This window comes from Pinus tabuliformis, chromosome 6 (genome assembly GCF_031772625.1).
Source record: "Pinus tabuliformis cultivar Carrire ecotype Pingquan chromosome 6, CPIR1, whole genome shotgun sequence".
Taxonomy (NCBI): domain Eukaryota; kingdom Viridiplantae; phylum Streptophyta; class Pinopsida; order Pinales; family Pinaceae; genus Pinus; species Pinus tabuliformis.
In genome coordinates this window covers 1407674930-1407819108 of record NC_142292.1, presented here as the reverse complement: position 1 = coordinate 1407819108, position 144179 = coordinate 1407674930, and the positions used below count along the sequence as shown (strand labels likewise).

Sequence of the window (144179 nt, the reverse complement as noted above, 5' to 3'; positions counted from 1 at the left end):
TTTGATGTGCATTGCCTTGATGTGTATATAGTCCATTTGAAGAGTCTTGTAGTTGCCTACATCTCACAGTAGGGCCCCCTGGAGTTGTAAGGTTTTATTGTTTTCAAACTAACATTTCAATTATGCATTCTATATTGTGTTTAATTCATTTATTTCACTGATAGTTGGATTGCTAATGAATAATTTTAACAGTGATCAAAGAGTCGATAATAGAGCACACTTGTTTAATCATTTTGTTGTAGGATGAATGAGTGAAGCCGAGATCTCTTGTGCACATGATAAGTAGTATAGCAGAGTGTGGATTGAGTTACGATTTATAGTACAGTTTGAGTTTGGTGAAGAGGATTTCAATTTCCAATTAGTGTTAAGTTATCTTTTTCTGTCAAAGTGATTTAGATTTAGTTTCATTATTTAGTTGAATAAGTGTGATATTTATTTTTGCAAAGTGTGATCTTCCTTTCAAACAAGTGTGATAATCCTAGTTTCATATTTATCTCAAGCAACTGTGATTTTTCTTTCAAGTAAAGTATAATATTTCATTTAAGCAAGTACAATAATTTTCATTTCATTTTTGTTAAAGAGTGACATATTTACTTGTAGAAAATCTTGTAGATTCACAAGCTCATTTAATGTACTAAAGCACATGACAAGAATCTACTTCTACTTTCAACCAGCGAAAGCCAATAGATAGATGAAAACAATATGAACAAGAAGAGGAAAAATCAATGGTACATAACACAATATGTATCTAGGAAAAGCCACTGCTCAAAACCCCTCTATATTTATTGCATATATCAGAAATATGAGTGAAGATACAAATCTTGCTCTCACTAGAACAATTCTGCAAAAGTATGTTCAATTCTCTCAGCTCACAAGCAATCTCTTGACCAACACTTAGCCAATTCTGCAGATCTCCAAGCCTCTAATCTCTTGAGTAATTCCTAGGATGAATAGCCTGTATTTAAAGTGACTTCATGCTTCCAAAACTGTGTAATCCAAACATAGGATCAATCTCTGATGCATGCATGATATTTACACTCCGGTAAATAATACAATTGACAGTACATTGTCCCTGCACTCTAGTCTCAACTGGGTCTTTCTCTGAAGTGACATGCATGAGTTTCTGATGAGGGAATCTTCAGTTAACTAGAGTAACACTTGTGGATGCACTAGTGCACCAAATGACTGTTAACTCTCTATTAGTTCCTCAAACAATTTGGAACTAATTTAACTGAACTTAACTCAGTAAATTGAGTGATCTAATTTCCAACTCAATTTAAACTCATACTGGACCCCTAAAACTTAGGGAGAACATATACATGACTTCAGAAAGACTTCCAACTCGAAATTCCTAAGCTAATTAATTTAATTAAACTTAATTAACTATTTACAAGTTGCTATGAGAATAGAATTCAATTTTAATTCTCAGTTTAATTCAAGGACAAATTAAACTGGAATTTCTTGTTTCCATTTCTCAACACTCCCTCTCAACAAGAAAGGGATTATTAGCTACCCCGATCCTGTCTCTGTGAAACTCGAATTTACATCTTGACAATGCCTTTGTCAAAATGTCAGCATCTTTCTCCTCCATGGGAATGTACTCTAACAACATAATCCACCTCAATACACAATCTCTGAGATGATGATATCGAATATCAATATGCTTGGACCGATCATGAAAAACTGGATTTTCAGAGAGTTTGATACAACTCTGATTATCACAGTAAATCACAGTTGGATCCATCTACAGAACAAAAAAACCAACCAGAATCTTCCTCATATAGATGGCCTCACATGTTGTCTGACTCGCAACCATGTACTCTGCCTCTACCAAACTAAGTGCAACTGATCTCTGTTTCATGTTGTACCAAGAAACTTCCATTGACCAAATACTAAAGATCACTCCTGATGTGCTCTTCTTGTCGGATGGACTCCCTTCCCAATCTACATCGGTTAAGCCTTGAATCTTCACTCCGTTTATCCGTCTGTACCATAATCCATATTGAGAAGTGCCCCTGAGGTATCTCAACACATGCTTTTCCACCTTCTAATACAACTTGGTAGGCCTAACCATCGCTTGACTAAGTTGGTTAAGTGCATAGAACATATCCAGTCATGTGTTCACCAAGTACATGAGTGAACCCACAAGCTGCCTATAAATAGTATCTCACACTACTTCCCCTGAAGTAGCATCCATGGGTTTGCTGCTCTCCATGCAAAATCTCCTAAGTATCTAGTTGGCATACTTTCCCTGATACACAAACAACTTCCCATCTCCCTGTCATACCTCTGTGCCAAGAAAGTAATGCATGAGCCTCATTTCCTTCATCTCAAACTCTCTTGCAAGGTCCTCTTTGAAAAAATTGATCAGATAATCATCACCTATCAGTATGAGATCATCAACATAAAGTACAATGATCAACAACTAACCTTCCACCACTATGTGGTACAGGTTCGCATCCTCTTCACTCTTCATGAAGCCCAACCTAGTGAAGTAGTTATCTATCCTGGTGTAGCACGGGGTGCTTGCTTCAACCCATACAACGCTCTCTTGAGCCTGCACACATGTGACTCACAGTCAAAGGTCTCAAAACCTTCAGGATACTCCATGTACACCTCTTCCTCAATCATGCCATTAATGAAGGTTGTCCTCAGATCCATCTAATGTATATTCCAACCCATTTGTGTTGATAGTGCCAATATAGATCTGATTAACGAGTACCTTGCAACAGGAGAAAAGGTCTCATCATATTCAATCCCCTCTACCTATGAAAAGCCACGGGCCACAAATCTAGCCATATGCTTCTCCACACTACCATCTTCAACTTTCTTTACCTTGTAAATCCAACGAGATCTCACCTGTGACTTGTCCTCCGGTCTGAGGACCACATCCCAAACACTGTTACGAACTATGGAGTCATACTCCTTCACCATGGCATCAACCCAAAGCGGTTGTTGCATTGCTTCCTTAAAGGAAGATGGATTTGTCACAACAAATTTTCCCAAAAGAGCCATGTATCCAGTGTACCTCTCAAGTGACCTCCTATGCCTGCACTAAGAAGTGGGTGTTCCCACATTCTCCTGTGCATCATCCAACAATCTGTCAGCCTCTCTGGTGCGCTTTCTTCCCTCTCTGGAAGACTCTGCCTAAGTGGATTTCTCCACTCCCAGATCCTCTACATGTGGCTACTCCACATCAATTTGAGGTTCCTCAACCTTAGGAGCTAAAATCTCCTCATTTGCATGTAGCTCAAGTTCCCTCTCAAGGGAAACTCACATGGCCTTCTCCTCATCAAATTTGACATCCCTGCAAACCACTGTCATCCTACTGGTCGAAAAGTACACTTGATATTTGTGAGGTGTATCAGTGCACCCCAAAAATATCCCCAACTATGTTGTAGCCTCAAGCTTCTTTCATGCATCTTTTGTCACATGGAAATATATCGATGACCCAAAAATCCTGAATTGACCAAAATCTTGCCTCTTACTGGAATAAGCCTCCTATGGTGTCTTCATCTCAAGTATCTGATGCAGGCTACGGCTCTAAACATAAATTGCGGTGTTGCATGCCTCAGCCCACAAGTGTAGTGGTAGGCCCTGATCATGCAATTTCGCACTCGTTTTCCCTACTATGCTTATGTTCTTCTTCTCGGCCAACCCATTCTGATGAGGGTTATGGGAGCCATCAACTCCCATTTAATCCCTTCCACTGCACAGAAGTTCTTAAACTCATTTGAGACATACTCACCATTGTTATCTCTCTGTAGAGATTTAACCTTATTTCCCTAGTCTTTCTCCACCAATTCTTTAAACTCACAAAACTTTGTGAAAGTTTGATTCTTTTTTCTACATGAAAAATATCCAGCATTTACGAGAATAGTCATCAAAAAATATAACATAATACCTGTGTTTGGCCGTGGATGTTGTCAAGAATGGTCCACGCACATTTGAATGGACTCGCTCTAGAATAACCTCTGCTCGACTATCTCTGTTGTGAAAGGAAGACTTGGTGTATTTTCCCAAAGTGCACCCCTTGCATGTATCAACTTTCTCAAGCGTACCTTTGGGAAGACTGGTAGATATTTTCTGCAATATCTTCAAAGCCCCATGATGCAAGTGGCCCAATCGCCTATGCCACAACTCGCCAACGTCTCGGCTCTGCACCCTTTCTACTTTTGTGCTCAAAGTAGCACACTCCTCTACCTCCAACTTATAGAGATTCTTCACCTGAATCCTTATCTTCTTTACTTGACCTGTGGCTATGTGTCGAAGGAATGCCTTTCCTTTCAAGAAGATCACATCATAGCCTCTATCCTTAAGCATGGAAACAGATACCAAGTTCTTCTTCAGCCTAGGCACATACATAACATTCTTCAAGGTGAGTGGAGCCCCATGCTCCCTCTAAAAAGTAATCATGCCCAATCTAGTAACACTATACTTCTCGTCGTCACCCATCTCGATATGCATCTGGAGATCTTTCTCCTCCAGGTCACTGAATAACTCTTTGTCGCCAGTCATGTGGAATGAAGCTCCACTATCTAAGTACCATACACTTCCCATCATTTATGACACCATGCATGCAATGAGGGAAAAGTCCAATTCGAATTCAAAGGCCAAAGCCTCGCCCGTCGGTCCTCCTGAGGATTCTTCTTGGACTTCTTGAGTGGACAATTTGTAGAAAAATGGCCCAGCTCATGACAATGAAAGCACTTAATTTTCGTCATGTCTTTCTTCTTACCTCCATGAAAAGAATCTGATTTGGAATGGGAAGCTTTCCCTTTCCCCTTCTTCGCCTTAATCGCTAAGGCACAGTTCTCTTCATCATCAGTCTTTGATGAAGAGCCATCCCTAGTGTTCCTCCTCTTCTCCTCCTACATCAAATCCGACCACATTCGTTCCCAAGCCAGCAGCTTCTCTCGACCATTGACAAAGTTCTGATAACTGTGCCAACTCTTTGGGAGTCCTAGAAGAGCAAGACGCACCATATCATCCTCGGCAACCGTGATTCCAACACTTCCAAGTTCATCATGGCACTGAGTGAAATTGGTCAAGTATTTTGGAATCGTCTCGCCTTTCTCCATTTTGATTTTTCAACGTTTGTCCTTCAATGCCAATTTCCTTTAGTCATTTTTGTTATAATACAAGTCCATCAATGTTTTCCACATAGCATATGGAGTTTCCTTGCCATGGAAACTCGAGACAATGTGGTCTCGAACTCCCTCAAGGATTATCCGCCTCACCTTCGCCACACACTTCTTCCATTCGACCATGTTTTGTGCATCCGATGTTGTTGGCTTAGGATTTTCTTGATCAACAAATTCCTTCAAGCCATTATCCTATAGCACAACCTCCATTCTGTCCCTCCAGGACATAAAATTTGAGTTTCCTTCCAAGGCATACTCGAGCCACAAACTGTAGAATGCCATCTACCGATCCTGAAGTATGTATTGAAAATTCGAATTTCACTTGTAACTAAAAACTCAAAACTTCGAAATATCCTCTAGTATACTATTCTCAACTTCGATACCATGTAGAAAATCATGTAGATTCACAAGCTCATGCAATGTACTAAATCACAGGACAAGAATCTACTTCTACTTTCAACCAGCAGAAGCCAATAGATCGATGAAAACAATATGAACAAGAAGAAAATAAATCAATGGTACATAACACAAGATGTATCTGGGGAAATCCACTGCTCAAAACCCCGCTATATGTATTGCATTTATCAGAAATATGAGTGAAGCTACAAAAATTTTTCTCACTAGAACAATTCCGCACAAGTATGCTCAACTCTCTCAACTCGAAGCAAGCTCTTGGCCAACACTTAGCTAATTCTGCAGCTCTCCAAGCCCCTAATCTCTTGCGTAATTCCTTGGATGAATAGCCCGTATTTAAAGGGAATTCATGCTTCCAAAACTGCGCAATCCAATCATAGGATCAATCTCTGATGCATGCATGATATTTACACTCCAGTAAATAATACAACTGATGGTACATTGTCCTTGCACTCTAGTCTCAACTCGGTCTTTCTCTGAACTGACATGCATGAGTTTCTGATGAGGGAATATTCAGTTAACTAGAGTGACACTTGTGGATGCACTAGTGCACCAACTGACTATTAACTCTCTATTAATTCCTCAAATAGTTTGGAACTAATTTAACTTAACTTAACTCAGTAAACTAAGTGATCTAATTTCCAACTCAATTTAAACTCATATTGGACCCCTGAAACTTAGGGAGAACATACACATGACTTCAAAAAGACTTCCAACTCGAAATTCCTAAGCTAATTAAGTTAATTAAACTTAATTAACTATTTACAAGTTGTTATGAGAGTAGAATTCGATTTTAATTCTCAGTTTAATTCAAGGACAAATTAAACTGGAATTTCTTGTTGCCATTTCTCAACATTACTTTTGTGCAAGAGTAATGAAAACTTTTGCATCTCGATATCTCAATTTAATCTCGGAATTTCTTGAAAAAACAAGACTTCTAGTACATACAGTACACATACACTTCATCAGTATACTAGCCCTGGTCAATAATTTATTTAGTAATTTAACATCATTTAAATTACCAAACAGATATGACTAAAATTTATGGAACCTACTTGAAAATGAGAATTTCATATCATCCCTAAACCAATGTTCAAACATGAGTGGTTAACAAGTTTGTAGAAACTTGTATATGATGCTTCTCTTCTAAAAATTTGTACCAATTAGCACACTTGAAACCCCTTGTAAAATGGTGGTACAATAGACTTATCATGGAGGTAGCATACATGTTATGAAGTTGTCTGCAGCCAAAAACCCTTTTGTGACTTCCTATTTACCAAGTACCTCCAAGGTTCATGTTGTTGATAACACACTTTAGACCAAAGAAGTCATTCTCCACACATTTATGAACCGTTTGGATTTTTCTCAATATATAATGAAGCACAAGTTTACCAACATCACTTAGAGAAATATTTTGTAGAATGGGATCAAGTGTTTCTTTTCCTTCAACCCTATAAACAAACATTTGTCGAAGATAATATCCACCAAAAACTAGCACCAAAGTTTAGCAAACCCTATAAGATCATTAAACAAATGTACAAGTTGCCTAAAAACTCAATTTTCCAACCAGTCAAAGATCCATCTAGCCTTGCATGTGTCTCGATTGAATAAGGTAGTGGAAACAAACTATAGGGTGCAAATTAGCTTGCTAGAACTTGATAAAAAAAAGTGCATTTGGCTCCAACTTGAAGCAATATTTGCTACAAGAGAGTATTAATTGCAACAGTACATCGCAGAAAGTATTGGTCCATTGAAAGGATATGTAGCTAGAATATGTCACATGGGAAACACTATTGATTCTACATAAAATTCTCACCTCTACCCTTGGGAACAACGTTGTTTTTAAAGGGGGAGGGCATGTTAGGTTTCTACCCCAATCTCCATACCTTAAGATACTTAGGAGTTATTCAATCAATGTATGTAATCATCTTCTTTGAATAAGTCCCATTAGATAGTTAGTGTATAGTTATTTACGGTAAAAGGGTCATCTTTTTCAAACAAGTCCCAATAGGTAATTGGTACCCATTAATGATGGGACCATAACTAGTTATGGTTTTTCTATTAAGTATATATTTAAAGATTTAAGAGTCCATGGAATGTTTTCATCGAATATTGTTGTAATTAGAGCTCTACCCAGTCAGATGTTACCCTACCTTAAGGGGCAAGTGAACATTGCTTTATTTCTCTGATAATCATTAATACAGGTGTATAATTAACATATTTCGTCTTATTCATCTCTTGTATCTACTTTTCTACATTTATATTCTCTAAATACCTTGTCGTGATTTAATTTTAAGGTTAAGGATCATTGCATATGCATTTTCAATATTGAATCATTGTTTTCATGCTTTGTATTATAGTTGACATACTCACCACCGTTATCACTCTATAGAGATTTAACCTTATTGCCCGACTCTTTCTCCACCAATTCTTTAAACTCACAAAACTTTGTGAAAGTTTGATTCTTTTTTCTGCATGAAAAATATCCAGCATTTACGAGAATAGTCATCAACAAATATAACATAATACCTGTGTTTGGTCGTGGATGTTGTCAAGAATGGTCCACGCACATTTGAATGGACTCGCTCTAGAATAGCCTCTTCTCGACTATCTCTATTGTGAAAGGAAAACTTGGTGTATTTTCCCAAAGTACACCCCTTGCATGTATCAACTTGCTCAAGCGTACCTTTGGAAAGACTGGTAGAGATTTGCTACAAAATCTTCAAAGCCCCATGATGCAAGTGGCCCAATCACCTGTGCCACAACTTGCCAACGTCTCGGCTCTGCACCCTTTCTACTTTTGTGCTCAAAATAGCACACTCCTCTACCTCCAACTTATAGAGATTCTTCACCCGAATCCCTATCTTCTTTACTTGACCCATGGCTATGTGTCGAAGGAACACCTTTCCTTTCAAGAAGATCACATCATAGCCTCTATCCTTAAGCATGGAAACAGATACCAAGTTCTTCTTCAGCCCAGGCACATACATAACATTCTTCAAGGTGAGTGAAGCCCCATGCTCCCTCTAAAAAGTAATCGTGCCCAATCTAGTAACACTATACTTCCCATCGTCACCCATCTCGATATGCATCTGGAGATCTTTCTCCTCCAGGTCACTGAATAACTCTTTATTGCTAGTCATGTGGAATGAAGCTCCACTGTCTAAGTACCATACACTTCCCATCATTGATGACACCATGCATGCAATGACGGAAAAGTCCAATTCGAATTCAAAGGCCAAAGCCTCGCCCGTTGGTCCTCCTGAGGCTTCTTCTTGGACTTCTTGAGTGGACAATTTGTAGCAAAATGGCCCAACTCATGACAATGAAAGCACTTAATTTTCGTCATGTCTTTCTTCTTACCTCCATGAAAAGAATCTGATTTGGAATGGGAAGCTTTCCCTTTCCCCTTCTTCGCCTTAATCGCTAAGGCATAGTTCTCTTCATCATCAGTATTTGATGAAGAGCCATCCCTGGTGTTCCTCCTCATCTCCTCCTGCATCAAATCCGACCACATTCGTTCCCAATCCAGCAGCTTCTCTCAACCATTGACAGAGTTCTAATAACTATGCCAACTCTTTGGGAATCCTAGAAGAGCAAGACGCACCATATCATCCTCGGCAACCGTGATTCAAACACTTCCAAGTTCATCATGACACTGAGTGAACTTGGTCAAGTATTTTGGAATCGTCTCGCCTTTCTCCACTTTGATTTTTTGAAGTTTGTCCTTGTTTGGTCAATTTAGTGATGTCTAAATTGCAACTTTTAAATGTCAACCCGGGGCTCGTAAGCTGATGAAGTGAGGTGTACTATATGTACTTAGATAACCTTTTCTAAGTCTTTTGTCTTTTTTATCTTTTTAGTTTGTTTTTTATTATATCTTTCCTAATGTGATGTGATGGAGATGTAATAAAGCGAGTGAATGTGGGTGATTGTGATGACTTCTAAGCGATTTCTTGAAACTTAAAGAGTATTCTAAAAGAAAACTTGAACAATAACTGAAATAAAATCAAAGCTTAAAATCAAATAAAACACTAATGGCATCGGCCCAGTATCTCTGCTGCTGATGAAAATGAAAATGAAATCTATATGAACTCAATTAAAAGCAAGAACAACTACTTTTCACTACTTTACACTATTTTAACTCTTCATTAAAATCTAATCAATGTGAAATCTAAGTGAGACAAATCACACTATTTTAACCTTTTCTTAATCATGTGAGAACAATTATGAACAGGTCAGCAATGTGAGTCTTAAAACAAAATAAACCAAGCTGCACTAAGTGATATTTTGGCTCCAATAAAGTTAGTTGATTATAGAAAAAGAACCATCAATAAATGAACAACTTGATAACTACTGAGCAGAAAGTAAAGTGCAAGTTAAAGAAATGATACTAATGAAAATCAAACTGCAGAAAAATAAAGGTCAACAGCCTAGACAAGATGATCACACATGCCACTAGTTGTACAAAGGAAAGAAAGAAAATTGTCCCGGGCACGCCTAAGAAACCTGCATAACACACTGATCAGTCATGAACATAAAAGTGCAGAAATGTAAATCAGCAGAAATCAAAGTTTATGTACAGCTATTATACATGTTGAAAACGCAGCAATTAAAAGACATTTGTACAGCTATTATACATGAAATCAGAAAAAGAAATGCTGGAAATTAAAAGTAAAACTACTGTACAGTGGTTGTAGAAAACAGGGGCCCTCTGCCCACTTCAGCCAATCCAAAGAGCAGTTACACGCTTAGAAACAGAACAGTCTTCTCATAGATTAAACATCAAAATGTCAAGTACAGTGGGGAGCTCAAAATTACAAATCGATTACAGCCACGACTAACTATCCAGCGTTCAAAGACGCTTTATTTATAACAGAGGAAAGCAAACTAACTTAACGAAAACTAAGCTATTCAAGCAGCTGTGTAAAAACATGTAATCTTGTTGCGTCCTCGGTTTTAGGCAACGGTCGTTGTGGGCATTCAATCTGTTGTTGGATTCGTGTTTCCCACTGTCTTCGTGGCTGAGGAAGATGCCACCTGTTCTTTACGTGCTCCAAAACAAAACACGCAGAGCCGTGCCACCGCCAATGACTTTTGTTGACCGTATTTGCCTCCTCGTTGATCACGGGTTTTTATGACCGGTTTGGGTGAGCTGGAAGGACACACAACATGTCCTTGGTTCCACGAACTTGCCCATGTGGCTCTTCTTCCCGGAGGACACCTGGAACATATCATTTAATAAAACAGCTGCGGAATCCGGGGTTGGCTGCGGAAACCGGGATCAGCTGCGGAAACCCTGTGTGAGCTGCGGAAACGCAGCACTTTGAACCAAAATTCTAAACCAACAACAGTCATTAGCATAATTATCAAACCATGTAAAAAGTCCTAAAATACAATGATTTGAGCAATTTGATGGAGGGAATGAGTGGCAAAAGAAGGAAATGAATAGGAAAAGGAGGCTGAGAGGATGTGTAAAGAAGTGCAGGTTTGAGGTTCAACATACCCCCACTGTGAAGGTGTTGCATGTCCTCATGCAACCAAAACTTTGTCATTGTTTTTCAATCCATGTGCTCAGATGCTTCTGCCAAAACATCTAGCCTTCTTTTCTTTCTCCTTGCTGCCAAAATTGTCCTTGGTTTTCTGACTAAACACCTGAATTTCAAATTGATCAATGCCCTGCTCAGCTTCTTACATTTTCTCTTCAATTTTCTGCTCTTCTTCTGCCAGAGTCCTAAGTGAAGCATGGTATTGTCATGGACAATTTTGTCCACCTTGCTTTGTTCTTTCAATGCTTCGTTTTCTTGTTTAATATGCCGATTCAGGACTTCTAGCTCAAACACCTCCTGTTTTAAAGATTGGACCTGTTCATCAAGAGGCAATATAGTGCTTGGACCTGCAACTGATTGCTCTAAGGTCTCCAAATAATTGTATACCTCCTGCTGGTCAGGGTCAATTTCAGGTGTTCTTCTTGGGCTATGTTCAAAATCAAATTTTGTTTGAGGTTCTGGCTAAAAGGGACTCTCTTCACGTGGAGGACTCGACTCAAGGTCAAGCTGAGTTGGAGCCTTTTCAGGTGTACCTTCTCCCAAATCATTGAAATGTGATTGTTTTTCTTTAGTCACACTCATTTTTTCTTTAAGTCTACTGCTTCTTCTCACTTGTGCACTAGTGCTCTTTTGCTGGGCACTCTGTTTTTCTTTCTGTTTCTTCTTTGAGAGGGCAGCAGCTTGAAGTTGTGCTAGTCTATCAGCCAAGGTTTGAGAGTCTTCTTCTACTGAAGGTTCAGGTGATGGATATGATTCTTGAACAATTGTTTTCCCTTTATCCTTTTTCTGTTTCTTGGTTTTATTTCCCTCTTTCTCTTCTTCTTGAGCAGTTTCCTGAGTTTCTACTGTAGGAGGATCTTGGGCTGCAACATCTCTTTCTCTTCTCCTACTTCTTTTTGGGATTCTAGGGGAACTGCTAGAGGCTTCAGTCACCTCTTGGAAATGGTTTCTGATTAGAAACTTTTCCCATGTATCCTTGTTATTCTTCAATTGCTCTTCTATGAGAATTCTAATGAACCCGTGATGATACAAGTGGGGTTCAATATGGCTTACATTTTTCTAGACAGTGGAGCTCATTTTCTTCAGGCTTGCTAACAGAAAGTAGGGTAAATTGAGGGCATGGCCTTCCATGAAATTCATCATAATCTTTACATGGTACATATACATAATGCCAAAGCGGCCCTCACATGTGATAAACTTTTGAACAAGTAATAACAATGCAGTCCATTCTTCCTTAATTACATGCACAGGAATCCCTTTAGTGAATATTGAAGTGTCCATACCTGGGTTCTTAAGCATGTCTTTCCATCCTTGATCTTCCAGCCCTTTGTTCTTAAACCATCTGTCTCTGTCTTGTGGTAAACTGGTTGCTGCTGCTATGGTGTTCTCTGTTATTGTGAATTTCAGGTCCCCTACTTCCACGGTGTGTCCATTGAAGGATCGAGCAAATGCTTTCGTTACCTCCTTATTATACCCTCTGAATTTTTGAATAAACTTCAATCACTTTGCTTTCTTTAATGCTTCCTTCGTTTGTGGATACCCTTCTAAATACTTCGGACCCTTAGGTTCAGCTCTAAGCAGCTTCCCCATCTTCGGCTGTCAACTTCGGCTGAAGCTTTGACTGTGTGTGGATGCTCAAGGAGGATGCTCACGGGAAAAACAGGTGGATTACGGCTGTAAGTGGAGTAGCCGTAATGTAATGCAAAGCATATTGCAGAACTATAATCGGGGTTTGAAACAGAGCTGTGGAGTTTGCGGCGGAAATGAGAGTGGAAATAGTCCCTGGCAACGGCGCCAAAATGTTTGGTCAATTTAGTGATGTCTAAATTGCAACTTTTAAATGTCAACCCGTGGCTCGTAAGCTGATGAAGTGAGGTGTACTATATGTACTTAGATAACCTTTTCTAAGTCTTTTGTCGTTTTTATCTTTTTAGTTTGTTTTTGATTATATCTTTCCTAATGTGATGTGATGGAGATGTAATAAAGCGAGTGAATGTGGGTGATTGTGATGACTTCTAAGTGATTTCTTGAAACTTAAAGAGTATTCTAAAAGAAAACTTGAACAATAACTGAAATAAAATCAAAGCTTAAAATCAAATAAAAGACTAATGGCATCGGCCCAGTATCTCTACTGCTGATGAAAATGAAAATGAAACCTATATGAACTCAATTAAAAGCAAGAACAACTACTTTACACTATTTTAACTCTTCATTAAAATCTAATCAATGTGAAATCTAAGTGAGACAAATCACACTATTTTAACATTTTCTTAATCATGTGAGAACAATTATGAACAGGTCAGCAATGTGAGTCTCAAAACAAAATAAACCAAGCTGCACTAAGTGATATTTTGGCTCCAATAAAGTTAGTTGATTATAGAAAAAGAACCATCAATAAATGAACAACTTGATAACTACTGAGCAGAAAGTAAAGTGCAAGTTAAAGAAATGATACTAATGAAAATGAAACTGCAGAAAAATAAAGGTCAGCAACCTAGACAAGATGATCACACATGCCACTAGTTGTACAAAGGAAAGAAAGAAAACTGTCCCGGGCACGCCTAAGAAACCTGCATAACACACTGATCAGTCATGAACATAAAAGTGCAGAAATGTAAATCAGCAGAAATCAAAGTTTATGTACAGCTATTATACATGTTGAAAACACAGCAATTAAAAGACATTTGTACAGCTATTATACATGAAATCAGAAAAAGAAATGTTGGAAATTAAAAGTAAAACTACTGTACAGTGGCTGTAGCAAACAGGGGCCCTCTGCCCACTTCAACCAATCCAAAGAGCAGTTACACGCTTAGAAACAGAACAGTCTTCTCATAGATTAAACATCAAAATGTCAAGTACAGTGGGGAGCTCAAAATTACAAAACGATTACAGCCACGACTAACTATCCAGCGTTCAAAGACGCTTTATTTATAACAGAGGAAAGCAAACTAACTTAACGAAAACTAAGCTATTCAAGCAGCTGTGTAAAAACATGTAATCTTGCTGCGTCCTCGGTTTTAGGCAACGGTCGTTGTGGGCATTCAATCTGCTGTTGGATTCGTGTTTCCCACTGTCTTCGTGGCTGAGGAAGATGCCACCTGTTCTTTACGTGCTCCAAAACAGAACACGCAGAGCCGTGCCACTGCCAATGACTTCTGTTGACCGTATTTGCCTCCTCGTTGACCACGGGTTTTTATGACCGGTTTGGGTGAGTTGGAAGGACACACACCATGTCCTTGGTTCCATGAACTTGCCCATGTGGCTCTTCTTCCCGGAGGACACTTGGAACATATCATTTAATAAAACAGTTGCGGAATCCGGGGTTGGCTGCGGAAACCGGGATCAGCTGCGGAAACCCTGTGTGAGCTGCGGAAACGCAGCACTTTGAACCAAAATTCTAAACCAACAACAGTCATTAGCATAATTAGCAAACCATGTAAAATGTCCTAAAATACAATGATTTGAGAAATTTGATGGAGGGAATGAGTGGCAAAAGAAGGAAATGAATAGGAAAAGGAGGCTGTAAAGAAGTGCAGGTTTGAGGCTCAACAGTCCTTCAGTGCCAATTTCCTTTAGTCATTGTTGTTCTGATACAAGTCCATCAATGTTTTCCACATAGCATACGGAGTTTCCTTGCCATGGAGACTCGAGACAATGTGGTCTCGAACTCCCTCAAGGATTATCCGCCTCGCCTTCGCCACACACTTCTTCCATTTGGCCAGATTTTGTGCATCCGATGTTGTTGGCTTAGGAATTTCTTGATCAACGAATTCCTTCAAGCCATTATCCTTTAGCACAGCCTCCATTTTGTCTCTCCAAGACATAAAATTTGAGTTGCCTTCCAAGGCATACTCAAGCCACAAATCATAGAACGCCATCTATCGATTCTGGAGTATGTATTGAAAATTTGAATTTCACTTATAACTCAAAACTTAGAAATCTCCTCTAGTATACTATTCTCAACTTCGATACCATGTTGAAAATCCTGTAGATTCACAAGCTCATGCAATGTACTAAAGCACAGGACAAGAATCTACTTCTACTTTCAACCAGCGAAAGCCAATAGATCGATGAAAACAATATGAACAAGAAGAAGATGAATCAATGGTACATAACACAAGATGTATCTAGGGAAATCCACTACTCAAAACCCCACTATCTGTATTACATATATCAAAAATATGAGTGAAGATACAAAGATTTTTCTCACTAGAACAATTCCGCACAAGTATGTTGAACTCTCTCAGCTCGCAAGCAAGCTCTTGGCCAACACTTATCCAATTCTACATCTCTCCATGCCCCTAATCTCTTGCGTAATTCCTTGGATGATTAGCCTGTATTTAAAGGGAATTCATGCTTCCAAAACTGCGCAATCCAATCATAGGATCAATCTCTGATACATGCATGATATTTACACTCCAGTAAAAAATACAACTGATAGTACATTGTCCCTGCACTCTAGTCTCAACTGGGTCTTTCTCTGAACTGACATGCATGAGTTTCTGATGAGGGAATATTCAATTAACTAGAGTGACACTTGTGGATGCACTAGTGCACCAACTGACTGTTAACTCTCTATTAATTCCTCAAACAGTTTGAAACTAATTTAACTTAACTTAACTCAGTAAACTAAGTGATCTAATTTCCAACTCAATTTAAACTCATACTGGACCCCTAAAACTTAGGGAGAACAAATACATGACTTCAGAAAGACTTCCAACTTGAAATTCCTAAGCTAATTAAGTTAATTAAACTTAATTAACTATTTACAAGTTGCTATGAGAGTAGAATTCGATTTTAATTCTCAGTTTGATTCAAGGACAAATTAAACTGGAATTTCTTGTTTCCATTTCTCAACATTACTTTCATGCAAGAGTAAAGAAAACTTTTGCATCTCAATATCTCAATTTAATCTGGGAATTTCTTGAAAAATCAAGACTTCTAATACATATAGTACACATACACTTCATCAGTATACTAGCCCTGGTCGATAATTTATGTAGTAATTTAACATCAATTAAATTACCAAACAGATATGACTAAAATTTATGGAACATACTTGAAAATGAGAATTTCATATCATCCCTAAACCAATGTTCAAACATGAGTGGTTAACAAGTTTGTAGAAACTTGTATATGATGCTTCTCTTCTAAAAATTTGTACCAATTAGCACATTGGAAACCCCTTGTAAAATGGTGGTACAATAGACTTATCATGGAGGTAGCATACATGTTATGAAGTTGTCTACAGCCAAAAACCCTTTTTGTGATTTCATATTTACCAAGTACCTCCAAGGTTCATGTTGTTGATAACACACTTTAGACCAAAGAAGTCATTCTCCACACATTTATGAATCGTTTGGATTTTTCTCAATATATAATGAAGCTACAAGTTTACCAACATCACTTAGAGAAATATTTTGTAGAATGGGATAAAGTGTTTCTTTTCCTTCAACCCTATAAACAAACATTTGTCGAAGATAATAACCACCAAAAACTAGCACCAAAGTTTAGCAAACCCTATAAGATCATTAAACAAATGTACAAGTTGCCTAAAAACTCAATTTCCAACCATTCAAAGATCCATCTAACCTTTCATGTGTCTCGATTGAATAAGGTAGTGGAAACAAACTATAGGGTGAAAATTAGATTGCTAGAACTTGATGAAAAAAGGTGCATTTGGCTCCAACTTGAAGCAATATTTGCTACAAGAGAGTATTAATTGCACCAGTGCATCCCTAGAAAGTATTGGTCCAGTGAAAGGATATGTAGCTAGAATATGTCACATAGGAAACAATATTGATTCTACATAAAATTCCCACCTCTACCCTTGGGAACAATGTTGTTTTAAAGGGGGAGGGCATGTTAGGGTTCTACCCCAATCTCCCTACCTTAAGATACTTAGGAGTTATTCAATCAATGTATGTAATCATCTTCTTTGAATAAGTCCCATTAGATAGTTAGTGTATAGTTATTTAAGGTAAAAGGGTCATCTTTTTCAAACAAGTCCCAATAGGCAATTGGTACCCATTAATGATGGGACCATAACTAGTTATGGTTTTTCTATTAAGAATATATTTAAAGATTTAAGATTCCATGGAATGTTTTCATCGAATATTGTTGTAATTAGAGCTCTACCCAGTCAGATGTTGCCCTACCTTAAGAGGCAAGTGAACATTGCTTTATTTCTCTGATAATCATTAATACATGTGTATAATTAACATATTTCGTCTCATTCATCTCTTGTATCTACTTTTCTACATTTATATTCTCTAAATACCTTGTCGATGATTCAATTTTAAGGTTAAGTATCATTGCATATGCATTTTCAATATTGAATCATTGTTTTCGTGCTTTGTATTATAGTTGACAACAACCACCCCTCATATTTTTTTTGTTGCAATCAATTTGAATTATTTACTTTTGGCACAACAAAGCTACACAATCAAATCATTTTCTTTATAAACGAAATAATATTTAGCACATTATTACAACATTAATACTATAAGCAATGGTAAAGTCTTTACTCTTACATGAAAAATGTGCTCTCTATCATCTTTTTAAAGTGGTCATTTCTCCCACCACGTTAAAGTGAACATTTGTACTACATTTCCTAATTGTTACAATGATAACTATCTTTTTCTTTTTCTTTTAACTTTTTATGAAGCTCACGGACCCTGAAGATCAATGATCGTTACGCCCACGAAATATTTGTCCCGGGCAGATCCACCCTAAAGGATCACTTTTTGTTGGCAGAGATTGTTACGTGCACGGAATATTTATACCAAGCAGATCCACCCAAAAGGATGACTCCCTGTCGGCTCAACCACAAAGCCTGACCCTAAGTGTTGGGTCCCTATAATACTAGTGATTACCCCATTACTATTGTAGTTATACCCCTTATTTATATTGTTGTACCCCTATTACCCCCTTGTTGTTATTTCTGTGCCCCATAGAATCCCTCTATTGTTATTTTTGTGGCTTTATATTATTATTGTTAGGTCGGCTAGATGATATTGTGACTCCTTAGACTCCTATATATAGAAAGGAGGTTTTGTCATTTGTATCATCCAAGAATTGTTCATTTATGTAATGTAAAGGAGGTTGCCCCCTCGAAGAGGCTGAATTCTAAGGCGTGGATATCTCTTTTCTATCTTTTTGTGAGCTGGTTTCATAACATTTGGTATCAGAGCTTTGGATTCTAGGGTTTCGCTGCTCCAAACAGGTCATCGTGGCATTTTCACTATAACTTTTTTTCTGTGACGTTTCAGAAGTCGCAAAAAAAAACCCATTTGAGAAGAAATCGCGCTGAACCTTGGGTCCGAATTTCAGAGCTTTTCACACGATATTTGTGGAGATATGATCTGAGGAAGTTGGTCTTTTTGCAGACTCCTGAATTACATTCAAAACAGGTGACCTGGGGAAAATCGTCATAACTTTCTCTCTGGGGATCGGATTTAAATTTCGTAAGAAGGTACAGAAAGAGGACGGACTGTAGTTTCTTGTATGTGTGTTTCAGATTCAAAGGTTGAAACAGTGACTCGTGGCACGTCGTACAAGTTCGCTCTACTGAACTAGTCTAAAAGCAAGTCACTGTGGGATATTTCACATAACTCTTCCTTGAAGAATCCAATTTGGGTCAGACTTGTGGCATTGGAAAGAGGACACAGAAGGCTACTACAAGTTGCTATTTCAGAACTGGATGATCCGAAATTACAGATATACATCAGATTCAATATCAGGCTTCTATAAAGTGAAAAAAATGTGTGTAGTTTTTTTTTTTTTTTTGTGTAAGCTTGGTTTAACGGAATTCAAAGAGCATAGTAAAGCATTATTATCGGTAACTGATGCCCCGAGGAAAGAAAATGCAAACACCTAGTAAGGAACCTGAAAGCTCTAGCATGACTCATGAAGAAGAGGAAGAAATGCTACATGATATATCAAAATTACAAGAACAAGTGCAAAACATGTCACGCTCACAAAAGCTAACAGAAGCTAAGATAAGTGGCGTGGAATCTAAGATAAATGGTGTGGAATATAAGATAAATGGCGTGGAAGCTAAGATGGACGATTTGAAGATAGATTTGAAGACAGATTTGAAGAAAGACATGGCAAATTTGAAGACAGATTTGACAAATTTTCTACAAGAGATACTTACTAATGGTGAAAAGGTTGTAAAGGAAACTCATGATGTGAACAAAAGTAATGTTAATCATGATTCCATAGATTCTAATGTTGGATCGAAGACCCACCATATTCCAAAAATCGATATGAGGAAGTTTGATGGCAAGGATCCCGCCACATGGATATTACAGATGGAGCAGTTCTTCGATCTCAATAATGTGCAAAACACACAAAAGGTACATATGGCAACTGTATATTTGGAACCAAATCAGTTTGTATGGTATCAATGGCTTTGCTCTCGTAAAAAATTTATCACTTGGGCAATTTTTACGGAAGAATTGATAGCACATTATGAAGATACAAAAAGCAACACTTTTTTTAGCCAATTGATAAGTCTCAAACAAAAGGGTTCTGTAATGGAGCACATTGAGGAGTTCCAAAAATTGAACATAAGGGTAAAAGATATTCCAGAGGAGCATAGGATTGATGTGTTCATAGGGTCTTTAAAGGATAATATCCAACATGATGTTCGCCTTTGGGAACCTGATTCATTAGAGAAGGCATTCAGGTTAGCAAGAAAAATGGAAAGCAAAATTATGGCAACCAGGAAGCATACCACTCACAACTATAAAGACGGAAGTGTTGTTGCCCCTAGTCTTCCAAAACCTATAAGGTTGACACCACAACAATTGGAAGAAAAAAGAGCAAAAGGGCTTTGTTACAGTTGTGATAGCAAATACACTAAAGGTCATAAGTGTGCTGAGAAGAAATTATTCTACATAGATTGTGAAGAGGAAGAAGAAAAGGAGCAAGAAAGGTCAAAAGAAGAAGATATACTCCAGGAACAAAGCCTAGATGAAGAACAAATAAATCCGACCATATCTTGTAATGCATTGGCGGGAATTACCACTCCTCAAACCATCAAGATAGAAGGACAAATCAAGAAGAAAAAGGTAATAGTGTTGATTGATTCAGGAAGCACCCACAATTTTATTCATTGTAGGGTAGCAAAAGAATTGAATTGCTTCCTATATCCAGCACCAGAGTGTCAAGTGATGATTGCAAATGGAGGAACAATAAATTGCTCTGGAAGGTGCCATAATATCAAGCTATCCATGGGAGAATATGTATTGACTAGCCCAATGCTTTCCATTCCAATGGGAGGTGTTGATGTTGTACTAGGAGTCCAATGGCTACAATCCTTGGGTACAATAGCTTTTAATTTTCAAGAACTTTTCATCAAATTTTCTACGGAAGGAAAGGAAGTTGAATTAAGGGGTATTGCAGGGAAACCAGGAAAGATAATCAGCTCTAATGGTATGACAAAGCTTCTAAAAAAGGAGCAAAGAGGTGTAATTGCACAATTATGTTCGCTAGATGTTTCCACATCGGAATCATCTATTTCTCCAGATCTCCAAAAAGTCCTGGACAATCATTCCAAGGTATTTGAGACTCCCAAAGGTCTCCCACCTATGCGTGATCATGATCATGCTATTCATCTGATTCCAAGAAGTGTTCCTCCAAACATCAGGCCGTACAGATATCCCTATGTCCAAAAAAGTGAAATTGAACGTATGGTTGCAGAAATGCTAGAGGCTGGTATAATTCAACCAAGTCAAAGTTCTTTCTCTGCTCCAGTAGTATTGGTGCACAAGAAGGATGGATCATGGCGCATGTGTCTGGATTATAGGGAGCTCAACAAGCTCACTATTAAAGATAAGTTCCCCATTCCTGTCATTGATGAATTACTGGATGAATTGCATGGATCAATTTACTTCACCAAGTTGGATCTTCGTTCGGGATATCATCAAATCAGAATGAAGATTGAAGACATTCCGAAAACGGCATTTAGAACTCATGAGGGTCATTATGAATTTTTGGTCATGCCTTTTGGCCTTACCAATGCACCTTCAACATTTCAAGGTTTGATGAATTCAATTTTCAAACCATTCCTTAGAAAATTTGTGTTAGTATTTTTTGATGATATACTAATCTACAGCAAGTCTTGGAAGGATCATGTTGAACATGTTGACAGGGTGCTACAACTATTGGAGGAGAAACAATTATATGCAAAAAGATCCAAATGTTTCTTTGGAGTCCAGGAGGTGGAATATTTGGGTCATATTGTATCTCATGAAGGAGTTAAGGTAGACCCTAGCAAAATTAAAGCCATTAAGGAATGGAAAATTCCCACATCCATAAAGCATCTGCGAGGATTTCTTGGGTTGACAGGGTATTATCGCAAGTTTGTTAAGAATTATGGGAGAATAGCAGCACCTCTAACAACATTATTGAAGAAAGATGCATTTTCATGGACTCCGGAAGCAACAAAGGCCTTTGAACATCTTAAAGAGGCAATGTGCCAAGCACCGGTCTTAGCTACACCGGACTTCACAAAAACCTTTATTGTGGAATGTGATGCTTCAGGAAATGGAATTGGTGCTGTTCTAATGCAAGATGAAAGACCCATTGCTTTTGAAAGTCGTCCAATCAAGGGAAAGTTTTTAAGCAAAGCTATTTATGAGAAGGAAATGTTGGCAATACTCCATGCACTTAAGAAATGGCGACCCTACCTAATGGGAAGACACTTCAAGGTAAAAACGGATCATGATAGCCTTAAATACTTTTTAGAACAAAGATTATCCTCTGAAGAGCAACAAAAGTGGGTCACAAAGATGTTGGGTTATGACTTTGAAATCATCTACAAAAAAGGGAAGCAAAATGTGGTGGCAGATGCACTCTCAAGAAAGGATGAGGATGTGGAAGCATTGTTGTGCGCCATTTTATTATCCAACCAGATTGGATAAACGAAGCAAGAGAGGAATGGAAGAATGATGAAGAAGTGTGGGCACTTATTCGAAAGCTACAACAAGATTCCAGTACGTCTGATACATTTAGCTGGCAAAATGATTCATTATGGTACAAAGATTGCTTATACCTCTGTAAGAATTCCCAGCTAAAACAAAAGATTCTTATGGAATTGCACACTTCTCCCTTAGGAGGGCACTCAGGATTTTTAAAAACTTACCACAGGGTTAAGAAGGAATTTTTTTGGGATGGCCTTAAATCAGATATTCAAAAGTTTGTGGCGGAATGTTTGGTTTTCCAACAAAATAAAGTTGAAACAATTAAGACACCGGGTCTATTACAACCTTTATCCATTCCAAGCCAACGTTGGGAGGAGGTTTCAATGGATTTTATCACAGGTTTACCCAAGTCTGAGGGAAAGAGTGTCATCATGGTGGTAGTTGACAGACTTACCAAGTATGCACACTTTTGTGCATTATCACATCCATTTAAAGCCAGTACAGTTTCTACTGCATTTATGGAAACAATTCAAAAGCTACATGGAAACCCAAAGATTATTGTAAGTGACAGAGATCCCATTTTCACTGGAAATTTTTGGACAGAATTATTTTCTTGTCTTGGTACTCAGTTAGCTCATAGCTCATCTTATCATCCTCAATCTGATGGGCAAACTGAGATAGTAAACAAATGTTTGGAAGGATATCTTCGTTGCTTTGTATCTGATAAACAGACACAATGGGTCAAATGGTTGCCTCTGGCTGAATGGTGGTATAACACTTCCTTCCATACAGCAACAAAAATGACCCCATTTATGGCACTTTATGGGTATCAACCACCATCCATCACATCATATTTAAGAGAAAATTCTAAGGTTCAGGCAGTGGAACATCACATCGAACATCAACAACAAGTCCTCCAACTCTTAAAGGATAACCTCGTGTTGGCACAAAATAGAATGAAACAACAGGCAGATCAACATCGCAGTGAAAGAAGTTTTGATGTAGGTGATTGGGTATTCCTACGGCTACAACCATATAAGCAAATGCCCCTAAAGCAAGCTAAGAAGGATAATAAATTATCACCAAAGTATTATGGTCCGTACAAGGTGTTGCAAAATATTAGTACTATGGCATACAAATTGGAGCTTCCTGCAGCTTCTCGATTGCACCCAGTTTTCCATGTTTCATGTTTAAAGAAAGTTATAGGCGACAAGCTCCCAGTTCAAACAATATTGCCAGAACTTGACGAGGAAGGAAAAATTATATTGGAACCGGAAGCAGTCACAGAAACAAGAACTCGACAGCTACGAAATCGATCAATTTCAGAGTATCTTATCAAGTGGAAGAACTTATCCGCTGAAGATTCCACATGGGAGGATGAGAATTTTATGCAGAAGTATCCAGAACTACTCAAGCGTTGAGGACAACACTTTTTTGAAGGAGAGGGGCATGTTGGGTCCCTATAATACTAGTGATTACCCCATTACTATTGTAGTTATACCCCTTATTTATATTGTTGTGCCCCTATTACCCCCTTGTTGTTATTTCCGTGCCCCATAGAATCCCTCTATTGTTATTTTTGTGGCTTTATATTATTATTGTTAGGTCGGCTGGATTATATTATGACTCCTTAGACTCCTATATATAGAAAGGAGGTTTTGTCATTTGTATCATCCAAGAATTGTTCATTTATGTAATGTAAAGGAGGTTGCCCCCTCGAAGAGGCTGAATTCTAAGACGTGGATATCTCTTTTCTATCTTTTTGTGAGCTGGTTTCATAACACTAAGAGTGTCGAGAGAATTGAACCCGTGAACTCTCAATAGCAAAAGTGTAGTAACGATGGACACTGAACCAATTAAACTTACCCTTAAAACTTTTACAATAATAACTATCCTGAAAATATAATATGATAATGTTAAAGTGAAGATTTATGCTACGCTTCCTAATTTTTAGGATAACAACTATCATGAATACAATAACAACTATCATGAAAATGTAGCATGGTTAGCCCATTACCTTGTTTCATTAAATCAACTCGATGTTTCTAAAAAAAACAGCCCCACTAAAAATATACCATGGTAACCAACTACCTTGTTTCATTAGATCAATTAGGTGTATGTAGCATTCTAAGCCAAATATTTTGTTTCATTAAATCAACTAGATGCATGAAGTTCAGTGGAGCACAAAATATGTGACCCTCGTGAGTTGGATATGATATAATATTTCATTATAAAGTTGGATATTTTATCATTACTTTTTTATTTTTAAAATGATAGTCATTATGAAAATGTAGCATGGTAAGCTAACTACATTGTTTCATTAAATCAACCAGCTACATGAAGGCGAGTGGAACACAAAAATATGTGAACATCACGAGTTGGATATGCTATGATATTTCATCATGAAGTTGGATTTCATGTGATATTTATTTCAAATCCAATACTTAAAATGGTAATGAAATAAAGTGATTTGTTGCGTTGTTTTTTTCAAACCCAGTAATTGAAATGTTAATTACATGTGACCTTTAATATAATGATTTCAAAGGGAATTCTTTGCACAAAGTAATATTGAATTTGAGGTGACATCAAGATGAGTTGGATGTTCTACAATATTTTAGTTATGGAGTAGGATTTGTTGTGATATATATTTCAAAAACTTTTTTGAAATGTTGGTGAATGTGATTTTAAATAGTAATGATTTTAAAAGAATGTTCAGTAATTTAATAGTTTTCAAATTTTTTAGTTTTATTGAAAATTGTAATTTTAACTTTTGAAAATTGTAATTTTAACTTTTGAAAATGTACTTACACGGTGATATTTAACTTGAAGTGTTGTAGCATACATATTGTAGTTCTCAGGAAAAATGAACAAAAGAAAAGGTCTAAGATATTCCTAAAAGAAAAACAAGAAAATCTAAAAATGTAAACAAGGAAAAGGTTATATGGAAGAGAAATAGACACAAAGAGGTTATATAGAAGAGAAATAGACACAATACAAATCCAAAGGATGCAAATAGGAAACAATAAAGAAGTGTATGGAAGTGTAAAACCTACGAAGAAGTTGGATTTGTTGTGATATTTCTTTCAAACCTGTTACTTGAAATGGTAATGACAATTGACTTTTAATAGTAATCATTTCACAAGGAATGTGATATTGAACTTGAGGTGTGACCATATGTTCATTGATACTTCAACGTGAAGCTGGATATGTTGTGATATTTTTTCCATATCCATTTGCTTGAAATGTTAGTTATATGTAATTCTTAATGGTAATGATTTGAAAAGAATGCTTCATAACTTAAATATCTTTAGATATTAAGGTCTTGCTAAAGATTTTCACTTTCACTTTTGTAAATGTATTCACAAAGTGATATTGAACTTGAAAGGGTTGTAAGTACATATTAGTGCCCAATAAAAACGGACTAAAGAAAGGAAGGTCCAAGATAATCTTGAAAGATAAACAATGATAACTCAAAGAAGTGTTTGTATAGAGTGAAATAGAAACAAGAAGGATCCAATGACAGAAACAAGAAAAATGTTATATGGAAGTATCCAATGATACACACAAGAAAGAGGTTGTATGGAAAAGTAAATACCTACTAGGCAATACCGACATTTAGTGGCCATTTGAAAATAATACATATAAGGAGGTGGATCTTGCCATGTTAAATACTTGTAAACAATATCTTCAAGTTGAAAACTCGCACTAGATTGCAACTACCAAAGTAGTTAAAAGTAATTCAACGAAATATGATAAAAATGAAAAGAAAATAATAGTAACAAACAGCGAAAAAGCAAAAGTAGCCAGGACACTTACACACCTAAAGGCTCATTCCTCTTGAAAATATAGTTTAATTGAAGGAAACCTCTCCAAAAACTATCTTGATTCTATTTCTAAAATTACAAGTTACTAGTGAATTGGCCCTGATCATAATAAAAGAGAGAAACAATGTTAAGTTGCTACTAAATATGATAAATATCATTAATACATAAAAGTGAATTTAAGAATGGTTGAAACAAGATACTCTTATGACATAAGGTTAAACAATAATAGAGAGATATAACTTTACATATAAAAAAGACGACTACATAAATTTTAATGTATAATAAAGATGTGATGAGATGTACGACATATTCTCTCTATAAAACTTTGTCTCTAAAACTAAAAAATCATGCAATATATATTAATGCTAAAAGAATACTCATATAAACGAAAAAATGAATTTATGCAGTATTAAAAATATAAATGTATGTTATATAATAGTTTAGATGAGCCTTAAGCCCCGAGGGTTAACTCAATTGGTAGAGGTCCCGTTGCTAAAGAATTTTGCCATTGGGAGGTCATGGTTTAATTCTCCTCGACACCCTCGGGGTTAGACTCTGATTAGTTTTTCCAGAGCATGTGATGTCTTCGGGTGGATCTACCTTGATTTTCTGGGGAAAATAAATAGTTTAGACGAGCCTTGAGGGTTAGCTCAATTGGTCGAGTTCACGTCGTTAAGGTACCTCGTTATTGAGAGGTCAAAGGGTTAATTTTCCTCAATGCTCTCGGGATTAGGCTCAATTAATGAGCCAGTGGTAAGTGATCCCTTTAGGTGGATCTATCGGGAACAATGTTTCTGTGGATTGAGCGGTCACCGATCTCTGAAGTCCATGAAGCACATCCAAAAAAAATAACATTTAGATGAATTTATTCATTGTTTAAAATATAAATAGATATACTATATAATAATTTAGAAAATGTAAAAAATTACCTCTCAATAAAAATAACAAGCAATTAATTAAAAAAAACAAGTCACATTGTAATATTTAATAAAAGGACCTAACTTTTGGCTTATCTATCTGATTTTTTAGCCATTGGGCGAAATATATTTGCCTTGTGGCATTGTTGCAAGTGTTGTGGAAATAAGGTTTTCAAGCCATCTCTTCTTTTGGGTTAACAACCCACTTTCAAACTCATTGTTATCTTATTCATTTGACAACAAAAATTCTATTTCTAGAGCTACAATCTTCAACTAAGGATTGTGTTATCCTAGTACATATTCAATACACTACATTTTTTTGAGGAAGAATTTGGTATCATTCTTCCACCTATAGTTCTAATCAAAGGTAGCTTATGCATATTTATTTGCATCATCTTTAAACATAATGGACTCGAAGTGGATGTTTGCCCAATTACATGGGGCTACTTAGGGTATTTGCATCAATCAAATAAAGAGAGCCTATATGTGTTTCTTTATGTGACGAGGAACATACATCCAAGTCTAGCATGGTTTGTCCTCAAATAATTGAAGCACTTGCATGAAGAACATGCATATAAGTCTAACATGGTTTGTCTTGAGTTAATTGAAGTGCTTACAAGAGTAACAATTTTCAATAGGGATCTTTTGGATGATAATTTCTTTCTTCAATGCAAGGATTTGTGAATGCATATGAAGAAACCCCTTCCTCTCAATATTCAATATATGACTTAATCAATATTACATTTCAAGTTGTTTTCATAAAGTACATGGGCCTATATTCCAGTGTTGTCTATATGATACTCCCAATACAAACACTATCTTTGATGGAGTTTTAGGCATAGGTCCACAAGATCTGTCCCGTTGTTTTGGTAGGTGATTTTTCCATACTGGAGTCTCAACCTCTAATGGTGGATCTATGCCTTATGTTTCACAAAGTTGGGTTATTTGGATGTAGACAACATCATCTTCATGAACAACTTGTGCCATTTTTTATACATTTAGCCAACTAGTGTATTTTAGTGGATCCTTCTTGTATACCTATGTTAATGACCATCATTACCAACTTGTGGAATCATGTTGGTGTGTAAGATATGTCATTCAATGGAGATTATATATTTATGATATGTCGTAAGTTCACATTAAGGGACAATGTTGTGATGTAATGTCTTCTCTCCATTGCCCACTATTCTAGATTTAATAGTCGGTGTTGTGAATAGGGCCAACCTTATTTTAAGTTGGCTATCTATAAGCCCACTCACTTATGTGTATTGGTCAAGGAAAAGTCATATTCGAGTTAGGTATCCATACAGCCACTTTCAGTTGTATTTGGATGAGCAATATTCAATATGGTTATCCATAAACCCACTATTATAATCAAGTTGTAAATCCACTCTTAGCATTCAAGGTCTCTCATTGGTATTTAAGTTTGATAGCATATACTCGCTTTTGTATATCAACCACAATGGACTCTATTGAGTTGGGTATCCATAAACCTACTCCCATGTGTATTTCATCGTTCTTCCATATACCCCTTATTCACCTTTGACTAATGTTGTATGAAACACTCCTAGCATCGCTCTCCTCCCACAATTTCCCTAGGAAGGACTCCTTAATCCTAATCCTGCACAACACTAAATTAGACTATATATGTATTGATTTCCAACTTCAAGCTAATAGAGAGTTTTCCACTAATTTGTTATCTTTCCATTTATTATATACTCCATTTATGTTTATCTTTGGCACGATGATGTCGAGAATTGTGTGATCTTTATATGTGGCTATAGTAAAACTATATTATGTCATTAATGTATGTGGCTAAGGCCAACTTGTTCATTTATTGTAATACTAGGTCATGGCTAATGTCAACCTAGTCAATATTATGTGGCCCATAACCCCTCTTAGGAAGGACACCTTACTTGAGATGTGTATAAATAAACACTCACATATCATTTTCAAATCATCATTTTCCATCATTACTCTATGTTCAAGTCATCTCTTACTCTAACACACCTACAAGTTAGTGCTAATACGCTTGCCCACTCTTTATCAAGTCGTTTGCTCCTTTTTATTGCAAGTTTTAGTGTGATGGTGGTTCCATTCAATTCTTGTATTCTCATGTGATCTTATTTCATTGTTGGTTAGGGTTTTCTTGGTTGTTCATGTTGGTATCTTCTAATTTTCAAAGCTTGCAAGTGAAAGAAACTCTATCTTAGTAGTATTAATTGCCAAAGAAAGGCACTTCAATTAGGGTTGCTTATAGCCTTTTTCATGTGTTCTTTTAGATACCTTTTGCACAGAATCAAAGCATCCAGCATTAGGTCTTACCTAATGTTTTATTTCATGGATTTTCCTTGGTTACTACACTAGTTTTTTTAGACCATCCATTATTTCAAAAAAGATCTAGTTTTGATTTAGTGGCTTTATTGTTGGTGTCTTTATTGTTGATTTAGTATAATATTCAATAACTTTCACCTCAAAATAGTGCCCTAACAAAGTATCAATGTACAGCGTCAATGTAGAGCCTTGGACACCCTCCATATTTTTCTTCATTTTACAACAGATCCAAATATTTTCAATTGATGGCATTACCCTAAGGGATGAAAAACTGGGGTTTTGATATCTTATTGTTTTAGCTATTAACCCAAATATTTTTGGCTAGTGGCATTGTTGCAAGCATTGTGGAACTACAAGTTTTCAAGCCATCTCTTCTTTCAGGTTAACAACCCTCTTTCAACGCCATTTCTATCTCGTTCATTTTGCAAGAAAATTTTCTCTTTCTAGCTCTGCACTCTTTAGCTGAGGCTTCTACCATCCTCGTGTAAAATCAACACACCATAACTTTTTGGGATAAAGTTTGTACTATTTCTTCCTTCTCTTTCTAGGTTTGCACTCTTTAGCTAAGGCTTGTACCATCGTGGTGTAAAATCAACACACCATAACCTTTTGGGAAAAAGTTGGTACCATTTATTCCTTCTCGAGTTCTAATCAAGGTGGATTGCATACTTATTTGCACCATCTTTGAACATGATGGACTCAAAGTTGTAGTTTGTCCATTTACATGGTGTTATTTATGATATTTGCATTGATCAAATAAAGAGAGTCTACATGTGCTTTCTATCATGAGGAACATGCATCCAAGTCTTGCATGGTTCGTCCTTATAATTGAAGCACTCACAAGTGTAACATTTTGCACTAGGGACATTTTAAATGATGATGTCTTTCCTCACTATTTGTGAATGCATATGAAGAAACTCCTACCTCTCGATATTCAAGATATGACTTAATCAATATTACATTTCAGGTTGTTTTGATCAAGTACATGCACCCATATGCCAGTGTATTGCCTATATAATCCTCCCAACATAAATTCATCTTTGATGGAGTCTTATACACAAATTTGCAAGATTTGTCGCATTGTTTCTTGTGTATGAGTCCATATTGGAGTCTCAAATTATTAAAGTGAATCCCTTCCTTCCATGTTATGATATTGGATTATTTTGGACGTAGGCAATATCATCTCTGTGAACAACTTGTACCATTCTTTATACATTTTGCTAACTGGCTTGTTTTAATGGACCCCTCTTTTGTACCTCTATCAACAACCACCTTTACCACCTTGTGGAATCATGTTGGTGTGCAAGATATGGCACTCAATGGAGAGTATATATTTACTATATGCCCTACATTCAACATTAGGGGACAACATTGTGATGTAATGACTTCTCTACAAAGTGTTGAAGAATGTAACTAGTGTCGGTCTTCATAATTGTAATTGAGTCATATATTTGTCGAAAGAAATTATTATTATTATTATTATCAATAAATTGACTTATTAAAGCATGGATTTCATGCTTGGGTCAATGGTCATAGGTCAAGCCTCCATTAGAGGCTTTTGGGATTTTTTTGTTGAGTCAAATCAAAGTTTGATGTAAGAAACCCTTCTTAAGAACATGATAGAAAACAAAAAAAATTAAGTGTCAAATTAAAATCCTACCTCTCCTCCATCAAGTCGGCCTAAAAAGTAATCCTCCGCAAGTCGGTTCCTGAAATTATTCATGTCGGCCTCAACTACTTACAGAAACCACTATATATACCCCAGTGAAGTCGTCCAAATGGAGGGGAAGTCAAGAATTTCATATGACTACCAACAGCGAAGTTCGAGGCCAAAATTCTCTACAATTAAGGGTTGAATTTCTCTACATTACAGGGGCCAAAGTTTTCTATTATTCCAGGGCCTAAGTTATAAATAATTACAGGACCGAATTCTTCTTTCTATAGTTGCAGGAGCCAAATTTGGTTTGCAGTTGAAGAAGGGTCATAACTCTTATTTTGAAGATCAATTTGGAAGAAAACTAATTCAATGGAAAGGCTGACTTGATGGATGAAGAGGTTAAGTTCTAGAGTCTTGGTTGTCTCACTGTGATTTGAATCTACTAAAGGAAGAGTTATTGACTGGGTTTCCCCTATCTAGGGGTTTTTCCCTGGTTGTGTGCCTACATCTTGGGACCTTTATTTATTGATTGGCATTAGTCTTGATGATTAAAACAAAATAATTGGAAGAACTAATAATTGCATATCACAAGATAATGTTACAATAAGAGAAATCAACTTGAGTCAATTTGTTGCCCTAAAGGATTTCTCAACATGGTATCAGAGCTATGGTTGTGAACAGAAGGCAGCAAGAAGATCATTTTTGGCATCACTCCATCTCTTGGAAGTCAATTTCCCCTGACCGATGTTGTAGAGACATCAAGAGAAAATTTATGTGCAAAACTATCTAGTCCTAATTGCAGAAATCAGGTCTCAGTAAGGTCTCAATAGCGAGGGTGTTTAAAGAGCATTTTTGCTCTGTTTCAAGAGATCAATTAAGAAAAGAAGCATCCCTCTCCTAGCCACATCCATTGGCAAGCAAAACACAACCCTTTTGGGCACCTCCATTAGCCATAATTCCTGCAATTAGGCCACAAACCTAATCTTCAAAAGCAAGGGCATAATAGGAACTTCGTCTTGTGGAGCAAATGGTTAATCAAGCAGATCAAGTAAGGTTATAGTCATTGGCATATGAACGAAGGTCAAACAGAAACCTAACAAGGTCTGCCATCTCCATCATAGCTTACGGAATTTATTGTGCACCACTTCACATCTCTGGTATGTACATTTCAGTCATTTAAGTTCATTGAAGTTTTGGATTTGCTCTAAAGAAGCCAATGCGCCATAAGATCTACCCATTGCTAACTTATTTAACCCTAGAAAGTATCCAAGTCTTCTATCCAAAGAGCATTGTTCTATAGTATTATTTCTATGCATAAGTACCCCAAGCAAAGCATTGAAACAATCTCTTGTAACGATCATTGGAGGACTACAAGACATTTGTAAACCGAAATTCTGCAAATTGAAATAAATTCAAGGTGCAAGCTATTAAAATAAGAAATCCTAAGCAAGCTTTTGAAATCATATTAAAGTTTGTTGTCACCTTGTGAAAAGACACTGAGGCCTCCTATAGGATCTAGGCATTCGAAGCCTCTATCACCTTGTTCAAACTATGGGAGTTACAATATCAAAGATTGGTATTCATACATAATTTGAACCTGCTCAAGATAGTTAGCCGTTTAGTAAAAGGAAAAAGAAAGCTACCAAGATCAGTGAATCTTCAATATATAGTAATAGGAAAACTTCAAAGTAGTATAGTAAATCCTAGTAAAAGACAGATTCAGTTATCATGATTAATGGTGGATAGGAATGAACCAAAAGGCTCCATGAAAAAAGATAAGCTAACAGATTAGATTATGTAATGAATCTTGTATTTATCAAAAGAAATCGTCTAGACCCCATTCAGTGAAGTATTTCCTTTACTCTTCATGTTTTGGCTATCTAACAATTTGTTTTCAGTGTGCAAAAGGAAACAAGCTCAATTTAAGGCAAAGGTACGTAAGATATGTATGGCATATTCTTCTTGTCTTAGGATTGCTAGTATGCATCATATTGAAAAATATTATTTAATATTGTAAATCCCTAGATAACTATTAATTGGAAGTATAGTTAGACAAATTGACATCACAATTGCTGCCTAGTTGTACTTGTGATTAAGTATTGCATGTATAAAGATTGAGAAAGAGCACCTTACAAGGTTTGTAAAAAGAACAATTTCATATATATTTATGACTATTCGATTTGCAAAAACTTCCTTTTAAAATTATGTTTAATGTCTTGTATTACTAACTATCTCATCTTCAGGGTTTTGAATCATAAAGATTATTGTTAGGGTGATTAATCATTAGATTTAATCTACCCTCATTATATTATGATTTGATCATTCTTGTGGAACCCTAAGTGTTCACGGTAAAACCCTAACCTAAGGGTATGTCGATGCTAACATTAAAACCCTTGTCTACTTAACGGTTGTTGATAAAGTCTAGAATATATAATGAAATCCTATTCTTATAAAAATTTAAGGTTTTGATAATGTCTGGGTAAAAACCTCAGTCCTTTAGGGTTGGTTGTTAATGTCTATGTTATGAAACCCTAGATCTTTAGGGTTTGGTAAAATAGGGTTTATGAACAAAACCCTTAGAAGAGTTATATTAAGTTCCTAGGAATGAAACCCTAGGTGTATGTTCGTTTGTATGATTAAAACCCTAGTCTAGTCAAAAAATGTTGTATATCTAACTTTTGTACAAATGTTCGCGTCTTGGGTTTATCTGGTAAATATCGTTATGATATGCTCATACTTGATTATGAACTCCTAGATAATTATGTGAGTATTGTTGATACTCATGTTTTAGTTTGTGAATTTCTAGGGCCTGTAATATAACCCTAGTAGAGTTTAATATTCTAAGGCATGATGATATTGTTTTTGAGTATTGATATAATTTAGCCTTGATGATAAGTCTAGGGGTTTGCAACAAACCATAATAGAGTTTTTCATGCAATTGTAGAAACCTTAGATGTATAATTCTATGATTGGATTATTGTTTGGTTGAAGTACTGATATCTAAGGCTTTGTGTCTCGAAGATGAAGTCTAGCATTTACAACAAAATCCTAGCAAGAAGTTGAAGTCTATAATATAAAAGATATGTCCTTTGTTGATTATGAACCTAACTAGGTTTAGGTATTTAATGTCTAAAAGCATTAATGAGTTGATGTTTTCATCGTAATAACATTGTTAACTTGATGCTCATGTATATTTGTTTTTTGTTGTACTTGTTATTAAAGTTTTGCAGGTACATAATCTACAAGATAATAAAGACTTTCATATAATAATAATTAACATGATGAAGGAAAGCTATTCTCTCATAATTCTTATCAAACTTGCGATAATACCCTGTCAACCCGAGAAATCTTCGCAGATGCTTTATGGATGTGGGGATTTTCCATTCCTTAATGGCTTTAATTTTTCTAGGGTCTACGTTAACACCTTCATGAGATACAATATGACCCAAATATTCTACCTCTTGTAGTCCAAAGAAACATTTGGAGCTTTTTGGATATAATTATTTCTCCTTCAATAGTTTGAGCACCCTATCAACATGTTCACCATGTTCCTTCCAAGACTTGTTGTAGATTAGTATATCATCAAAAAATACTATCACAAATTTTCTAAGGGTTTGAAAATGGCATTCATCAAACCTTGAAATGTAGAAAGTGCATTAGTAAGGCCAAAAAGCATGACCAAAAATTCATAATGATCCTCATGAGTTCTAAATGTTGTTTTCAGAATGTCTTCAGTCTTCATTCTGATTTGATGATATCGTGAACGAAGATCCAACTTGGTGAAGTAAATTGATCCATGCAATTCATCCAATAATTCATCAATGATAGGAATAGGAAATTTATCTTTAATAGTGAGCTTGTTGAGCTCCCTATAATCTGGACACATGCGCCAAGATCCATCCTTCTTGTGCACCAATACTACTAGAGCAGAGAAAGAACTTTGACTAGGTTGAATTATACCAGCCTCTAGTATTTCGGCAACCATACGTTCAATTTCACTCTTTTGGGCATAGGGATATCTGTACAGCCTGATGTTTGGAGGAACACTTCCTGGAATCCAATGAATAGCATGATCATGATCACGAATAGGTGGGAGACCTTTGGGAGTCTCAAATGCCTTGGAATGATTGTCTAAGACTTTTTGGAGATCTGGAGAAATACATAATTTCGTTGTGGAAACATCTAGTGAACATAATTGTGCAATTACACCTCGTTCCTTCCTTAAAAGCTTTGTCACACCGTTAGAGTTGATTATCTTTCCCGGTTTCGCTGCAATACCCCTTAATTCAACTTCCTTTCCTTCCGCAGAAAATTTCATGAAAAGTTCTTGAAAATTAAAAGCTATTGTACCCAAAAATTGTAGCCCTTGGACTCATAGTACAACATCAGCACCACCCATTGGAATGGAAAGCATTGGGCTATTCAATACATATTCTCCCATGGATAGTTTGATATTATGGCACTTTCCAAAGCAATTTATGGCTCTTCCACTTGCATCCATCACTTGACACGCTGGTGCTAGATATAAGAAGCAATTCAATTCTTTGGCTATCTTAAAATGAATAAAATTGTGGGTACTTCCTGAATCAATCAACATTATTACCTTTTTCTTCTTGATATGTCCTTCTATCTTGATAGTTTGAGGAGTGGTAATTCCAGCCAATGCATTACAAGATATGGTCAGATTCATTTCTTCTTTATCTAGGGTTTGTTCCTTGAGTATATCCTCTTTTTTTGAAATTTCTTGTTCATTTTCTTCCTCCTCTTCACAATCTATGTAGAATAATTTCTTCTCAGCTCACTTATGACCTTTAGTGTATTTGTTATCACAACTGTAACAAAACCCTTTTGCTATTTTTTCTTCCAATTGTTGCGGTGTCAACCTTGTAGATTGTGGAAGGCTAGGGGCAACAACACTTCCATCTTTATAGTTGTGAGTGGTAGGCTTCCTGGTTGCCATAATTTTGCTTTCCATTTTTCTTGCTAACCTAAATGTCTTCTCCAATGAATCAGGTTCCCAAAGACGAACCTCATATTGGATATTATCCTTTAAAGTCCCTATGAACACATCAATCCTATGCTCCTCTGGAATATATTTTACCCTTATGTTCAATTTTTGGAAGTCCTCAATGTGCTCCATCATTGAACCCTTTTGTTTGAGATTTATCAATTGGCTAAAAAAAGTGTTGTTTTTTGTATCCTCATAATGTGTTGTCATTTCTTCCATAAAAATTGTCCAAGTGACAATTTGTTTATAAGAGCAAAGCCATCGATACCATATAAACTGATTTGGTTCCAAATATAAAGTTGGAATACGTACCTTTTGTGTGTTTTGCACATTATAGAGATCGAAAAATTGCTCCATCTGTAATATCCATGTTCTAGGATCCTTGCCATCAAACTTCCTCATATCGATTTTTGGAACATGGTGGGTCTTCAATCCAACATTAGAGTCTATGAAATCATGAATAACATTTATTTTGTTTTCATCATGAGTTTCCTTTACTACCCTTTCACCATTAGTGACCATTTATTGTAGCAAATTACTCAAATTTATCTTCAATTCTTCCATTTTATCATCCATGCCATTCATCTTAGCTTCCATGCCATCCATCTTAACTTGCATTCCATTCATATTAGCTTCCACGCCATTCATCTTGGCTTCATTTACCTTTAGTAAGAATGAAATTTGTTGTACTTGGTCTTGTAATTTTGATATATCATGTTGCATTTCTTCCTCTTCTTCACGAGTCATGCTAGAGCTTTCATGTTGCTTACTAGGTGTTTCCATTTTCTTTCTTCGGGGCATTAATTACCGATAATAATGCTTCGCTACGCCCTTCGAATTCCTTAAAACTAATTTTTCAAACCAAATTTATGCAAAAAAAATAAAAATAAAAATATACACTTTTTTTCACTTTGTAGGAACTCGATATTGCATCTGATGTATCTCTGCAATTTCAAATGTTCTAGTTCTGAAATTGCGACCTGCAGTAGCCCTCTGCGTCCTCTTTCCAATGCCACCAGTGGGATCGAATTTAGATTCTCCAAGAAAGAGTTATGCACAATCTCCCAAGATGACCTGATTATATACCTTTTCAGAAGAGCGAACTTGTATGAAGTGCCACGTGTCACTGTTTTGACCTTAGGATCTGAAAAAATATACACAGGAAACTACAGTTCATCCTCTTTTTGTAACTTCTTACGAAATTTCAATATGATATTCAAAACAAAAGTTATGACTATTTTCCTCAGATCCCCTGTTTGTAATGTAATTCGGGAGTCTACAAAGAGGCCAACTTCCTCAGATCATATCTCCGCAAATATACCGCGAAAAACTCTGAAATTCAGACCCGAGGTTCAGAACGATTTCAACCCAAATGGGTTTTTTTTAGCGTCTGAAATGTCACAGAAAAAAAAAATAAATAAATAAATAAATTATAGCGAAAATGCCACAATGACCTGTTTGGAACAGCGAAACCCTAGAATTCAAAGCTCTAATACTAAATGTTATGAAACCAACTCACAGAAAGATAGAAAATATAGATCAACGCTTTATAATTCAGCCTCTTCGAGGGGACAACCTCCTTTACATTACACAAATGAACAATTCTTAGATGATTCAAATAACAAAACCTCTTTTCTATATACAGGAGTCTAAGGGGTCACAATATAACCAAGCCGACCTAACAATAATAATATAAAGGCACAAAAATAACAATAGAGAGATTCTATGGGGCACAATAATACAAATATGGAGACAATAGGGGCACAACAATATTAATAAGAGATACAACGACAATAGTAATGGGGGAATCACTAGTATTATAGGGACCTAACAGAGAGTTAAGGTCTAGAATCTTGATTGTCTCATTGTGATTTGAATCTACTAAAGGAAGAGCTCTTGATTTGATTTTCCCCTATCTAGGGGTTTTTCCCTAGTTGTGTGCCTTAATCTTGTGTCCTTCTTTATTTATTTATTGGCATTAATAACTCGTATTTTGAAGATCAATTTGGAAGAAAACTACTTCAATGGAAAGGTTGACTTGATTGATGGAGAGAGTTAAGTTCTAGAATCTTGGTTGTCTCATCGTGATTTGAATCTACTGAAGGAAGAGCTCTTGATTTGATTTTCCCCTATCTAGGGGTTTTGTCCTAGTTGTGTGCCTTCATCTTGTGTCATTTATTTATTGATTGGCATTAGTCTTGATGATTAAAACAAAATAATTGGAAGAACTAATAACTACATATCACAAGATAATGTCATAATAAGAGAAATCAGCTTAAGTCAATTTGCTGTTGTAATGGATTTCTCTACACAAAGCCCCCTATTTTAGATTTAGTAGGGTGTGTTGTGAATAGGTCCAACCTTAATTATAGTTGGGTATCTATAAGCCCACTCACTTATTTGTCTTGGTTAAGGCAAATTCATATTCAAGCTAGGTATTCATACACCTACTTTCAGATGTATTTGGGCAAGCTATATTCAAGATGGGTATCCATACACCCACTCTAAGTTATATTCAAGTTGGATATCTATAAATCCACTCTTGGCATTCAAGCTCTCTAAGTGGCATTCAAATTAGGTATTCATAAACTCACTTTTGCCTATTGACCACAAGGCCTCTATTGAGTTGGGTTATCCATAAACCCACTCCCATATGTATTGCAATATTTTTCTCTATGCCTCAATTCACCTTAAAGGAGGTATTGAACATGGTGTAATCTTCACATGTTGCTACGACACATCCATATTATATCATTAATGTATGTGGTTAAGGCCAACTTATGTTCATTTATTGTAATACTAGGTTATGATTAACGTCAACTTAGTCAACCTTATGTGGACCAATAACCCCTCTTCGGTGGGATGTCCTACTGCTTGAGATGTATATAAATGCACACTCAAATATCATTATGAATAATCATTGTGAGCTATTGCTCTCTTTAGAAGTGGACTCATTACTTCAGCACACCTATGGTTCAGCTCCTGCAGACTTTCTCGCTCTTTATCAACTAATGTTTTCTCTTTTTAATTGCAGTTTTTTGGGTTTGTTGGTAGTTCCATTTGATCCTTGCTTTCTCTTGTGATCTCAACAAATGATATATAAATATTAGACTTGGTGTAGTCTATGATAAATTTCTGTTACTTCTGAAAATAGCAAGTACTCTGTTACTTCTGAAGCTCATGTTCACGGTAACATAGTATTCTTCTGTAGCATTTTTCATCTTTGTGCCCCATGAACACACACAACTCCATGACAACAACACATCCTCTCCATGTCCCAGCTAGAATATTCTAAAACTCAACACTTCTTTCTCTGCATTAGAATTTCCATAAAATGATCTTTATGACTCATTCCTCGTAACTTACTCCTCCATGAAAAAATTCAGCAACATCATCAGAAATTAATTGATATCTGTAACAGCCTTTCACAGATGAGACTATCAAAACCTTCTTTCAACATGGTCACGAAGCTGCATCAGCAAACACATTACAATATTTCCTTTAAAACAAATTGTATACCTTAAAATTTGCAACATAACTGCTAATTGATGAATCTGGAAATGATTGCCTAAACAACTCCACAAAAATTGTCTAATGCTCTAGATATTCCCAGCCCCAGGTAAGGACAATTAAGAATACATGTGTAAAAGAAGTAAAGAATCGCCACATTGAGTATGAATTGCAAACCAGGAAAAATGGCAAGCAGCAATTATAACATAATTATAATGGAAGACGAAATCTTTGAGAGGTGAGATGGGGAAGCCTTGCAAGGGTTCTGTGTTTTCATTATGCAAACTCATTGATGGAAGAAGTTCTTCCAAAAGCTCCTGCTGTTTCCTGCAGGGATTCGCATCTGTTTTCTCCATGCCTTCTTTTTGTTTTGTTGGCTCAAATATTTTTCACTTCCGAGCTCTGCTGAAAGAGGAGGTTCAAATGACTGGGAATTCTGTCTTTTTAGGCTGAAAATTCCAAGTATTCCCCTCCACATTGATTCCCCTAAGGAAATTTTGAGATGACTGCAATGATCTATCAGACTAGAGGTTTATTGCAGGACAAAGGGTATTTGGCCAAGTCATTCTACTTCCCAAGGCATGTTAAAAATGTGTGGAAACATGTTTCATTTCCTTGGTTCCTTATCTCCATGAGTTTTTTTCTTAAGTTTGACTTGCTAATGGGGATGGAAGCCATGAATTGAGGAAGTACAAGCTGGTTGCTGCAACTATGGTGCCAGATTTTAATCCAGCTATTTGAGTCTTTTTCCTCTGACCCTCTCTTGCTTCAGCTTGACAATGCATCGCTGCATTCTTAGGCAGAAATTGTAAGCTCTGAAATAGGAAACTTTACAAGAAAGTACCTCTTTGCAGATCATCCTCCAGATGTGAATACTGTGCCAGAAGTTTCGTAAAACTGGACCTTGCTAAATAGTCTTGCAGAACAGAAATAGTTTGAATCCTAACATTCCACTTTGAAAAAAATACTAGAATAGGAAATCTAATCTTTTCATTGTAAAAAAGGCAGAGAAGCGCGTCATCCATACTTGACCTCCGTATGGAAGGTGAAAATAAGCTCTTTTGGAAGAAAAAAAAATTGTTGTTTAGGAATCTGATTAAGAAAGTTTCAAAAAGATAAAAAAAGGAGAAAGAAGACCAAATTGGCTAAAGAATAAAAAGCAAAAACTAGACTAGGGAAACGTAGTTTTTGTTGTAGAGAATGCAGAGAATAAGCCCATTCATACTCAATCTGCCTGAGGAAGGAGAAAGTAAGTCTCAATGGAAAAAGCATGTTGTTAAGGATTCCGATCAAGAAGGTTTCCAATAAGTTGAAATGGGGAAAGAATACCAGCATTGCTAAAGGACAATCCCTTCAATGTCTCAGAAAGAATACCAGCATTGCTAAAGTGTAATATTCCTAATGGAAAAATTTACAGTGATAACAAAAACATGTAATAAATTCCAAAACAAAATTGGTTCAGCAATTTACACATATAACAGAAATTTCTCCTCAAACACCAAACTGGCCAATTTTCATTAATATAATGGCTGGAGTACAATAGAAAATGGAAGAGGTGCACCTGCGCTTGCACAAGGCAAGCTACAAGCCTCAAGTGATCAATAGAAAAATGCCCAACTGCTGTAGAAATGCTGCTCTCCAGAAAGCTTGCACAAGGCAAGCTACAAGCCTCAAGTGATCAATAGAAAAATGCCCAACTGCTGTAGAAATGTTGCTCTCCAGAAAATTGTGCTAGCCCTCTAATTCTGAACTCCTGGCTGACTTCAGGCTCTGATTTAGCCCCTCAAAACAGCCCAGCAAATTTTATAAAATTAGGAGTGTGCTCCTTGCCAAAAACCCAGAAAGGGTTTTCCTAGTTTTGACCCTCCAGATTCGGCCTCCTAGAGCTTGGCCCTCCTCCCAAACCAGAAATTTGCACCTGTAGCTGGAATTATTGTTTCTTGCTCCCAAAATGCTAAGAAACCCCTCCAAGTATGCCTCCCATAAAAATACCAGCAACCCCACTACTCAATCCTCCGGTCAAGGCTCCCTCTAAACAGCCCACACCATAGACTGCGCAGTCCCTTGGGCCAGAAATTTGACCCGAGTGTTAGGCTCCTCCTCCGGCTCAAATATCGCTCCTCTAAGCTAGAAATAGGACAAGGATCACTCCGGAAACACTTCTCACCCAATTCCCGACACCTCTACTCCACCAAACCGTGTGGCTTCCTCCATTGCGTCCCTGCTGAGCCAAGGCAGCGTAAATCTCTGTAGGAAGTAACTCTCTCTGTCTCCAAATGAAAAGGGAAAACCTTCCTAGGGTGGCACTTGATGTTCATGAATATATTATTTTTATTAACTTTTGCATACTTGTGTATTTTTTAGTAAATCAGTTAACAAATCGCTTCACAGACTGGTTCTGTAATGTCTGACCCTCGGTTGGTTCTGGCTCTGGTTCCAATAACTTTGGCCACACCTAGTTAACAAAGAAGTATAGCTAGCCAACATTGTCACCCTTTTCTGACAAGGCATTACCAGAATCCAGCAAGCCAAGTGCAGCGTAATATATGCTGAAATCAATGGAATTGAACACTGAAAATAGCATAGATTCATTTAAAAGCTGCAAAAACCCCAAGACCACCTGCCATGTGCAATCTCAGCAAACAGTTTCACCGTTGTAGCAATTAAAAATCATATTTACCAGATGTGAGGATGAAAATCACAGGAATTGCTCCTACTCTGTTAACAAATAGGATTTGTTTGTGACAATGCTTCCTTTAACTATTAATAAAACTAGCTAAGAATATTTAAGGATTGAGATCATGACTTATCCCCAAGTGGTATCACTAAACCATTTAATTACTTAAACTAGTTTACATTATTTATCGATGACAGTACTTAATTCTCAATTTAGGGATCATAATACCCGTGGCTGTTGTCCACCCTTACCTTGCTGATACTAGGCATGGTATGGTCTCTTGTACTTTTGGAGCTAGGTCCTCACTGGCATCATTCTTTGTGATTCCCAAGCAATCACACCTTAATATGAATGATATTTCTGCCCTGTGCTGCTCATCAAGAAATCTCTAATTGTAACCATTTTATGTATGCATAATGTTAGTTGCATGTTGTTGAACACCCTTACTTGAGACAATAAATTTTCACCTTACTGGCTTGTACTAAGTACCAAAATACATCCATAAGACAAGTAACAAAAATATAGCCCAGGTGATTGAAGCCCCCCTTGCCAAGTCTTGGGCCCTTTGTCATGAGATTGTGGTTTCAATTCTCCTTGGGTCCATCAGGGTCAGGCTCCAATAGTTGAGTCCACTGGGCACACCCCTTTGGGCTGAGTATGCCCTGGCCAATGTACGAGGAAAAAAAAATTATTCTATGCAAGGACACATCAACAGCGTTCTTTCTTCATTGAGAAACTCATCAGCCGTGGATTTTAAGAGAGCCGCAGCAAAGACATCCCAATGCTGCCTAGTGTCTCGCCATTCATGGCCCTTTCAACTTCTTTTGCTACAAGGATGTTTCTCCTTGTAAAGTTTTTGTCTCTACCACATGGCCTAGGGTTTGGATTCACCCCCTATCAGGTTTTTTATTTTGATCTTTCTTTGTTTCTCATCTTGGGAGATGCTCTCAGCACTACTTTATGGCTATTATTACTTCTGTTAATTTTAGGCAACAATGGTATATTCTATGCTTTAGAGCAATTTTACTTCAATTTCTTTATTAGCCCAGTATCAATATACAAATTAGCAATCCCATCAACATGATAGTAAAACGTAGATAGAACATAAAATCGTAGAAGACAAGCCAAGACAAGAGGACACAAGATGTGGCACCAGCCAGGGACATACCCCAATGTTGGGAAACCCTTAATCAAATCTTCCTTTAGTCTTCAATAGTTCAGCAGAGAGAGATAGTACAATTTACAAATCTGATCATTTATAACAGTAGCAAAAGAGCTCTAACCAGAAAAGTCAACGCTGGTCATCAGCGCAGATTTGACCCTCAGCAAATCGGTCAACTTCAATCAACTTCGGCCTCCAAACAGCAAGATAAAACAGTCAAATTCAGCCCAGTCAAAGTCTGGTCAAACAGCCCACCTGCAATCAGCCCTAGCTACAGTCAACACTGGTCAACAATCAATTTTTAGCCTCGATTTCTGTGCCCAAAAATGTGGCCTGCCCAAACAGAGATATCCCTCGCAAAAATGCAGTCAAAGGAGGTCAACGCATGCTAGTCAACACTTGGTCAAACTGTCCAGAAATTCGGTCTCCTGAAATTTCGGCCTCCTGAAATTTCGCTCTTCTGAAATTTAGGCCTCTTGAAAGGCCTCCTGAAATTTCAGATGTGTGGAGAGAGATAAGATAAGATAAGATAATTTTATTTATGTCCAACTAATGACCACGAAGTAGGTCAAAGGGACTGTTGAGTACAATGATGTCCATAAAATGCGGGAGAACCAAACGGTCTCCTATAAAAAATACAATGCATGAATATAAAAGATACAATGCAGGAACATAAAAGAAACAATGTATGGAATGCCCTGATGAAGAGAATCAGACCCATCTCTCTTAACATCCAAGACTGACTGAAGAGCATTGAAAAAAATCCACAAAGTTTGTTGGCCTGATGACGGGTCAGTGGGAGGTACGAACTGTCCACTAACTCGTTGTCTAGGGGAGTTTGTGCATTGCTGAGGTCTGGAGGACCTAGTCCGTCTCCCAAGGACGGATTTGAGATGATTTAGCTGTTGGGGTCTCGTGTGGCGGGGTGAGGTCCCACGGATCCTCACTGGTCTAGAGTCTGGATATGAAACGGTATCAATCGTTCTCTTTGTGCCCCTGTTTGAAGGTAGTACCCTGAAAAATGTCGTGATCCTCTGTGTGGGGTCTGGTCTGATGGGAGGCTGAAGAATATGCGCTCGTAACCTAAGAGATTCCTGCATATATAGGGCCAAACATCTCTGATCGAGATCCCTGAAAAAGTTTGTGAGGGTCTAAGAGTCTCTGAACAAGCAATGGAACCTTCCTCTGATCTCGTAGTAGATAGGGCATCCAAAAATAAAGTGCACCTCGGTCTCTACTTCCTGTAAATGACATTCCTGACAAATTCTATCTGGCCTATCAATCTGGTGATCCGTCTCTACCTGAAGTATATGAGAACCTACTCTAAATTGGCCTAGGGATGCGAAGAGCATGCATCCAGTGGTGAAACGTATACTGGGGTTGAATGATGAGCCCATCCCTCAACTCGAAGAAGTGCTTAGCGTAGAAGGCCATCTTTGGGCGCAACCCTCCCGGAGGATTGACCCAGGTGACCTGGACGAACAGCGTGTAGATGTCCTCCCTGATGATCTTGTTCAACTCTTGTCTAGTAGGTAGAAGGTGACCAAGAGCATCCAAGGGATATCAGAAAGGAGGGAGACGATCCAACTGAATGCCCATTGACTCTAAGAGATCTGAAATTCCTATAAACCAACATCTAGCCCGGCCCGATGGAGTGGAACAAGCAATATTCTCAGAAGAGAAATATGCGAAGTAAGGGTAACGGTCCCTACTCTTTATCGAGTCTGCAAATCCCCGAACACGATGCAAGAATGAGACCAAACTGAAGACTGTCTCAAGCCAAAGAGAGAGGCCTAGAAATTCGTACCCAATCAATGAGGAGAGAGAGAGAAGTGTGAAGATGATTGTGTACAAATGAGGCTAAGTAACCTTGTATTTATATGCAACGTTGAGGATGAATAGACGTGACTTTTGGGCTTTTGAGCCTACATAAGTTTGGTGGCCGGCCTTGACAATTTGACCATAATCAAAATAAATTCATGACTTCATTTGCACATGTCAGAATCAGATGATCTTTAGATCAATCCTACACCTCTCGGAGAGAGGAATCCAAGAAAAATATCCGTTGCCATAAATAAGATGACCCATGTGGAGTTTGGCCCCTAGTTGCCAATTTTAACAACTTTAGATTCCCCTTGACCTACTTTGGTCACTCATGGATCATTTCATTTCTTAAATGACAGCCAATCTTTTACTGAAGCATAAAAATGCTTACAAATCAACAAGTGATGATAGATATTACTAGCCAAAATTTGGCTGACCCTTGTACATGACAGGATCTAGAAGCTTAGAGCCACCAAACGCAGAGCCTTCAAACTGTCAAAAAGTGTTCTGAAGTATCAGACCTTTATATTAATTTGAATCTGGAAGCATTTATAAATTCCCAACTCCAATACATACAAATTGTTAGAAATTGGTAAATTGCATTTTGTTGTCGCTAGCACTACAGAAGATATTAATCATTAGTGGATCATTTCAAATGGGCAAATGACATTTAACCTGGTACTCTATGGCTCAAATCAATAAGAAAATTTTGATTCCTGCTTCCTCAGAATCAAACACCTTGATCAAGATGACCTTCACTTGAGATGCCCAAGTGGCTGATTCTATCAACCTAGATTGATAGATGGACTGGGAAAAAAATTCAGAGGCATGGCCAATGCTCTGATATTAAATATTAATGTGAAGGCATATGCAACTATTATGCAAGAAATGCTTAGTTAATTGACTTCGGCAATGAAATTTATGATGGCGGAGTTTCATCAAATGTATAAACAGGAATTTGCCAGCCCCTTAGATTCTTTTTGGCATCATCAGTAAGTGCTAGGTCTGATGGTTCCTCTTGAAATGTCTTCACAAATGTTTTTGCACCAGCCAAAATTAAACGCTCCAACATGAAAAGTTGATAGTTGTTTTGCACAACAGTGTCCAGAATATTAGTGAAATTGGAAGAGTATGCAAGCTTGTACCTGAAATAGAGAAATAACAAGACCTCAATCAAGTTTTGAACAGCTAGATAGAAATCTGTAAATTCAACAAATAAACTTGTCTGTCTAGTGCCAACAAACAAAAGCTTGCCAGAATAAAGGTTCATTCATCAACATGGCAGAGATGTATAGGAAGTTGACTCTGAAAACCTACTTGACAGAAAGAGGTGAAAAAAACCCTGGAGTTCTTTCATTTGATGCGATAAAAATAGTACGCCCTTTTGGAATCCAGTCTGCAATTCTCTGAATAATTGCTTCTGGACGAGTATCCCTGTCAAGATGAGGATGAAGTGTTCGATACACACCAAACCTGTCCTTTCTAACTTTGATCTTATCACCTCGCCGCACATGTATAGCATCATAGTCACCAAGGACATTTTTAATCTGCAGTACTCAACACAGCCTGAATAAGCTTGATGATAAAATGCTATAGAATCAACAACTATGTCTCAACTACAACTGATAATAATGCACCCATTTATTCTTCTCATTGATACTTTCATTAATAATGCTATAAACATTGTAATACAGGAAAGAAATAACGCCTTTTCTTGAAATCTATTAGCTTCTGTCCTCATGCACATAGAGTACAGCACATTGTTGATTTTCTAGCGCACAACTAGAAATAATTTTTCTTCTACATGATAACTACTTCCGATGATCAGTTAGCATTAATTTCATATAGCATTTGTTCAAAATCATAAAGCAGTTATACAGAAGAAAATATCAACCAATAAACCTTGAAAGAGCAGTAAAGTAGCCATGAGACAATGAGACAAAGGACACAGAGATTTAGGCCTGAGGCCAGGGCAAAACCCACAAGGGGAAAACCCAAAAATCTTTCCTTATGTGAGAGAGAGAATTTAATGTTCATCAATACATCGGAAGTATTAGCGAGTTCATCTGGGCAAATAATTCTGAGACAGCGAAGAATTCTGGGCTTATTTTGTGTGACAGCAAGTCCTTCTGGACTTCATTCTGGGACAGCAGGTACCCAGTAATTATGGATTTAATACAGGCCAGTGAGTTAGGCTACTGTGGCAATTGGACTAGAGCAGGAAGTGCCAAGCAATTACTCCTGTGTTGACATGCTGGACTGATAAGTGATTACAAACTCTTCCTGTAGCATGCTGCCCACCAACCTGGAAAGAAATAGCTAAGGTTCTATTGCATTAATTTTGTAGGATCTGTCAAGCGTGTTCTATTGTTTGTTTCCTAAAGAATTGGTTAGAGGAATTTGTAATAATTGGATACTGGGGTTCGAATCAGAAGTTGTAAGACTCGTGAATTTAAATTTGGTATTGTATTGTTGAGTTTGGAAACATATTGTCTTTGGCAAATAAGTTATCACTGTCTGCTATAATTGGAAAATCAAAATTTGTGTTTTAAGTAGAATTGTGAAGGGCATCCAATTATGTTGCTCAGGAATCTATACATGAGTATCTGGATCATTTCTGTCTTGCGGAGCTGAAATTTTATATTATTGATTACACGGTGTTCCTTATATCATTGGAAGGCAATTTGACAGTTCAAAGAATATATCAAATTTGATCACGCTACTGAAAAATAAAAATAATTGTTTTTTCTATAAAACCTAGACCAAATTGCCCTAGTCTACTACAGTGGTATCAGAGCACAAGCATCCTGCCAGCTTGTGGTGTATGCTAGTTTATGCCTCCTGAGGATACCAGCAACGTCACTGTAAGAAAGAAGAGGAATACCCACCATTCCGCTATGGGAGACAGAGTAGAACATGACCCTGGTATATTATTCCAGGAATTGATACAAGGGAAACAACAGATGAATCAACTATTGCACCAGCAAGGACAACAAATGCTTCAAGGACAGCAGCAGATAGCTCAAGCTTTGACCCAAGGACAGCAACAAATTGCTATGTTGATCACTCACCTCACCAGCCAACCAAATGTCATTGCTACCAATAGGACAACAACTGAAGGAAGTGGGAATTACAATCTTGTCCCACCTAACAACCCAACCAGCGGCAAAAGAAGTAGCCAACCACTTCTACCTCAATTTACAAACAACCAAGTGCCAGCAGGCCAAGAGGCAGTTGAGCAAAATCAACTCCTAAACAATTATGTTCAAGACTACGCACGATTAGAGGAGGCCACTCGAGCAGCTATGTCCTTCAATGAATACAGTAACTTCCGATATAGGAATAGACCTCGAGGACAGCCCAATGGAGAGCTAGCTCACAAGGTAAGTAAACTCCCTTTACCTTCCTTTGATGGATCGTCAAAAAGTTCGGCAAGGGCTTGGGTACAGAAATTGGACACCTACTTCAGGCTCAACCCCATGGCAGAAACCAATGCCATCCAATTTGCCACTCTACACCTTGAAGGAGAAGCCCATGAATGGTGGTACCATGGTTTGGTCACATTGGGGCATACAAATATTGTTTCTTATGAGGAGTTTACGCAACACTTGATAGACAGATTTGACTGAAAGCACCCCGACATCCATTTCAGGGAATTAGCAATGCTAAAACAAACAGGGTCACCAGATGACTTCATTACAGAATTTGAGCGAATTGCTGTAATGGTGACAGACATATCATAAGAAAGATTAGTCATGCTTTTCATAGAAGCCTTGGTTGAACCATTGCAGGGATGGGTTCGGGCATTTAACCCATCCACCTTCCAGGAAGCAGCTAAGAAGGCTCGAGATATGAGCAAAGCCTCTTCATCCCAAGCCCCGGCTAAACCTTATATTCCCCCAAGAGATAAGGAGAAGAAGCCTCCCCAACGAGAAGGAAATCAAAGGAACAGGTTAGACGATGCAACTCGAAACGAGCTCAGACGTAAGAAGCTATGCTTCACATGTAAAGATCTGTGGGAACCAGGGCATCGTTGTATGGGAAAAGGGAAAATTCACTATATAGAAGTCGTATTCGATGATGAAGATGAGGAAGAAGAAGCACCAACATTAGTTAATGAAGGCCCACCACAAGTAGAAACCAAAGCAGTGGGAACCGAAACTCCTAAGGAAGAGCCCCCTGAGGAGGAAACGCAAGCAGAAGTACAGTGTTGTGAAGGAAAGAAGCCTCGACCCCAAGTCAGGATCGCAACCCTATTCGGCACCCCCAAGTATTACACATTCAAGGTGAGAGGAGTCGTCAAGGGACAATGTATCACTGCCCTAATAGACAGAGGAGCCACGCACAATTTTATCGATGCAGCGCTCGTAACAAGGAGGGGACTCCCTACCGAAGAATTTGAAGGTCTTGATGTGATAGTTGCAGACGGATATAACTTGGACTGCACTCGACTAGTTCCAGGTTTGAGTGTGACTATTGGTAATTATACTTTTGTTAGTGATTTTTATGTGATTGACTTGGCCGATCTCAATATGGTTTTGGGGGTTCAATGGCTATATTCTTTGGGAAGACACACTGTGGATTACCAAGCTCTGGAAAGGAATTTAAAGCTCCTAATGGCAGCAAGGTAGTTTTGAGGGGCATGGCAAATGGCAGGCCACAGGTTGTGTCAGCAAGAAGATTGGAAGCCATACTTCGGTAGGGTGATATATCCTATGCAGCAAACTGCAGGATCATAAATCAAAAGCCCTCTAGTGAGGTCAAGCCATAGTATGCAGCTGACATTCAACAAGTGTTGGACAGACAGTGAAGTGTTCAATGACATTCCCCCAGGATTGCCACCTAAAAGAGGGTTTGAGCATACTATTGAATTGGAGGAAGGAGCGAAACCTGTGATAACTACACCATATCAACATCTAAAAAAAGTTCAAGGACGAAATAGGAAAAACAATCCAGGAGTTGTTGTTCATGGGAAGATCTCGGGCCCTCCTTATTTACAGTAAGACATGGGAAGATCATTTGAGACATTTGGATCATATCTTGAGCATCATGCAGGAGCAGTCTCTTTTCGCTAAGGCATCAAAATGCAAATTTGGATTGACAGAGATTCTTTATTTAGGGCATATGATGAGTGCACATGGAGTACAAGTCCACCAGGAGAAGATTCAGGCCATAGTAGATTGGCCTACACCAAAGACACTAACAAAATTGTGAGGGTTTCTTGGGCTCTACAGCTATTATAGGCGCTTTGTTAAAGGGTTCTCTCAATTAAGTGCACCTCTAACAGATTTGACAAAAAGGGGGGCATTCAGGTGGATAGAAGCAGCTAACCAGGCATTCAACAAACTCAAGGAAATAATGAGCTCGTGCCTAGTACTAGCCCTTCCTGATTTCGGCCAACCATTTGTATTAGAGTGTGATGCATCCGAAGAAGGAATAGGAGCCATCCTAATGCAAAAAGGTCATCCGATCGCATTCGAAAGTCGGAAGCTAGAAGATACAGAAAGACTTTACTCCATATATGACAAAGAAATGTTGGCCATCATGCATGCATTGGCAAAGTTCAGACAATATCTGGTAGGTAACAAATTCGTAGTCAGGACTGACCACAATAGCCTGTGACATTTTTTGGGGCAAAAGGACCTGAATGATCGTCAACAAAAATGGGTAAGTAAAATTCAAGCCTATGATTTCGACATTGAATATGTGAAAGGGAAAAAGAACGTGGTAGTTGATGCTCTTTCTAGGAAACCAACAGCTTGTACCCTCATGAAGCTCACAGAAGATTGGAAGGCACATTTATCCACCGAATATGCTAAGAACCAGTTTGCTTGCACACTTTTCGACAGAATTATCCAGGATGACAGGTACAAAATAGTGGATGACATCATCTACTATAAAGACAAAATATATTTGGTTCCTGAATCTACACTTAAGGAAAAAATTATGAAGGTTATGCATGATATTCCTTCAGTCGGACACCAGGGTTCTTTAAGACATACCGACAGATCCAAGAGTGATTCTCGTGGAAGGGACTTAAGGAAGATGTGATGAAGTATGTTAGAGAATGCCTGACATGTCAGCAAAATAAGGTTGAGTACCTCCCGCAGGGCTTCTCCAACCTCTACCCATTCCACAGCAAAAATGGGAAAGCATATCGATGGATTTTATTACAGGATTACCCAAGGCCTAGGGGAAGGATTGTATATACACTATGGTGGACCATTTGACTAAATTCACACATTTCTTTGCGATATCAGCAAACTACTCAACCAAGCAAGTGGCAGAACTCTTCTTCCGAGAAGTTTTCAGACTACATGGGTTGCCAAAGAACATAGTCAGCGATCGAGATAATACATTCATGGGTGCATTTTGGCAGGAAATCTTCAAACTCGCTGGGACTGAATTGACCCCTAGCACCAGCTATCACCCACAAACAGATGACCAAACAAAAATTGTGAACAAATGGATTGAAGGATATCTGCGCAAATATGTGACAGGTCAGCAAAAGGCATGGGTCAAGTGGTTGTACCTCAGGGAGCATCGCTACAACACCACCTACCACCTATAATTGGAATGACACCTTTCAAGGCTCTATATGGGTATGATGCACCTTCCTTCATCAACAGGATCTTCGGAGACAGCAGGGCACCTCTTGCCAAAGATTGGATTCATGACTGTTAATTTTATATAACAATGGTATGTTTTATGCTTAGGAGCAATTTACTTCAATTTTTCTTATTAACCCAATATCAATTTCCAAATCAGCAATCACATTAACATTGATAGTAAATGCAAATAGAACATAAACAATAAGCACAAGACAAGAGGACACAATATTTGGCAGATGCCAGGGGAAAACCCCAATGTGGGGAAACTCTTTGATCAAATCTTCTTATTATTCTTCAATAGTTCAGCAAAGAGAGAGAATACATCATACAAAATTTAAAAACAGTCCAGTCAAACAGCAGTCAACAGGATGCTCTAACCAAAAAGTCAACGCTAGTCAAACCAACATAGAATCTCCTCCAAATAAGCTCGGTCAAACCTAGTCAACTCGACCTCCAAATACAATCAAAATCAACCCAAAACAGTCCTAAAATTCTCGGTCAAACTTGGTCAACGTAGAGTCAACACTATAGTCAAAAAGTCCTGTGCTCAACGCAGGTCAACCTGCTCCAAATTCCTCGGTTTTCATGCCAAGAGATGTAGCCTCAAAAGATTGGATTATCTGCCTGAAAATCGCAGTCAAAGGAGGTGATTTGACCCTTGGTCAATGCTGGACAATGTCCATGCAAATAGTCCAAAATAGTCCTACGATTTCTGCTTGAAACTTTCGGTCAACCCAAGTCAATGTGAGAAGAAGAAGAGCTGCTCATTTGTTGTACGAACCAATGAGGAGAGGAGAGAGAAACATGTGTTGAGTGATAGTGTCCAAATGAGGAAAATGTCTCTCCTATTTATACACAACGTTGAGGGTGAAGAGACACAACTGTTGAGCTTCATGAGCCTACATTAGACTTCTTGCAGACCATGACAATTTGCACGTGTGAGAGTTAAATTCAAAATCTCACTTCCGCTCATCCAAGCAAGATGATCTTTAGATCAATCTTGCACCTCTCAGAAAGAGGAATCTTATAAAAATATCATCTCCATCATATGATTTGTCCAAGGTGGATATTGGCCCTAGTTGCCAATTTTAACACTCCCTCTCAACTAGGGAGAAATCCACCTACCAAACCATCTATCAATCTGTACCATCTCTGACATCCCAGCTCTGTTGAACCATGAAGAAATAATGAAGAAGTCTGAAGAAGCGATCGAGAGTGTACCATACCACTCTCCACTGACTAAAGTCAGTCCTTGATCCCAGATCAAGCTGTTGAACACCATGCATCCTAGTCATAGGGAGTACGACAGTACGCAATGCATCCATCGGTAGTGCTATGGTCCCTAACCAGCTTTTCCCAACTCATTGGCCAAATGAGAGGTACTTCCCATGAGTCTCAGACTCTATGGGTAGGATATGTATCGGGGCATCAACAGGAGAAGGTGAACCACTCATCCTATGCATATGTCAACTATAGGGGAAGGACTCACCCTACATGCATGTGTCCGGGTAGGGGAAGGTGAACCACTCACCCTACACACATGTCAACCATAATGGGGTATCACTAGGGAAGGTGAACCACTCACCTTGTATCTAATGCACCACTAGGGGAAGGTGAACCACTCACCCTATGGTCGCTAATAGCTAGCTCCAAGAAGTACCCCAAGCCCCCAAGAGCTCCCAGAGCTCTGTGTCCAATTCATACGGGGCCCTCATAAGAGGGTCGTTCCACAACTCCAAGTCTCTCTCAGAAGAATAAGAATTTGACCTTCCCGAGAGGCTTCATGAGAATGTCAGCAACTTGCTCATCTATCCTGATGTGTTGGAGCCTAATTGTTCCCCGTTGTACCATATCCCAGATGAAGTGGTACCTAATATCAATGTGATTGGAGCGATCGTGGAACACGAGATTCTCTGATAAACGAATCCCACTCTGGTTGTCGCTAAAGATCACAATCGTATCTAGCACGTGTTCAAATAGCTCACTGAAGAGCTTCCTCAACCAGACTGCTTCACAACAGGCCATACTCGCAGCAATGTATTCAGTCTCAGCAATGCTTAGTGCAACCGATTTCTGCTTCTTGCTCATCCAATATATAGAAGCAGACCCCAAAGAGAAGCAGCACCCAGACGTGCTCTTACGATCCACCACACTACCAACCCAGTCAGCATCTAAATATCCATGTAGCCCCAAATTCTTAGCAATGTATCTCAGAACATAGTGGACAGTGCCCCAGAGATATCTCAATAGCTAAGTTGCAGGAAACACTGGAGAAGGGTCTGTTTCCAGTCGGAAACGAAACAGAAACGAGGAAACTTGTACCCTACAGCCTGGAAATGCGTTTCCGGCCGTACTGGCCCATTTCTCGAGGAGGAAACGTGGCCAGTACCGCCGGAAACGCGTTTCCAAGTCATACGACGGAGTTTCCTCTTCTAAATTGACTTCTTCTTGTATTTTTTAATTTATTTTTTCGCTTCTAATTTTTTATTGGGCGACTAAAATATCTTCTGGATGCCTCTCAAGTTATTAAAAAGAGGATTTTTTTGAGTGGGGAAACCTAATGTTCAAGCTTATGGCCCTAGTGTTGATATGCAGTTCATGGTAATGTTAAATTCTTAAAGTAAAAGTGACATTCTCCTTTATTTTTCATTTTCATCCTTTTACTTAAATTTTTAACATTACCATGAAATGACTCAGGATGTTTGAGAGTGGTTTCGCCCTCATTGGATTTCATATGGAGAAAGTAGAATTTTAGATCTCACTCAAAATCCAACAGACTTATCTGTTTTTCAGGATTTCAAGATTGGGGGGATTGCAATGTTTCCATTGGATTTTGTCATGTACTAGGGTATGGAACTTGTATTTAATCAAGAGAACCAAGCCCTCTATGCAAGGGAGACTCCCAATAATCAAGAGCACGTAGGATACTAGGGTATGGAACTTGTATTTAATCAAGAGCACTAAGGTCGTTCGACTATGTAGGAGGAGATTCCCAATCAAGCATGAGACAAAAAATTAGAAATTTCTCGTGGCTAGTTTTGGATATTGCTATTTTCATTATGTGATCATTCATGAGTAAATGTGATGTAAATTTAAAGACTTATAGTTTATGCATTGACAATTTAATCGTAATGTAATAAATTAGAATGTATCATATATGCTTTATGATTGTGCATATTTCTTAAATGTCATAATATATATATATATATATATTGCGTTTCCCCGTTTCCAAAATTTGAGGGGGTCAGGTTTCGTACCCGTGCCCGTTTCGGAAACTCGTACTCGTTTCCCCGTTTCATGCAACTTAGCTCAAGAGATTCTTGGCAGCAATCCAATGAATGTGATGAGGCTCGACTATGTATTGACTCAACATGTTCACAGCGAAGCATATGTCAGGACGGGAGTTGACCAAGAACATCAGTACCCCCACAAGTTGACGACACTCGGTAGGGTTCACCAATTCGGGCCCAGCAACACTTCCACATAGCTTCTTGAAGTTGAGTTCCATCGGAGTAGTCACGGATTTGCAGTCCACCATCCCACATCTCTTAAGTAGCTTCACAATATATTTTCCTTGAGAAAGGAAAATCTCACCTGGCTTTGCCAGACCTCCAACCCTAGGAAGTAATGCATCAGTCCTAGGTCCTTCATCTCGAACTCAGAAGCCAACTCCCTCTTGCATTGATAAATGAGAGGGTCATCAATGATCACCTGTCAAAAAGAGATCATCCACATAAAGGACCAGAATGAGAGGTCTATCCTTTTCAACCTTGAAGTATAGGTTCAGGTCAGAATCGCTTCTTGTAAACCCTAGCTTCATAAGATAGTTATCAATCCTCTCATACCAAGCCCTAGGAGCTTGCTTCAAGCCATAGAGGGCTTTCTTCAACCTGCATACATGTGTCTCACAGTTTTGAACTTCGAACCCCTCAAGTTGTTCCACATATACTTCCTCCTTAAGCAAACCATGCAAGAAGGCAGTTTTGACATCCATCTGATGAAGGTTCCATCCTTGTGAGGCAACAAGGGCTATGATCGAACGGATGGTGGTATATCGGGCAACCGGTGCAAATATCTCATCATAGTCTACTCCTTCCTTTTGAGAGAAGCCTCGAGCTACAAATCTGGCCTTGAATTTCTCAGCACTCCCATCAGCTCCATGTTTGATCTTGTAGAGCCATTTCGAAGTGACCACCGACTTATCCTTGGGTCTAGGAACCACATCCTAGACATCATTCTTCATGATCGATTCATACTCTTCGTTCATCGCATCCTTCCAAACCTGTTGCTTCACGGCTTCTTCGAATGTACAAGGCTCAGATTGTACAATAGTACTCATGGCAACTAAGTACCCTTGGTACCTATTCGGCTTCTTGCTTTCACGAAATGTCCCCCTTGGTGCAATGTGCTTCTCGGCATCTTCAAGAGTATCCTTAAGCCACAAATGCCTCTTTCTTGTAGAAGAGGGCTCACAAGGAGGCGGATCTATGGGATCCATTGGTCCTTCAACATCGGGCATCGGTACATCGAACGGAGATTCATCCTACTTTTCTGCATCAACATCATCATTTGTCTTCCTAGGAATAGGAAGATCTCGAATCTTTCTAAGTGCAGAATCTTTATCGAAAGTAACATCATGACTTAACTCCACTTCCCTTTGACCAGGCACATAGATTCTATATGCCCTTGAAGTTTCATTGTAGCCCACGAATGTTCCTTTCTTCCCAGATGCATCTAGTTTGTTTTTTTTCTCTTTCGGTACATGAAAATATACGGGACACCCAAAAATTCTAAAATGAGAAACATCATGTTTCTTACTGGCAATACTTCTTCGGGTGTCTTGAAGTCCAAGGCTTGATGTGGGCATCGATTTTGGACATACACAGCGGTGTTGGCAGCTTCTCCCCATAAAAACTTCGGAAGACCTTGATCATGAAGCATAGCCCAGGTAGCTTCGACGATAGTACGATTCTTCCTTTCAACAACACCATTTTGTTCAAGAGTATAAGCGGTTGTAGTCTCCCTCTTGATGTTAGCTTCTCTACAATAGTCTTTGAATTCATTAGACTCATATTCGGTACCATTATCAGTCCTCAAAACTTTGATCTTCTTCCCTATTTGATTCGACCAAGGCTTTGAAGGAGAAGAACCATTTGAATGCTTCGTTCTTCTTCTTTAAGAAATAGATCCATGTCTTGTGAGAGAAGTCATCCACAAAAATAGCATAATACAAATATCCACCCAAAGATGTAACGGGCATCATACCTGATAAATCAGAATGGACCAATTGAAGAATATCAGTGGTTTGAGTCTCACTTGAGGGGAATGGTCCCCTTGTATGTTTTCCAGCTTCACATCCCTGACAAACACCTTCATGATTCAAGTTGAATTCGAGCATCCCTGAGACCATCTTCCTTACATCGGGTAAGGCTTTAAAATGAAGGTGAGCAAATCTTTGGTGCCATAATTTGGATTGAAGAGAGGTGTCACAAATCATAGCTCCCAATGGACTTCCTCCAACCTGATAGAGACCTTCAACCCTAAATCCTAGAGTGAATGCATCTCTTGGATTCCTTTGCCAAAGATGAACCTTCCCATCAACAAATGACACCTTAAAACCTTTATCTTCCATCACAAAAATAGAAACCAAGTTCTTTTTCAAGTCAAGTACATATAGCACTTCTTGTAGATGAAGGGTTTGACCTTGATTTAAGTGAAGAGTAACAGTCCCAATTCCTTTCACGGGATAGGTGGCATTGTCCCCTAATATGATCTCCATATTTGTCTCCTTCTCAACCAAGTTTGAGAGAGCTTCTTTGTACCCAGTGAAGTGCCTTAAGGCACCACTATCAATCAACCAATGGCCCAATGTATCTGGAGGAGAGGCGGTGGAGAGGGAAGAAATAAGATAAAATTCATTTTGCTTTGCAACATTAACTTCATAATACCTGGAGTTTCTCAATTTCTTGGGAGGACGACCACCTCCATTTCGAGCAGTAGGCGCATTCCTCTTCCCTTTGTTATTGAACTTGTTGTTCCTTTGATTGCCATTGCCCTTGAAATTGTTGTTGTTATTGTTGTCATCATCTCTTGGAGCATCCTTCTTGTGAGGACGCTCTCTAGCGAAGTGGCCAAACCTGTTGAAGCATAAAAACCATGGCTGAAGCAAAAAAACTGATAGCTTGTAGACTTAAATGTTAAAAATACATGAGAGGTATTTGTAATAATAATTTATTATATATAAAATTTGTACAAGTGATGAATGTTTACAATGAGGACCCGCATATATATACCTAAGCAGGTGTCCTTTCGTGAATGGGCATGTCTTTTAGACATGCCTTTTCACTTAACTAATGACTTCTTAACATAATCACTACTTGATTACTTAGTGTTTATATTATTTATATTTACTTATTTTGTTATGAATTCATAACATAGCCCCTTCCTTCAGAAGCTTTGTCCTCAAAGCTTTAATATTGTTGATTTTCTTCGCTTAGTGTCTGTCGTCTGTCTCGATGTATATAATTTTGGCCATCCTCTCGTCTTATAGCTCATCAATGATATTCCCTTATTTATTTTTTTATTTTTTTAATAATAATACTATTTTTTTAATAAGTTCAAAAAAAAAATCATTATTTTTTTTAATAGCTCAATTTTTATTTTTATTTTATTTTTTTTGTCAAACTTTATAAAAAACATGGAGATTCAAAAGAGGACAAGTTATTCAACGAGCACGAGTTTCGAGTGTCTGGCCATTAAACGGAAAAGGGTGTCTGGCCATTACACGGAAAAGCTTATCGAGGGTCTGAGGGTCCATTTGTAGACGTTGTCGTCTGAGAAAAAAAATCGATAGGTTCTCCGGCCCCAAGCTTCTGACCCTTGCAAGTCGAAAACCCCATGACTTCAGCGCTGCATTCTTTAATGTCATCCGCCTCACCCGGGTTCGAACGCAAGACATGAACATTTTCTAGGGCCAACGCTATGACCACCTGCTTCCCGCACCACGCTATTGATCCACGAAGTATCCATCACATATATATATATATATATATATCGAGCCAATTGAACCAACGCACGGCATGCAAATGACCCTTGATCAAAGAGACACTGCTTGACGGTGGGGGCAACATAAAACCAGTGGGATACCGTCGTTGAAAAAGAAATCATAGCTGACCTTGGAGATAATCGCGGAGTGAAGGTCACTCGCCAAGAACTGAACCCCGTCCACATAAAATCTGGCCTTTGGTCATAGTCTACATGTTTAGGTTGACTACTGCTGCTACCCCGCCATTTAGTTGCTAATCCAAGGTCAATGAGGTACAATCTCTTTTCATCTGGTGTCCCAGGCTGACCAAGCAAGAAATTTTCAGGTTTTACATCGCCATGAACATAACCTCTAGAATGCATCTTCTCTAGAATGTAGATAGATTCTACAGCTATGCATGCCACCATCTTTGTAGACATCGATTGCCCAGCAGAATTCCAAGCATCCCATAAACTAGGGCCCAGCATATCCATAACCATAACATAGTATTCGCCCTGACGACCCTTGTAGTGCACACGGGGAACACCATGACTACCTCCAAGAGTGGCATAAATGCCCCACTCAGCGGGAGGGCCATAGTTACAACCTTTGCTGCTCCTGTGTTCAAATTTTAGAGCAACCTCTATGGCACCAGGACCAGTAGTCTGATCAGTGGGACCAGAAACACGACGACCCACGTAAACTTGTCCAAATCCACCATTACCCAGCTTCCTTTCAATCTTATACATAAGATAGCCCCCTATGCTCGCCCTCTCAGGCAGAGGTGCAGTGCTAGCCTCATCCTCGGCACCGGCAACCTTATTAGCACTTTTTCCAACACTTTCATCATCCATCTTGTCTTCATCATCTTCATAGTCCTCTCCGTTTTTAAGATCATCTTCATTCTTATCATAATCTATTTTTGACATAACCTCTTCTTCAAAATTTTCCATATTCATATCATCACCTTCATTTGGATCATCATTCTGATCAAAATCTTCTTCTTATGCTTCTCCTTGTTCCTTCTCTCCATGGTCGCTATCATCTTCCCTATTATTGACTTCCTTTCGACATGCTTTAACTTCTGTGTATGATTTCTCTAAATGCTGAAATGCTTCTTGAATTTAATTAAACTATTCAATGTAATCAGGATGTGAACGTAATGGCACATTGTGCGGTGAACAACGTTCAAAGACTCGCATCATTATATTGTTCGCCATGGCTCTGATACCACTAAAGCATAAAAACTATGGCTGAAGCAAAAAAACTGATAGCTTGTAGACTTAAATGTTAAAAATACACGAGAAGTATTTGTAATAATAATTTATTATATATAAAATTTGTACAAGTGATGAATGTTTACAATGAGGACCCGCATATATATACCTAAGCAGGTGTCCTTTCGTGAATGATCATGTCTTTTAGACATGCCTTTTCACTTAACTAATGACTTCTTAACATAATCACTACTTGATTACTTAGTATTTATATTATTTATATTTATTTATTTTGTTATAAATTATATTCAAACACCTGTTACAATTGAAGCACCTTCCTTTTCTTCCTTCTTTGAATCCCTGCTTGAACCCTTGTCCTTGATTCCTTGGACCAACATTGTTCCTTCTTCTAGAATGAGCGGAGAAGGCAGTAGGATTGTTTCCATTTGAGGGCTTGTCTTGTTCCATCATCCTTATTTCTTCTTGAGTGCATCTGGCCAATAGTTCCTCATATCCCGGAATCCTATCATTGTTAAGAATGGTAGTGTTGAACACATCCCAATCTCTTGTAAGGCCCCCAAGTGCAATAAGAGAGTTCCATGTCACCAATGACTTCTCCAATAGATAAGAGATCATTCTTGATCTCGGTGATCCTCATGAAGTAGGATTGGATGGATTCTCCTCTATCCATCTTGATGTCTTTCAACTTGTTCTTGAGAAAGAGAATTTGTTTTTCATTGTTTACTTTGAACATCCTAGCCAGTCTTTCATACATCTCCTTAGATGTTTCTAAATCAGAAATATATGCAACCAAAGGCTTATGAATGGAATCAACAATAATCTTCTTAACTTTTGTCTCACCTTTCTTGTACTTTGTTTGAATAGCAGTAGTTTCATTTGAGGGAGGCTCAGTTATTCTTCCCTTGACATAGTCCATGGCATCATTCTCTTCCAAAGTCAAATCCAAGATCATCTTCCATGCATGATAGTCAGATTTGTCCTTGAGCTTGTCCTCAGATTTGAAGAAAGATGTAGTCGTCATTGGGACTAGTTCCAAGTCCTTGTTCAACAGCTTCCTTTAGTGATTGCTTGACTTTACTCTTGCTTGGGCTTTGTCTTCAACTTGGGCTTTAATGATACCATGTTAATTTTAGATAACAATGGTATGTTCTATGCTTAGGAGTAATTTACTTCAATTTTTCTTATTATCCCAATATCAATTTCCAGATCAGCAATCACATTAACATTGATATAAATGCAGATAGAACATAAACAATAAGCAGAAGACAAGCCAAGACAAGAGGACACAATATTTGGCAGATGCCCCAGAAAAACCCCAATGTGGGGAAACCCTTTGATCAAATCTTCTTATTATTCTTCAATAGTTCAGCAGAGAGAGTACATCATAAAAAATTTAGTTGCCCAATCACTGTCAAAACAATCTAGTCAAACAGCGGTCAACAGGATGCCCTAACCAAAAAGTCAATGTTGGTCAAGCCAGCAGAAAGTGTCCTCCAAATGAGCTCAGTCAAACCCAATCAACTCGGCCACCAAAGACAGTCAAAATCAATGCAAAACGGTCCTGAAATTCTTGGTCAACGCAGAGTCAACGTTGCAGTCAAAAGTTCTTGTAGTCAATGCAAGTCAACCTGCTCCAAATTCCTCAATTTTCGTGCCAAGAGATGCGGCCTCAAAAGATCGGATTATCTGCTTGAAAATTGCAGTCAAAGGAGGTGATTTGACCCTCGATCAACACTGGTCAACATCCCTGCAAATAGCCCAAAACAGTCATGTGATTTATGCCTGACATTTTCGGTCAACCCAAGTCAATGTGAGAAGAAGAGCTACTCCTTTGTTGTACGAACCAATGAGGAGAGGAGAGAGAAAGATGTGCTAAATGATAGTGTCCAAATGAGGAAAAGGTCTCACCTATTTATACACAACATTGAGGGTGAAGAGACACAATTGTTGGGCTTCATGAGCCTACATTAGATTTTTGGCCGACCTTGACGATTTGCACATGCATGAGAGTTAAATTCAAAATCTCACTTCTACTCATCCAAACAAGATGATCTTTAGATCAATCTTGCACCTCTCGGAAAGAGGAATCCAATAAAAATATTATCTCCATCATATGAGTTGTTCAAGGTGTAGTTTGTCCCTAGTTGCCAACTTTAAAAATGAGAGTCAAGGCATTCTAAAGATACTCAACGAGAATATTCAGGTAGCTCAGAATCGGCAAAGATGTATGCGGATCAACATCAGACGGAGCGCAGTTTTGAGGTAGGGGATCTTGTTTTCTTGCAATTGCAGCCTTACCGTCAATCTACACTCAAGAAGAGCAGGGCAGAAAAGCTGAAACCCAGATTTTATGGACCTTACAAAATTCTCAGGAGAGTGGGTGAAGTAGCATATGAATTAGAGCTACCAAGTGATAGCAGAATCCACAATGTATTTCATGTATCATGCCTCAAGAAGGTAGTAGGCCAGCAAGTCACCACTTCGGTTAGATGAAGGACAGTTGGAATTGGTTCCAAAAACAATCATGGCTGTTTGGGAAAAGAAATTACAGGGAAGAGTAATTCCAAAATACCTCATCAAATGAAAGAATTTACCAGAAGAGGACGCAACATGGGAAGGAGAACGAATTTTGCAGCACCCGAATTTGCAATTGCTTGAGGGCAAGCAATTTCGGGGCAGGGGGGACTATAATGTCCGCAACGAATTAATGACCAAGGGGACTTAGTATCCTATTTTTCCCCATAGGCTATAGTCCTGTAAATAGGGGATAAAAACCCAAAACTTACATTGTTGGGCGAGTTTTGGGTAAGTTGGGCAAAAAAAACCCAAAGTTGGGGCTTTGAATGTGACATACTCAACCACTTAAGGAAGTGAGTCCCCTCATAGAAGTCTATAAATTAAGGAGGCTTGGATTCAATTAGAGGCATCAAGTGTGGATCATTTCATCTGTTTTTGAGCTTTGGCTCAGAGGGTTTTAAGACTCCCTTTCCCTTGTCAATTTCGGTGGTGAAAGATTCCACCCTATTTGACCTTTCTTCTCTCTGTTATCTCTGTTCTGGCACAGGAATTCTTCAAGGGAAAACGGATTTGTCTGGGCTTGGTTTCTCTGTTAAAAAGGGCTTTTGGGAACCCTCTCTTTACTTCTGCGCAGTGCAGAGGTACCTCTATTTTGGGCAGCGAGTCATTTTGGGCGTAGATTTTGTGAGAGAAAGTCCTCCTAAGCATCTTCATGTGGCAGCAATGGCTTTCCTGTGGCAGTTTCTCATCCCAATCACCCATTTGAGGCAGCGAGTTCATATGATCATTATCTTCTGAGGCAGCGAGTTCAATTAGAACTCCCTCTGTGACAGTGAGTCATTTCCTGGGGTAGCAAGCCCATCTTGGCTTCATTCTGTGGCAGCGTACCCATCTTCTGAGATAGCTAGGGCATTCGGGTATTAGCAAGTTCATATGATCACTATCTCCTGAGGCAGCAAGTTCAATTGGAACTCCTTCTGTGACAGCGAGTCATTTCCTGGAATAGCAAGCCCATCTTGGCTTCATTCTGTGGCAGCGGATCCATTTTCTGAGATAGCAAATGCACTGAGGTATTAGCGAGTTCCTCTGGGCAAATAATTCTGAGACAGCGAAGAATTCTGGGCTTATTTTGTGTGACAGCAAGTCCTTCTGGACTTCAATTCTGCGACAGCAGGTACCCAGTAATTGTGGAATTAATACAGGCCAATGAGTTAGGTTGTGGTGGCAATCGGACTAGAGTGGGAAGTGCCAAGCAATGCACTCCTGTGTTGACATGCTGGACTGATGAGTGATTACAAACTCTTCCTGTAGCACGCTGCCCACTAACCTGGAAAGAAACAGCTATGGTTCTATTGCATTAATTTTGTAGGATCTGTCAAGTGTGTTCTATTGTTTGTTTCCTAAAGAATTAGTTAAAGGAATTTGTAATAATTGGATAATGGGGTTGGTATCAGAAGCTGTAAGACTCATGAATTTATGTTTGGTATTGTATTGTTGAGTTTGGAAACATATTGTCTTTGGCAAATAAGTTATCACTGTCTACTATGATTGGAAAATCAAAAATTGTGTTTTAAGCAGGATTGTGAAGTGTATCCAATTTTGTTGCTCAAGAATCTATACATGAGTATCTGGATCAATGTGGAAAAAGTCGAAGTTGGGATTAATTCGGCAAGGGTCCAAAAGTTGAAAAACTCGTTAAAGTCAAGAGTTTTTTGAAAAAGTCGGCAAAATTAAAAAACACAAAAATATTCATTTTTTTAATTTTTTTAATATCTAGAGTATCCACAACATCAAATAAACGCATTTGCACATAAACATGTAAATAAAGCTAATATATAATATGTATATGAAGTCTAGTGCTACATCACATATCAAAATAGTGAATCAACTCCTGAATCTTGAGTCTTTTCTGAGTCTCAACTCTCAAGAGTCAAAATATCAACAAAAAATATAATAAATGTATATCATGAGTCATCTAAAAGTCATAAAATAATTAGTCACTGAGATCCTCTTCCCCTTTTACGAGAATAGGGAATGGCTTTGCCTTTTCCTCTAGAGGAAGAAGGCCCAGCCCCTGGAAATACAAAAGGAGTCGGTCGTCCTCTAGAAGCCGATGGATGTGGTGGCCTCTGTCCTATGCTGTTGTTGCCCGTCCTAGACGGTGTCACCTCCTCCTCATCATCCTCAACCAGCTCTGCCTCCTAACCCTGATGTTGCTCCTCCTCCTCTACCTCTAGCTCTCCCTCCCCTGCAACTGCTACCTCCTCTAGATCCACACCTAACCAATCCGGGATCGAGTCCATGATCGGCCTCTTAGTCTCGACCCTCCATGCAGCGGTGGTATCAATATTGTCCAATGAGATGGCTTCCACATCAGTAGGTGTCTGAAGTTGTCTCACCGAATGGGAGAAAAAACAGAAGAAAATTATATCATTTTCAGCCTTTTCAGCCTCTTTATCCACAGCCTGAGAGAACGGCTGACTTTCTAGGTCGACTCCCGATAAAATCGGGCATATAACGAATAAATCATGATTTTTTCGTTTCTGAAAAAGCCTGCAAAAAATCGGAGGATTAAATCGTTTTGTTGAAAAACTCGCAATTTTAGGATTTAATCCCGATATTTTGCAGACTTTTTCCACACTTATGAAAATGACAACAAATCGGATTCGGATCCAGTCCGTTTTTTATCTTCTTTTATGAGGAGAACGACGGGAATTGAACCCGTGCGTGGTGGATTCACAATCCATTGCCTTGGTCCACTTGGTTACATCCGCCCCGGAAAAAACCAATTTATCTATCCACAGTCATTTCTTCCAAGAATAAAAAACGAGCTAATGTTTGTTCTTATGTGGGTCGGTGACCTCTGATAGGGGATCAAAGCAAGATCGATGACTAACTCTCAACTCTCACACAAGTTGTATGGCTTATTATCAAATATGTGATAAATATGAAGTATTTTGTATTTCTCCCGGAGAAATATCCCGATCCCATCTTCCCTCCGTTCTTTTGAACGTGAAAGAAGAATCTTTCTTCTTTCGTATCAATCCTTTGTTCTGGATCATTTCTGCCTTGTGGAGCTGAAATTTTATATTATTGATTACACAGTGTTCCTTATATCATTGGAAGGCAATTTGATTGTTCAAAGAATATATCGAATTTGATCACTATACTGAAAAATAAAAATAATTTTTTTCTGTAAAACCTTAACCAAATTGCCCTAGTCTACTACAATATATATAAGGGTTTTCCTGATGTTTCCATTTTGGGGGGTCACGTTTCCAGTTGTATCCATTTCGGAAACTTGAAAAGGTTTCCATGTTTCATGCAACTTAGGCTACAAGTATGGCAAGATACTCCACGTTGGGTTATCGAGGCAATGGTAACTACTCAATGCAAGAAGCTTATCTTCTAATCTCTGCCACCCTCGATGACCCTACGCAAACCAATGCCTGGCACCATGGTTGGCAAGGCTACCTATGGCCCAAAGTAGCCTACTTCTGATGGTTGGTGTAATGATCTAGAGTAATTTTTCCCTAGGGTTTCTTTGGGGCACTAGGGCTTTTAACAGAACTTTTCATGTATTCAATAATGAAATAAACAATAACAGTTCAACTGAACAAACATTACAGTGCTCTCAATAATCACAACTGGTTATTCAACAATAAGGAATACCAATTAATGTACTATTCTGTATCCAGTGATATAATAGTCCTCAACCAAAACTCAACTAAGTAGTACTAATTACAAATTATGAGTCTTCCTATACTAATCCACAAACATAGAAGAGTAAATGTAATAAATCCAGCCACTAGCCTACGGAGGACCACATCTAGTTTTTGCTTCAGAGATATTCCAAATACTCCAGAGAGTGACTCCTCTGAATTGCTTCCAAAGTCATCGTTCTATTGCCTCTGTTACAAGTGAATCGAGTTGTTTCAGGGTTGATCTTGTTGCCTCAAGAGTAAGGTCGATTGCCTTAAACAAACTCGACTCCCTTAGAATTTATCTCGGTACCACTGGATTTTTGTCGCTACCTTAGAGATGATCTCACAGCCTTAGGAACCTTTCCGACTTATTACTTCAATATCATCGCACTGTCTCGGAGGATTATGAAATTGTTACAAAGTATAGATAACCTTCCTGTGTGGTCAGAGAAAGAAGGATCGAGCTCTGTTACAGGTGTTGAGAAATCTAGGGCAGCTAGATTAGAGGTGATTTCTCTTTATTTTGATAACTTCTTGTGATCTTCTTTACTTCAATTTGTAGTATTTATAATTAATTTCTTCTTTTAATTATTAATAATTATAGTGTTCTTATCATCAAACAACTACCAAACATAAAGATCAATAGAACAAATGGACACAAGATGTAGGCTACTAGCCAGGGCCAAAACCTCTCCTAAAGAGGAAAACCCACAAGAAATTCTTCTCTTCTTATAGAATCTTCAAATGACAAATTCTGAGACCTTTATACCTAAGACTGAGACCTCTCCAAGACCAAGTCAAACTCCTTTTAAATAAACTTCTCTTTAACAAAGTCAACCCAAGTCAAATCTTCTTTGTTTGCACAGCTTCGATCCCTGCAGCAAATTTTGGCTTCTACTACAGGTCTGCAACTTTTTCGGCCCTCCTACAACAGCTGCAACTTCAGACGTGTGGGTGATATAGGTCAAAATAAGGTTTCTTCCTTGCTCGCTTTAGCTTGCTTCTGTTCTTCTTGTTTTGGACTTTAATTCTTAATCACTTAGCCTTCAAACTTCGGTCCTTCTAGTGGACTGCAATTTGTGATCTTGCTGCAACAATAGATGCCCTAATTCTTCACACGTGTGAGAAGATAGACACAAAACTTCAGATTTCGATTTTACTTGTCTTCTTTTTCTTTTCCTTCGCTCTTCTTTCTTTCTTTTAGACTTCTTCTTGCTTGTGAACGAACTTTCTTGGATGATCCTTCAAATGAGGTAGAATGTTCTTTATATACTCTTTCTTGGATTACGAATTTCCCTCATGAGGTCGACTTCATCTTTGTAAGGTTGACTTGTTCTTGGAGGAGTATTTTGACATATATAACTCAAACATAATTTCTTTGACTTGTTACAAGATGCCCAATGGGGTCTTTCACATATGACAATGACTCTTTTGACTTCTTGACTCTATGACAAAACCTAGAAGCACACAATGGGTGCTTTGGCCTAGAACAATTTAACCTTGAGCATGAGACCCATGCTATAAAATAACAATAATAATTATTTTTCTTTTTACATCAAATACATAAAATTAAGAGTGCATAAAATATTATGAAGAACGAACCTCGTTACAATTTTCAACACTCCCTCTTAACTAGGGAGGTATTTATAATATCAATGGTACAAGGACATTCTCATACTGAAAAATTCTCATAAGAAAAGTCGGACTGGTAAGCCATCTCATAAGCTAGCTTGTATCAGTGCATCATATCATATCAACCAGCATGGTCATATAGCAAGGCCTTGACTAATAGCTCCATCTCTCCACAATGTTGGGGAGACAACGATTTATAGACACCATCATTGTCTCTCAAGGCACATACCCCATCCGGATGTTCACAAGGTATGTTCTTTTCGGACCATTCCCCTCTTGGAATTATACATCCTCAACGAATCTCCTCTTCGACTACTCTTGCCTATTGGATTCCCTACCTCATCCTCAAAAAATATCGGTTCCCAAGACTACTTCTATCCTCAAGAAGTATCGGTCTCAGATGCTTACCCAATCCTCTATTCTTTCTTCATGATGTGAAGACAAGAATGATGTGTATATCTCTCCCTCTCAAATGGGGAGGATCTACTCATTCCTTTACATGAAAGGAATATATCCAAGCTCCCTCTTAACTAGGACTAGTTTCCAACAACAGCTATCCATTCTTTTGTGGAGAACATGGTACTATCAACTGCTTGTAGAGCTCCTCTTTCTGCATCATCATGTCATGAATAAACTTCAACTTCTACATCATGGAGCCATCTTCTTCCATAACTTCTTCGTAGGGCTTCATCCATCTTTGTCATAACTTTCCTTTAACGAAACAGTGTTGAACTAATTAATGCTAGTCGTGTCATTCTTCTTTTCATCGAAAAGTGACCTTCTTTATCATCATCTGGCTATCCTTCATATTGCTACCTCTTTCAAGTCTTGTTCCTCGGAATCATTCATCAAAAAAATAAGGATACTAGTTGTAGGTGAATTCCTACAACCTTCTATTGGTAGCCCTGTTCCAACCCAATTAGATGCTTACTTTCAAAAATCAAAAGTGAATTTCAAAAATAAAATTACCTCTTTATGATGGCCCTTTTTGTTATCTGCTTCTGCAGTATCAACATCATTTTTGTATACTATACGAATCCATCTCCAAGATATCCACTATCAATGTTTTCCTTCTTCACTATACTTGTCAGAGTCTTCATAGCTTCTTCATGGAGATGTCATAGTTAATCCTTCTAATTGTTATCAGATGTTGATTAATCATCTTATCTTAGAAGTTGTAGACACATCTTCACGGACTCTCCTCTCAACTTCTTCACATAATGCTTCCTCGGGATCTCTATACATCGCTCCTCTTGCATAGGAACAATTGTTGCCCACCACCTCATATTCTTGATGAGGTCATATGATGTTGATTATATCATGTCATAATGTAGAAGAGTTCAAGGCATATTCTATTTATGCATTTATGTACCATTCATAGGGAAGATACTTTCTTCTTCAATCATGCTCATGAGATAGAGCATTTCAATCATTCTCTTCCACAACAAAGTGAAGACTCAACATTGTCTATCTATCAAAAAGTTATCAAATGCATACATACCTCTTCCTTCACGTGGTCATGTAGGCTTTCCTTAGCAGCTTCTCTTCCTCTTGCTAGAAGATAAAAAATGCTTCTATCAAATCGTCATGCTGCATTTCCTGTCATCATATCTTTATTTTTCTAAACTATGGATCCCACACTAGGTGGAATGTAGATTATCTATGTAACACTTGCTTCTTCCAAGTAGGGGTGAACCTTTTCAACAAACATTCCGATGGAGGATCTTGATGATCCTTATTTTGCAAATGCTTCTTTCTAATGATGATGTGATGAGCTTCTTCCAAGTAGGGTTGAACCTTTTCAACAAATATTTCGATGGAGGATATTGATGATCCTTATTCTGCAAATGCTTCTTTCTAATGATGATGTGATGAGCTTCTTCCTTTCTATCTAGTAAGATGACTGCTTCAACCATGCAAACTGCTACTTCTACTATTTTTCTATGCTTCTAATAATGATGCCATCTCAATCATTGTTATAATGCATCCTACCATAATTATAATGCTTCCTATCATGATTGTTGTCTTGAAAATGAACTTGATGTATGAGAGACCTTTAATAGTAGAGGTCTTTCACTTCTTCCTTCTTTGTTTTCTTCTCTTTTGGTTCTTCTACTTCTTTGGTCACATGGGCTTCATTTCTTTCTTTCTTTTTCTTGTTTCCCTTCTTACGTTTAGGACAATTCCTCTTGTAGTGCCCATATTCATTACATTCATAGCATTTAATTTTAGACATGTCAATTTTCTTTTGTAATCTCTTTCGAGGCTCAAACTTCCCAAACTTTCCTTTCTTCCTTGACATAGCTGCAAAAGCTTGAGACTGCTCATTAGATTCAACACCATCCTTTACTTTTAACCTTGATTGTTCAATTTTGCATAATGTCCATAAATCACTGAATGGTGTAGCCTCCTTCTTTGCATAGATGCTTGATACAAAGTTGCCCCATTCGTTCGGTAGTGCATTGAGTACACCAATGGTCATTTCTGGATCTGACATTGTTTCTCCTAGCTCATGTAGTTGATCTTTAATTTGAGATATCTTCATAAGATATGAAGTTACTCCTTCCTTTACCACTTTCATTTGTATAATTCGATTCTTAAATATATAATTTCTCCAACTGTACTTACAGAGTATAGATCTACTAACTTGTCATAGCTCTCTTTGATGACTTCAATTTTGCTAGAAAGGGAATGAGAGAATCCTTGATAGATTCAATGAGGATTCTTTGAGCCCTTACTTCTCCTTTCATATATTTTGATAATGCTTGAGATTGCTCTTGAGGAGGTTTTGTGATGGAGCCCTTGACATAATCAAAAACTTCATTTTATGTGAGAATCAAATCTATTATTTTCTTCCTTGCAAGGTAGTCTGATGTCCCAACAAGTTTATTGTTTTCCTTGCAGAAAGTAGTCATTTGATTTGTAGATTGAGACATGAATATAACGTACTTCCTTGACAAATGAAGATGCCTCCTTGAAGATGATATCTTCCACTAGAGTGTGAGATTTAAAATGAGGATGATCTTCCTTCTTCAAAATGACAATGCTTTTTTTCAAGATGAGAAGAGATGTTCTTTTTCCTTCAAAAAATGCTTGAGGTTTGCTCTTTTGTTCAATATGAGGGAGATCACTTTGATTTCTTTGATGATGAAGTGCTCTTCTTGCTTCCTTTGGATGATGATGTGGAATGTGGGAGGCTTCCCAAGATGCTTCAAATGTGTATAGTTCTTCTTTCTTTGAGATGGAGGTAGGGTCCTTGAGGTCGTCTTTATTCTTTCAAGAGTTCTTCCTTCAAGATTTTGTGATGTGATAACTAGATCTTTTTGATGCTCTTCATCTTATATTCACCCCGTATGTATCCTTTTTCAATTGAGTGATCTTCAAGCTGCCTTTCCTTGTCACCTCCCCTCTAATACCATGTTGAGAAATCTAAGGCAGCCAGATTAGGGGTGATTTCTCTTTATTTTGATAACTGCTTGTGATGTTCTTTACTTCAACTTGTAGTATTTATAATCAACTTATTCTTCTTTTGATTATTATAGTGTTCTTATCATCAAACAACTACCAAACATGAAGATCAATAGAACAAATGGACACAAGATGTAGGCTGCTAACCAGGGCCAAAACCTCTCCTAGAGAGGAAAACCCACAAGAAATTCTTCTCTTCTTATAGAATCTTCAAATGGCGAATTCCAAGACCTTTAGACCTAAGACTGAGACCCCTCCAAGACCAAGTCAAAGTCCTTTTAGATAACTTCTCTTTCACAAAGTCAACCCAAGTCAAATCTTCTTTGTTTGCACAACTTCAATCCCTGCAACAAATTTATGCTTCTACTGCAGGTCTGCAACTTTTTCAGTCCTCCTGCAACAGCTGCAACTTCTCACGTGTGGGTGATATAGATCAAAATAAGGCTTCTTCCTTGCTTGCTTTAGCTTGCTTCTCTTCTTCTTGTTTTGGACTTTGATTCTTGATCTTTTAACCTTCAAACTTCGGTCCTTCTAGTGGACTGCAATTTGTGATCTTGCTGCAACAATATATGCCCTAATTCTTCACACGTGTGAGAAGAAAGACACAAAACTTCAGATTTCGATTTTACTTGTTGTCTTCTTTTTGTTTTCCTTCGCTCTCCTTCCTTTCATTTAGACTTCTTCTTGCTTGTGATTGAACTTTCTTGGATGATCCTTCAAATGAGATCAAATGCTCTTTATATATACTCTTTCTTGGAGTACGAATTGCCCTCATGAGGCCAACTTCATCTTTGCTAGGCCGACTTGCCCTTGGAGGAGTATTTTGACATATATAACTCAAAAATAATTTTTTTGACTTGTTACAATATGCCCAATGGGTTATTTCACATATGACAATGAACTGTGACTTCTTGACTCTATGACACAACCTAGAAGCACACAATGGGTGCTTTGACCTAGAATAATTTAACCTTGAGCATGAAACCCATGCTATAAAATAACAATAATAATTTTTTTTTTTTCTTTTTACATCAAATACATAAAATTAAGAGTGCATAAAATATTATGAAGACCAAACCTAGTTACAAATTTCAACAACAAGATCTATTTTTCGTCCTTTAATTACTTCAGAGGTTCCTTTGTAATCTGTCCAGGGCCCTGTATTGCCTCAGGAGATTCAGGATATGCTCCAAGCTCTAATCAATACTCTGATTCCCTATCAAGAAGAGCTCGACTTCTTGCTTGAGTGATCCGCATTTATGCTCAAAAGATTCTAACTTGTTTTTAGGGGATGTTATCAGAATTCTATCTCAAGAGAACCTCACATAGGCTAGCCTCAGGGGCCCATTTTTTCTTCTGAGATCATGTCTATATTATGCCTTAGAAATTTCAGGTCTGCTTCAGATGCTAACCAAACCACCGTCTAGCCTCAAGGAAGACTCGAACTTGCTTAAAAAACCTTTTGTTTAAGTTCAGAAAACTATGGACTATTACAGGAGGGTTTCCCTTAGTCTAACCCAGGATAATCTTGCACAATTTCAGCCACAAGATTTCGTCTACCTCAGAAAATTCGGTGTCTTGACCTCAGAACAGATTCGTAGGTGCTTCAAGAGATTTTTGGATTGACTTGCTTCAAATATAATTGCCTTCGTTCCTCCTTTAGCTAGATGATTCCATGTTTTCCAAAACAACAAAGAAGAAAAGATAAAAGCAGTTTTACTAACTAGGGTGGAAAATTTCAACACCGAAGTTAGTAGGGAAAAAAGGGTCTTAAAACCCTCAGAGCCTCAAGTTCAAGAAAACAAAGACAACTCCATTCCAATTCAATAATCAAATGAATTCTAACTCTTGAATTTAGAGTTTTCTCCATGGGCTTCCATATTTGAAGAGTTGTGTAAGCAACCCAGCCGACCCAATATTTGCACAATGTTGCTTCAACATTGGACAAAATTGGGTTTTTACCCCTTTATGAAGATTATAGCCCATGGGGTCGGATAGGTTATTTTGTCCTCCATTAGCCCATCAATTTATAGGGAACATTACAGTTAGTCACAAAAAGGAAAACTTTGATTTGAGACAAACTGCACAAGTAAGGCTACATTGGTCCATCTAGATATCCCTTGTGTGATGAAGCAAAAGAAACAATGGAGCACATACTTGTTAAAATTGGCAACTAGGGCCAAACTCCACATGGGTCATCTTATTTATGACAATTGATATTTTTCTTGGATTCCTCTCTCCGAGAGGTGTAGGATTTATCTAAAGATCATCTGATTCCGACATGTACAAATGAAGTTATAAATTTATTTTGATTATGGTCAAATTTTTAAGGTCGGCCTCTTCTATATGTTGGCTCACCTAAACCAATAGTCATGTCTCTTGACCCCCAACGATTAGTATATATAGAGGTGCCTTTCTCCCTCACTAGAGACATCCACCGAGCAATACAAGGCAACGTAGGAGAAGGAAGCTCGTTCAAGGAAGAGAAGGGTCGCTGTTTTAGGGCCGCAGGATAGGGCAACTTCAGTGAGGAAGGAAAGGATGTTAGGGTCATTCTCATGACTGTTTTGAAGTGCAAATAAACCAGCATTAAGGCCACATTACAGGAGACTATTTCTGGGCTGTTTGTGAGGGTGTTCGTGGCAAGGTTCAACTCTGTTTTGGGCAGCAGATTGCACAGGAGACATTGCAGGTAGGCTGAGCCCCAAATAGTGGGTTGTTAGGTGAGTAACTGAGTATAGGGGCTGGTTTAAGCCCTATATTCCAGCGTTTGACAGCAGCAAGGAAGGGAGACTATGCCGCAGCTATAGGAGGCTTGTTGAGGGCATTTGTGTGAGTCTGTTGTGGAGACAAAAGCTACACCAAGTTGCTGAGCTAGGCCGCAGGCCATAGCCAGCAACTTGAGGCTGTTCTAGGTGCTGCATTGAAGGTTATTTAGCCAGCAAGGAGCAGCGTGATGGTGGAAGGGTCTCACCTTGGAGAGCCACAGCCCTAGAAGCTTGAAGTGCTGAAGTTTGTGAAGGTTTTAGGGCTGACATATTTCTGTGTTTGTGCCCTAACCAGTATACAGAATTGCAGTATAGAAATCTTCAGCCCTTGGTGCCAGAATTGCAATTTCATTGAGTCAACTTCATGGTTAAGAACTTTGATGTCAGATCTCCTATTTGGCAAGTCAGTATTGACTTTAAATCATTGTACTCTATCTCTCTCTCTCTGCTGAACTATTGAAGAATATATAAGAAGAATTGATCAAGGGTTTCCCCACATTGGGGTTTGTCCCTGGCTGGTGCCACATCTTGTGTCCTCTTGTCTTGGCTTGTCTTCTACTGTTTATGTTTATGTTCTATCTGCATTTTACTAATCTAGATATGGATATTCGGCTAATAGAGAACCTGAAGTAAAATTGCTCTAAAGCATAGAAAATGTCATTGTTTCACAAATTAACATGGAATCAGAGCACAGGTGAGGACAAGCCCAAGTAAGAATGCAATCACTAAGAAGTTTGTAGGGCGAAGTATTGTTATCTAGACTACGGAGGATGTAGATCAGAGGAGCAAGATATTCTTCAGAGCTTTCTGTTGCTACAGTCTTAGGATGCAAATTCGTGGTTCAGATCTCAACCACTGTCAGACATTTGAGGTTGCCAGACGACCATTTAATGTTATTATTCAATGTTACATGGAGAGATATGATATTGGAAGTTACTTACTCATTCCTGTGATGCCAATACAATCTTATATGAATATGTGATGCTGATACAATCTTAATGACAGTTATATCCTTGTTTCATATGAGAGAGATTTGTTTTACATACTCTGCAGTGTGGACAGACCGTGTATTCAAATATTGTTCAGACCTTGTGTGAAGTTGAATGTTGAATACCATTAGATCAAGTTGGTTTGGAAACTGCCTTTAAACCCATTTTGCATAAGTTATGAGATTTTCGAATTAGCCTAAGGCTTCTCTGCAAGCAAGAAAGGAATCTCTCTCAAGTGCATACTTAAGGCACTACAACAATCTTACTGGTCACAAGTCTCGCATTAGAGCACAGGAATCTCGCTTGGGCTGAATCTATTATTATGACATGTCTCCGCATTAGAGAAATCTCTCATCTGTCTATCATTCTGTTTCATGTCTATGCTTGCTACAGGACATCATTGATGACCATACTGTGCTTCAGGATTATGCTCTCAGAACTGTTCTCCTCTTGCTTTAAGACTTTCACTCTTGATAAAATTGGTATCTTTGCCTCAGGTATATTATGTCATTTTGGCATCTGCTCTTGATGGTCCCTCAGTATGGGCATCAATTCTTTCACCTGGATCATGCATGGTTCTTCTACAACACAACATATAAAGTATTCCTAAGATTTGATCGGGCTGAATCAAGTTTTGATAAAATTGGTATCTTTGCCTCAGGTATAATATGTCATTTTGGCATCTGCTCTTGATGGTCCCTCAGTATGGGCATCAATTCTTTCACCTGGATCATGCACGGTTCTTCTACAACACAACACATAAAGTATTCCTATGATTTGATCGGGGTGAATCAAGTTTCAAGTAAGTATGATTATCATCTATACTCAGCTATAAAAGGAATCGATTCACATAGTTCTCTGCAATTGTACGTATGGCAATGTCACAGAGATATATGGCATCGATACTTATTCATCTAATTGTTTCTCCGAGACCATCTTACTATTGCCATACAGTTCATCTATGAATAATAGTGGTATGGTAAATCAATATCGGAGTGGGCATCTTGATATAACACTGTAGAAGAGTATATGTCTCTGTGTGAGATCCAAGACTTGCACATTCTTCAATTTGAATGTCAGTTGAGCCATGCTGTGGTAGAAGCACGGAATCAATCCTCATTCAGCTTAAAGAATCTTCTACTAGGAAGCTTTAAGTAGCGGAGCTGAGATTCTGCTAAAGTCATGATCCTCCTGGAAATTTGAATTTATCATAAACCTCACAGGTTATTTGTGACATCAGGTCTGCTATGTGAGCTCAATATTTTTTTTTTCTTTTCAGCATTGTGTAAACCCTGTAACAGTCTTGTTCACAATCGAATTTGTGAACAAGACTGATGTAAACAAGGATATCTGATCTTTTGAAGCAGCTATATTGGATGTTGGCATCAGTAAGCCAGAGTTCATAATGATTTGTTGTGAAGAGCTTAACTCTTGTAGACACATCAAGTTGTCACCTTAGACAGGAATCTCAATATACAGCCCTGATTTGCAAGAGGAATTTTCAGTAGTAACAGTTACATCATGATTTGACAACAGTACAAAGTTTGGATGGCAGTAAGCATGTTTATTTTGTGAATAAGTATCAGTTTCATAGGCATCTTCTTTATAATCATTGCCCAAAGTACAGTGACACCCCTTTCAGCAAAGAAGATTGCAGTCGTTGTATTAAATGGCATCCAATGTATTGGCTCAAAACTAACTCCAGCATCCCATTGTCAATATTCTGATAGTCTACAGTAGGTATCTATGCAGCAGTTGTCAGTAAGGGAGGTTTTACAGTTTCACCTTCAGAAAAACTTCTTGTCACATCGCCTTCTTGCAACATGATAAAGTCTCATCTCAAATATGAAGTGCATATTGTCAAAAAATTGATGATTACCTAAAGTAAGAATTCAGAAGGAGCTATATGAATGACTTTGGCACTTGGATCAAAGGGACAATGTTAGGGAAAATAGCAGGTTGCAGATAGCTCGATGATTATGATTTTGACAAGTCACTTTCCCTATATTTAGAGGGAGTTATGTCTAGCCTTGTTTATTGGATTGTAAGGATGCAACTATTGTTGATATTTGATTAATGGCCCTCTCATTTATCAACGTAAGAGGGAGTTGACTTTTGAAGTCAAGATGAAGGACCTAGGACCGATGCACTATTTCCTAGGGTTGGAGGTCTAACAAAAGCCAGGTGAAATTTTCCTCTCTCAAAGAAAATATGTTGTGAAGATATTGGAAAGATTTGGGATGGTGGACTGCAAACCTGTGACTACTCCGATGGAACTTAACTTTAAGAAGTTATGTGGTAGTGTTGTTGGACCTGAATTGGGAAATGCTTCCGAGTATCATCAACTCATAGGAGCACTGATGTTCTTGGTAAACTCCCGTCCAGACCTATGTTTTGCAGTTAACACATTGAGCCAATATATGGTTGAGCCTCATCATAAACATTGGATTGGTGCCAAGAATCTTCTGAGATATCTTCAAGGCACAATCACTCATGGACTGAGATACACTGCCGAAGATGTGAGGCTACATGGTTATTCTGATGCTGATTGGGCTGGCAATGTGGTGGATTGCAAGAGCACTTATGGATGTTGTTTTTCTTTGGATTCTGCTTCGATATCCTGGATGAGTAGGAAGCAAAAATTGGTTGCCTTGAGCACCGCTGAGGCCAAATACATAGCTGCTAGTGTGGCCTCCTATGAAGCTATCTAGTTGAGGAAGCTCTTCGGTGAGTTGTTTGGACATGTGCTGAATACCACCATGATCCTCTGTGACAACCAGAGTGGTATCTGATTATCAAAGAATCTCGTGCTTCATGATCGCTCCAAACATATGGATATCAGCTACCACTCTATCCGGGATATCATACAACAAGGAGCAATAAGGATCGATCACATTGGGACTGATGAGTAGGTCACCGATATTCTGACAAAGCCTCTGGGGAAGGTTAAGTTCTTGGCCTTCGGAGAACGACTTGGAGTAGTGGAGAGACCCTCTTATAAGGGTCCTGTACGATATGGACATTGAGCTCTCGGAGCTCTGGGGGGCTTGGGGTACTTCTTGGAGCGATGAGAAACCACAAGGTGAGTGGTTTAGCCTTCCCCTAGTGGTTTGTTGTATACAAGGTGAGTGGTTTAGCCTTCCCCTGTGATACCACTTAGCGACATGTAGGCAAGATGAGTGGTTCATCCTTCTCCTGCTAAGACATCCTACCCATGTAGTCTGGGACTCATGGGAAGTACCCCTCATTTGGCCAATGAGTAGGGAAATGAGGATAGGGACCATAGTACTACCGATTGGCGCATCGTGTACTACCGTACTCCCTATGCTAGGATGACCGATATTGATCTGGAATCAATTGGAACTAACTTCGGGTCAGTAAGAATGGTATAAGACACTCTCTTTTGATTGAAACTAACTTTGAGTCAATAAGAGTGGTATGGGACACTCTCTTTTATCTGGGACTGACTTCGGGTCAGCAGATAATGGTATGATACATTCTCGATCACTTCTTCCTCTTCATAATTAAACAGTGCAGAGCAGTGCATTGATGGCAAAGATAGTACAGATTAGCAGATGGAGTTCTCCCTAGTTGAGAAGCACTGTTAAAATTGGCAACTAGGGCCAAATTCCACATGGGTCATCTCATTTATGACAACTGATATTTTTCTTGGATTCCTCTCTCCGAGAGGTGTAGGATTTATCTAAAGATCATCTGATTCCGACATGTACAAATGAAGTTATGAATTTATTTTGATTATGGTCAAATTTTTAAGGTTGGCCTCTTCTATATGTCGGCTCACCTAATCCAATAGTCACGTCTCTTGACCCCCAACGATTAGTATATATAGAGGTGCCTTTCTCCCTCACTAGCGACATCCACCAAGCAATACAAGGCAACATAGGAGAAGGAATCTCGTTCAAGGAAGAGAAGGGTCTCTGTTTTAGGGCCGCAGGATAGGGCAACTTCAGTGAGGAAGGAAAGGACGTTAGGGTCATTCTCATGACTCTTTTGAAGTGCAAATAAACCAGCATTAAGGCCACATTACATGAGACTATTTCTGGGCTGTTTGTGAGGGTGTTTGTGGCAAGGTTCAACACTGTTTTGGGCAGCGGATTGCACAGGAGACATTGCAGGTAGGCTGAGCCCCAAATAGTGGGTTGTTGGGTGAGTATAGGGGCTAGTTTAAGCCCTATATTCCAGCATTTGACAGCAGCAAGGAAGGGAGACTATGCCGCAGCTATAGGAGGCTTGTTGAGGGCATTTGTGTGGGTCTGTTGTGGAGACAAAAGCTACAGAAAGTTGCTGAGCTAGGTCGCAGGCCATAGCCAGCAACTTGAGGTTGTTCTAGGTACTGCGTTGAGGGTTATTTAGCCAGCAAGGAGCAGCGTGATGGTGAAAGGGTCTCACCTTGAAGAGCCACATCCCTAGAAGCTTGAAGTGCTGAAGTTTGTGAAGGTTTTAGGGTTGACATATTTCTGTGTTTGTGCCCTAACCAGTATACAGAATTGCAGTATAGAAATCTTCAGCCCTTGGTGCCAGAATTGCAATTTCATTGAGTCAACTTCATGGTTAAGAACTTCGATGTCAAATCTCCTATTTGGCAAGTCAGTATTGACTTTAAATCATTGTACTTTGTCTCTCTCTCTCTGCTGAACTATTGAAGAATATATAAGAAGAATTGATCAAAGGTTTTCCCACATTGGGATTTGTCCCTGGCTGGTGCCACATCTTGTGTCCTCTTGTCTTGGCTTGGCTTCTACTATTCATGTTTATGTTCTATCTGCATTTTACTATCACATTGATATGATTACTAATCTGGATATGGATATTGGGCTAATAGAGAAACTGAAGTAAAATTGCTCTAAAGCATAGAACATGTCATTGTTTCACAAATTAACTGAAGATTATAGCCCATGGGGTCGGATAGGCTATTTTGTCCTCCATTAGACCATCAATTTATAGGGAACATTACAATTGGTCACAAAAATGAAAACATTGATTTGAGACAAACTGCACAAGTAAGGCTACGTCGGTCCATCTAGATGTCCCTTCTGTGATGAAGCAAAAGAAAGAATGGAGCACATACTTAACCAATGCAACTTCTCAAGCCCACTATGGGATCTAGGAGCCTCCTTATTTCAAAGAATAAACAAAAGTAGGCACTCCACCGTTCAGACCTTCGCAAACCAGCACAAGAAGCCCTTCACAAGCAGGATCTTTAACTATGCCTAGGGTATCTTCCTTGGCTTCTTGATATGGAAGGTCTGGCAAGAAAGCAACGATAGGATATTCAAGGAAAATCTCTAACTTTGCTTGAGCAATGGAATTTGCTAGGGAGAAACATTAAAGAAACTATATATGCCCATGCCTAGACTTTGGAAGATCTCACTTGGGATATTCAGAGCAGTCAGATCATGAAGGCTTGGGGGCTGTACAAATCCAATATTCACCTCAAGTCTAACCCTTGAGTTACTTCCATCTCCTCTCCAAAATATTGCTCCCCCCTCCCCTCCGACCTGACTGGCATAGCAATCCTAGACCTGCAGGCATTGAAAGGCCTTTGGAGGTTCAGAGGGAAAAATCATCCTCCTTTTCTCATTTTCTCTGACTTCAGAGGAACAGATACCAACAACTCTGCAATGCTTCAAGCACTGGAGGCAGGTTTGATCCTTTCCAAGCAACATAACTTTTTCTAGCCTCCTCGTTGAAGGAGGCTCACAAATAACCATGGTGGTCCTTCATAAATAGATACCAACAACTCTGCAATGCTTCAAGTGATGGAGGCACGTTTGATCATTTCCAAGCAACATAACCTTTTTGTTAATTTTAAGTATGTTATATGCTGAGAGCAAATTTACTTCAATTTTTCATATAAGCTCAATATCAATTCCAGATTAGCAATCACATTTAGCATGATAGTAAAAGCAGTTAGAACATAAACATAAATCGCAGAAAACAAGCCAAGACAAGAGGACACAAGATGTGGCGCCAGCCAAGGACAAACCCTAATGTGGGGAAACCCTTGATCAATTCTTCTTACGTTCTTCAATAGTTAAGCAGAGAGAGAGATAGTACATATACATCAAAAGTCAACACTTTGACTTGTCAAAATAAGTGCAGAGATCTTCTCTAAGAAGATGACACATGAGGTAGCAGATCTCAACTCAGGTGATTCCATCACCACGCTGTACCTATCACTGCGCTGCACCATGTTGCACCATCATACCATGTCCATCATCACTGTGCTGCACCATCACTGTGTTGCACCATCACCATGTCCATCATTACTGTGCTGCACCATCACCACTATGCTGCACCACTGTCATGCTGCACTCTGCTGCACCATTCATCACTATTAATGTCACCTACACCATACTGTATCAAACTTCAGTCCATCCTTGATACAGTCAACATGCTGCACCACTGTCATGTTGCACTCTGCTGCACCATTCATCATTATTAATGTCACCTACACCATGCCATATCAAACTTCAGTCCATCCTTGATACAGTCAACAATAGGCCTTAAAAGGTTGCGGTGATCCAAGAGAGGTTCCAGTACTGCCACCTTAATGCTCTATGCTGCTGGCTATGGCCTGCAGCCTAGCCCAGCAGCAAGATAGGTCTACACACATCACCCAACTTGATCCTTGAACAGCTCATCCTAGACTTAGATCTTCACTTTGAGGCTGCACCTAGTCACCGAGATCCTATGCCAAAGTCTGTAGCATATGCGGAGGCTGTAACAGCGAGTAGGACTTTCCTTAGGTGCCAGAATCCAGATGCTATGCCAAAGTCTGTAGCATATGCAGAGGCTGTAACAGCAAGTAGGACTTTCCTTAGGTGCCAGATCCTATGCCAAAGTATGTAGCATATGCGGAGGCTGTAACAGCGAGTAGGACTTTCCTTAGGTGCCAGATCCTATGCCAAAGTCTGTAGCATATGCGGAGGCTGTAACAGCGAGTAGGACTTTCCTTAGGACTGCCTATAGGTGCCTTTATTCATGCCAGCGTTAAGCCTTTTTCTATGACTGTGTTAGGGCCTTCTATGACAGCGTTAGGGTCTTTGATTAGCCTCTCCTAGCTGTGATTCCAAGACTATAACAGTGTTAAGGATTCTCCATCATGACTGTGATTAGGGCAGCATTAGGGAATATAGGGACAGCATTAGAAGCTTATCTTCATAACTGTTTTAGGCCTTCATCTCCATGCCAGCGTTAGGAGCTAGGGCATCTTCTTAGGGAAGCGTATCATCTTAAGATCTCTCCTCCCACTAAAACCCAAAGACAAGTGGAGAGGAAGAGATCACAAGAGGTGTGTTTCAAATGACTTGCAAGCCACCTCTTTTTATACTAAATTGTTGAGCACAAGTGGGGGCAATTTGTTTGCTGGCCGACCTTGATGAATTGTCCCATAACACAAATAAATTCATATCTCCATGAATACATGTCGGAATCGGATGATCTTTAGATCAATCCTACACCTCTCGACGAAAGGAATCCATGAAAAATATCAGCTGCCATGAATAAGTAGACCCGCATGGAGTTTGGCCCTAGTTGCCAATTGTAACACTTTTCTACCCTTCTCGTTGAAGGAGACTCACAAATAACTATGGGGCTCCTTCATAAACTTTGCAAAGGAGCTTTTCTAGTGCCCTGGCAAATATCGTTCTACTTGTCAAGCACCTCCAGATCACCACTCCCAGGTCATGTGCATAGAGAAGCCAACAAAATAGTGGATCAAATGGCTAGCAAAGGCACAGGACTCACCAATTGTGATTTAGAGATAACCTGTAATATCATCAAAAATAATGAGCTGATACAGAAATGCGAGACAATTACTGCATCAGATATCACTGCCTTCCTGGCTGAGAGCACTGTCCTTGAAGCCTCAAATCAAGTGATAACCTATATGTATGATACATGTGATCAATAATGCCATTGAAAGTGACACACATGGGTTGACAGCCATTGGATGTATTATGACTCAGGGGGGAAGTACCGTCACAGTACCACCGTACTATAATCAGGTATTGAGCACTCAAAAATTTGGACCTCTCTGCACTCATGAAGCTAACATAACCCAGCTATAGGCCTGTTAGATATTGCCTGCCCATCATGATTGATACACAAGAAATTATAGTTCAAAACAAGCCTCAGTACAACCGCCCTTCCTGGCGGCTCAGGCCATGGATGGTTAAGGCAACCTCTTGGTGAGCATGGGAGCTCAGAGCAAATAGGCAAAGGAACCCTCTCTGTTCAGCCTCTTTGTTGTTCTGTCACGTCTGGATCTGCCTTCTCAGTTTGGAAACTCTCTGCTGTTGGTTGGCTTCCATTTTACTCTCTGCTTATTTGCCATTGATTTGCTCTCTACTTATTCCTCTGGGAATTTGTTGTGTTTTGTTATTGGTTTGTTCTCTGCTTATTTGTCATTGTTTTGAGGGCTCCTCTCACATTTATGGATGGATGCATCCCCATCCTCATCAAGGAAAGCCCGGAGTTGCATGAAAATAGAGGGAAGGAAGGCCAAGTGCCCACTCCCCAAGGCAAGGACAAAAAGATTCACAGGTCTGTCAGATGCCCTCAGAAATGAAGTGCCCCCCTGACCCTTGATAGGGATGATGACGATGACAAGGATAATGAAGAGGTGTCTTTGAAAAGGCATTTTACCTTTCTTTGAAGCCCACAACAAGCATATGCACTTAACCTTTAAGTATGCTTATTCTCAAGAGGTCTACAGAGAGGTATCTAGGATGGATGATGAGGCATGGCTGGAAGCCAAAGATAACAGGAAAACCTTTCTGATTCTCCTCTGGAAGATCCTATGCACACACGTGGCAGCCATGCCCTCTACAGAAACACTCTTGAATGATGTGACATATCCAATCTTTTGTTGCCTCTAGCCTGGATGCACAGAAAAAATTTCCACCTTTCAGGAGCCTGTCACTGATCTATGGTTTTATCTGGAAAGGACCCTTACTTCTCTTTCCAAGGACCTACTCAAACAGAACAGGGAGCTCATGCAAGTAAAAGCTCTCTTGGTTCAGCTGTTGCATGACAAGAATGGAAGAAGAAATGAAGACAAAGGCAAAGCTGGAGGACAGTAAGGCAGTTCATTTTCACCCATCATTACAGGTTAGCTAGTAATATGACTCACTATAAAAGGCTGGGATTCCATGATAGTCATGATAAGGTTTCTGGTTTCAACACTTACTCTTTTTCAGGCTGCTATTATTCACATGCATCCCAAACAGAACAGAGAGCTCATGCAAGTAAAAGCTCTCTTGGTTCAACCGTTGCATGACAAGGATGGAAAAAGCAATGAAGACAAAGGCAAAGCTGGAGAACAGTAAGGCAGTTCATTTTCACCCCTCATTACAGGTTAGCTAGTAATATGAATCACTATAAAAGGCTGGGTACTGGGATTCCAGATAGTCATGATAAGGTTTCTGGTTTCAACACTTATCCTGTTTCAGGCTGCTATAATTCACATGCATCCCTTGTATAGCTTTATATTTCACTCTTCAGCTCTGTGAGGTTTATAGCTAGGCCCCATATTTGCAACCCTGTAGTCATACAGGTTGAGATGATTCTGTGAACATCCTCAAGCTCCGTCCTCTCAAAGCATTTTGTATACTGCTGTACTCTAATCCTTTAAATATATAAAAAAATTGGCAATACTTCTTACTCGTCAAAAAAAATATTATGGAAAAGTAATTGAGACAATTATCAATGGTAGCTTGCACCAGATGGGGGGAACTAAAAGTCCAAGCCATGTCTGAGCACCTTGTGAGGACGTCAGCAACTGTTGATGAGGATACCCATGCCATGGAATTTCTTTCTGGGTTGACCAAGCACGCAATAATAAAGTAAGATTTCTTTCCACAAACGATCATAAGGGGAGACTTCATTCCAACTAGCATTGTCTAAGTATTGAAAGCAATCAAATACAGTCATCATATTTGGAAGTAGTGGGAGATGGGCATTTGATGATTTTACCACAAGTACTCCTGAAAACTATTCAAGTTAAACTTTTAAAACTTTGTCAGGGTTCATTAGGGTTTATTAATACAACAATCTACAACCTCTGTGGGTGCAAAACTTCAAAAGCTTCTTAAATCAGCTATAGTAAACATATCATAATGCAATCCAAAGTTTATCAAGTCGTGTAATTGAATTCCTTGCAAATAAATGCAAAAGAAATTATTTTCATGAGGCCAGCTAGACTTTGAAGGGAATATTACCTGGTCAGCTGCATCGCGAAGTCGCCTTGAAGCCATTGATGGCAAAAATGTGTAGGGTAGCATTACTGCACTATGGTTGTTGCGATGCTTGCATTCGACAAACCTAACCAAAAATACCAAATATAGTAAATACTCAATTCAACAGAGACATGGATTAACAGAAAACGAATCATGCCACAGAACATCTTCATGAAAAAAAGATCATATCAATATAAAATATATACCACGTAAAAAGAAAACATACAACTATAACGCAAATCTTGATCAGTTGTGCTTGTAAGTTGTAGCAACCATTTGAATGGCCGTTTTCTTGGTATAGAAAGCAAGTGCCATCATTGTACATAGCATTTTATTCAACAATAAAAATTATAATATAAAAATACTCAACAAGTTTATCTAATAAGGTAGTCTGTACCATGAAAGGGGGCTTGCCGTGCGATTGATAATTAACACATTTCTGTACAAAGGACTTTGTCTGAGTTTGTTACGGTCAATGCCTTGCACATGGACCATTCCTCCATCTCCTAATTTCCTAGCCTGTGAAATTGCTTGATGCCATTCTTTTGAATTGTCAAGAATGACACGCACTGTCTTCGATATCAAATCCATGTCATACAATGTATCCATTGCACAGAAGTTGGATGCCCATCTGCTAACGAACATACACAATTTCAGTGGCAGAATGTGGGTGAAACAACTTTAATATCAATTCTATCTCAAACTTAAGTCCAAAATCAATCAATTTGTTCAAAATTAAGGTGCATATGAAATATCCATAGATACAAGCTTTAACACCAAAACACAGTCCCAAAACAAGTAGACTACTTAAACCCCAAGACATTTAAGTTTACCCCAAGATGAGCATGTTTTTCCTTCATATGGATTGAATACATCATAATATATATATTTTTGTGTTTGAGCTTCGACTGTTGACTAATAAATATATACGCTCTAGCAGGACAGCCCCATAGGGTGGGACTAACAGATGGAAACTGCAACCATTGCTGGAACCCATAAGATGTTGGCTGTGTTATTTGGAGGTGCCCTTCAACAATGAGGTCAGGACTTGGATACAAGTCTTGTTTACGTCACTACTCTATTGGTGAGATCCTTTTTCCTAGGGCGAAAAAGATCTGCACACTTTGCTCTCTTCTTCAAGTAGAGACCAGGGAGAATTTATCATTAGATGTCCTATCTATTACGAGATTAGACGAAGGTTTCATCAGCTCTACAGGGACTCAGGCTGATCTTTATCAATATTCTTTAGATACCCAATCAGTGGTTGCTTACCTTATACAATAGAGATGCATTTTCTCTTTGACGAAGTCTGCTTCACAGCTCTTCTATGACAGCTACCCTGCTGACCTCCTTATTTCATCCAGTCTGGGACACTCGGAAGATCAAACACCCCACAGCCACTCAGATGGACAACACTAGGACTGTCCCGCATTGGTCCTAAGCCCGCACCACCCAACTCCATGTTGAAAAGTAACTAGGTTCAGTCTTCATAATGACGTGTAATTGTGATTTTATGTAATTGATGAAAAGAAGAAAAATAAAATTATTTTTATGCTTGTCTCAAGGGTTTCTTGAGCATGGAATTTTATTTTAGTAATGGCTCCCATTGAGCCTTTAGGATTAAGTCATCTAGTCATAAAAGTCAAATTGAGTCTATGTCATGTATGAAGGACCCTTCTTGGGCATATTACACTTGTGTATGAGTCATTAGAAATGTCTAGTAGCCCTCCAAGACCAAACACAACTATTAACCTCAAGTCGGCTTCAAAATAAAATTAATTGTCTCCCCAACAGTCATGTCAGCTCACTTGCACTCGTGTTGGCTCATAAACAGTGGCAATCAACTATAAATAGCTAGCTCGGATTCCATTTTCAATGCAGAATTTCAGAGAAGCGTTTTCGGAAGGGGTCTGCAATTCGGACAAGATTACAGTGGGAAGATAAGATTGCAATAAGGGTGCAGTGCGAGGTAGGTACTGAAGTAGAAGTGTGGGGTACAGCAGAAGAAAATGCGTACAGCGATATAAGGCAGCAGTACAGTGCGAGGGAAGGTAGCAGTACAGTAAGTAGTGCAGGGGCGGCAGAGCAGTGCAAAGGCAAGAAGGTAAGGGCAGCAGTAAGGACAGCAGTACAGTCCTCTGAGGTCCTCAAGGAAGCCGAAGTAAGGAACAGTTCTGAAGCAGTGAAGAGGAAACTGAATTCCAAGAAAAAGGAAGAAAAGGAAGAAGAATCTTATCAAGGAGGTTTTGTGTCTTGGTCTTGGGAGGGCAAATAGGTCAAGGGTCTTGGTCTTGGTATTCGTCAGTTGGGAATCTCTATAAGAAGAATTTGTGTGGGTTTTCCGCTCAAAGAGTGAGAGGTTTTAGCCCTGGCTGACAGCCTATATTTTTTGTCTCTTATCTCTTTATGTTTTATGCATTGGCAGTTGTTTGACGAAGCAAAACACTAATAACCTAAGTAAAAGAAGATCCTAATCTAAAGAAGTAAAAGCACTCACAAGCAGCTACTAATAGAAGAGAAATCACCTAATATCATTGCCCTAGATTTTTCAACATTGTATCAGAGCGAAGGTAACTAAGTCAAGGAAGGGCATCTTATCAAGAGACAGACAAGGATCAAATTTCAAGTAAGGCATCAAAGCGAAGATCATCTTGAAGTCAAAGGAAGCTAGATCAAAAGGCGGTGTCATCAAGACTCTCTCTCGTTGAAACAAGTTCCTTACCATTAAATACATCACCAAGAAGTCATCACTGATTTTTATCAACAAGACTTCACCATCAAAAGGGATCTTCCTCTCTGTGAGATCAATGATCATTATTGAAAAAATTTGTCTTCAACAAAGAAAAGTTTTCTATTCTCTATATCATCATCAACATCAAGGAAGCAGCAAGGAGAAAGGAGAATCTTATCAAGTAAGTATATGACCTTATCTGAATCTGTCAAAATGTCTTTTTGCAAGGAGTGCAACAAATTGGTTGGGGCTTCAAACTATCTTGCATGGAAGAAAAGGACAGGTCTAAATCTCATTGAAAATGAGGTCATGGATCATGTCCAAGGATCTATCATAAAATCAAGAGAGGAAGATGCTCAAGCTCTTGCCAAATATATGAAAGGGGAAGTTAGGGCTCAAAGGATTCTCATAGAATCCATCAAGGATCCCCTCATCCCCTATGTCTCTATACTTGCAACTTCAAAAGAAATCTATGACAAACGGGTAGAGTTGTCTTCCGTAAGCACTACTGGAGAAGTCATATCATTAAGGCAAGTACTCTACAAGCTGAAGATGTCTAAGAAAAAAGGAATAGCCTCATACTTTATGAGAATATCTGAGATCCGAGATCAACTACAAGAACTGGAAGAAATCATCTCTAATAGTGAAATCACTACAATGGTATTAAATGCACTACCGGAGGAGTGGGGTAACTTTACTTCAAGTATTTATGGGAAGAAGAAGCTACTCCATTCCAGGATCTATAATCACTATGCAAGATTGAAGAATCTAGACTAAAGGCCAAATCTGATGTGGGAACGGGTGAGCAAAATCAAGCTTATGCTGCAATGACAAGAAGAAAGGGACAATTTGGAAAGTTTGGTCCTCAGAAAAAAGAAAAAAAACATGGCCAAAATCCAATGCTATGGGTGTCAAGAATATGGACACTACAAAAGAGATTGTCCTAAGCTCAAGAAGGACAATAACAAAAGAAGAAGAGAAAAAGCCCACATCACCGAAGAAGTGGAAGAAGCTGAAAAGAAGAGATCCAAGAAGGAGGAAGTAATAAATCTCCACTATTGAGATAGTCTTCCTCACCTAAGTTCTTTTCAAGTTCCTAAGTCTTCTGTTGTAAGATATGGCTATCATGATTAACTAAATGGGATGCATCAATGCATCATAGAAGCATTCAAAGAAAGAACTCGAGACATCATCATAGAGAAGCATGAAAGATGGTTAGAATCTATGGAAGTCAAGAATATAGCTCTTGGGAAGATAAGTGGCAAGGTCATCTAGTACAAGGTTCATCATACATTTGTGTTAAAATTGGCAACTAGGGCCAAACTCCACATGGGTCATCTTATTTCTGGTAGTTGATATTTTTCTTAGATTCCTTTCTCTGAGAGGTGTAGGATTGATCTAGAGATCATCTGATTCCGACATGTACAAATGAAGTTATGAAATTATTTTTGATTATGGACAAATTGTCAAGGTCGGCCAGCAAACTTATGTAGGCTCAAAAGCCCAACAATCACGTCTATTCATCCTTAACGTTTGCTATAAATACATGATGCCTTAGCCTCATTTGGACACGCTCATCTTCACACTTCTCTCTCTCTCTCCTCATTGATTAGGTGTGGATTTATGGGCCTCTCTCTCTCCACACGTCCGAAATTTCAGGAGCGAAATTTCCAAAGGTTGAAATTTCACAAGACTGAAATTTCAGGAGACCGAATTTTTGGACAGTTTGACCATGTGTTGACCAGCAGCGTTGACATTTTTGACTGCGTTTTTGGGTGAGATATTTCTGTTTGGTTAGGCCGCATTTTGGGGCATAGAAATCAAGGTCAAATGTTGACTTTGACCAACGTTGACTAAAGCTAGGGTTGACCGCAGGGTTGGTGTTAAAATTGGAAACTGGGGCCAAACTCCATGTGGGTCATCTTATTAATGATCGCTGATATTTTTCTTGGACTCCTCTCATCGAGAGGTATAGGATTGATCTAAAGATCATCCGATTGTGATAAGTATTCATGGAAATATGGTTTTATTTGTGTTATAGGACAATTCATCAAGGTCGGCCAGCAACTAATCTGCCCCCTCTTGTGCTCCACGTTTTACTATAAAAGGAGGAGGTCTTCAAGTCATTTAAACACTCACTTCTCCTAAGATCTCTCTCCACTTGTTTGGGTTTAGTGGCTAGAGAGGTCAAGAGGGAGAAGCCCTAGACACAGTGAAGAAAGGGTTCTATGTGCCCTAGACGCAGTTGAAGAACACAGCCCTAGCCGCAGTCAAAGGGAGCTCAAATACGCAGCCAAAAGGAGCCCTAACAGCTGTCTAAAGGAGGCCCTAATACGCAGCAAAGAAAGAGCCCTATACGCAGCCAAGTGGAGGCCCTAATACGCAGCAAAGAAGGAGCCCTATACGCAGCCAAGTGGAGGCCCTAATCCACAGCAAAGAAGGGAGATCTACCCACTGTTTAGGGGAACTTCTACATGCAGCAAGGCAGCCCTAATCCGCAGACATGAGGAAGCCTTAAAGGAGCCTTAGTTGCATATCTAAGGAAGGGTTAAACGTGCCCTAGACGCAGTCTATACATGGTTGAACGCAGGCCTAAACACAGTCACCTTAACACTATTCTAGGCCGCATTTGTGGAGGGTTTCATGTGCCCTTAGACTGTTGTGAGAAGGGATCTGAATGGTTCCTTATATGCAGTCTCATGACTGCCCTAGCCACAGGAAAAGAGAAGGTTACAGCAGTTCATTAGTGGGACGATTTGGGAGGTCTACTATATCAAGGAGGACTGTTATGATGCAGCGTGGAGGGCAGCAACTCATTGGAGGACAACCACAGTCATTAAGAGCAATTCTGGGCCAGCTTAGATGGGTTGTTAGGGACTGTGGTCAGTACCCTAATCAGTCCCTGAATTGCAGCATTACAGCATGTTCAAGAGTTGACATTTCTATAGACTAAATGTTGTTGCGTTAATAATGATTGGACACTATCTGTGATACATTTGTTGCTATGTGCTAGGCCACAGGCCATAGCACCATAGCAAGAGTTGTTATGGGCAGTGTATCAGGGTGTGTAGCACAAGTGTATCAAGGTGCAGCACAAGTGTATCAAGGTGCAGCATGATAGGCACAGTAAGGTACAGTTTGAAGATGCAGCACAAGGAGGTGCAGCATGATGATATGGTACAGCAGCATGATGTGTGCAGCATGAAGATGGGTATAACATGATGAGGTACAGCTCAGCAGTGATGCAGCATGGTGCAGCTCTGTGATGGACATGGTATGATGGTGTAGCACTGTGATAGGGTGATGGAATCACATGAGTCCATATCAGTTACCTCATGAGACATCTTCTTAGAGAAGATCTATGTTCTTATCTTGTCAAGTCAAAATGTTGACTTCTGATGTATATGTACTATCTCTCTCTCTGCTGAACTATTGAAGAACATATAAGAAGAATTGATCAAGGGTTTCCCCACATTGGGGTTTGTCCCTGGCTAGCGCCACATCTTGTGTCCTCTTGTCTTGGCTTGTCTCCTGCGATTTATGTTTATGTTCTATCTACAGTTTACTTTAATGCTGATGTGATTGCTAATCTGGAAGAGATATTGAGCTAACTGTGAAAATTGAAATAAATTGCTCTAAGCATAGAACGTACCTAAAATTAACAGTTGGTTGTTTGACCAGGTTTGACTGTACTGTTTTGGGTTGTTTTGAGGGTTGATTCATCTTGCTGTTTGGAAGCCGAAGTTGACTGAAGCTGACCAAATTGTTGAGGGTCAAATCTGCCCTGTTGACCAGCTTTGACTTTTCTGGTTAGGGCTCTTTTACTACTGTTACAAAATATCATACTTGTAAATTGTATTATCTCTCTCTACTGAACTATTGAAGACTATAAGAAGATTTGATCAAGGGTTTCGCCACATTGGGGTTTGTCCCTGGCTGGTGCCACATCTTACGTCCTCTTGCCTTGGCTTGTCTTCTATTGTTTATATTTATGTTCTATCTGCATTTTACTATCATGTTGATGTGATTGTTAATCTGAATATTGATACTGGGCTATTAAATAAATTGAAGTAAAATTGCTCTAAAGCATAGAACATACCATTTTGCCTAAAATTAAAATGGTATCAAAGCTGAGGTGTTAATTTTAGGTGTGTTCTATGCTTAGAGCAATTTATTTCAATTTTCACAATTAGCTCCATATCTTTTCCAGATTAGCAATCACATCAGCATTAAAGTAAACTGCAGATAGAACATAAACATAAATCGCAGAAGACAAGCCAAGACAAGAGCACACAAGATGTGGCGCTAGCCAGGGACAAACCCCGATGTGGGGAAACCTTTGATCAATTCTTCCTATGTGTTCTTCAATAGTTCAGCAGAGAGAGAGAGAGATAGTACGTTTACAACAGAAGTCAACACTTTGACTTATCTAGATAAGAGCATAGATCATCTCTAAGAAGATGACACATGAGATCAGTTGAAGACATGTTGCTTCAACTAATTCTCCAAGGTGACTCCTTCACCTATCGTTGTGCAGCATTTCGTCATCATGCTACACCTCACCGCGCTGCACCCATCATCACTATGCTGCATCTCATGATGCTTCATTAATCATGACTATACCCATCACTGTACTGCATTATGTGCCATTGTTGCACCATGTTGCCATCCTGACCTATGTGTTGGCTGCACCTTGCTTGCTTGTTGTCCCTTGCTTGCTTGTTGTCCTTAGCATGCTTGTTGTTGCATGCTAGTTGTCCCTTGCGTGCTAGCTGTAACATTGCATGCTTGGTGTATTTGCTGCTAAGTACCATACCACTGTCCCAATGTTAGTTAGTTGTCCCTCGCGTGCTAGCTATAACATTGCATGCTTGGTGTATTTGCTGCTAAGTACCATACCACTATCCCAATGTTAGTTAGTTGTCCCTTGCATGCTACTCTCCTTCGGAGACAGATGCTCCGGCTGTTTCGACAATTCCCAGCAGTTCTGGCAGTTCCGGCAGTTTCGGTTGTTCCCGGCAATCCCAGCAGTTACGACTTTTCTGGTAGTTCTGGCTTTTTCAACAGTTCCGACATTTCCGGCTTTTTCGGCCGTTTCGGCCGGAACTTCCAGCAATTCCGGCTTTCCCAGCAATTCCGGCTTTCTGCCCTCTGGATCAGGGCAACCTTATTCCTTAGGATCTCTCCTCCTACTAAAACCCAAAGACAAGTAGAGAGAGGAAGAGATACCAAGTGTGTTGAAATGACTTGAAGGCCACCTCTATTTATGCTAAAACGTTGAGCACATGTGGGGTGTATTTGGTTGTTGGCCGACCTTGACGAATTGTCTTATAACGTAAATAAATTCATAACTCCATGAATACTTATCGAAATCGGATGATGTTTAGATCAATCCTACACCTCTCGATGAGAGGGATCCAAGAAAAATATCAGCTGCCATAAATAAGATGACCCACATGGAGTTTGGCCCTAGTTGCCAATTTTAACATGAGGTGAAGACAAAGCCCCAACAAGAGTGAAAGAGAAATCACCAAAGACAGTTGGACAAGGACAAAAGGCTCAATGGGTACCTCATCCCACTTCCCCGGTGAAGACAAGCTCCATGATAAATCTAACTATCATGGATGGAAGATGTTTCTTGATTTGACCTTGGATGAACAAGAAGTGATGGATTATGTGCAGGTTAAAATCCCTGAGCCACCTTCAAATGCATCGGCTGCTACGAAGACCAAGTACAATAGGGTTGAAGTCAAAGCAAAGAAGATTATCAGGAATTCCACTGACAAGCATCTGGTGGCCTACATCTCCGAATTGAAGACCTCCAAGGAGATCTACGACAGGTTGATCAACATGTTCAAGGTTAGTAATGCTAATCAAATTCTATTTCTCAAGAATAAGTTGAAAGATATTAAGAAGGGCAAGGACGAGGATATTCAATCCTACTTCTTAAGGATCACTGAGATCAAGAATGATCTACTTTCGATTGGAGAAATCATTCCTAACAGAAAACTTACTATCACTACCCTTGGAGGACTCCCACCTGAGTGGTATATATTCAGAACCACTATGATCGAATTCCAGGGTTTGAAGAATTGATGTCGAGATGCATTCAAGAAGAAACAAGAATGGTGGAGCAAGAAATGCCTTCTAATAGAAGCAACCCCACTACTTTCTCCACTCATTCCAAAAGGAGAAATAATGCAAGATCTAAAGGTCATTTCAATGGAAAGGTTGGATCTAAGGGAGGAAGGAAGGGCAGGTGCTTTGTTTGCAATAAGTTTGGCCACTATGCAAGGGAGTGTCCAAATAGAAGGGACACATCACATGATGATGATCACAATCATTCCAAGGGCAACTTCAACAACAACGATCAAAGGAATGACAGGTACAATGGCAAAGGAAAAAGGAATGTGGGACATCAATGAAATGGTCAACTCTCCAAGAAAGCAAGGAACTCCAAAGAATCAAATGTTGTTAACAATAGGCAAAAGGAGTACTATCTTATATCGGCCCTCTCCACTACCTCTCCACTAGAATTTTTGGGGAATTGGCTAATTGATAGTGGTGCCTCAAGGCACTTCACCGGATACAAGGAAGCTCTCTCTAATCTGATAGAGAAGGAGACAAACTTGGAGATTATCCTTGGAGACGATGCCACCTATCCCGTAAAGAGAGTAGGGAATGTTACCCTTCAATTGAATCAAGGTAACACTAATCATTTACAAGAAGTTCTATATGTACTTGATCTCAAGAAGAACCTGGTGTCCATTTCGGCAATGGAAGGCAAAGGATACAAGGTGGCATTCATAGATGGAAAGGTACGTGTTTGGAAAAGGAATTTTAAAGATGCTTTTACTCTTGGGTTCAAGGTTGACACTTTATATAAAGTTGGAGGAAGTCCATTGGGAGCCATGTCTTGTGACAAATCTCTACAATCTGAACTATGGCACCGGAGGTTTGCCCATCTTCATTATAAGGCTCTTCCCGATGTGAGACAGATAGTGACAAGTATGCCCGAGTTCAAAGTAGAGCATGAAGATGTATGTTTGGATGTGTCGAAGGAAAACTTACAAGGGGACCATTCCCCTCAAGTAATAGCAAGACCACAGATATATTGCAATTGATCCACCCGACATATCCGATATGATGCCCGTAAACTCTTTGGGAGGATACTTATATTATCTCCCCTTTACGGATGATTATTCTCGCAAGACCTGGATCTACTTCTTGAAGAAGAAGGATGAAGTGTTCACCTGATTCCGACACTTCAAAGCCTTCATCCAAAAACCAATCCGAAAAGAAAATCAAGATATTGAGGACTGATAATGGGATCGAGTACGAATCTAATGAATTCCAAGATTATTGCAGAGAAGTTGGCATTAAGAAGGAGACTACAACGCCATACACTCCTGAGCAGAATGTTGTGGCTGAAAGGAAGAATCGCTCATTTTAGAATTTTTGGAAGTCCCGTATATTTTCATGTGCTAAAAGAGAAAAGAAGCAAATTGGGTGCATCTGGGAAGAAAGGAATATTTGTGGGCTATAATGAAAATTCTAAGGGATAAAGAATTTATGTGGTTGTTCAAAAGGAAGTTGAGATAAGTCATAATGTCACCTTCGACGAAGATATGGCCCTCAGGAAGATCAACAACCTTCCAATCCTAAGGAAAAACAAAGAAGCTGACATCGGAAGTCAAGGTGCAAAAGAAGATGAAACAATGCCAAATGTTGATGAACCTATGGATCCTATTGATCCTCCTCCTCAAGAGCCCTCCTCCTCCAAGAGGAGACCCTCATGGCTTAGGGAGACTCTCGAAGATGCCGAGAGACATACTGCACCAAAGGGGACTTTCCGTGAGAGCAAGAAGTCAAACAAGTATCAAGGATACTTGACCGTCATGAGCACTATCATTCAAAATGAGCCTTCATCATTTGAAGAAGTGATGAAGCAACAAGTATGGAAGGATGCTATGAATGAAGAATATGAGTCTATTATGAAGAATGATGTTTGGGATGTGGTCCCTAGACTCCAGGACAAATCAGTTGACACCTCTAAGTGGCCCTACAAAATCAAGCATGGAGTTGATGGAAGCACAGAAAAGTTCAAAGCTCGCTTTTTTGCTCGAGGCTTCTCTCAAAAAGAAGGTGTAGATTATGATGAGATATTTGCACCTGTTGCCCGATACACCACCATCCGCTCGATCATAGCCCTTGCTGCCTCGCAAGGATGGAACCTACATTAGATGGATGTCAAGACCACTTTCTTGCATGGTTCGATTAAAGAGGAAGTCTATGTGGAACAACCCGAGGAGTTTGAGGTTCATGACCGGGAATCTCATGTATACAGGTTGAAGAAAGCTCTCTATGGATTGAAGCAAGCACCCCGAGCTTGGTATGAGAGGATCGATAGCTATCTAATGAAGCTAAGATTCACTAGAAGTGAAGCCAATCCGAAACTTTACTTTAAGGTTGAAAATGATAAACCTCTCATTCTGGTACTTTATGTGGACAACCTCTTTCTGATAGGTGCAGACCCTCTCATTCACAAATGTAAGAGGAAGTTGGCTTCTGAATTTGAGATGAAGGACCTAGGATCGATGCACTACTTCCTAGGGTTGGAGGTCTGGCAAAAGCCAGGTAAAATTTTCCTATCTCAAGGAAAATATGTTGTGAAGATATTGGAAAGATTTGGGATGGTGGACTGCAAGCCTGTGACTACCCCGATGGAGCTTAACTTTAAGTTATGTGATAGTGTTGCCAGACCTAAATTGGGAAATGCTTTTGAGTATCATCAACTCATAGGAGCGTTGATGTTCTTGGTGAACTCTCATCCAGACATATGTTTTGCAGTTAACACATTGAGCCAATATATGGTTGAGCCTCATCATATACATTGAATTGGTGCCAAGAATTTTCTGAGATATCTTCGGGGCGCAATCACTCATGGACTGAGATACATTGTCGGAGATGTGAGGCTACATGGTTATTCTGATGTTGATTGGGCTGGCAGTGTGGTGGATCGCAAAAGCACTTCTAGATGTTGTTTTTCTTTGGGTTCTACTTCGATATCCTGGATGAGTAGGAAGCATAAATCAGTTGCCTTGAGCATCGTTGAGGCCGAATACATAGCTACTAGTATGGCCTCCAATGAAGTTGTCTAGTTGAGGAAGCTCTTCAGTGAGCTGTTTGGACATGTGTTGGATACCACTGTGATCCTCTGCGACAACCAGAGTGAAATCCAATTATCAGAGAATCCCATATTTCATGATCGTTCCAAGCACATAGATATCAAGTACCATTTTATCCAGTATATGGTACAACGAGGAGCAATAAGGCTCCATCACATTGGGACAGATGAACAGGTCACCGATATTCTGACAAAGCCCCTGGGGAAGGTCAAGTTCTTAGCCTTCTGAGAACAACTTGAAGTCATGGAGAGACCCTCTTCTTAGGGTTATGTATGATATGGACATTGAGCTTTGGGAGCTCCGGGGGGCTTGGGGTACTTCTTGGAGCGATGAGCAACCACAGGGTGAGTGGTTCAGCCTTCCCCTAGTGGTTTACTTTGTACAGGGTGAGTGGTTCAGCCTTCCCCTATGATACCCCTTGGCGACATGTAGGCAGGATGAGTGGTTCATCCTTCTCCTGCTGAGACATCCTACCCATGCAGTCTGGAACTCATGGGAACTACCTCTCATCTGTCCAATCAGTAGGGAAATGAGGATAGGGACCATAGTACTACCGATGGACGCATCGTGTACTACCACACTCCCTATGCTAGAATAACCGATATTGATCTGGGATCAATGGAACTGACTTCAGGTCAGTAAGAGTGATATGAGACACTCTCTTTTGACTGGAACTGACTTCGCATCAGTAAGAGTGGTATGAGAAACTCACTTTTATCTGGGACTGACTTCAAGTCAGTAGAGAATGGTATGATACATTCTCGCTCACTTCTTCTTCTTCATAGTTCAGCAGAGCAGAGCAGTGTTGAGCAGTGCATTGATGGCAAAGATAGCCCCGACTGGCAGATGTATTAGCAAATGGAGTTCTCCCTAGTTGAGAGGGAGTGTTAAAATTAGCAACTAGAGCCAAACTCCACGAGTCATCTTATTTATGATAGCTGATATTTTTCTTGGATTCCTCTCTCTGAGAGGTGTAGGATTGATCTAGAGATCATCTGATTCCAACATGTACAAATGAAGTTATGAATTTATTTTGATTATGGACAAATTGTCAAGGTCGACCAGCAAACTTATGTAGGCTCAAAAGCCCAACAACCACGTCTATTCATCCTCAACGTTTGTTATAAATACATGATGCCTTAGCCTCATTTGGACACGCTCATCTTCACACTTCTCTCTCTCTCTCCTCATTGATTGGGTGCGGATTTATGGGCCTCTCTCTCTCCACACGTCCGAAATTTCAAGAGCGAAAATTCAAGAGGCCAAAATTTCAGGAGAGCAAAATTTCAAGAGGCCGAAATTTCAGGAGACCGAATTTTTCGATAGTTTGACCATGCGTTGACCAACAACGTTGACATTTTTTACTGTGTTTTTGGGTGATGTTTGGTTAGGCCGCATTTCTGGGCACAGAAATCAAGGTCAAACGTTGACTTTGACTAGAATTGACTGCAGCTAGGGCTGACTGCAGGGTTGGTTGTTTGACCAGGTTTGACTAGACTGTTTTGGGTTGTTTGAGGGTTGATTCATCTTGCTGTTTGGAGGCCGAAGTTGACCAAATTGTTGAGGATCAAATCTGCCCTGTTGACCAGCATTGACTTTTCTGGTTAGGCTTTTTTATTGTTGTTACAAAATATCAGATTTGTAAATTGTACTATCTCTCTCTATTGAGCTATTGAAGACTATAAGAAGATTTGATCAACAATTTCCCCACATTGGGGTTTGTCCCTGGCTGGTGCCACATCTTGTGTCCTCTTGTCTTGGCTTGTCTTCTACTATTTATATTTATGTTCCATCTGCATCTTACTATCATGTTGATGTGATTGCTAATTTGAATATTGAGACTGGGCTATTAAAGAAATTGAAGTAAAATTGCTCTAAAGCATATAGAACATACCATTTTGCCTAAAATTAACAATTTGTCAAAAACATCTGTTGATAGGGATACTTTAGATCCTCTAGATTCGATGATGGAATCTTCATTGAAAGGTTCATCGATCATGAGGAAAAGCAAGTGTTTCATTAAGAATTCCAATCTTGTGGAATTTATGGGATGATGGTATGATGACGTAAATGTGAAGCAGTTCAAGGGATTGAAGCTCTTTCAATCAAGGAAGTTGTTGCAGGAAGTTTGGATGACACAAAGGAAAAATGAGGTATGCTTACATTTGATATTGTGGAAGTCATGTCATATGGTTGCAGGTAGCATGGATCAATGCTCTAGAGCATGATCAAAAGAAAGGATCTCCTCCCTCAAAGGAATGTAAGAACGCATGGGTCACACATTCACTAGATGAAATCAACCTAATATGTCCTCATATGAAGTATGAGGTGGTTGTCTACAATTGAGGAACTTTGATTGGAAGCTCCTAGGAATGTAACGTGCGAAGAAAGGAAGAGATCATGGAATATGCAACCATGGTAAAGGCAATCAACATTCAAAAGACCAAGAAGATTTGACTAGGATATCTCCATGGAAGATATGAAGACTTTGATGGAATCTGAAAAAGAAAGAGACCCTTAACAATATATATATCTTTGGGAGATGTGTCGATATGTATGCAGAACGTTGATGCAAACTAGAAGATGTCATGATGAAAGACCATCACAATGGTAATGTTGATTTTAATGTTCATTCCTTTATTTTTGAACAAATATCTGGATAGGTTTATGCAGGGCTGCTGAGGGAAGAACTATGGATATCTTCCACCACCGATGCACACGTAGTAGGATGAAAGATCCTTAAGTAAACATGGCATGAAGGAAGGCCAAATATAGATTGATGGATCACTTTCTGATGATGACATGTCTGACTCATGGATGAAAGTGATGGATGGTCGGTGCCCTATGTAGAAGTCCCAAACATGAAGACTCCTAGATAACGAAAAGAAATTCATGACATAGTAAGGAGGAGTTCTTCAAGCAGCTAGTTGTCCCATTATCCCCACCTGAGGAGCTGATATAAGTCCCTAATTAACAGGGAGCTTGGAAACAAGTTTCTTACTTAAAGAAACTTGGAAATTCCTAAGCCAAGAGGGAGCTTAGGTACATTCCTTCTGTAGGAATGAGTACATTCATTTATTGCAATAGCTATGTCCTCCCTAATTAAGAGGGAGAGATAGACACATCATTCTTGTCTTCACTTGCAAAGACGAAATGGAGGATTGAGTAAGCATCTGGCATCCGATACTCTTTGAGGATGAGTTAGGGCATCCAAGATAAGAATAGTCGTAGAGGGACGGTATTCTTTGAGGACTGGGAATCCAAGATGAGAATAGTCCTAGTGGAACACACCCTAAGAACCCCGGTGGGGTATGTTCTAAGAGAGACAGTGATGAGGGCGTCTATACGTCATTCGTCTTGCCAGCATTGTGCTCGAATCTCATGGATAGATAGGGCTATTAGTCAAGGTCTTGCTATGCGACAATGTTGGTTGATATGATGCTATATAGATGGGTTACCAATCTGATTCTTCTTATGAGCTATGTTGCAGGAAACGTGGTATAGAGGCCCGTTTCCGTACGGAAACGGGTACGAAACGCGGAAACGCGTTTGGTACGGCCGTGAAACGCGTTTCCGGCCGTACTGCCACGTTTCCCGAAATGGAAACGTGGCCAGTACGGCCGGAAACGCGTTTCAGGGCCATACGACCCACGTTTCCTCATTAACTTGTGTTTTTTTTAATTTTTTTTTTTTTATTTACTTTTAAGGTATGTTAGTGACTTCTTGTTGCTTCTAGATGCGTGTCTAAAGTTATAAAAGTGAATTTTTGCCCTAGTGTTGATATGCAATTCATCAGGAAGTTTGAGGGATATGCAGTTCATGGTAATGTTAAATTCTTAAAGTAAAAGTGATATTCTCTTTTATTTTTCATTTTCATCCTTTTACTTAAATTTTTAACATTACCATGAAATGACTCAGGATGTTTGAGAGTGGTTTCGCCCTCATTGGATTTCATATGGAGAAAGTAGAATTTTAGATCTCACTCAAAATCCAGCAGACTTATTTGTTTTTTAGGATTTCAGGATTGGAGGGATTGCAATGTTTCCATTGGATTTTATCATGTACTAGGGTACGGAACTTGTATTTAATCAAGAGAACCAAGCCCTTTATGCAGGGGAAACTCCCCTAATCAAGATCATGTAGGGTACTAGGGTATGAAACGTGTATTTAATCAAGAGCACTAAGGTCGTTCGACTATGTAGGAGGAGACTCCCAATACAACAATGGTCCTTCTAAAGAATGGGATGTGGATGCAGAAAATCCTGATTTGGATCTCTCTCTTGCAGCCTTATAGTCTTTATTATACTTGCAACCTCATATATTAATATAAATAAAGGCTAATTTTGTGATTTGGATATATAATAAAGGTTGCTTTTGGATATTCCGATATTTTTATTTTCATTATGTGATCATTCATGAGTAAATGTGATGTAAATTAAATCTTAATGTTTAAGTGTAATAAATTATAATGTATCATTTATGCTTTATGATTGCACATATAGATATATATATATATATATATATATATATATAATATTTAAAATATATATATATATATATATATATATTGAAAATATTTAAATATATATATATATAAATATTTTCAATATATATATATATCGTGTTTCCCCGTTTCCAAAATTTGGGGAGGTCGCGTTTCGTATCGCTTCCCGTTTCGGAAACTCGTACCCGTTTCCCCGTTTCGTGCAACTTAGCTTATGAGAAATTCTTCAGATTGAGAATGACCAAGTACCACTATGAATACCTCCCTAGTTAAGAGGGAGTGTTGAAAAGGAACTAGGTTCGGTCTTCATAATGACGTGTAATTGTGATTTTATATAAATGTCAAATTGAGTCTATGTCATGTATGAAGGACCCTTCTTGGGCAGATTACACTTGTGTATGAGTCATTAGAAATGTCTAATAGCCCTCCAAGAGTCCCAAAGAAAATTTTAAGGATGGAAGTTTATATTAAAGTTTTGAAACCTTGGCAAATCTTACTAGTCCCTAATATGAAAATTGTAAATTTTTTGATGATTTTTTTGTAGAAATATTTAGATTTCCAATGATTTTATATTAGTCAATATAATATTTTGGCGATTTTTAAGGTAAAATAATGGTGTACTATAAAATTTGGGTGAATCGTTTTAAGAAAAATGAAAATTGGTGAATCTTTTTTTGGAAAAATCATGGAAAATGCTAGCCCACTTGCGAATATTAGCCCCTAAAATTTTCCATGTGGACCAAGACCGAGCACAACCATTAACCTCAAGTCGACTTCAAAATAAAATTAATTGTCTCCCCAACAATCACATCGGCTCACTTGCACCCGTGTCGACTCATAAACAGTGGCAATCAACTATAAATCGCAAGCTCAGATTCCATTTTCAAAACAGAATTTCAAAGAAGCATTTTCGAAAGGGGTCTGTGATTCGAACAAGATTACAGTGCGAAGATAAGACTGTAGTAAGGGTGCAGTGCGAGGTAAGTACTGAAGTAGAAGTGCAAAGTACAGCAAAAGAAAGTGCATAATATGAAGCATACGGCAGCAGTATAGTGCGAGATAAGGTCGCAGTGCAGTGTGAGGTGAAGTAGCAGTACAATGCGAGGGAAGGTAGCAATACAGTAAGTAGTGCAAGGGTAGGCTGTAGCAGAGCAGTGCAAAGGTAAGAAGGTAAGGGAAGCAGTAAGGACAACAGTACAGTCCTCTAAGGTCCTCAAGGAAGTCGAAGTAAGGAATAGTTCCAAAGCAATAAAGAGGAAACCAAATTCTAAAGGGTAGCCAAGAAAGAGGAAGAAAAGCAAAAAGAATCTTATCAAAGAGGTTTTGTTTCTTGGTCTTGGAAGGGAAAATAGGTCAAGGGTCTTGGTCTTGGTATTCGTCAGTTGGAATCTCTATAAGAAGAATTTGTGCGGGTTTTCCTCTCAAAGAGTGAGAGGTTTTAGCCCTGGCTGACAGCCTATATTTTGTGTCTCTTATCTCTTTATGGTTTATGCACTGGTAGTTGTTTGATGAAGCAGAACACTAATAACCTAAGTAAAAGAAGATCCTAATCTAAAGAAGTAAAAGCACTCACAAGCAGTTACTAATAGAAGAAAAATCACCTAATATCATTGCCCTAGATTTCGCAACACTCTAGAAAATGCCACATCAATGACCAAGAGGTCCTAGTAGGACCAAAGCAACTCAGGAGAACAACCTCTACAGGACACTACTCAAGATGCATTACTAGTTTCCTAGGTCTCCGGCCCTAGATGTTAGGAGTGCATCTACGTATTCTTTATCCTTTGCCCAAGCCAACATCAAGAGTATGTCAGTGCCCCAAGGTTACTCCCCAAGGCACTATCAATCCAAGCCACTCTCTAAAAAACATCGTTTGACAAGGACTTGGTGTGGACATCTGCACTATCAATTTGGACTATAAGCAGGTCTAATTCCCTCCTTCCTTACAGCATCAACATGTTAATTCAAGTTCTGTTTCGTCACTGGCTTTCCTTCACTTCTAGGGTTTTCATTATTGGGATCGACATGCTTGAGTCATTTCATTTATGTAGCATACCCAACAACCTTTATGCATGCTATGGGGTAACTCAAAAACCACCAAATCTCGTTCTGATACCAATCCAATTAAAAAATAAATGCATGCTCATGCAGAGTTTATGTGAGCACAAGACAACAATTATTTAAGGAGGAGTCCATAGATATGAATGCAACCGAAACGCAATCATACAAACCTGAAAAACTACAAAATAAATAAATCCATAACGGGAACATCAACAATTTCTGCATAATTATAACACAACAAAAAAAACATTTATCTTACTGGGAAAATAATCCTCCAACTATCTGCAAATGAAGGGTGTTGCACCCTGCCTTAGGCTCTCTGTCACACTCAATCTTTCTATGGTAGAGGCCAGAGTCAAGCTGATGCTATGAATCCACAAGGATGAATTCCTAAGGTCTGGTTTGTAGTACCTGAAATCTTTTAAGCCAGTTTTAAAGTTTTCTTTGAGTCTGAAAAGGAGCCATTTCAAAAAAATGTTCTAACTCATCTGGTTGTCACAAGAAAAGATTGTGAAAAGCATAATGCGTTAGCTATATCTCATGCATTTGCCTTGTTTGCATAGGTAGGTAAGGATAACGCTATTTTGATGTTATTATCTTCGCAAAGGATGGTGATTGCATTCCTTTCAATGTTGCAAGTATAGGACTTTAAAATAAATAAATACACTGCTAATGAGCTTCTTTCCACACACCTTTCTTGGGTGCTTGCATTTGAGTGGTGAAGAATCCCTTTGTCATTGTGGATGCGGTTGATACACATGTGAGAAGGCATGACGAAGGTCCTGAAAAGTAAATGGAGACAATTACTTGACTTGGACAACCAGAAAAGAAGCCACGAGTAGTGAGTACAGCAAATCAACTAAAGCAGGGTATGCTCAAAACACGGATCCTCCTTTCTAGATAAAATACAGTTATTCTACATGTAGGCCACGGCCTCAAGGAACTATGCAAAACAAGAAGCCCCGGGGACATTAGAAGAGTACCTGTGGAGGAACATTGCTTCTTCGAGGGCACATCTCAGGCTGGATTCCTGGTGACCCAATCCCTCACAGGCTTCACAGTGCTTCCCTGGGCAGTCTATTCTGTTGCCCCAATACAAGTAACGAACGAACCTAGCTGTTGAAGAAGACCCATTAGGCCCTGCATGGACAATTCTAGATCCAGTGTCTGCAACCGAGCTCTCGGTTCCAGAAATGGAAGAAGAGATGACTAACAGCATGATGCCGATGCAAAGGATTACTGTGAGTAAGAACAGACGTGAGTACATGTGTCCAGGAGATGATGATGCTGTCGGGCGGCTCTGTGCTGATGAAGGATCAGGGGGATCATGGTCTTTTGCTGGAGAAAATTCATTGTCCAATGCTTTGTATGTCCTGTGTAAAGCCATTGGGCTACAAGATCTGTCAGGGACTACAACAGGCGGAAGAGATTATGTCGATTTTGTTCATCCTCATGGTGCTGTGAGAGAGTGGTCGTTATAATTTGAAAAGAGGTCTACAAAGCTTCGAAGGCAAACCTTAAGTCAGGTGGAACTGCTCTCCCAGGTTTTATAGCAAGTGTTTATGACATATAGTAATTTGAAGTTTGTTGTGTCTTTGATTAAATATGTTATTATTTATTTATTATTATTTTAAATATTGTTATTTATTCATTATTTTAAATACTGCTAAAGAGGGAAATTTAATTTATTAAAATATTAAAAAGATCTAAATTTAAATGTGTAATTTTTAAAATATTTCAAATTATAAAAAGCAGGGTTATGGCATTGTCTTGTGGTTGGCAATTAGGAATGCTATTTAATAACTAAGTAAAAACTTATTTGTTATTTAGGAATGCTATTTAATAACTAAGTAAAAACTTATTTGTTAGGGTAAGAATTATGGTTAATATTGGAAAAGCACATTTGGGGTTTAATTGTTTTGAGAGGTTTCAACATAATAATGAAGTCTTCTCTCAAAAGAGGTCTAATTGATTACGAAGTTTACTATCAAAAGATGTTTAATTGATTATAAATTTACTTTAATCTTATATAAAGCATATTATGAAGCTTTGAAATTTCAAGAAAATATCTACTTTCATATTCTCCAAAACTACAATAAATAAGTTGATTTAATGACTAATATGGCAATAAAACTAAAAACAAGGTGTATTGGGTAAATGGTGTCTTGACTACCTAGGTCATTCCATAATCCTCCCATGTTAATTTAATGACAAGTATATTGAGTACAATATACCATGTGTCCCTCACATGCAAACTCATCCACCAGAACAAAGTAATAGACATAAATGAAAGTGAGCATCCCCTCACACGTCTAAGGATATAGGAATGAGAAGTTTTGAAGCCATGGATAATCCTCTCTAAGGTAAGTGAGATAATGATCAATTGATTTCCATCCAAGTGGGAGGACGATAAGCTCCTCTATATGTCTCTCCTCAAGTTGTTCTTTAGTTTGACTTTTTCTCTGTTGTTCATTAATCATTTGAGTCTTTTTAGAGCTAACATTTTGGTCATTTGTATCCTTATTTTTTGAGTCATTTCTATCCTTGTTTTTTGTAATGATGTGTGGGAATGGTAAATGGGCCCGGGGTTTCACCATTGGTCAGGGGTACTAACATGGTTCCAAGTGACAACTTGGATAGTTGGTGACCTGGGACAAGTCATGTGTCAGGGGGTACCTAACCATCTAAAGGGTATTTGGCTTGTGGGTGACTGGATCCTTTGCAAATGGTATGTGGCTAGAGGGTAATTAGATCCCTTTGCATGATGTTGATGCAGGATGCTTTCCACATAAAGTGGATGGACACATTAACATAGCTAGCTCATTCAATCTTTTCTTGGGATGCAATAATTTTTCAAAAAAGTGTACATTTGAGGAAATCAAGGTGAATACCTCCCTAGTTGAGAGGGAGTGTTGAATTTTATGTAACTGCGTGTTGAAAAATGCAACAAGAAAATCCTAATTTAATTTTGTCCTTGAATTAAATTGGGAATAAAATTGTAATTCCACATCACATGACAACTTGTATTAGTTAACTAAATTAAATTGACTTAGTTGGCTTAGTTAATTCGAGTTGAGGGTCTAACTTGAGTAATGTATAGTGTCTCCTACAATATAGGAGCCCTGGTTGAGTTTATTTTGAGTTGTGATTAATTAATTCAATTTAACAGAGTTAAAGTCAGTCAAACTAGTTCCAACTGTTGGAGGAACTAGTGAGAGATCTAGTAGTGTGGTGTTGCCTGCAGTGATCAACCAGTTAACTGATGATTCACTCATAAATAACTCATGCATGTCAGATCTAAGGGTTACCTAGTTGAGATTGGAGTTCAAGGACAGTCTAATATCAATTGTATAATCATTTGAATTGTACAAGTGGTACATGCAGTCAGAGGAAGGCCTATGATGGATTGCGCAATTTCTTTGAGGAGTTTCCCTAATTAATAGGGGGCTAATTCCCAAAGAAACAACACAAGGAAATAGGGATTTGGGCGAGCGAGAAATCAGTTAAGTATTGGCAAAGGCTTGTCTAGGAAGTTGTGAGACAAATAGAGATAGTGTAGAGGTTGCTCAAGCTTGAGCAAAGCATTGTAATCTTCTCATATTTTCTGACTAGTGCAATATATAGATAGTAGGGTTTTTAGTTGTGGCTTTCACTAGGAAATCATTGTGTAATGTGTTGATTGAATTCTTTCTCTTGTATGCTTCGTGATTTCGTGATCGTTTAATTGTTTCCGCTGATAAATAGTGTAGATTCAAGTCTATTGTTTTAGTAAACTACAATTAGCAATTTGAATCTACATGGTATCAGAGCATAAATCACTCTAGAAGAGGAGAATATGAGTTTGTCTTTTGCAGGTGAAATCGAATTTCCAGTATCAGACTTCAAAGTCAGAAGGATGTCGTTCTACGGATTGAGACTCGAAAGTGCCCTTGAGGGTAGTTCAAACTATATTACTTAGAAGGACAGGATGGAGGTAGTGTTGGAAGACAACGGGCTTAAGGAATTCATAGACAAAGATATTCCTAATCTTCAAGCAACTGATGCTCAAGATCTGGAAGAGTGGAGAAAATGTGTTGCAAAGGCGAGAAGGATTTTCCTAGAAGGAGTTCGAGATCATATTGTCTCGAACCTCCACGATAAGGAGACTCCATATGCATTGTGGAAGGCTTTGACAGACCTGTTTCAAAATAGCAGTGACCGCGGGAAGCTAGCATTGAAGGACAAGCTCAAAAAAATCAAGATAGAGAAGGGCGACACAATACCAAAGTACTTGACCAAGTTCACCCAATGTCGGGATGAGCTTGGAAGTGTTGGTGTTACAATTATTGAAGATGATTTGGTCAGCATAACACTTCTAGGCCTTCCCAAGAGTTGGCACAGCTACCAGGATTCGGTAAATGGGAGGGAGAAGCTACCAAAGTGGGAGCCATTTGTGGTTTGACTTGGTGCAAGAAAAGATTCGGTGGAACACTATAGATGGAACCTCATCCAAGCATGATGATGAGGAAAATTGTGCCTTAGCTAGAAAGGTGAAGAAAGGGAAAGGGAATCCATCCCATTCCAAATCAGATTCCAATCAAAAGGCAAGAAGGACTTGTCAAAGATTAAATGCTTTCGTTGTCATGAGTTCGGACACTATGCCACAAAGTGTCTGCACAAGAAGGTCGGCAAGAAGCCCTCTGGAGGAATGGAAGGTGAAGCTCTTGCTTCAAAATTCAAGTTGGATTTCACCCTCATTGATTGCATGGTGACATCGGTGATGGGTGGTGTGTGGTATCTAGATAGTGGAGCCTCGTTCTATATGACCGGCAACAAAGAATCCTTCAGTGACTTGGAGGAGAAGGACCTCTAGATGCACATCGAAATGGGAGATGATGGAAGGTATAGCACGACCGGCATTAGTACTTTTACTTTTCAGAGGGAGTATGGTTCTCCTCTCACATTAAAAGATATGTATGTAACGGGTCTAAAGAATAATTTGGGTTCAGTTGTTATGTTGGAGGATCGTGGCTACGATGCGAGCAAAGGAAATGTAGAAATTTGAATAATATAACACTTATTCACAGAGATTATCCTGATTATACACTATTTGTGGAATGCATGCATAATACATAACCTCCTCTACGTTGATCATCAATTTGCGGAATTAAAAACAATCGCATGCGCACATTGAAACATCAATTGCACATATCAACACAGTATGTAATGGGGAAAGCATACAGCTGAAAACCCCCAACTATCTGTATATTATAATGATAGAGAACATGAAACAATACATAGTACAATACTCCTCACAAGTACTCAGTACTATCTCCACGTGCTACACACAAACTAGCTCAGATCTGAACGAGTCACGAGTTCAAATCTCCTCCACTGTTTGCCTGCCTCTACTGCGCAATCCAAGTTGAGAATAGATCAGATCCAAGTTTGAATTCCCTTGGCTTGTACTGCACAATCCTCATTGGAAATCTCAATCAATGATTGTGCAAATCTCATGCACAACTATAGTCACAACTGATAGTAGTCTCACCCTTTCACCCACCTCTAACACTTGTCTCCACTGAACTGTTCATGCACTGAGTTAACTGATGTATTCTTTAGTTGATTTATGAGTTAATAATTAGTGAATTAATTAATAACTAATTCACATCACTCATCACTAGTGTATTTGGCAGTTAAACTAAATACAACTAGTTCAACTAAGTCAAACTGAACACAACTCCATCAACTCCTCAATCAACTCCACCAAACTCAATCACTTGAGTTCTAACTGAAGTCCATCATGCAATAGCTCAACTAACCCATAGGAAAAGCGTATTTCCTTCTGGCAGTTGCATGTGCCACATCCGTAGCTCAAACTGAAGTGCTGCAAGAGGATAAGATAATGTTTATAGTCCAAATATTATTAAGAGCTAATAATATTCGACTGTTCTATTTTTTGACTGGCAATCTAAAAATAGACTCCGCCCATATGTCTAAAAATAGAATTCCATCTATTTTTACCAACATGACCAATCATCCATAAATAGCATCCTGCAACTCATAGACCATGATCCATATGTCTAAAAATAGACTTTGCGCCAAAAACAGCCTGCAGGCCCACTTAGTGAAGGCGACTTCTTTTCACTAAGCTCCATCATCTTGTTGCATTTTCAACAGGAAAGGTTTTCCTTCATCACATAGCCTCATAACAAGTGAAACAGATCGGGATTCGGGTGAAGAACCTCTACAAATTGGATGTAGAAGATTGTTATGCTTTGAGCACAAAAGCAGAGAAGGTGCAGGGCCAAGACATCAGTGAATTGTGACATAGAAGATTGGGTCACTTGCACCACGGATGTAACAGCGCTGGTCAAAATTCCATGTAAAAGTTAATAAAGGCAAAATAAGACCAAGATCACGGGATACATATTCCAAGTTGAATGTTGGGCAAGACATCATAGTGGATATTCATTTCGGTTATTATGGCTAAGAAACTTGGCAAAGGCAATGGCAAAGACATTAGAAAGACAAAATGACGTTTTTGGCACATTTTTTATGAAAATAAAAGAAATTAGGAGAAAATGAAAGTGAGAGGTCACAGGTTGCATGTGAGGAGGAAAATGAAGGAAAATAATGGAAAATGAAGAAAATAGAGGCCTCATTGATAAAAAGGCTTCTGAGGATTAGTTGGCAAACCTTTGCTCAAGCTTGGTCAGTGTAAGGCTTGGTCAGTATAACCTTTTTGTCAATTCAGTTTTGGAGCTCTCTCATTATTCTCTCTCTCTCACTCTTAAACACTTATAATTTTCTTGGAGCACTTGGCAGTGGATCAAGAAAGGCAAAGAAGGAAAGAGGAAGGAAGGAGCAAGCAAGGGAGAGTAGGATCAAGCAACTACAACAGGATTCTTTGCAGGCATCGATTACATGTGTGATTTCCTTGCTATATTTGGCATGCATGGCGTTGCATGTGTTTCTTTGTTGTCATGGCATGTGTTTTTCCAAGTGTGGCAGTGTTTTCAGCCTAGCCTTGCCATTTTCGAATAGCCATGGCGTGATTGGGTTCTCATGTTTTGGTTGATTTGGATTTCTGGATTGATTCGAACTTAAGTGAGGTGGATCTCCAAAAGAAAGAACACATGGCCTAGTGATCCCTGAATCAGATTGTGGATTGCAATAAAACCATTGGCCTAGTGACCCCTGAACGAGACTGTGGGTTGCGTTAAAGCCAGGTATTGTGTGCCTCAGTGAGCCTAGGAATCCTTGTCGGTGAATGGCGAGATATACGATAAAGCATAGAGGGTGGAGTCTCAATTAGGGCCTAATGTTTCGGTGTGGATTGCAGTAAAGCCTAAAAAATAGGAGACAAGGAAACTCCTCATAGTATAAATGGGGAAATCCAGTGGCATCCATGCTTATTTTATGGCCTAGTGATCCAGGATGGATATGCGGTAAAGTTTGGTTCTATTGATGAGGGTGAGGTGGTGTAACCTCAGGAAGCCTCGATTCAATTTGGTTTAAGTCCCACATTCATGCTTAGAATATGGCACGGGGGTGATTGGCTGAAAGAAAGATTTGGTTCAGCCAATCTATGGTCAGGTGGTTCGTGGAAGTTCCAAACTTGGTTGGTCTTTGCATCATTAATATGAGGTCATTTCTCCTTGTTATTTCATGAGTATTATATTGGTTTATATGTGGATTATATGGTTATTGTTTACTTGGTATCTATGTTGTTATTATGTTGGTTATGAACATGTATTATGACAATGGCTATGTATGGCTCTCATCATGTTTTTACTTGTAAATGAATGAATAATGTATCTATGGCCTAATAGATGAAATTGCAGCTAATGTGTTGAGGTATCAATGCTTCTTAGCAATTCTCAGATAAGTATGAGACCCCTATGCTCAATGTGTTAAGACCTGTAGCTTTCATGTTTGTGACATGTTTGATGAAATGCTTATCATGGCTAGTAGGGGTCCAGTCTAGTCCTTGTTGATGTTTTTGCAGATGTATCTTTGTTCCGTTGTGAAATTTCATTTTTGAACCTATCATTGAGTTCTCGGCAGTGACATGGGCTCTGGCCTTGAAAAAGTGGCACAAATATCAGAGTCGTAGGCACAAGACTAAGGAGGAAAGTCCCCAGATGCACCCATGCCTTGTTGTGGTAGCGACTGGAGCCTCCTAGATGCACCCTTGTCCATATTAAGGGAGCATCTAGGGGTTTAATGGTCTAAAAACTCAGTGGGACCCATGGACTGGTCATGAGGATGACTAGGAAGGATTTTGGGAGTCATGTAGCAAGTATAGAAGGTCTGTGTTATGTGTTTCCCTCGATACCACTTCCTTAAGGTCACCTAGGAGGTTGAATCCCATTATAATGGCCTCTCATCACATATTTACCCCTGTTGGCCAGTTACTTGGGTAGATGTGGGATGAGGGTGTTATAGTGTGGTATCACAGAGAGTTGTGCTCTCTTTGGGTCATATCTAATACCACAAAGTGGTATCAGAGCAAGTTGCATCCCCTTTGGGTCATATCCGATACCACAGAGTGGTAACAAAGCGGGCACTCTCTTTGGGTCATATCTGATACCACAGAGTGGTATTAGAGCATGGTTCAACCCTTGGACTGGATGGGCGGTGTGCCTTGGTCATGCATTCATGCTGGTTGCACATGTGTTAATCATCCTTGTGGTCTATATGCTTGTTGCATATGCATGGTGTCAGTCATTGTTGTCATTGTGTCGCCATGTGGAAGTTGACGATGTTGTTGTTGGGATGTGTTAATCATGAATGCATGTTGATTGTATATACATTTATTATGCATGTCAACGTCTATATGTTGTTATGCATGCATTGTCATGGTTATGGTTATGCATGTATGGTAGGTCAAACATGCATTGTAACATCATTGTATGCAATTAGGTCATCAAGATGTAGTTGTTATGTTATGATTCTAATGTATTGATTGAGATAGAGCAAGAGATGCAGACCATCAGAGTGAGGTTGCAACATTGGACCTCGAGGCAAGAGCATGTCGTCATACAGGTTTGTATGTTGGGCTTGCAGGTATGTAGGTTAAGGATTGTTATATGCATTATGGTTTTGTGTATGCCTTTCATTCTATTGATGTTATGGTTACATACATGATAGATGCTAGTTGATTAGTGTAATAATATGCACATGTTAGTTTTTTTCGATCAACGTGTTTCGAACCCCTATCGAGGTTCATCATCAGGAAAAGAATAGAAAGAGAGATCAACAAACCACGTAGTTATAGTAGAGACGCAACAGTAAATTCCAAATGGCTATGAAATCAAATAATAATATAATAAAAGGAACGTTATATAATATATTAAAAAATAAAAAAGGAAACAATTGTGAAAAGTTTCATTATTATTAATATTCTTAAATCAAATAATAAATTAATTAATTAGTTAGAGCAAGCTTCAAAATTATTAAAATTATAAAATCTAAGAAATAACTACTTATGCAAAACCCTTGACCCTTGAAAACCATTCGTGGCTCCTTAAAATCAGTCAAAGACCTTGTGGAGCCTAGAAACATGAAGGGTGTTTATTTTATTCCATGTTCCTATGGGACCCCCTACATTGGCAAAACAAGTCGGTCCATAAATCAAAGGATTCAAGAACACACGGCTAACCTAAGACATTGTAGGACTCGCTCCTCTGCTTTAGTTGAACATGCAAAAAATATTAAACACCACATTTGTTTAGAGGATTCCTAGATCCTTGCTAGGACTGATCATTTCTATCACTATAAATTAAGGAAAGCCATCGAAATTGAAAAAGGTCTAATATGCTAAATAGGGATGATGGATGGAAAATCAATAGCCTGTGGATCCCATCCCTATATTCCTAAGTTTTTTTTTTTGTTTTTTTATCCCATCCCTATTTTCCTATGCCTTTTCCTTCATATTACTTATTTATTTATTTTTTAATTTCATTATTTATTGATCACATCCCTTTTTCACACGTTTCTTATTTGTCATTTTTTTTAATAAAAAAATTATTATTAAAATAAATAATATGATAACTTATTATGATATTGACTTGCATAAGTAGTTATTTGTAACACCCTCCTCCCATATCTACCCAAGCAACTGGTTAGCCGAGGTAAACATGCGACGAGAGGACACTATGGATAAGATTCAACCTCCTTGATGACTTTAAAGAAATGGAATCGAAAAAGCAATACACTGAACAAGATCATAACCAAAACCCCATTAGCCATGACAGGCGTTTCGTCAAACATATCATCGATATGTAATCTACACGTGTAAATAACATAATTAAGTGTAGCTATCTCATACTTATCTGAGAATCACTATGAACCATTTTTCCCTCATGCCATTTGCTGCATTATCCTCCATTAAGTCATGGACACATTATCCATTCACATACAAGTAAAAACATGCTGAGAGCCATAGATGGTTGCTATCATAAAATGTGCATATAACCAACATAATAGGAACATGAATACAATAAACATATCAGCCATCAAATCCATAAATACATCAATACCTTTACACATGAAAATCAAGGGAATGGATTTCTCATTAATGAATTCAATGAACCAATCAGAGATGGGACTACCATGTTCCACCCGACCGTAGAATGGTTGAGCCAAATCTCTATTCAGCCATTCACCCACATGCCATATTCCAAGCATGAATGTGGGATCTCATATAGCACATCAATCAAAACTCATCCAGGGCTTCCAGAGGCCATCCACCTCAACCCATCAAACATTGATTCCACCCCATGATTGGACATCACCAAAAAAACCATCATCAGATTGGTCTCCATCCAAGCCTTCTAGGGTTTCCAGAGCATTTGTCCAACATAGGTTATTAGAACTAGTAACTCAACCCACAGCTTATACAGGGCTTCCAGAGTGTTTGTCCAATGAAGGCTTCCAGGACTAGTAACTCAACCCACCAAGGGCTTCCAGAGCGTTTTTCCAACTAGGGCTTCCAGGACTAGTAACTCAACCCAAGCTGTTACAGGGCTTCCAGAGTGTTTGTTCAACCAGGGCTTCCAGGACTAATAACTAAACCCAAGCTAAAGAAACATGAGAACCAACCAAAACAAAACAATGAAAGTAGATCCACAATCACCATGGCTATCCCAAAAATGGCAAGGCTAGGCAATCCACTGTCAATCCAGGCAATCCTCCATGCCAATGACAGATCACAACCAAGAAACCACATTCATATGCCATGCATGCCCAAAACTGGTGAAGAAATCATACATGCAACTCGGTACCTGCAAGCAAATCTAATGTAGTTGTTGATGTTGATGCCTTCTTTTTCTTTCCTGCTCTTCCTTTGCCTTCTTGCAGCAAGAATCCAAGTATGCCACACCCTCCAAGAGTGCTCCAAGAAAACTCTAAGTATCCAAGAGTATGAGAGAGAGAGAGAATAATGAGAGAGCTCCAAAACTGAATTGACAAAAGGTTCACTCTAAAAGGAAGAAGCTTGCCAACTGATCCTTATAAGCCTTTTTATGTATGAGGCCTCTATTTTCTTCATTTTCCATTATTTTCCTTCATTTTCCTCCTCACATGCAACCTGTGACCTTTCACCTCCTTTTTCTCCTAATTTCCATTATTTTCATAAATAAATGTGCCAAAATACCTTTTTGCCTCTTTAATGCCTTAGCCATTGCCTTTTCCAATTTCCTTAACCATAAACAACCAAATGAACACCCACTAGGATGTCCTGCCCACCATTCAGCTTGGAATATGTGTCCCATCATCCATGGTATTTATATATTTTTACATGGAATTTTCACTAGGGTTGTTACAGAACCCTCCCCCTTGGGGGAACACTGTCCTCAGTGTTCAATGACACCTATAACCAACATGACTGCTAAAAACAAAACATATTTCCCATGGAGCTTTATAACACAACTCATTGCAGTATTTACAATGAATGGCCCGCTCAAAAGCAAAACATCATGACAACATGACCAGATAAAAACCATACTGCATATTGGATCTTTATAACTAAGCTCATTACGGCATTTACAATGATATACACATATACACATTTGCTTAACCAAAAAATAAAGGATATGATTCTTGTATCAATCAACAATCCAGAGGCTCACACCTCAACCCTCAAAGTAATACTAGGATTCACCTCCTTCCTAGGAAATCCAGAATCCACTGCAAAGTTAAATTTGCATCTAATGTCTAACGCTATAATCCTGCGCCACTTGTCCTCTCAGCGAACAGTTACCAGCTCATTGTTTCATGGCGCACTCCCAATGTGCATCTGATTCCATCTGGTAATGCTAATGACCAAAAGAAATACATCCTTGACCTTCCCTTCCCTACTACACAGTACCTCAGGCAATCTGGTTAATCCCTTTCGTGCAATCGCTCACCTTCCAAGTTCTGATGGCACCCCCATCCCGAGCATTCCATCCCTTGGCAAGGCTTCCTCACATCGGAAGATACAAAAACCAAGGCATATCCCTGCCTTAACACATCATACCAGTCATAGCATGCTCATGGAAATCAATGGACACTATTGGGTACCAGTGTCCCACAATGGCCCTGCTCCTGAATACTTTACGAACATGTTGTTGCATGTTACAATTTCTTTTGTTGTTGTTGCCAATTCTTGCAGTTGATTTTAACCACCCAACCAGGCATTTTCGTGCTTCCTGTACCAAGCACATAACTTCCATTAGATTCAAAATAAATTGAAATAACTTCAAATCATACCTCATTGGTAGCTCGTCAATAAGGTACATTTGCAATCATGTTTACTTCCTATCACAACAAGTCAAACTAACTGTTTGATCAAAACATCATGTATAAACATATCACATATGGTTAGCTCAAAACACAACCATCATAGATCAACATCATAAATCACATGTAACCATCATAAACCAGAATCATAGATCACATATAGTCATCATATATCAGAATCATAAATCACATGCATAGTAAAACTGAAATAATATACCGATACTTATCCTTCATCGATCCTTACTTCTGCCTTTGTTCTTTTGTACACACACCGGATCAGTTGCCACACCCAATGCCTTCTCCTCCACCAGGTGCACATACACATAGTGTGCATCACACACATACAACCACACACGCCATACAACACCATGCAACGCATGTACCTATACTTGACATACAACACATACACCTACACCTAGTGTACGTCACAACACATTACATACTCCTGCGTTCGGTGTACAACACAATACAATACATGCTCCTACGTCCGACGTACGACACCCGTAATTAATTAGACCTTTTTGATAAGTGTAGGCCAAATATCGTAAGTGAATAAGCCCTGGCTGTCTAATTATTTGATCTCCAAATTCATTCTTGAATAAATTATGACTGTAAGTAAAAATTGATTCAAATTTAAAGCGCATCATTAGTTGGGGGAACGAGCTTACAGATATGATTTAGGAATGAAGACAACCAGCCAGCATTGCTAGGCTAGGAAACCTTTAAATGCTTATGGAAGTAGCACAGGAACCACCCTTGGATCGTACGCGTGGAAACTACTTGTTTCATTGCCTATTATTTATTATCACGCTTTTATGTATGGGAGGGATGGGTCGGCACCTTTAGGCCTGGATAAATGGAATGGTTGTGCTACAACCTACCGCTACCAACCTTTATATTGACTTTAACGACTTTAACGAAACCTTAGTAATTGAACTGGCTGCTTGCTTAGGCACCTTAGAGAAGGTGGGATCATCGGAAGACCTGCCCCGGATAGATTAGAATAAACAGCCATAATAACTTAAGAGACATGGATGGATGAGATGGGTCAGCCGAGGACTTATTGTCTATGCTCCTGCGAGGATGGAGGGGTCCCGAGGAGGCCGGTTTTCCCTTTTAGCAGAGATCGTTGAATTGCCGGATTGAATTGGATTCATTATAGCCAGAAAGAACCGCAGATATAACTTCTTCAGCTGATATCTCGTTTAACTGCCAAATGGCTATGCTCTATCAGAGAGCCTCGTTGGAGGATGGACGGGCTTCAGACCTAGAATTAGAATATGATGCTCAGACAGCCAGGAGAATATGCTTTGTTTATCACACTTGCAGGAAGAAATCTTCAGAGGTACAGGATTTCTTATATCCACTCTTTACTTACTATTTGTTCCTCCACCCTAGTCCTTGGAGTGTTGCCCAACATGAAGCCAGGTAGCAGTAGGGGATCAGGGGACCCATATACCTTACTACTACCCACCCGCCAGAAATACTTACTTTACCAGCCCTATACCATGAGGGCTTTGGAGGGACAGTTATCAGACCTTAGAACCCACGGATGGATCGTTGGATCGTGGGATGGAAATCGGAATCAACATGGGAATGGCCAGTGGGATTGGGATTGGGATCATTTATTAGCCCTTCCCTTAGACCTAGTAGAACCGTCACTAGAACTTTCATATACCTGAGAGTTTAGCTTTTACCTTACCCTCTTTATACCTGAATCCTAGGAGCATGGAGGCAGCCCAACCTCTAAGCCAGGAACACTCAAGTAGCCAGCCAGGGGCATGCTATGACACACTCCCGGAACTTACACTGTCACTCGCTCGAACCTATCTACGCACACCATCGCTAGCACCATCATACTGCCCCGTCCAATAGCTATGGGAAAGAAAGCTAGTGCAAGCTAACGAACTCTACTAACTGATTCACTGAGACTGACCTACCCCCATGCATTGGAACAAAGCTGTGGGAACCATTACTCGGAACAACATGTATACATCCACAATGTACATCAGAAGACATGCATCCACATGCAACATGCAAAACCACAAAATGCATACACATACATCTGATATACAACACGACTCATACATCTATACCTAATGTACAATGCCACGCAATACATGTTCCCACATAGAGTGCAACCCAATGAATACACATGTCAAAAGACCATGACTACACAATGTACATACATAGTACCTCATGTACACAACACAACACGTATGACATGCACACAATACCACACGTACACTAGTACCATACGTACCAGATGTACACAGTACCATCTATATGCTGCAACCACCTGCACAACGTGTGCACAACATCACATGTACACAACACCACCTGCACAATGTGTATACAACACCATATGTACACTGCACCACCTATACAATGTGTATAGAATACCACGTGTACACAGTACCACACGCACGACATGTATGCAACACCACATGTACAAAACACTATATGCACGACATGTACACAACACCACTTGCACATAACGCCACTTGTACAACATGTACACAACATCACATGTACACAACACCACATGTAAAATCATGCACGCCACACCATATGTACATAGCACCACATGTACAACATGCACACAACACTATATGTACCATCATGTACATAACACAACATAAACAACATGTACACACACTATGTATACACGACATTGCATGTGCGCATGTCATAGATGCAACATGTAAAACATATACAGTATATGTACAACAATAATGCCACACATCCGAAACCACACTACCTCTACCAAGAAACCTTGTTTCCAGTGTCTTATCCATGCTTATCCAAGCATGTCGCAAACCACACTACTTTCACTTTGCTGATGTATCCTTCCACATTACCTGTCATAACATAAACATAGGCATAATACAAGTATAAAATACCAAATCATATCCACATGGTATTGACCTCGTATATTTGTCGTGACTACTCTTCCCAATTGATTCCTCATAAGACCAGGAACCTCTTCATGTCATTCTCTTGCATAAGAAATCATTCCTCCACAAGAATGATCCTTGACAACCCTATCAGATAGTAACATAGATACATATATAAACGTTAGCATAGAATAATCATGATCCTGTCAGACAATGACATACATACATACATGTATACATATATAAACTTCAGCATAATCGTGATCATAAAATAATTAGAAGAGATAAAGGTCAAGGTTAAGAGAAATTGTTTTATTCATGAAACACATGCACAACATTGATAACAAAATTTCCCAACATAGCCAAGGCATATGACGCCTCAAATCCATTTACTTTACCTTTTTGGTTACCTTTCTCATGTTTGTACCGCCACCATCCATTTACCACAATGGAACCAACCAATCCAACCGACAATCATAGTCTTACATTCCGTTGCGCTTACTCATGCACAAAGCTTCATCCAAGCCTTACATAACTTATCGAGTACCACACAGCTCTCTTCGAGCTCCATTAACTTTTCTCTTTCCCTAAACAATTCCCAAGGCTACAAAAAACTAAAAGAGAAGACAAGCAAAAACCAAGAAGAAGACCACGAAAGCCCATAATGATATGACACTACAACAAAGTGGCAAGGCCTTGCACAAAAAAAAAAAACAAAACAAAAAAAAACAAAAAGCCAAAAACACAAAAAGCCAAAAAAAAAACAAAACAAAACAAAACAAAACAAAAACAAAAACAAAAACAAAAAAAAAAAAAAAAAAAAACAAAACAAAACAAACAAACAAACAAAAAAACGCAAATCAAGCTCAAAAGACCAAAAGCACAAGACTGGAACCATAACTCAATCCCCATGGTTCCCAAGGAAAGCTCAACCTGAGTCATCTTCAAGATATCATGGCAACCTGTCTTGCCATGAAACTCCTTGCATCATGCTGCCATAAACACATAATTGTCAATATATAATTAAGCATAATAATACACCAGTTACCTCATCTTATTTTGCCAAGCACGCTGCTTGCAACTGAACACATCCATGCCATCTCTCAATGGACTCCAATCCTTTAACAAATCCACCTATAGCTAAAGACTAGTTAATATACCTGTCAAGTGCATGTTCATGAATATAGCACATATCCACATAATTTCAGACAAAATCAAGGTTAAGAAGACTTCCTGTGTGCAAAGCACTCATTCGTTCGAAATTAGGGTTTCCAAACATAGCCAAAGGAATTCTTGACCAATTCCTTTCTTTTACCTTTTTACCTTGTTCGAATCGAGGCTTACTATGTGCTGTCACACCACCCAATTGTTAGTTATATAGACACATCAACTATTACCTTATCATGTTAATACCAAGCATGTTACCCTGCAATTGTTCACACATGTCAACCACATGTTCCAATATCAAGACAATCATATCTATTAATTTGAAATCAATCGTTACTAAGATTAACAATCATGTCATAATCCATAGTTAACTCATAGTCATCAGTTATAATACTACAACTATCACCTACTATACTCAAGTACATATCAATTGTCTCAACACATATATTTTAGTACAATTATCTTAAAGCAAGATCATTTGAACACGTACTCATATTATGAAATTCATTAAACATTCATACCATGTTAAATAAATCAACTAGATGACATAATCAACAGTCAAGCACCAAATATGTGACATAAGCAACTGATACCATAATGTATCTCAGGGGAGGCGATCTTGTCTGCATAATCAATCTAGTTAGCACAATATAACTTTACAACACATCAGCTCAAGCACTCATAAGATCATGATATCCATAACAATATATAACTAACATGTTCACATCATAAACTCATACACATATGCAAAGTCAATCTAGATTAGTATGACACCATCTCATAAATATGTCTGTTCATACTTGAATATTGCAACCATAACCATCTGCATAGGTCAAACCAAGTTAACACAATACATATAACATCAAGATCTTCAAGGTAGTGAACATAACCATCACGCATATGACCAATCCAAATTATAACATCAATATCTCAATGAAATTACCCTAATCATCAAGTTAATAGCATATCACAATAATAAGCTATATATCATACTCATCTATAACATACAACATAATCATCAGGTTATCTAAGATAAAACAACAATAGAAATGCATACAACTACAGGTTACTATCATTCTTGACTATCCGACACATGTGCATATAACCACACTAATCATCTAATATCTATCATGAATGTAACCATAACATCAAATACATGTTCATAAACCTAATGCATATAACCCTAATGCATATAATAATCCTTAACTCACATACCTGCATGCCAAACATACACTACAAGTATGACGATTTGCTCTTATCCCAAAGTCTAATGTTGCAACCTCATTAAGATGATCTACATCCCTTGCTCTATCTCAACTAGCTCATTAGCATCATAACAACCAATATCATCATGATGACCTAAATTGCATACAATGACTCCGCAAGGCATGTTTGACCTACTATACATGCATAATCATAGCCACGACCATACATGCATAACAACTGCATATACACACATAAAAAATGAGTACCAAACCATATACACATCATTACAGCTAGAGTCCATTCATTAATGCATGACCATATCAACTACACAAACCATGACCTCGTGCATGACAACAACCATTACTCCATTGTACACATTACCACATGCAACCAACAATATGCATAAGCAATGCCAAATCAACTACACCTACGCATAAACGCATGTAGTCGAACATAAGCGATCAATTCTTGTAATCAACCTACAAGACGGATACATGTAATCAAAATATTCAAAAATGTAACCTAACGTACAAGGATGTAAGTAGGTATCATGAAATCAACATATAAGCGACATATATTTTATACACACTCAATCACATGTTCCAAAAATCAAGACATCATGTCTATTAATTTGAAATCAACATTCACCAATTCTAACAACCTATAAGCATACCCCCTTACTATCCATGGTCCACACTAAGGTAGAAGGAGGAAGCTACTATAATGGCCCGATCTCCAATGTCCAATTATGGAAATGGGATCTCCAAAGCTCCACTAAATTTAACCACACTTGAAATTAAGTCAAAACATTGTAGGTTTTAACCTCGTAAAGAAATTACTTGCATACGAATTCTAAAACAGAGAAAATAAACAATGCGAGAGCATAACACAATAAACACATATACACAGAGATTCTCCCCTGGATCCCAAAACCGGGACTACCAGCTTGATTTTTCATTATGTTCCTTTCAATGTTACAATACATATTTATACATGTTGAAGCATCCAATACCATGGACCGAAAAACCATCACATCCAAAACCATAGGTAGGTTTGCCCAACCTAATATAGGGTCCAAAAAAAAAATTCCCAGGGCGCTACCCTGGACCCCGTAGAGGGGGGCTACCTGCCCCCATCAAACCCCCTCGCTGCGCAATCGGTGCAATGAAGAGGGGGCTCCCCCCCGCCCCCTCTAACCCCCCGGTACACTACGTACGTTAGTCGTGGAAAGAATATAACACAACCCAACATTCTCCCACTTGTTGTTTTCTTTCCACAGGGGGCCACAAGAGAGCTTAGTCATTTTTACGGCCCTGAAATGCTCATTGTTTCTCTTCACCAAGAGAACTTCTCAGAGCTCATAGATTTTGTCAATGCATCTACAATATTCTTCAAAATGTCCACCTTTACCAGCAACACCTTTTTGTCTTCTATCATATCCCTCACAAAGTGATACTGAACATCAATGTGATTTGTCTTTGAATGGTAAGTAGGGTTCTTTGCCAAGAAAATTGCACTTTGGCTGTCACAGTCTATCCTTATAGCTCCCTGTATTAACCCCATACTTGAACACAATCTCTGCAACCAAACTGCTTCCTTGCTTGCATGAGTGGCTGCCATGTATTCTGCCTCTGTAGTTGATAGTGCTGCTACAGATTGTTTCTTACTCATCCAACTGACTGCACCTCCAAATAGGTTAAACACATACCCACTTGTATATCTTCTCTAATCCAGAACTCCAGCCCAGTTTGCATCAACAAAGCCATGAATATCCAACACTCTGTCCAATCCTGGTCTTCCTTGATAGCACAAACCATAATTACTAGTGCCATGCAAATACCTGAAAACTCGCTTCACTACTGTCCAGTGCTCCTTCCCTGGTTTTGACATAAACCTGCTCAATACTCCCACTGCATGTGCAATGTCTGGTCTAGTACAAACCATTGCATACATCAAGCTACCAACTACACTTGCATATGGAACACGGGACATATCCTCTTCCTCTTCTTGTGTCTTGGGACACTATTCAGCAGATAACTTTACACCTACAGGAATAGGAACCTTCACCGGTTTACTATCCTGCATATTAAACCTCTGCAGTATTGTCTCGACATACTTCCTTTGGTTTAACCAGAGCTTCCTCTTTGCCTGATCTCTTTTAATTTCCATGCCAAAATATAGTTTGCAGCACCAAGATCTTTCATGTCGAATTTGGAGGACAATTGGGTCTTCAAATCCTAGGTAATTTCTTTGTCATTTCCAACCAGCAACATATCATACACATACAAGACCAGATAAATAACATGGTCACCAATTAATTTAAAATACACATAGTGATCTGCTTTGTTTCTGGTGAAGCCAAGTCCTCGTATAAATGTATCAAATTTCTGATACCACATCCTTGGTGACTGTTTTAACCCATACAAAGACTTCTTTAACTTGCATACTAGTTCTTTCTTACCCTTCACCGCAAAACCTTCAGGTTGCTTCATGTAGATCTCCTCTTCCAGATCCCCGTGAAGAAATGGTGTCTTCACATCCATCTGTTCTACCTCAAAATCAAAAGCAGCAACAACAAATAAAAGTAACCTAATAGAAGTTACCTTGGCAACAGGAGAAAAAATATCACCAAAATCAATTCCAGGCACCTGGGAATAACCTTTTGCTACCAACCGAGCTTTGTATTTCTCCACCTTTCCTTCTGCATTTGTCTTCTTCTTGAACATCCATTTGTTGCCAATGGGTTTCCCTCTAGCCGACAACTCCACTAGATCCCAAGCCTCATTTTTGTGCAAAGATGCCATTTCATTAACCATGGCCTCTTTCAGGTGTTTTCCATCATCTGAATCTACTGCTTCCTTCACAGTTCTGGGATCATCATCAATAATAGATAAAGAAAAATTTGAACAGAAAGCAGATGGACTATACCTTTCTGGCTGCCTTCTTTCTTGAACTGATCTTCTTACACACAGAGTTTGTGGCTCTTCATCTTCTGATTCCTCCTCTGCTGTAGAGTCTCATTCTTCCTCCTTTAGCTCAAACTCTATCATCTCAGGTTCCTTTGGTTGGACTTCATGTTTAATAACATCTTTCACCTCTTTGAACACCACATCTTGGTTGTACACAACCTTCCTTGTTGCTGGGTTCCAAAGCTTATAATCCTTAAACCATCCTTATACCCAATAAAGATGCACTTTTCACATTTACTATCCAACTCGGTTCGTTTCTCCTTTGGAACATGTACATATGCATCACATCCAAATACCCTCAGATGTGAAAGAGAGGGTTTCTTACCAGTCCATACCTCTTGTGGAGTCTTATCCTCCAACGTTGATGAAGGTGATCTGTTGACCAGGTAACATGATGTCTCCACCGCCTCTGCCCAAAATTCTTGTCCTAACCCGGCACCACTGAGCATGCTTCTTGCCCTTTCCATCAACATCTTGTTCATTCTTTCTGCAACTCCATTTTGCTAAGGTGTATATGGAGTAGTCTTTTGCCGTGCTATACCACACTTCTTACAAAATTCTTCAAAATCCTTACTGCAAAACTCTCCACCGTTATCTGTCCTCAGCACCTTTATCTTCTTCTCTGTCTAGTTTTCCACCAGAGCCTTAAATTCTTTAAACCTATCAAAGACTTCAGATTTCTTCTTAAGGAAATATATCCATGTATTCCTTGAGAAGTCATCTATAAATGATACATAGTACACAGACTTACCCAGTGATGGAACCTTCACAGGTCCAAACACATCACTGTGCACAAGCTCTAATATCTGTTTCGCCCTCTTACCACCAGAGGGGAAACTCACCCGATTCTGCTTCCCATACACAATTTTCATAGAAATCAAAATCCAGAGAGCTATTACTCATATCTTCTACCATACCTTTACCATGAAGTATTTGAAGGCCCGTCTCTCCAATATGTCCAAGCCTTTGATGCCTCAACATGGTCTTCTCTCCAGAGACCACTAGATTTTCTGCTCCACTTTCAGGAACCACAGAACTGTTGCACCCATCAACAACAGTGCTACCTTGTAGCTTGTACAGAGTTTCAGTCCGAACTCCCCGCATCAATACTAGTGCTCCCCGAACCATCTTGCAGTTATCCTTCTTGAACACCTTTTTTTACACCTGCATCATCCAACTTGCTTACAGAAATCAAATTTTTGGCTAATGCAGGAATATGCAGAACACCCGAAAGTGTTTAAACCCTTCCACCTTGCAACTGCAACTTTACTTTTCCGCGACCAATGATTCTAGCCTTCCTATCATCCCCTAAGAAGACATCACCACCATCATATATATCATACTCGTAGAACCACTCCCTATGGGGAGTGAAGTGAAAGGATGTACCTGAGTCAATCAACCATGTCTCATGATCTACATGTGTACTTGAAGAAGCCAAGTACACATCCCCACCTTCATCTGAGGTGGTTTTCGTCTCTACAGAAGAAGCATCATCAAATCCCTTTCCTTTGTCAGGAGATTTAGATTTACAATCCCTTTTGTAGTGCCCTTCCTTTCCGCATTTCCAGCATACCACCTTTACAGGTTTTCCTGGAGATTTAGATCTCCCTCTAGATTTAGATCTCCCACTTGATGACTTATTTTTGTTTCTATTCTGGGACCGTCCTCGTATAGACAAGGCATCACCATTCTGTCTCTCCATATTTTTTTGTCTCATCTCCTCCGTCAGCAAGGATGAGACTATTTCATCAAACTGCAAGGCAGTTGCATTGCTACCTATTGCAATAACTAGACTATCCCACGAATCTGGTAGAGAACACAACAAACTAATGCACTTATCTTCATCTGAAATTTTGATATCCACAGACGATAACTGAGTTACCACAGTATTAAACGCATTCAGATGCTCTGTCACCGAGTTTCCATCTTTCATCCTCAGGTTATATAGCTTTTTCCATAGGAACAGTTTATTCACCAGAGACTTAGATTGGTACAAAGTCCCTAACTTATCCCACAACGCCTTCACCGTAGCTTCCCTTGATACATTCAACAATATTGAATCCGAGACACACAATCATATTGTGCTCTTTGCCTTCTGATCCAACTTCTTCCATTCTTCATCAGAAACTCCCATTGGTTTAGTACCCAGTTCTACCACGATCCACTGATATTTATCCACCAACAAATCCTCCATCTTGAGTTTTCACAACTCAAAACTATGACCATTAAATTTCTCGATCTCTATCTTTCCACTGCTCACCATCTTCTTTCACCACCAGAATCGATCCTGCAGATCTCCCACTGAACAGGGTCTACCACAGGCCCGAGCGAAACCCCTCAACAACAAAGGCGTCCCCTTGAAGCCAAAACAGCTCTGACACCAAATGTAGGTTTTAACCCCATACAAAAATTATCTGCATACGAATTCTAAAACACAGAAAACAAATAATGCGAGAGCATAACACATAAAACACATATACACAGAGATTTTCCCCCGGATCCCAAAACCGGGACTACCAGCTCAATTTTTCATTATGTTCCTTTCAATGTTACAATACATATTTATACATGCCGAAGCATCCAATACCATGGACCGAAAAACCATCGCGTCCAAAACCATGGACCGAAAACCATAGGTACGTTCACCCAACCTAATATAGGGTCCAAAAAAAAAATCTCGGGGCGCTGCCCTGGACCCCATAGAGGGGGGCTACCCACCCCCCTCAAACCCCCCGAACAGGGAGGGCTACTGCCCCCTGCTGCACAATCGGCGCAATGAACAGGGGGCTACTGCCCTCCCTGTGACCCTCCCGCTGCGCAACGAAGGGGGGGGCTGTCGCCCCCCTTGTGACCCCCCTGTTGCGCAATCGGCGCAATGAAGAGCCCCCCCTCTAACCCCCCGGTTCACTACGTAGGTTAGTCGTGGAAAAAATATAACACAACCCAACAAACATTGTACTTATTCCACTTGTAACATAATAACTAAAACACATGCCACTTTTCCATTTCCGTACATGCCACTTTTCAAATTTATTGCATGCAACCTTTCAAATTCCCTACATGCAACTCTTCAAATTCTTTGCATGAAAATAGGCATAGATCAACTACATCCATATTATCATACCACAATACTGTCCCATCAAAAAATAACATTTTCTTCAAACAATTACCATACTTTTACATTTTTCTTCAAACAACTACTATACTATTACATTTTCATGTAAGCATTTCTTCAAACACTTTATATGCAAACTAATATAGCAAACCATATGCATACAAGTAAGGATATATCAACTACAAGAATACTATTACACATCAATATTATCCCCAACCATAAACAACATACTCATTGGGGCATTTTATCAAACAGTTTGTATGCAATTAATCATTGAACCATTTAAGCATTTCATTAAACACTTTGCATACAAACTAATATGGTGAATGATTCAATGCATATATCCTAAACTGTAGTAGTACAAGTTATGGAAACTGAACCATATGACCAGTGTTATTTTCCCTCACTATGGTTCAAGTTTCAACTTTTGAGATTTCATAGATGAAAAGTTATAACAAAAATACCAACACAATCCTATTTGGTGCACAATTCTAGGAGTATCCAAAAAGCTCGACTTACACTGGTCATATATCCTAAAATATAGTGAATAAATGTCTGAAATTTTTATCACAATATTATTGGGATTTCCCCTCATTGTGGAAAAAATTTCAGCTCCTGAGAGTGCCCAGAAGAAAAGTTATAACAAAAATGTCAGCGTGACCTGTTTGAGGCCTGATTTTAGGAGCATTCAGAAGGCTCGACTCCCTCTACTCATATCTCCTAAAATATTGCGACCCAATATCTAAAATTTCTACCACATAATCAGTGGTATGTCCCCTCAATGTGGACAATTTTTAGCTTCTGAAAGCCTACAAAAGATGAGTTATTGCAGAAATTCCAACATGACCTGTTTAAAGGTGCATTCAAGAAGGTCATCTTCCTTAGATCATAATTCCTAAAGTATTGTGAACCAATATCTAAAATTTTTACCACATTATCAGTGGGATTTACCTTCAATATGGACAAATTTTCAACTTCTAATATGCCACAGAAGAAAAGTTATAACAAATATGAAAGAAAGGTCTAAAATTTAACCTTTGTTCTTCATTTCACTTATGATAGAGCCCATCCAGTCCAAGTGTTTGAATCATGCTTTGATACCACTTTGTAACACCTTACAGAGTAAATTTGCATATAACCAACATAATAGGAACATGAATACAATAAACATATTAGCCATCAAATCCATAAATACATCAGTACCTTTACGCATGAAAATCAAGGGAATGGATTTCTCATTAATGAATGCAATGAACCAATCAGAGATGGGACTACCATGTTCCACCTGACCGTAAAATGGCTGAGCCAAATCTCTATTCAGTCATTCACCCGCGTGACATATTCCAAGCATGAATGTGGGATCTCATAGAACACATCAATCGAAACTCATCCAAGGCTTCCAAAGTCCATCCACCTCAACCCATCAAACAATGATTCCACCTCATGGTTGGACATCACCAAAAAAACCATCAACAGATTGGTCTCCATCCAAGCCTTCTAGGGCTTCTAGAGCGTTTTTCCAACCAAGGCTTCCAGAGCTAGTAACTCAACCCACAACTTATACAGGTCTTCCAGAGCGTTTGTCCAACTAAGGCTTCCAAGACTAGTAACTCAACCCACCAAGGGCTTCTAGAGCATTTGTCCAACTAGGGATTCCAGGACTAGTAACTCAAACTAAGATGTTACAGGGCTTCCAGAGCATTTGTTCAACCAGGGCTTCCATGACTAATAACTCAACCCAAGCTAAAGAAACATGAGAACCAACCAAAACAAAACAATGAAAGTAGATCCACAATCACTATGGCTATCCTGGAAACGGCAGGGCTAGGCAATCCACTGTCAATCCAAGCAATCCTCCATGCCAATGACATATCACAACCAAGAAACCACATCCATATGCCATGCATGCCCAAAACTTATGAAGAAATCATACATGCAACTCGGTACCTGTAAGCAGATCTAATGTAGTTGTTGATGTCAATGCCTTCTTTCGCTTTCCCGCTCTTTATTTGCCTTCTTGCTCAAGAATCCAAGTATGCCACACCCTCCAAGAGTGCTCCAAGAAAACTCTAAGTATCCAAGAGTGAGAGAGAGAGAGAATAATGAAAGAGCTCCAAAATTGAACTGACAAAAGGTTCACTCTAAAAGGAAGAAGCTTGCCAACTGATCTTTAGAAGCATTTTTATGTATGAGGCCTCTATTTTTTTCATTTTCCATTATTTTCCTTCATTTTCCTCCTCATATGCAACCTGTGACCTTTCACCTCCTTTTCCTCCTAATTTCCATTATTTTCATAAATAAATGTGCAAAAATACCTTTTTGCCTCTTTAATGCCTTAGTCATTGCCTTTGCCAATTTCCTTAACCATAAACAACCAAATGAACACCCACTAGGATGCAATGCCCACCATTCAGCTTGGAATATGTGTCCCATCATCCATGGTATTTATATATTTTTACATGAAATTTTCACGAGGGTTGTTACATTATTTCATGGATTTTATTATTTTATAATTTTAATAATTTTGAAGCTTGCTCTAACTAATTAATTAATTTATCATTTGATTTAAGAATAATAATAATAATGAAACTTTTCAGAGTTGTTTCCTTTTTAATTTTTTAATATCTTATATAGCGTTCCTTTTATTATGTTATTTTTTGATTTCATAGCTGTTTGGAATTTACCGTTGCATCTCTACTATAACTATGTAGTTTGTTGATCTCTCTTTCCATTCTTTTCTCGATGATGAACCTCAGTAGGGGTTCGAAACGTGTCGATCCAAAAAAACTGATGTGATCTATCTTGAAGAGTTTTGCTTGATAATCATGAATCACAAAAGCCTCCATTTTGAGAATATGCACATGTGTCAGATAGTCATGAATGATAGTAACCTTTGGTTGTATGCATTGTTGTTGTTGTTTTATGTTAGATAACTTGATAATTATGCTATATGTTGTTGATGAGTATGTTATAGGTTAACTTCTTGTTGTTATATCATAGTTAACTTGATGATTATGTTATATGTTAACTTGTTTTTGTTATATGTTAGTTAACTTGATGATTATGTTATTGCAACTAAGGTCTTGATGTTATTATGTTTTGTGTTAATTTGGATTGACCTATGCAAATGATCATGGTTATGACATTCAGGTATGAGTTAATATATTGTGATATTATGTCATACTAATCTAGACTGACGGTGCATATGTGATTGTTATGCATGAATGAAAATTGTTTATGAGTTTATGATGTGAACATGTTAGCTAGTTACTGTTATGGATATCATGACCTTATTTATGGTTGAGTTGATATGTTGTGAAGTTATATCGTGTTAATCTAGCTTGATTGTGCAGACAAGATAGCCTCCCCTGAGATACATTAAGGTATGAGTTTTCTTATGTCGTATATTTGGTGTTTGATTGTTTGATTATGTCGTCTAGTTGATTTATCTAACATGGTATATTTATAGTTTGTTTGAATGTTTGATTAATTGCATGATATGAGTATGTGTCTGTAAGATTGCATGAAGAAATGATCTTATTTTACGACGATCATACTAACACATATGTGTTGAGATAACTTATATGTACTTGAGTGTAACATTATGTATTATGACTGATGAATGTGAGTTGATTTTGATTATGACTTGGTTGTTAGACTTGGTGAAGGTTGATTTCTAGGTAAAAGATATGTTGCCTTGATCTTTGGAACATGTGATCGACATGTGTGAACAGTTGCAGGAAACATGCTTGGTATTAACATGACAAGGTAATAGTTGATTTGTTTATATACCTATCCATTGGGTGATGTGATAGTACATAGTAAGACTCAGTTGCGGCAAGGAAAAAGGTAAAAGGAAGGAATTGTGTACGAATTCCTTTGGAAATGGTTGGAAATCACAATTTCAAATGAATGAGTGCTTTGCATACAGGAAGTTTTCTTAACCCTAATTTGTTTGAAATTATGTGGATATGTGCTATATTAATGGAAATGTATTTGAAAAGTACAACAGTTGGTGTCTAGTTATAGCTAGATTCGTCAAGGGAATTGGAGTTCCTTGAGAGATGGCATGGATGTGTTCAACTACAAGGCAACATGCTTGGCAAAAAAGGTAAGATAGCTAGTATATTGTATATTTATTTATGCGTTGAAAATTATGTGTTTATGGTAGTATGATGCAGGGAATTGCATGGCAAAAGAGACTGCTATGAAGTCGTGAAGAAGGATCAGCTTGGGCTTTCCCTTGGAGTCTTTGGGAAACACGGGGATTGAGTCATGGTGTTTAAGTTAGTCTTTTGCTTTTGGTCTTTAGTGATTTGTTGAGCTTGATTTGTGGTTTGTTTATGTCTAGTGAAAAGCCTTACCACTTTGTTGTGGTGTCGTGTTGTTATTGGTTTTCATGGCCTTCTTCTTGTTTGTTGCTTGTGCCTGCCTTTTAAGTTTTGAGTCTTGGGAATTGGTTGGAAAAGAGGAAATTTAATGGAGCTCGTGGAGAGTTGAATGAAATCCAGCAGGCAATGTAAGACTCAGATGAAGTCGGTGCATGTATAAGGGCATTTGAAGGCAAGAGTATGATAAACGATTGAGTTGGTTTGGTCCATTGGGATAATGGACGGTGGCAGGACATTCATGAGAAAGGTAACAAGAAAGGTAAAATAAATGGGTTTAAGGTAATAGATGCCTTGGCTATCTTGGGAACTGTTGTTCTCAATTTTGTGCATGTTGTGAATGAATAAAGGAAGTTCTCTTAACCTTGACCTTGAGATCTAGTAATTAAGTTGTGAGCATGATTACTTTATGCTAATGTTTATATGCATATATGTATATATGTACATTGTTATTTGATAGGGTCATCAGGGATCATGATTGTTTTATGTTGATGTTTATATGTACACATGTATGTCTATATGTTGTTGTCTGACAAAGTCACCATGGATCATTCTTGTGGAGGAATGATTGTTTATGCAGGTGAATGGCATGAAGAGATTCATGGTTTATGAGAAGTAAAGTGGGGAGAGTAGCCCTGAAAGATCTCTGAGGTCAGTATCATGTGGATATGACTTGATATTATGTGATTATACTATGTCTATATTTATGCTATGACAGACTATGCTGAGAGATACATTAGCGGAATGAAAACAACGTGATCCACGACATGCTAAGATAAGCACGGATGGCAGAGAGACATTAGAAGCAAGGTTGTGTGGTAGAGGTAGTATGGTTTTGGATGTGCAGTGCTATTATTGTGTATATGTTGTGCATGTTGTATGTTCAGTGATTGTACCTATGGTGATGTCTAATGTTGTATATGTAGTATTGTGTACATATAATGTTGTGTGCTTGTTGTATATATGGTGTTGTGTGTATATTTCATATGTAGTACTGGGTTTAGATGGTGTTATCTACATGTTGGATATGTGGTGTTGTGTACATATCATATTGTGCGCGTGTTGGATATGCGGTGTTGTATGCATATGGTGGTGTGCGCATGTTAGATATGTGGTGTCATGTACATGTTGTATATGCAGTGCTATGTACATATGGTGTTGTGTGCATGTTGTACACATGGCATTGTGTGCATGATTGCACATGTGGTGCTGTGTACATGTTGTACGGTGCTGTGTGCAGGTGGTGTTGTGTGCATGTCGTGCATGTGGCGTTGTGTACATGTGGTGTCGTGCATGTGGTGTTGTGTACATGTGGCGATGTGTACATGTGGTATTGTGTACACATTGTACAGGTGGTGCATTGTACATATGGCATTGTGTACACATTGTGCAGGTGGTGTCACGTACATATGGCGTTGTGTACACGTTGTGCAGGTGGTGTTGTGTATAGGTGGTACTGTGTACATGTTGTACATATGGTACTGGTGTACATGTGGTATTGTGCACATGTCGTACATGTTGTGTTGCGGTCATGCGATACTATGTATGTGCGTTGTGTAGTCGTGGTAACGTGACATGTGCATTCGTTGTGTTGTACTCTGTGTACGTATATGTATTCCGTTGTACATAGGGTGTAGGTGTATGTATTATGTGGTGGTGTACACCGAATGTAGGTGTATGTATTATGTTGTGTTGTACATTGGGTGTAGGTGTATGTGTTGTATGTCAGGTGTAGGTGCATGTATTGCATGGTGTTGTATGTTGTGTGTGATGCACACTATGTGTATGTGCACATGGTTGAGGAGAAGGCACTGGGTGTTTTTCGGGTGTGGCAACCGATTCAAAGTGCGTACAAAATAAGGACAAAGGTAGAAGCTAAGGATTGATTAAAGGATACGTATCAATATTTTATTTCAGTTTTATTATGCATGTGATTTATGATTATGCCCTATGATGATTACATGTGATCTATGATTATGATTTATGATGGTTATATGTGATCTATGATTCTGGTTTATGATGATTACATGCGATTCATGATTTTGATTTATGACGGTTGTGTTTTGAGCTAACCTGATGTGATATGTTTATATATAATGATTTGATCAAAGATGTTAGTTTGACTTATTGTGACAGGAAATAAACATGATTTTAAGTGTACCTTATTGATGAGCTACCAATGAGGTATGATGTGAATTTATTTCAATTTATTTTAAATCTAATGGCAATTATGTGCTTAGTACAGGAAGCACGAAAATGCCTGGGTTGGGTGGTTGAAACTGACTGTAAGAATTAGCAACAACACTGAAAGGAATTGGAACATGCAGAAATATGTTGGTAAAGCACTTCAAGAGTAAGGCCATTGTGGGACACTGATACACAATAGCATCCATTGATTTCTGTAAGCACGCTATCACTGATATGATGGTTTTGAGGCAGGTATATGCCTTGGTTGTTTGAACTTTCGATGTGAGCAAGCCTTGCCAAGGGATGGATTGCCCGAGATAGGGTATGATGGGGAACTTGGAAGGTGAGTGACTGCATGAAAGGAGTGACCAGATTGCCAAAGGGACTGTGTAACAGAGAAGGGAAGGTCGAGGATGGATTTGTTTTGGTCATTAGCATTGCCTGATGGAATCAGATGCACATTGGGAGTGTGATATGGAACAATGAGTCGGTAACTGTTCACTGAGAGGAAAAGTGGTGCTAGATTGTAGCACTAGACATTGGATGCAAATTTGACCTTGCAGTGGATTATGGACTTCTTGGTAAGTGTTGAAAATGCAACAAGATGATGGATCTTAGTGGAAAGGAGTCGCCTTCACTAAGTGGTCCCGCAGGCTATTTTTGGCGCAAAGTCTATTTTTAGACATATGGATCATGGTCTATGAGTTGCAGGATGTTGTTTATGGATGATTGGTCATGTTGGTAAAAATAGATGGACTTCTATTTTTGGTTCACAGCGGAGTGATCAGAGTCTATTTTTAGACTGCGAGGCTAAAAATAGAAACAGTAAAATATTATTAGCCCTTAGTAATATTTGGACTCTAAACATTATCTTATTCTCTTGGAGCACTTCAGTTTGAGCTACGGATGTGGCACATGCAGCTGACAAAAGGAATCACGTGGTTTCTTATGTATTAGTTGATCTATTTCGCGGAGGACTTCAGTTAGAACTCATGCATGTGAGTTCTGTGGAGTTGGATGAGGAGTTGATGGAGTTGTGTTCAGTTTGACTTGGTTAAACTAGTTGTATTTAGTCTAACTGCAGAATAAACTAGTGATGAGTGATGTGAATTAATTATTAATTAATTCACTAATTATTAACTCATAAAGCAACTAAAGAATACATCAGTTAACTCAGTGCATGGACAGTTCAATAGAGACAGGTGTTAGAGGTAAGTGAAAGGGTGAGTTGTGACTATCAGTTGTGCATGAGACTTTGCACATGCATGGATTGAGTAATGCCAATGAGGATTGCGCAGTGTGGGCCAATACCAAGGCAATTGTAGCTTGTGCTCACGTGATTTTGGATCAGCCAAGGTAAATAGGAGTTTGGATCAGCCATTCTCATTCATTCTCTTGCAGGATTGTGCAGTGGAGGATTGTGCAGTGGAGGCAGGCAAAGTAGCGAAGGAGATTTGAACCTGTGACTTGTTCGGATCTGAGCTAGTTTTGTGTGTAACAGGTGGAGATAGTACTGAGTACTTGTGAGGAGTATTATACTATGTATTGTTACATGTTCTCAATCTTTATAATATACAGATAGTGTGGGGTTTTCAGTTGTATGCTTTCCCCGGGTTACATACTGTGTTAATGTGTGCATGCGATTGATGTTTCACTGTTTTTAATGCTGCTAGATTGATGATCAACGTAGAGGAGGTTATGTATTATGCATGTATTCCGCAATAGTGTATAATCGGGATAATCTCTGTGAATAAGTGTCATATTATTCAAAATTTCTACATGGTATCAAAGCTGGTTGATTTGTAGAAAAAGTTCTATAGGATATCAAAGCGAGGATTGATCATCAGATCTATTATTCAGAAAGTGTTTACATTTTATTTCCTCAGGCAGAGTCTGTAATCGGGCCAGGTAGCTTCTGGATTCATCCTTCTTTTGGAAGGTGAGATATCTGGTGAATTCCCATACAGTCAATTTATGTACGAGAAATACTTTGTTCTCACGAATTTTAGATCAGAGGCGGTTGAGTTTGGAGCTGGTGGAATTCGAATTTGCAGCAGTGTTTTCCTTGTGTCAACGTAGCAATGTCTTTCAACGGATTACGATTGGAGTATGCTCTTGAGGGCAGCTCAAACTATATTGAATGGAAGGACAGGCTGGAGGCAGTTTTACATGATAATGGGCTGAAGGATTTCATAGAGGCTGATGTCCCAAAGCCTACTGATGCTACTCAAGTTGATGCTTGGCAAAAGAAGACAGCAAAGTGTCGAAAGGATTCTGTTGGAGGGCGTGAAGGATCACATTGTGTCTAGCCTGCATGGAAAGGCTTCTCCATACTTGATGTGGAAAGCGTTGGTAGATCTATTCCAAAGCAAGAGCGATTAGAGGAAGCTGATGCTCAAAGATAAACTGAGAAACATCAAATGTGAGAAGGGAGACAGTATGCCCAAGTATCGCATGAAGTTCACTCAGTTTCGGGATGAGCTGGGAAGTGTGGGGGTGATTGTCGATGATGAGGACTTGGTGAGCTTAGCTCTCCTTGGTCTTCCGAAGAGTTGGCATTTCTATCAGGACTCTGTCAATGGTCGGGAGAAATTGCCAGGATGGGAGAGACTTTGGTCGGATCTTGTGCAAGAGGAGATTAGACGGAGCACCAGAGATAGTTCTTCATGCATGCATGATGAGGAGAACAGTGCCTTAGCGAGTAAGGTGAAGAAGGGGAAGGAGAAGGGTTCTCTTTCTGAATCCAGTTCTTCCAATGATGGGAAGAAGGTTGACAATTCGAAGGTGAGATGCTTTCGTTGTCATGAGTTGGGCCATTATGGTACTAATTGCCCAAAGAAGAAGTCCAAGAAGGGATTTAGGGAAGGATCTGAAGGTGAGGCACTTGCTTCACAGTTTGAGTTGGATTTCACACTCTTCGCATGCATGGTTTCATCCATGGTGGGAAGTGGTTGGTTTCTTAACAGTTGAGCTTCTTTCCACATGACCGGTGACAAGAGTTTGTTCAGTACTTTGGAGGAGAAATATCTCCAGATACTCATAGCGATGGGTAATGATGAGAAGTATAGTGTTTCAGGCATAGGCACAATTATTTTTCAGAGGGAGCATGGAGCTCGCCTTACCTTGACCGATGTCAAGTATGTACCAGGACTAAAGAGAAACTTGGTGTCGATCGTGATGCTGGAAGACAGAGGCTGTGATGTAGTCTTCAGTAAGGGAAAGGTTTTCCATAGACACATCATCACTAGACAGGTGAAGCAGATTGGTTCACGGGTCAAGAACCTGTACGCTCTTGAGGTTCAAGATGCATGCAAAGCCTTGAGCAGCGAGGCAACTGATGGAGACTTGGTGGTTGAGAGGGAGTGTATATTACCTCTCAACATGCAGATCCAGAAGAAGTCTCAAACGATTGTGGAGGAGCCACGATTGGTGCAGTAGCTTCAGGAGGTTGTGGAGCAGCCACAAACAAGGGAAGCTGAGAGGAGATCGAGTAGAGACATCTACTCATGCAGAGACCTTCAGTAGGGGGAAACTTCGAGCCAGGTGGGCTGAGGGATCGCATGCAGCCATACCTCTAGGTAGGAGGTGGGGTGATGTGGATTGATCATCCCAAGGAGGAGGGGCAGTATCCTTGAGGTACCCAACCTCTTGGATGAGACCTTGCTACGGGAGCCCCGATGTGGAGTAGCAGGAACTGACTGATTGGGTAGAGATAGATGCGGATGGAGCGGCAAAGAGAGCGACAGTGTAGGGAATCCCAGGACAGCGCATAGCTAGCAGGCTGCAGCAATGCGAGAGGCACAAGTGTTTTGCATAGTGCTAGGTGGCACAGAGAAGTGTGCAATGGTGCGAGATGCATGGAGATGTTGCAGTAGCGCAGATGTCAGAGAGGGAGCACTTGTCAGCAGCAGGTAGAGCTTCAGCATCAGAGTATGTTCCTAGCCCAACAGAGTGGTCAGTTGGGAGTGTTTTTTGTTCCAAGTGTTGTTGGAGCAAGTGGACCAGCCAAATGTGTTGCATGCAGAACATTCCAAAGTTACAGGATAAGGGTTGCTGATAATCCATATCTTGTTGAGAGGGAGTGTTGAAAATGCAACAAGATGATGGAGCTTAGTGGAAAGGAGTCGCCTTCACTAAGTGGTCCCGCAGACTATTTTGGGCGCAAAGTCTATTTTTAGACTATGTCTATTTTTAGACATATGAATCATGGTCTATGAGTTGCAGGATGCTGTTTATGGATGATTGGTCATGTTGGTAAAAATAGATGGACTTCTATTTTTGGTTCACAGCGGAGTGATCAGAGTCTATTTTTAGACTGCCAGGCTAAAAATAGAAACAATCAAATATTATTAGCCCTTAGTAATATTTGGACTCTAAACATTATCTTATCCTCTTGGAGCACTTCAGTTCGAGCTACGGATGTGGCACATGCAACTGACAAAAGGAATCACGTGGTTTCTTATGTGTTAGTTGAGCTATTGCATGGAGGACTTCAGTTAGAACTCATGCATGTGAGTTCTGTGGAGTTGGATGAGGAGTTGATGGAGTTGTGTTCAGTTTGACTTGGTTAAACTAGTTGTATTTAGTCTAACTGCAGAATACACTAGTGATGAGTGATGTGAATTAATTATTAATTAATTCACTAATTATTAACTCATAAAGCAACTAAAGAATACATCAGTTAACTCAGTGCATGGACAGTTCAACAGAGACAGGTGTTAGAGGTAAGTGAAAGGGTGAGTTGTGACTATCAGTTGTGCATGAGACTTTGCACATGCATGGATTGAGTAATGCCAATGAGGATTGCGCAGTGTGGGCCAATATCAAGGCAATTGTAGCTTATGCTCACGTGATTTTGGATCAGCCAAGGTAAATAGGAGTTTGGATTAGCCATTCTCATTCATTCTCTTGCAGGATTGTGCAGTGGAGGCAGGCAAAGCAGCGAAGGATATTTGAACCTGTGACTTGTTCAGATCTGAGCTAGTTTTGTGTGTAACAGGTGGAGATAGTACTGAGTACTTGTGAGGAGTATTGTACTATGTATTGTTACATGTTCTCAATCATTATAATATACAGATAGTGTGGGGTTTTCAGCTGTATGCTTTCCCCGGGTTACATACTGTGTTAATGTGTGCATGCGATTGATGTTTCATTGTTTTTAATGCTGATAAATTTATGATCAACGTAGAGGAGGTTATGTATTATGCATGTATTCTGAAATAGTGTATAATCGGGATAATCTCTGTGAATAAGTGTCATATTATTCAAAATTTCTACAGGAAGGAGGTGAATCCTGGTATTACTTTGAGGGTGGAGGTGTGAGCCTCTGGATTCCCTTGTTGATTGATACGAGCATCATATCCTTTTATTTTAGAGAAGAGAAAATGTGTATATTATTGTAAATATTGTATTGAGTTGGTTTATAAAGCTCCACAGATAGTATGTTTATTTGTTAGTTGAAGCAAATGTGCTTAAGTATATGTGGTTGTTATTGTAGATATCGTAATTAGTTGTGTTATAAAGCTCCAATAAACGGTATGATCGTCATGTTTCATCAATGATCATTGTAAATACTACAATGAGCTAAGTTATAAAGCTCCATGGGCAGTATGTTTCATTTTCAACAGTCTTGTTGGTTTATAGGTGTCATTGAACACCGAGGACGGTGTTCCCCCAAGGTGGGGGGTTCTGTAACAACCCTGGTCAAAATTCCATGTAAAAGTTAATAAAGGCAAAATAAGACCAAGGTCATGGGACATGTATTCCAAGTTGAATGTTGGGAAAGACATCTTAGTGGGTGTACATTTAGGTTATTATGGCTAAGCAAATTGGCAAAGGCTTTGGAAAGGAAAAATGACATTTTTGACACATTTATTTATGAAAATAATGGAAATTAGGAGAAAAGGAAGGTGAAAGGTGATAGGTTGCATGTGAGGAGGAAAATGAAGGAAAATAACAAAAGATGAAGAAAATAGAGACCTCATTGATAAAAAGTCTTTCGAGGATCAATTGGCAAGCTTTTGCTCAGGCTTGGTCAGTATAACATTTTTGTTAGTTCAGTTTTGGATCTCTCTCATTATTTTCTCTCTCTCTCTCTCACTCTTGGACACTTAGATTTTTCTTGAAGCACTTTGGCATTGGATCAAGAAAGACAAAGAAGGGAAGAGAAAGGAAGGAGCAAGCAAGGAAGAGCATGATCAAGAAGATACAACATGATTCTTTGCAGGTATTGATTTACATGTGTGATTTCCTTGCTAGATTTGGCATGCATGGTATTGCATGTGGTTCTTTGTTGTCATGGCATGGGTTTTGCTAGGTGTGACAGTGTTTTCAACCTAGCCTTTCCATTTTTGAATAGCCATGGTGTGATGGGGTTCTCATGTTTTGGTTGATTTGGATTATTGAATGGATTCTAAGTTGAGTGAGGTGGATCTCTGAAAGAAATAACACCTGGCCTAGTGATCCCTGAATCAAAATGTGGATTGCGGTAAAGCCACTGGCTTAGTGACCCATGAACCAGACTGTGGGCTACGGTAAATCAAGGTATTATGTGCCTCGGTGGGCCTAAGAATCCTCCACTAGTTAATGGCGGGATATACCGTAAAGCCTAGAGGTGGATGCGCTTGATTAGGCCCAGGAATCCTTGCTGATGAATGGCAGGATATATGGTAAAGCCTAGAGGGTGTAGTCTCAGTTAGGGCCTAGTGATCTGGTGTGGATTGTGATAAAGCCTAGATACTAGGAGACAAGGAAATTCCTCACGGTGTAGGTGGAGAAATCTAGTGGCATCCATGCTTGTTTTATGGCCTAGTGATTCGCGATTGATTGTGGTAAAGTCTGGTTCTCTTGATGAGGGTGAGGTGTAGTAGCCTCGAGAAGCCCAGGTTGAGTTTGGTTTTAAGTCCCACATTCATGCTTGGAATATGGCATAGGGGTGATTGGCTGAAAGAAATATTTGGTTCAACTAATCTATGGTCAGGTGGTTTGTGGAAGTCCCAAACCTAGTTATCCTTTGCATCATTAATATGAGGTTATTTCTCCTTGTTATTTCATGAGTATTATACTGGTTTATATGTGGATTATATGGTTGTTGTTTCCTTAGTATTTATGTTGTTATTATGTTGTTTATGAACATGTATTATGACAGTGGCTATGTATGACTCTCCTCATGGTTTTACTTGTAAATGAATGAAAAATGTATCTATGTCCTAATAGATGAAATTGCAGCTAATGTGTTGAGGCATCAGTGCTTCTTAGAGATTCTCAGATAAGTATGAGACCCCTATGCTCGGTTCTGACCTGTAGCTTTCATGTTTGTGACATGTTTGACGAAATTCATGTCATGGCTAGTAGGGGTCTAGTCTAGCCCTTGTTGATGTTTTTGCAAATGTATCTTTGTTTCGTTGTAAAATTTCATTTGTAAACCTATCATTGAGTTTTGGGCAGTGACCTGGGATCTGGGGCTGAAAAAGTGGCACAAATATCGAAGTCGCAGGCACATGACAGAGGAGAAAAGTCCCCAGACGCACCCATGCCTTGCTGTGGGAGAGATTGGAGTCTCTCAGACGCACCCTTGTCCATATTAAGGGAGCGTCTAAGGGTTTTATGGTCTAAAAACTCAATGGGACCTAGGTACTGGTCATGGAGATGACTGGGAAGGCTTCTATGAGTCCTATAGAAAGTATAGAAGGTTTGTGTTGTGGGTTTTCATCGATTCCACTTCCTTAAGGTTACCTAGGAGGTTGAATCCCATTATAGTGGCCTCTCGTTGCATATTTACCTCGGTTGGATCGTTACTTGGGTAGATGTGGGATGACAGTGTTACAAGGGAGATTTGAAGATCATGCAATAGATTTCTACATGACTTCCCAAAGGTGCACTAGAGAAGAGAGATACATGCAAAGGGTGTACATTTGGGACGTACACCAAAGCCACCTTTCATGATAAGGACAATCAAGTGCAATCCATCCTTAAAAGAGTTCACTAAGATGTGTGTGGACCTTTCCCGACATCCTCCACGGCCAAGCACATGTATTATGTCATATTTGTAGATGATTTCTCTCGTAAGTGTTGGATTTTCTTCATGCAAAAGAAAGATCAAATGTTCGCTAAATTTTGTGAATTTTGAGCACTTATTGAGAAATACAGTGGCTAGAAAGTGAAGGCTCTCGGGAGCGATAACAGTGGAGAATATGTGTCGAATGAATTAAAGAACTCTTGTGCATCATAAGGCATTCAACAGGAGTTAATAGTACCCCATAACCCATAGGAAAATGGTGTGGATGAAAGGAAGAACATAAGTGTTGTGGGAGCTACATGGGCGATGTTACATGATCAGGGCCCACTGTTGCACTTGTGGGCTTAAGCATGCAACACAGTTGTATATGTGCAGAACATAAGTCCTCATTGGATTCTCAGGATGAGTGCAGCAGAAGAATCTTTTTTCAAGTAAGAAACTAGATGTGGCACACTTCAGGATCTTTGGTTCATTAGTTTACTGTCATGTTACCAAGGATGAAAGGAAAAATCTAGAACCAACAAATGATTTGGGCATATTTGTGGGGTACATTGATACACCTCACAACTATCGAGTGTACCTACCATCTCACAAGATGAAAATGGTTCGTAGAGATGTGAAGTTCAATGAAGAGAAGGCCATGAGATGTTCCCTTGAGAGGGACCTTCAGTTGCACGGAGAAGAGGAGCTTTTAGCTCTAAAGGAAGAACCTCAAGATGATGTGGAGAAACCACATGCAGAGGAGCAGAGAGTGGAAGCACCCACTCATGCAGAGACTTCTAGAGATGGAAGGAAGTGCACCAGAGAGGTCGACATAATGATGCATGATGCTAGAGAGAATGTGGGAGCACCCACATCAAAACGCAGGCAGAGGAGGTCACTAGATCAGTACACTCGCTACATGGATTTGGTGAGCAAGAGTTGATTTGTCTTCATTCGACGAAGCAATTCAACAACTAGTATGGGTTGATTCCATGGTAGAGGAGTATGGCTCCATTATTAGAAACAATGTTTGCGTAGTGGTCCCAAGACCAACAAATAAGTCAATGGCGAGTTCCAAATGGCTCTACAAGGTAAAGCAAGTAGTAGATGGGAGTGTGGAGAATCACAGGGCTATATTTGTGGCCAAAGGGTTCTCTCATGTGGAGGGAATTGATTATGAGGAGACCTTTGCTCCAGTAGCTAGGTACTCTTCAATCATATCTATTCTAGCACTTTTAGCATAGATGGGATGGAAGATACATCAGATGGATGTGAAGACATCATTCCTCAACGGTGTGATTGAGGAATAGGTGTACATTGAGCAACCAGAAGGATTTGAGACCTTCAACAAAGAGTCACATGTGTGCATACTCAAGTGAGCGCTGTATGGATTGAAACAAGCACCTTGTGCTTGGTACATCAGGATTGACAACTATTTCACCAGGTTGGGCTTCACCAAAAGTGAAGCAGATGTGAACCTTTACCATATTGTGGTTGAAGGTAAATTGTTGATTATAGTATTATATGTCGATGATTTAATTGTAACATGTGATGAGAAGCTGGAAAAATCTCGCAAAGAGGATATTGCAAGAGAATTCGAGATGAAGGACCTGGGGCTCATGCATTATTTCCTTGGTATGGAAGTATGGAAAGGAGATGAGGAATTGTTTGTCTCTCAAGGAAAGTATGCCAACGAGATACTAAAGAAGTTCCACATGGAGAGCAACAAACCCATGAAGACTCCTATAGTAGGAAATTGGAGGACGGAAGATGCTACTTAAGGTGAAGTAGTGGAGGCTCTTATTTACAGGCAACTTGTGGGTTCACTTATG

General features: G+C 39.0%; 1 protein-coding gene across 2 annotated transcripts; it reads right to left on the bottom strand.

The window, feature by feature from the left end:
* Positions 1-45640: 45640 nt before the first annotated feature.
* On the bottom strand, positions 45641-105209 carry LOC149263925 (uncharacterized). 2 transcript variants are annotated; one of them, XM_089426868.1, is made up of 6 exons: positions 104635-105209; positions 104344-104433; positions 85565-85801; positions 85150-85252; positions 46272-46501; positions 45641-46099 (listed from the first exon to the last, which is right to left on the bottom strand). In XM_089426868.1, the coding sequence occupies exons 1-6, from the start codon at positions 105036-105038 to the stop codon at positions 45874-45876; spliced, it is 1290 nt and encodes a 429-aa protein (XP_089282994.1). In that variant the 5' UTR covers positions 105039-105209; the 3' UTR covers positions 45641-45873. The 2 variants fall into 2 exon arrangements, with proteins under 2 accessions (XP_089282994.1, XP_089282997.1); XM_089426871.1 differs by having other exon boundaries at positions 85565-85798.
* Positions 105210-144179: the final 38970 nt, after the last annotated feature.

Coding starts and splice junctions, on each gene's coding strand:
- LOC149263925 (XM_089426868.1), bottom strand. CDS start 105,038: ATGGCTTTACACAGGACATACAAAGCATTGGACAATGAATTTTCTCCA. Junction 104,434..104,634: donor GAAGCAATGTTCCTCCACAG/GTACTCTTCTAA, acceptor TTTACTTTTCAG/GACCTTCGTCATGCCTTCTC. Junction 85,253..85,564: donor ACGGCAAGCCCCCTTTCATG/GTACAGACTACC, acceptor ATTTTTGGTTAG/GTTTGTCGAATGCAAGCATC.